This window comes from Mus caroli, unplaced genomic scaffold (assembly GCF_978045245.1).
Source record: "Mus caroli unplaced genomic scaffold, Mus_caroli_1 scaffold_2, whole genome shotgun sequence".
Taxonomy (NCBI): Eukaryota; Metazoa; Chordata; class Mammalia; order Rodentia; family Muridae; genus Mus; species Mus caroli.
The window spans coordinates 92,851,132-92,995,310 of NW_028227257.1; the positions used below are offsets into that span (position 1 = coordinate 92,851,132).

Below are 144,179 nucleotides of genomic sequence, written 5' to 3' on the forward strand. Positions count from 1 at the left end.
CTAAATTAATTCTCAAACTAAGAAAGCCACTAGGATTTTCTAAAATACAGGCATTTACTTGTATTCCAGTATTTTATGCTCATTTATCTGTCATCTCCTTTAAATGAATGTTTGCCTATCCTATACTCTTATTTTAAGTAATGCATTTAATATTGAAATGTACATAGGGCTTATACTGTTTGATTAAATTTATAAAATGAGGAGACATAGGCTGAAAGTCTTGTATGATTACATGAATTCAGAAAAGATTTTATTTGGGCAAAAATAACTAAAGCACATATAAATATGCTAATAATTGTATAATATTTTCATAATAACTTACCAGATTTAATTCTTAACCAATAGTTATACCTTTGACTACAGTAAGTTCCAGATATGTTTTAATGATGCTCATTCTTGACGATATTGAAATGGATATTTTAATGATTCTGACCTCCAACTTATTTTATAAAATATCTGAGATAAAGACTTGCTAAAAGAAAAATAAAACATTTAAATGAGTAAAATATCTAAATATGTGACAATGAAAAAAATAAAACAATATTTGAAAGGTACACCATTACATACAAGATTCTTTTCAATTGTTCAATTCCCTTTCAATGGATATTTAAAAAGAAAAGACAAGTTCTAGATATATATGATATAAGGCAAATTTAGTTTGAGAATATGTTAAGGTAAATCTAGGGCTTACCTGTATTAATTTATAAAAGACAGTGTTAAGTAAGTTTGGGTTTTAAGGCTTAAATAATTCTTTTATCTGTAACAGGAAAACACTTTCAAACATTTAATGTCCTGTCAAACAGAGGTGCTGCTTAAGTAGGAAATTATCTTTACCCTGGGGACACATCCCTTCCCCATGCTACATGCTAATTCAAGAAATTTGTTGTTCTTCCACTCAAGAAGTTAAGAAAAGGAATATATAAAATAAATGAGAAAAATAAAATGAAACTGAAGGAAACTACTCCTTTAGCACATGCTGATTTTTATTTTTATTTTGTTATTATTAATAAAAATGTACATTGAAAGAAGCATCGGAAAATTCAAAACAATATGTCTGTGTGTGTGTGTTTGTGTGTGGGGGGCGTGATGTATGTTTATGTGTGGTTATGTTGTTTAGGTGAATATCTGGACCACTCTAGCAGTAAAATGAACCGAGATTAAGAAGATAATCCTAACACAGATACAATACATATTGATGATCTTACCCTCTTTCATACTTCCATTCTCAATGCATTTAAATGCACTTGTGATATTGGTTGCTTTTATTAAAAATCACATGGTTTTATTTAAAATTCTGTGTCATCTAATAATTTAAATTATTTTATATCTAAACAGGAAAGTTGTCAATTGGCTGTAAAACTACTTGCCAATTTTCTTAGTATTAATTTTCTTAGTTTTTTGCACGTACATATCTTTTTAAATTTTTGTTAATCAATCAATCAATTAATTAATTTACATCCTCCTCAAAGTTTCCACCTCTTTCTTTTCTCCTAGTCTTTTTCCCTCATCATTCTCATCTACTCCTCTTCCCTTTCTCTTCAGAAAAGAGGAGACATTCCATGTATATCATCCAGCCTTGGCATACTGTAATAGCTATTCCTGGTTGTCGACTTGACTAAAACTGTAATGAACTACAGTCCAGAATTATAATTCACCTGTGATCCAGATCTTGAGGCTGGGAGACACAAGTTTCTGACCTGCATCTTGGCATTGAGATCTTGAGGCATGATTTTTTTTTTTCTCCTTCCATCCACTTGCCTGGATTTTTCATGACATCATTTATTTTTATAGCTGAGTAACACTCCACTGTGTAAAAGTAGCACATTTTTTTACCCATTTTTTTGGTGGAGGAACATTTAGGTTGCTTCCACTTTCTGGCTATTACAAATAAAGCTGTTGTGAGCATAGATAAGCAAGTGACTTGTATGTGTGAACATCTTTGGGTATATGCTTCAAAGTATAGCTAAGTCATGAGGTGGGTCTATTCCTAATTTATTTAAGAAACCACTAAATAGAATTACAAAATGGTTATATGAGTTTGCCCTGCTATCATCAATGGAGGAACATTTACTTTGTTACACATTCTCACCAGCATTAACTCTTCTTTAAGTTTTTGATCTTAGCCATTGTGACAGTATGTTTCTGGGAGTAGCTGGATAATAGATAGGGGTTGGGGTTCTCCTGGGAGCCTGTGGAGAGTACCATAACCGAGTCTTACTGGCTGGGAATATGGAGAATGAAATGGCCCCTTCTGTAACCAGGTAGGACTTCCAGTGGAGGGAGGGTGAAATCAACCTTCCCATAAACCTTTGATACAAAATTTGTCCAGCCTACAAGATGCAGGGATAAAGGAGCAGGGAGTGAGGAAATGGACAACCAATGACTGACTCTAGCTGAGAGCCATCCTATGGTGTTGGGGCCCATTTTTACCCTGTTTTGGGCCTTGAGGACAAACCCAAGTCTGGCTTGAGTTTTCAGACCTGTCTCAGTCACTTCCCTATTGGGGTGATTCAGCAAGACCTGTTTGGCCCGGCTTCTAACCCTCCTTTGCTGAGTAAGAACTTTGTCCCTGACCTTGTCAGTCAGTTGTCAGCCCTCTGTGACCTTTTCCCTCTCCTATGTCATCTTATCCCACCAAAAATCCCCCTCCCTATGTTCGAAAATTATATAGGCAAGAGGCTGATAACCATAACGTTGAGCTCCTGCTTGGACAAAACTCTTGGCTCGATGTGTTTCTTTTGGGTCATCAAGACTCTCTATCCAGTCAGGCCTGGAGAGACACCCTGCATTCAGTACCTTTCTCCTCTTGCCTGGACTTGAAGGCCAGGAGCTGGGACTATCAGAATGAGCCAACCCCTTTTATTATTAGTGATACTCTGCTATGCTTACAGAAAGGAACCTAATAAAACTGTCTCTAAAGAGTCTTTATCCAGCAACAACGGGAACAGACACAGAGACCTACAGGGGGATCTTGTTGGTCTTGAGGAAGGGTAAGGAAGGATTGAGCAAGCCAGAGACAGCAACCCAGAGTCAGAAGTCAAGGACACCACAAGAAGACCTACAGAGTCAACAAACTTGGGCCCATGCAGGCCCACAGTGACTGAAAAAGACCATGTATTGGCTGTATCTAGGCCTCTTAAATATTTGTCACAGATGTGCAGCTTGGTTCCCCTATAAATTTCCTATCAATTATTGTGAAGCCTGTATTTGTCTCTTTTGTCTGGCATTGGATGCCACTCCCTACCTGGACTGACCAGCTAGGTCTCAGAAAGAGAGGATGCACTTAGTCCTGCTGCAACTTGATGTCCCAGGGCAGGCTGGTACCCAAAGGGTGTTCCCATTATCTGTGGAGAATAGGTGGGTAACTGGGGGAGGTACTTGCAAGAATATGAATGGGATGAGGGGGTAAAGAGACCAGAATGTAAAATACACAGTGCATAAAGAAATTAATTAATGAAGAAAAGAAAGATGGAATCTCAGAGTCATTTTGATTTGCATTTCTCTGATTACTAAGAATGTTGAACATTTCTTGAAGATATTCTCAGACATTTGATATAGCTTTGTTAAAAATTCTCAGTTTAGATCTTCACCACATTTATGCATTGGGTTATTTGGAGTTTTAAGATATCTAGTTTTTTGCAATCTTTATATATTTTAGATAACAGTCTGTCAATGACAAGTATATTAATGGGGTCCTAAAAGAGCCTTAAACTAACCAGGACATGGTGTACACAGCCAATTCAGCCAATGCACATCTTACTCAAAGTTTCCAGCTTCTTTTTTGTTTGTTTGGTTGGTTTTTTGTTTTGTTTTGTTTTGTTTTGTTTGGGTTTTTTTGTTTGTTTGGTTTTTGTTTGTTTTTCAAGACAGGGTTTCGCTGTAAAGCCCTGGCTGTCCTAGAACTCACTTTGTAGACCAGGCTGGCCTCAAACTCAGAAATCTGCCTGCCTCTGCCTCTGCCTCCCAAGTGCTGGGATTAAAGGCGTGTGCCACCACTGCCCAGCTCCAGCTTCTTTTTAAGGCAAAGCAGAATAAAGATTTCCCATAGTTTCCAGTTTATTCCAAGTGTTGTTTCCCTAGCAATAGCTTATCTTGTTTCAAAGTGACACTAACCTCCTTGTACACTGAGAAATATGTCTGCAGTCCAACTAATGGATGTGTTGCTTAATTATACTATAAACAAAGTAACTTTCTCATGAGAAAATTATCAGGAAGGCCACTTCCTCAGGTTTGCAGCTTGTTTGGCAGTATACCAAGATTCTCTGTTTAAGGAAAGATGCCTCCTCTTCATCTAGTATCATAAGATTAATAGAAATCCTTCCTTGCCTAGCAGCTAACAAGCAGCAAGCAGTGTCCTCCAGCCATTTTTTCTACATCCAGCCCTCTATCAGATATGGGGTTTTTGAAGTTTTTTTTTTTCCCATTTAGAATGCTGCTGCACCAATATCTCCAAGAATTTTATTATGAAGTGGTAGTGAATTTTGCCAAAGGGTTTTTCAGCATTTAATGACATGTTTGTGTGATTTATTTTTCTCCCATTTTTTTTTTATATTTTAAATTATATTGATAGATTTTTGTATTTTCAGTCATCACTGCATCACACAGATGAAGCCTCTTTGATCTTAGTCATCTGCGTTTTGGGGTCATCTGAGTTTTGGGGTTAATGTATATTTCAGTTTTTATTGCTATGTTTAACTTAATTTTAAAAACTTTTGAATGGTCTTTCCCTGATTTTGTATTTCCTCTCCTGACTTCTGGACTGAGTTGCCTCTGTTTCAAATAATCATCAAGCCTTTGGGTCCAGTAGGGTGTCTCCCCTATGGTTTTTTGTGGATTGTATAACACATCAGATTGTTTTGTGGCAACATTGCCTCTGAGGTTCCTAGAACTGGGACAGCCTGGGATACCTAGTGGCATCATGGACTTCAGGAAAACAAGACAAGATGAGGGCTAGAATATTGAGCCTGAATGTGGTATGGTTTACACTTATTGGATTTGCTTTATAGGGAGCAGATAGGCATAGACCAATGTCTTCTTTTTAAAAAGATTTATTTATTATTATATGTAAGTGCACTGTAGCTGTCCTCAGGCATACCAAAAGAGGGTATCAGATTTAATTACAGATTGTTGTGGGCCATCATGTGGTTGCTTGGATTTGAACTCAAGACCTCCAGAAGAGCAGTCAGTGCTCTGATCTGTTGAGCCATCTCTCCAGCCTGACCAATGTCTTTCTGGCATCTGGTAATTCAGCCAGGGTAATGAGCCAGAATATGGAGCTCAAGGAATGGGGTCCAGTTGAAAGACACTGAATGTGCTTTAAGGGAATTTAAGAGGCATAGGGCATTCTTGGGTATCTTACATGTGGTTTCTGATGCTGGTATGGTCTACAGAAGATCAGACAGAGTTGGGTGTTGGACTTTGAACTCCAGGAGATGGGGTTCTATACTTACATTTTAACAACATTTATTTTCTTTAATATTATCATGTATCATACAAAAAACTTCACCTATAAACAAACATGCACTACATTAAATACAACCATAACTAAAGAAAATATAAACATCCAAATGAGATTTTTAAGTCCTTATGCATGTAGCAAAGAAACATTATTTTTTAACATGATTTTTTTGTCGTATTTTCAATATTACTTAACAATATTGACAACACTACATGAAACAAACAACAAACCTGGAAAAAAATAAACCTGCCTCAGCCTCAGAACTTGCTGGGAGCATGCTACAGTGTTGCCAAATTGTCAGTTTTCTTTTAATCCTTGATCCTGCCCTGGAGAAACTGTTGACTAACTGAGCTGTCTTAGTCACTGTTAACATGATAAGAACCATGATTCAAACAATCTTGTGAGTTTAAATGTTTTATTTCTCTGGCATTTCTTCTAACTGTCCATATGAGATGAAAGTTAAGGTGGCGATTTAAGCAGGAACCCAGAAACAGGAAATATTGCTAACGGATTTACTTTCTCTCTCTTTTTTCCCTTTTTTTTTATTAGATATTTTCTTTATTTTCATTTCAAATGCTATCCCAAAAGTTCCCTATACCCTCCCCCCACCTTGCTCCCCTATCCTCTCACTCCTGCTTCTTGGCCCTGGAATTCCCCTGTACTGGGGCATATAAAGTTTGCAAGACCAAGGGCCTCTCTTCCCAATGATGGCCTACTAGGCCATTCTCTGCTACCTATGCAGCTAGAGACACAAGCTCTGAGAGTACTGGTTAGTTCATATTGTTGTTCCACCTGTAGGGTTGCAGATCCCTTCAGCTCCTTGGGTACTTTCTCTAGCTTCTCCATTGGAGGCCCTGTGTTCCATCTTATAGATGACTGTGAGCATCCATTTCTGTATTTGCCAGGCACTGGTATAGCCTCACAGAGACAGCTATTCTAGTTTCTTTATGGAAGCAGTCAGAACTATGTGTTTTCCTCTTAGCAATGCTTTTATTGTGTCCCATACGTTTGAGTATTCTGGGCCTTCATTTTCTTCAAAGTCTAAAAAGTCTTTACTTTCTCTCTTTATTTCTTCCCTGTCTAAGTTATCAATGAGTAGAGAGTTGTTCAGATTCCCTGTGTATGTTTTCTTGTTGTTGTTTTCTGGTGATTAGAAACCAGCCTTAGTCCATGGGGATCCAATAAGATACATGGAATTATTTCAATTTTCTTATATCAGTTGAGGCTTGTTGTATGCCCAGTAAGATGGTCAATTTTGGAGAAAGTAGCATTAGGTGCTGAGAAGAAGGTATATTCTTTTGTTTTAGGGTGAAATTTTCTACGGATATCTGTTAGATCTATTTGGTTCATAACTTATGCTAATTTCACTGTGTTTCTGTTTAGTTTCTGTTTCCATGATCTGTCCATTGGTGAGACTGGGGCCTTGAAATCTTCCACCATTATTGTGTGAGGTTCAGTGTGTGCTTTAAGTTTTACCATCATTTCTTTGCAATTGTGTGTGCCCTTGCAATAGGGACGTACATATTCTGAATTGAGAGTTCATCTTAGTCAATTTTTTTTCTTTGATGAGCATGAAATAAATGTCCTTCCTCTTTTTTTTTTTTTTTTGATAACTTTTGCTTGAAAGCCAATTTTGTTGGATATTAGAAAGGCTACTCCAGTTTGTTTCTAGGGACCATTTGCTTGGAAAAAACAATTCTTGCCTTTCACTCTGAGGCAGTATCTGTCCTTGTCACTGAGGTTGTTTGCTGAATGTAGCAAAATGCTTGGCCCTGTTTACGCATACAGTCTTTTGGTCTATGTCTTTTTTTAGGCAATGGAGTCCATTGATGTTAAGAGGTATCAGTGATTGTTGCTTCCTGTTATTTTTGTTGTTAGAGGTGGAATTATGTTTGTGTGGCTCTCTTCTTTTGGATTTCTTGTAAGAATGTAAATTCTTGCTATTTCTTATGAGTAGTTTCTTTCATTGTGTTATAATTCTCCATCTATTATCCTTTGTAGGTGTTGATTTGTGGAAAGATATTGATTAAATTTTGTTTTGTCATGAAATATCTTTGTTTATCCATGCATTTTAATTGAGAGTTTTGTTGGGTATAGTATCCTGAGATGGCATTTTGTTCTCTCAGGGTCTTTATGACATCTTCCCAAGATCATCTGGCTTTTAGAGTCTCTGCTGAGAAGTCTGGTGAAATTCTGATAGGTCTCCTTTTAAATGTCTCTTGACTATCTTGTCGTGCTGTTTTTAATATTTTTTCTTTTTTCTGTGCATTTATTATTTTGGTTATTATGTAACAGGAGGAATTTCTTTTTGCTCCAATCTGTTAGAAATTCTGTGGGCTTCTTCTATATTTATGGACATCACTTTATTTAGGTTCGGGAAGTTTTCTTCTATAATTTCTTTGAAGATGTTTCCTGGCCCTTTGAGTTGGGATCTTAGCTGTCTTCCATACTTATTATTCTTAGATTTGGTCTTTTCATTGTGTCCTGGATTTCTTGGATATTTTGTGGTTAGGAGGTTTTTGAATTTAGCATTCTCTTTGACTGTTGTTTCAATGTTTTCTATGGGATCTTCTGTACCTGAGATTCTCTGTCAGGTGGTGTTTGCATCTAAGGCTCCTGATCTCTTTTCTAGGTGTTCTATCACCAGGCTTTTCTCCCTTTGCGATTTCTTCATTGTTTCTATTTCCATTGTTGGATCCTGGATAGTTTTGTTCAATTCCTTCACCTGTTTGGTGGTATTTTCCTTATTTCTTTAAGAAAATTTTTGTTTCATTTTTAAGGGCTTCCACTGGTTTACCTGTATTCCTCCTGTATTTCTTTCAGGGAATTATTTATGTACATTTCTAATATTTTTTGAAGATTTATTTTATTTATGTGAGTATGAAAGAACCTAGTGGGGAAACCCCCACTCAATTTCCGTTTGGCAAGCACCCAAGAATCACAAACAGATGACCATCTTGATGTAAAAGCATGAGGTAGTTTTATGACGGAGCTCCAGCCCGACACATATCTCCCACAGGAGACAGAGGTGTTGACCACGTGGTGGAGCCATAATGGCAGAGCTCCGGTTCGAAACATATCTCACACAGGAGACAGTGGTTTCAACCCCAAGGCTTGGAAGCTAGGGACTTTTATAGAAAAGGGGTGGGGCTGGGGGAGGAATTGGGGCGGTTTCACATGATTGGTCCATTTAAACATCAACTGACTGTCAGAAGGGCTGGAGATAGGTAGGCACCAGGCCAGTCAGGACATGTAATGACGGGCCTGCCCAGTCATGTCCTGGCCTGTTCTGCTATGTTCTCAGCCCCAGGTTTTAAAGCTCACAAACAACTCTTTGGGCTATTTGACATACATTACATGCATCACAGGTCTCAAGTTTTATTTCCTTTCAAGTACACTGTAGTTGTTTCCAGACAAACAAGAAGAGAGAAAATAATCAAACTCAGAGCTGAAATCAACCAAATATAAAGAAAAAGAACTGGGCAAATAATCACCCAAACCAAGAGCTGGTTCTTTGAGAAAATCAACAAGATAGATAAACCCTTAGCCATAGTAATTAAAGAGTACAGGGGCAGTATCCTAATTAACAAAATCAGAAATGAAAATGGAGACATAACAACAGAATCTGGAGAAATCCCCAAAATCACCAGATCATACTAAAAAGACTACACTCAACACAACTGAAAAACCTGAATGAAATGGACAATTTTCCAGCCAGATACCAGTTACCAAAGTTAAATCAGGATTAGATTAGTAATCTAAACAGTTTGGTATTCCCTAAAGAAATAGAAACACTCATTCACAGTCTCCCACCCAAATAAAGGTCAGGAGCTGATGGGTTTAATTCAGAGTTCTATCAGACCTTCAAAAGGGACATAATTCCAATTCTCCTCAAACTATTCCACAAAATACAAAAAGAAGGTACTCTACCCAATTAGTTCTATGAAGCAACAATTATTTTGACACCTAAACCACAGAAAGACAAACAAAGAAAGAGAATTTCAGACCAATTTCCCTTATGAATATTGGTGTAAAATCACGCAATAAAATTCTTGAAAACTGAATCCAAGAATACATCAACATGATCATCCAGGGCTCCACCTGCTCTTCCGAAGGTACTGAGTTCAAATCCCAGTAACAACTTGGTGGCTCACAACCATCCATAAAGGGATCTGGCACCCTCTTCTGTCTGAAGACAGCTACATTGTACTTACAGATAATAAATAAATTTTAAAAAGATAATCATCCAACATGATCATATTGACTTTATCCCAGGTATGCAGGGATGGTTCAATATACAGAAATCCATCAACATAATCCACTATATAAACAATCTCAAAGAGAAAAAACACATGGTCATCTCATTAGATGCTGAGAAAGCATTCAACATAATCCAACACCCCTTCATGAAAAAAAAAAGTCTTGGAAAGATCAGTAATTCAAGGTCAATACCTAAACATAATGATAGCAAAATACTGCAAACCTATAGCCAACATCAAACAAAATAGAGAGAAACTTGAAGCAATCCCATTAATGTCAGGAGCTACATAAGGCTGCCCACTCTCTCCCTACCTATTCAATATACTGCTTAAAGTCCTACCCAGAATAATTACACAACAAAATGAGATCAAAGAAATGGAAATTGGAAAGGAAGAAGTTAAAATATCACAATTCACAGATGATATGATAGAACACATAAGTGACCCCAAAATTCCACCAGAGAACCCCAAAGCCTTATAAACTTTGTACAAAGTTCAAGTCCAAGTGGATCAAGAAACTCCCCATAAAATCAGATACACTGAAACTTATAGAGGAAAAGGTGGGGAAAAGCTACAAAGATATGGTCACAGGGAAAAATTCATGAACAGAAAACCAATGACTTGTGCTGGAAGATCAAGAATCAACAAATGGGACCTCATAAAATTGTAAAGCATCTGTAAAGAAAAGGACACTGTCAATAAGACAAAAAAGCAATCAACAGATTGGAAAAAGATCTTTACCAATCCTAAATCTGACAGGGGGCTAATATCATATATATATGAAATCAAGAAATTGGACTTCAGATAGACAAATAACCCTATTAAAACTTGGGTACAGAGCTAACCAAAGAATTGTCAACTGAGGAATACTGAATGCCTGAGAAGCACCTAAAAGATGTTGAATATCCTTAGTCATTGGGTAAATGCAAATCAAAACAACCATGAGATTCTACCTCATACATGTCAGAATGGCTAAAATAAAAAACTCAGGTGACAGAAGATGCTGGCAAGGATGTGGAGAAAGAGGAACACTCCTCCACTGCTGGTGGGATTGCAAGCTGGCACAACCACTCTGGAAATAAGTTTGACCATTCCTCAGAAAATTGAACACAATTCTACTGGAAGATCTACCAATACCACTTCTGGGTATATACCCAGAAGATGCTCCAACTTATAATAAGGACACATGCTCCAATATGTTCATAGCAGACTTATTTATAATAGCAAGAAGCTGGAAAGAACCCAGATGTCCCTCAACAAAGGAATCAATGCAGAAAATGTGGTACATTTTCATAATGGAGTACTACTCAGCTGTTAAACCAAATGAATTAATGAAATTCTTAGACACATTTGTGGATCTGGAGGATAGCATCCTAAGTGAGGTAACCCAATCACAAAAGAACACACATGCTATGCACTCACTGATAAGTGAATATTAGCCCAGAAGCTCAGAATACCCAACATACAATTTGCAAAACACATGAAACTCAAGAAGAAGGAAGACCAAAGTGGATACTTCAATCCGTCTTACAAGGGGGAACAAAATACCCAGGGAAGGAGTTACAGATACAAAGTTCAGAGCAGAGACTAAAGGAATGACCATACAGAAACTGCCCCACCTAGGGATCCATACTGTAAACAACCACAAAATCAGACATTATTGCAGATGCCAACAAGTACATGCTGACAGGAGCCTGATACAGTTGTTTCCTGATAGGCTTTGCCAGTGCCTGACGAATACAGAAGTGGATGCCCACAGTCCTCCATTAGACAGAGGACAGGGTCTTCAGTTAAAGAGCTAAAGAAAGTATCCAAGGAGCTGAAGGGGTTTGCAGCCCCCTAGGAGGAACAACAGTATGAACTAACCAGTAACCTCAGAGCTCCCTGGGACTAGGGAATAAACTGTCAATCAAAGAAAACGCTTCAAATGCCATGCTGGGTATGTGCACACTTATAAGTGGATATTAGTCAAAACATACTGGATACCCTGGTACACTCCACAGACCCAAAGAGGTTAACTGAAAAGGAATACCCAAGGTAAGATGCTTGAATCTCACTGGAAAGAGGTAATTAAAACAGTCATAAGGGGCAGATGGAGTGAGGGTACTGTGTGGGAGAGGGATATGAATGGGAATATAGAGGGGGGCGTTCAGAATCAGGTGTGAGGAAAGACGGAAGAGACAGCCAGATGGCAAGGAGACTGAACAGGAATAGACTCTTCCTGGGGGTGGAGGGGTTTAGGATGCATCTCTAGAATGTGGTAGAAACCTGGCATAGACCTCCTACATATCTATGAGGGTGATTCTGAGATGCTGAGCAGTGAGGATATAGAACCTGAAGTGGCCAACTCCTGTGACTATGCAGTTCCCCCAGTGGAGAGATAAGAACACTAACCCACCCATAAATTTTCAATGCAAAATTTATCCTGTTTATAAGAAATGCAGTTACAAAAATGGATCATTGTCTGAGGGAATGGCCATCCAGTTATTGCCTAAACTTGAGACTCTTTCCAAGGGCAAGCCACAATCCCTGACACTTGCTAACCAGAGCATAGCATTACTGTCCTTTGAGAGGTTCAACCCAGTAGCTGAATGAAACACATGCAGAGGCTCACAGCTAAAAATTGGACAGATGTCAGGGAGATCAGGATGATTTGAGAGAAGGATTGAGGTCCCTGGAAGGTATAAGAACTCTAAAGGAAGACCAACAGAGTCAACTAACCTGGATCATTAGAGGCTCTCAGAGACTCAACCAACAAGCAAAGTGCATAAACAATCTGCACCTACTATCACACAAATATGTAGAAGATGTGCAGTGGTACCTTCCTATGGGTCCCCTAACAATTGGAGCAGGGGTTTTCCCTAAAGCTGCTCCTTTCAATGGATCCCAGTTCCCTACTGGGCTCTCTTGTCTGGCTTCAGGAGGAGAGTATGTGCCTAGCCCAGCAGAAGGTTTTATATGCCAGGGTTATATGATACATAGGGTATGCCTACACACTCTCAGATGAGAAGGCAAATGGTAGGAAGGAGGAACAATGTGAGGGGCAGACCAAGAGGCAGGGGCCATGATTGGAATATAAGTGCATCACTAACTATATATGTATATGTACATATATATACATATACATACATACATATATACATACACCCACACATATATATGTGTGTGTATATATATATATATATTCAAAAAAGAATCTTAGGGGGGGACTGTGCTAAGGCTCTCAGATAGAACCCTTGCCTACTATGTGCAAACCATGAATTCAACTCCCAGCACTGAAAAAAAAATAGTAATTTGGAAATGTAAAATTTATTCATTCATTTCAGGCTAACAGTGTAAGAAACCACTTTGACACTAATAGTTTTATATCCCCAGTACTTGGGAGGCAGAGGCAAGTGTATTTCTGAGTTCGAGGCTGGTCTGGTCTAGAAAGTGAGTTCCCCCTGTCACGAAAAACCTATATATATATATATATACATATATATACAAAGAAATATATATATATATACATATATATATATATATATATATATATGCAAAGAAACAAACAAACAAAAAATAAATAGTTTTACATCATCTGGTATACAAGACACTTATCATTTTGTCATGCAGTCAAAAGTATCTTATTAAAATAAAGGAATTTTGTTCACAAAAATATTCAGTTGGTAAAAGAAACCAATTCCAGTAAGAAATCTCAAAGATAGAACGTGGAGTGCATGACCAGAATATAAGTGAGAAAAGAAAATTATTTATAAACATCTAAAATTCATACAGAATTTGGGTTGAGAGATAGCTCAGTATTTTAAGGGTTTGGTGCACAAGCATAAATATATCATATATATGGATAAAATTCAAGTAAGAAAGCCAGGGGCCATGACACACAGCTATAAAGCCAATAGTTAGGGAGACAGAGACAGGTAGTTATATCGATTTGTGTAATCTGTCATATGAAAGCATTTGATGAGTTCCAGGCCAGTAAGATGTCTCATCTTGAAAACAAGGTGGAGGGCCTCAAGTGTCCACTGAGAAGCACTATCCAAGCAAGGCACATACCCAAACATGTACACATGCACATCATACAAAAATCATCTAATCTACAAACTGATGATGGATACAGAACACAGAAGCAGAACAGTCAGCTATGGGAAAGTGATAAGTTTGATATGGAAGACATTTTCAAGTGCTGCTTCTTTCCAGTCAGTGTCAGGGGTGCTTTCCTTTTTGATCATTTTAGGAAACTATAACTTCTACTGTTCAGATGGTATCTGAAAAACAAAAGAACTGTTCATGTTTGCTTCACTGACATTTGTCAAAGGTTATATATTAGTCATTGCATGTTGCAAAGATGTTTTATTTTTATTTTTGTAGAACATTCTTATGATGAGAAGTAAATATACTTCATTTTGAAATGGCTTATATACTATGATATATGCTGATTGCACTATAAAATTGTTTAACATCAAGCTAATTTAGTGTCTGAAGTTTAATTTTATATACAATGCTTAATTAATAAAACAGAAAGCAGCCTGAAATACTAAAAGCATGAAGGCAATATTGATAAGCAGCAAAAGTCAAAGACTCACATATACTGTTTTGATTGGTGTCTACTGTGAGTCCTCTCATTTGAGGTTGTGAGATTGTGTACTGTCCTTATGTGGGCTTATGGTTTATAAGCTTGGCATGACATTAATGTTACTCTTTACATCAAAAGAAAAAAATCATTCTAAATACATGTGAGTTTTTTTATTTATATGAAAATATCAACTTGAACTCTAACACTTGAGAAAATCTATATCATATTTAATTTCTGTAGTTTGCCCTGAGGGGATCTAAAGGCCTCTGCTTCAGTGTTTGTTGCCAGGCTTGTAACTGCATTGCCCCTCCCAGCCCCTGTACCCATCATTCCACTATCAGTTTCTGATTTGTGGATCATGCTATTCAGTGTAATCATGCTGCTTTCATAATCTGTAACTAGATTGTATCTCCTAATTCAATGTCCCTCACATTTCCCACTTCGCCACTTATGACAAGACTTTTTATTTATTTTTTTAACTACACCTGAACTAATCTTTTCTCTATCGACTTAGTTGCTAAAGGACACTTAGATTCATGAAATATTCCTTCTGTTATGAATTATACCAACATGACCACCACTGTTTGAGTATCTCACACGAATACTGGTTTGATACTTACATAATTAATGGTACAATTGATAAAATATTATATTCTTATTTTCAGAATTTGAGGAAATTACACATTTTATATAATAGCTACTCTAATTTACATTTCACAAAGTCGCAAAATTCATTTATCCCCTAATCCTATCCATTACCTTTCATCTTCACTCATTTTTAAATTTACATCTTAAGAATGTTTGAATGATATTGTATCATTCCTATGACAGTCAGAGAAAAATTTTATGGACTTGAATCCCTACTTCTACATTTCTATGTGTTCTAAGAACTCAGGTCACAAAGATTGCACAACAAAAGTGTTTATCTGCTGGGTGTTCTTGCCAAAACTCTGGTTCTTTCTTAAATTATTATATATTAATGTCTGTATGTTTGTGTGCATTTATGTACACTTGACTGTTACTACAAAAAGAGGCCAGAAGAAGCAAGATTGTATGCAGCTAATTATAGGCAATGATGAGCAACAATGCATAGGTGGTGGGACTTGAACTAGGGTATCTAGAGTAGCAGTATATGTTTCTGATAGACTCTCTTTCCACAACAAAACCCTCCTTTTTCTGTCTTTCAGCTTTTTGATGGTAGTCATTAAAAGAGGAAAGAAATTAACACCACAATGTACTGTAAAGTGTTTTTCTTTAATGACTAAATGGAAGTGTATACCTGTGCTCTAACAGAAACAAAAGGAGCATATCAGTTTTCCTTCTGTAGACATCCTCTCTCTCTCTCTCTCTCTCTCTCTCTCTCTCTCTCTCTCTCTCTCTCTCTCTCTCTCTGATAATATTATTCAATTATCTGAAACTAAACTGGCCACAGAGAATGTCCATTTTATATTGATTCTCAAAATACTAGAGTTGTAGTAACTTATATTATCTTGTCAATATTTTAACATAGTTGATAGGTTTTAAAACCGAGGTTATATGATTGAATCAAAAGCTTTCATACCCACTGAACCATCTTATCATCTGCCCATTACAACTTTGTTTTATTATTTTATATACTTGTTTTTAATATTCTGTAGTGTGAAAAACTTTGTTGAAAAACATGTCTTTTGAAATGTCAGAATGTTGGGTGCAACTGATAGAAGTTAAATGCAATAACTGAATGATCAGAAATCTTGTGCTCTGAAAAAAAGTAGTTGGGAATACCAGAGCAGATTTATCATAGCTAATGTTATGGCTAAATGACATACAGATTAATAATAGGTAGAAATATTTCTTTCTTATTTATGTTGTGACATATACAGGAGTTGCCACACATAACTTGGAGACATAGCATATTAACATTAACTATCCCATTAACTCATTCAGCAACTCACTCAACATCCATTGATAATAAAGTACTACTGTTAAATGTGAATAATGCTGAATAAAAATAACAAAAAAATATTGAGATTTTTTTGTTTAAATTGTTATCTATCTGTGTTTTTATGTCACAAGTTTCAAATGTTAGGAATATTTTTCTATAAAAACTGTGATCAAATTGTATTTTATTCATATCAATATACACTGTGCTTTCATTATATTTTATTGAATTGAGACATATTTGTATGTATAGATAGTGTCAAGAGAGAATATATTTCAGGCTATTATTCAAAGCAGCAGAGGCATTATAGAAGCATAAACTGATTATACTCCCATGAGTAGAACAAAAGCAGATGCTTTTCTTCAGGAATTGTGTTAAGAATCAATTCATCATTTATTCCAGAGCTCCAAGCACTACTTGATACGTAACAGTTTTCTCAGTGCAGCAATCACCTCCTTGTTTCTAAGACTGTATATCAGAGGATTTAACATGGGAGTCACAATGGTGTAAAATAGAGAGAATAGTTTGTCAGTTCCTGGAGAATGGGTGGACTTTGGCCTCAAGTAGGTAATAGTAGCTGATCCAAAAAACAAAAACACCACAAGCAAGTGGGAAGAACATGTTGAAAAGGCTTTTGATCGTCCTGTGGCTGTTGGCAACTTCAGAATGGTTTCAATGATTTTGCCATAAGATGCAAGAATCAACATAAAAGGGACTGCAGCAAATAATATAGCCACTAAATAGGCAAATAGCTCATTCATTGACGTGTCTCCGCAGGCAAGCTTGAGAATGGGTGGTATGTCACAGAAGAAGTGGTCGATTTGGTTAGAATTGCAAAAATGTAGAGAAAATATCTGACAGGTTTGTCCTATCTGGACTGGGATGCCTCCAAGCCAGGAGGCTGCTGCCAGCTGAGTGCACTTTGTTGGGTTCATGACCACAGGATAGTGCAGAGGGTTACATATGGCCACATAGCGGTCATAAGACATCACAGTCAGCAGGAAACACTCAGTGGCTGCCAGCATAAGGAAGAAACACAGCTGGGTAGCACAGCTGAGGACAGAAATGTTTCTTTCTTGAGCAGCAATGCTAAACAGAATCCTAGGGAGAGTGACTGATACATAACAGATTTCCAGAGAAGAAAAATTTGCCAGGAAAAAATACATGGGCTTCTGTAGTGTAGGATCAATTCTAGTTATCACAATTATGAAACTATTTCCAACCAATATGATCAAGTAAATTATGGAGAACATTCCAAACAGAATCCCTTGTAAGTTAGGAAGATCTGAAAATCCCAGGAGGAGAAACTCTGTCACAGTGGAAACATTATCCTCTGCCCTGATTTCTGTGAATTTCATCTGTTGGATGATTCATAGAAAAATGACAAGAATTTTCTTGTCCTTGGATTCCTTTCATCGTGTATAAAGCAATGTTAATACCCTTTCGACATTTCCATTGCCCTTGAGGAAAAATTATATGCCATATATATATTTAAATATTCCTAATTTTTTTAAAGATTTGTTCTGAGAAAGCATAAAAAATCATCCTATATTGTGTATTTTGTGGAGTTTGATTGTAGGCCCTGTTAAATTAATTTTATTCTTTTAAGTCACATAGGCATTCTCTGCTTATCAATATTTTAATCATTAATCTGTTTATCAGATTTCACATTTCTACTTATGTGTACCTAAAATGTTTGCCTTTATTGCTATTGTTTCTGACTGTTGAAAATCTTTAGAAAGCAAAATTAATTCTCAAACTAAGAAAGCCACTAGGATTTTCTAAAATACAGGCATTTATTTGTGTTCTAGTACTTTATACTCATTTATCTGTCATCTTCTTTAAATGAATGTTTGCCTTTCCTATACTCTTAAGTAATGCATTTAACTTGTAAATGTACACAGGGCTTATACTGTTTGATTAAATTTATAAAATGAGGAGACAAAGGCTGAAAGTCTTGTATGATTACATGAATTCAGAAAAGATTTTATTTGGGCAAAAATAACTAAAGCACATATAAATATGCTAATAATTGTATAATATTTTCATAATAACTTACCAGATTTTATTCTTAACCAATAGTTATACCTTTGACTACAGTAAGTTCCAGATATGTTTTAATGATGCTCATTCTTGACGATATTGAAATGTATATTTTAATGACTCTGACCTCCAATTTATTCTTATAAAACAGATAAATATGTGAATATCTGAAATAAAGGCTTGCTAAAAGAAAAATAATAGCTTTAAATGAGTAAAATATCTAAACATGTGACAATGAAAAAATAAAACAATATTTTAAAGGTGCACCATTACATACAAGATTCTTTTCAATTGTTCAATTCCCTTTTGATGTATATTTAAAAATGAAAGACAATTTCTAGATATATATGGTATAAGACAAATTTCATTTGAGCTTATGTTAAGGTAAATCTTATTCTTACCTGTATTAATTTATAAAAGACTGTGTTAAGTAAGTTTGGGTTTTAAGGCTTAAATAATTCTTTTATCTGTAACAGGAAAACACTTTCAAGCATTTAATGTCCTGTCAAACAGAGGTGCTGCTTAAGTAGGAAATTATCTTTACCCTGGGGACACATTCCTTCCCCATGCTACATTCTAATTCAAGAAATTTGTTGTTCTTCCACACAAGAAGTTAAGCAAAAGAATATATAAATTAAATGAGAGAAATAAAATGAAACTGAAGGAAACTACTCCTTTAGCACATTCTGATTTTTATTTTCAGTTTGTTATTATTAATAAAAATGTACATTGAAAGAAGCATTGGAAAATTCAAAACAATATGTCTGTGTGTGTGTGTTTGTGTGTGTCGGGGGGGTGATGTATGTTTGTGTGTGGTTATGTTGTTTAGGTGAATATCTGGACCACTCTAGCAGTAAAATAACCGAGATTAAGAAGATAATCCTAACACAGATACAATACATATTGATGATCTTACCCTCTTTCATACTTCCATTCTCAATGCATGTAAATGCACTTGTGATATTGGTTGCTTTTATTAAAAATCACATGGTTTTATTTAAAATTCTGTGTCAACTAGTAATTTAAATTATTTAAATCTAAACAGAAAAGTTGTCAATTGGCTGCAAAACTATTTGCCAATTTTCTTAGTATTAATTTTCTTAGTTTTTGTACATACATATCTTTTTAAAATTTTGATTATTCAATCAATCAATTAATTAATTTACATCCTCCTCCCAGTTTCCTCCTCTTTCTTTTCTCCTAGTCTTTTTCCCTTATCATTCTCATCTACTCCTCTTTCCTTTCTGTTCAGAAAAGAGGAGATATTCCATGGATATCACCCAGCCTTGGCATACTGTAATAGCTATTCCTGATTGTCGACGTGACTATAACTGGAATGAACTACAATCCCGAATTATAATTCATCTGTGATCCAGATTTTGAGGCTGGGAGACACAAGTTTCTGACCTGGATCTTGACATTGAGATCTTGAGGCATGAATTTTTTTCCTTCCATCCACTTGCCTGGATTTTTCATTACATCATTTATTTTAATAGCTGAGTAACCCTACACTGTGTAAAAGTAGCACATGTTTTTATCCATATTTTTGGTGGAGGAACATTTAGGTTGCTTCCACTTTCTGGCTATTACAAATAAAGCTGCTGTGAGCATAGATAAGCAAGTGACTTGTATGTGTGAACATCTTTGTGTGTATGCCTCAAAGTATAGCTAAGTCATGAGGTGGGTCTATTCCTAATTTTTTAAGAAACCACTAAATAGAATTACAAAACGGTAGCTGCATATGTATCAAAAGATGGCCTAGTTGGCCATCACTGGAAAGAGAGACCCATTGGACTTGCAAACTTTATATGCCCCATTACAGAGGAAAGCCATGGCCAAAAAGTGGGAGTGGGTGGGTAGGGGAGTGGGGGAGTAGGGTATGGGGTACTTTTGAGATAACATTGGAAATATAAATGAGTAAAATACCTAACAAGAATATTTAAAAAAATGACAAAACAGTTATACAAGTTTGCCCTGCCATCAGCAATGGAGAAACATTCCACTTTGCTACAAATTCTCACCAGCATTAACTGTTCTTTAAGTCTTTGATCTTAGCCATTGTGACAGTATGTTTCTGGGACTAGCTGGATAATAGATGGGGGTTAGGGTTCTCCTGGGAGACTGTGGAGAGTGCCATAACCGAGAGTCCTAGCGGTTGGGAAGATGGAGAATGAAATGGCCCCTTCTGTAACCAGGTAGGACTTCCAGTGGAGGGAGGGGGAAATCAACCTTCCCATAAACTTTTGATACAAAATTTGTCCAGCCTACAAGATGCAGGGATAAAGAGCAAGGACTGAGGAAACAGACAATCAATGACTTGCTCTAGCTGAGAGCCATCCTATGGTGTTGGGCCCCATGTTGGCCCTTTTTTGGGCCTTGAGGACAAACCCAAGCCTGGCTTGAGTTTTGAGACCTGTCTCAGTCACTTCCTTATTGGGGTGACTCAGCAAGACCTGTTTGGCCCTGCTTCTAACCTGTTGCTGAGTAAGAACGTTGTCCCTGGCCTTGTCAGTCACTCCATACCCTCTGTGACCTTTCCCCTCTCCTATATTATCTTATCCCACCAAAAATTCCCCTCCCTATGTTCGAAAATTATATAGGCAAGAGGCTGATACCATCTGCTGCTTGAACAAAACTCCCGGCTCGATGTGTTTCTTTTGGGTCATCAAGACTTGCTATCCTACTCAGGCCTGGAGAGACACCTTGCGTTAGGTACCTTTCTCCTCTTGCCTGGACTTGCAGGCCAGGAGCTGGCACTATGGGAATGAGCCAACCCCTGATATTATTAGTGATACTCTGCTATGCTTGCATTAAGGAACCTAACAAAACTGTCTCTGAAGAGTCTTTATCCAGCAACAATGGGAACAGACACACGGACCTACAGGGGGATCTTGTAGGTCTTGAGGAAGGGTAAGGAAGGATTGAGCAGGCCAGAGACAGCAATCCAGAGTCATAAGTCAAGGACACCACAAGAAGACCTACAAAGTCAACAAACTTGGTCCCATGCAGGCCCACAGAGACAGATAAAGACCATGTATTGGCTGTATCTAGGCCTCTTAAATATTTGTCACAGATGTGCAGTTTGGTTCCCCTATAAATTTCCTAACAATTATTGTGAAGGCTGTCTTTGTCACTTTTGTCTGGCATTGGATCCCACTCCCTACCTGAACTGACCAGCTAGGTCTCAGAAAGAGAGGATGCACTTAGTCCTGCTGCAACTTGATGTCCCAGGGCAGGCTGGTACCCAAAGGGTGTTCCCATTATCTGAGGAGAAGGAGGTGGGTAACTGTGGGAGGGATTTCAAGGGTAGGGATGGGAGGAGGGGTAAAGAGACCAGAATGTAAAATACACAGTGCATAAAGAAATTAATGAAGAAAAGAAAGATGGAATCTCAGTGTCATTTCGATTTGCATTTCTATGATTACTAAGGATGTTGAACTTTTCTTGAAGTTATTCTCAGCCATTAGATATCGCTTTGTTAAAAATTCTTGTTTAGATCTTCACCACATTTATAAATTTGGAGGGTTATTTGGAGTTTTATGATATCTAGTTTTTTGCAATCTTTATATATTTTAGATATCAGCCTGTCAATGACTAGTATATTAATGGGGTCTCAAATGAGGGTTACACTAACCAGGACATGGGTTACACAGCCAATTCAGGCATTGCACAGCTTACTCAAAGTTTCCAGCTTTTTGTTTGTTTGTTTGTTTTTGTTTTGTTTGTTTGGGATTTTTGGTTTCATTTTTGTTTGTTTTTCAAGACAGGGTTTCTCTGTATAGCCCTGGCTGTCCTGGAACTCACTCTGTAGATCAGGCTGGCCTCGAACTCAGAAATTCACCTGCCTCTGCCTCCCAAGTGCTGGGATTAAAGGCATACACCACCTTGCCCAGAGCTACTGGGAATTTAACTTGGGACCTTTGGAAGAACAGTCAGTTTCATCTGAGCCATCTCTCCAGCCCTATTTATATCCTTCTTAAAGTCCTCTACCTACTTCTGAAATGTGATTTTCAAACTGAATCTTGCTTTTCAGGTGTGGTAGGCTATCCAGGGTTTGTTGTGTTGAGAGAACTAGGTTTTAATGATGCCATATAGCATTGTTTTCTGTTGCTTATATTCTTGGGCTTGCCTTTCACCATCTGGTTATCACTGGTGTTAGCTGGCCTTGCAGTTTCTGACTGGAGTTGGTCCCTCCTGTGAACTTTTGAGCCTGGGAGTGTCAACAGTCCTCGGGGTCAAGCTTTCTCTTGGTGGGATTGCGGTGCAGAAGGCTATAACGCAGGGTCAGCTCCTGGACATAGATCAAACGGGAAGGATCAGGTCCCTGGCTACATTATGGTTCCTGAGTCCACTGGACTCTGGGTGTATCCCTCTTGGGCCTGGTGATGGGGTGGTAGTGGTGCTCTCACCTGTGAGCTTGGGTGTGCCAACACTTCTAGGTGACAATCTTTCGCTGAGCAGGATTCAGCCATGGAGGGCTGTAGCACAAGGTCAGTTCCCAGGTGTAGATGGAAACCAGAAGAGATAACCATATTCTTAAAAGAATAAAAATCCCAAACTAACTTAACATTGATTTGTATAAGAAAATTGTGTGATTTGTGGTAATATAATAGCATCTCTGCTACATGACTCAAGCTATTCCCAGTATGCGTTCAACTGCATATGGTTTGGGGTTACAACTCTCAAGTCTTCCAGGATACATTGCTTTGCCATCATGTACTCTATCCCACTGGACAAGTAAGCCTAACTAAATGCTTTCTTTCCAAAATACTGTACTTTTAGAACTGAATATAATCCAAACTTCTATATATAAAAATGGAATGGCTGCTTATTTGTTAGGACAGACAGAACTACCTTTCAACATTTAAGTCCCAGACACCAAGGAAGCAAGAGGTTCTCAGTACTCAACGGGGATGACTTTAACCAAAATACCCAACAAAGGAGTAATAGAAACTGTAGAGACCACCTCCAGTAGATAGGCACAGCCTCCAGTTAAGGGATGGGGCCACCCTTCCATCTCAAAATATTTATCCCACAATTGTTCCTGTCCAAAGGAAAGACAAGGACAAAAAAATGAAGCTGAGATTTAAGGAAAGGCCATCCCGAGACAGACCCAAGAAGAGATCCATCCCATCTGCAGTCACCAAACCCCCACACTATTGCTGATGTCAAGAAGAGCTTGTTGTCAGGAGCCTGGGACAGCTGTCCCCTGAGAGGTTCTGCCAGAACCTGACTGATGCAGATGCAGATACTTGCTGCCAACAATAGGACTGAGCCTGGGAACCCCAGTGGAAGAGCTAAGGGGAGGACTGAAGGAACTGAAGGGGATTCCAACCCCATAGGAAGAACAATATCAACTAACCAGACCACCCAGAGCTCCCAGGGACTAATCCACCAACCAAAGAGTACAGATGGGGGGGCCATGGCTCCAGCTACATATGTAGCAGAGGGTGGCCTTAGCTGGCATTGATTTAAGGGGAGGCTTTTGGTCCTGAGGAGTCTTAATGTCCCAACATAGTGGTATGGTAGAATGCTGAAGTGGAAATGGGTGAGTGGGTGGAATAGCACCTTCATAGAGGCAAAGGTAGGCTGAGATGAAATGGGTTGAGGGTGTGTGGAGTAGCAATCTGGAAGGAGGATATCATTTGAAATGTAATTGAATAAAATGATTTATAAAAAGCAGGAGAAATATAAAATATAATTTTATTTGGAAATATTCACCAGTTTAAACAAAACAAATATTACATGTTTAAACAATAACCATTCTAGAATTAATATTATAAATAAATATAAACTCCCTTCTGCCAATTTACTGCTAAATTCCAGGTAATTCTTTACATTATGACTTCCTCTGTGTTGTTTTGATAGTATTCTTACTTGAGAGCAAATATAATAGTCACAATGATTACACTATACCAAATTACATGTAACACAGCATTAAACCCTTAGGGGAAGGGGCTACAGGGATCTAAGTCCCAAGTGGTACATGATATAATAAATTATTCTCTTACATTTTCTGCTATCAAAAATAAACTTACCTCAGATAAACTCATGAGATTAAAATAAGATTAAAAATTAACTTTTAAGAAAAGGCTTAAATATTGCTTCTCTCCATATATATATATATATATATATATATATATATATATATATTCCTTTTATTGGACATTTTCTTTATTTACATTTCAAATGTTATTCCATTTCCAACTCGCCCTTCAAGAAACCCCCCTATTACATCCCCAAACTCCTGCCTCTATAAGGCTGCTCCTACACCCATCCACCAACTCCTCCCTCCCTTTCTTGACATTCCCCTACACTGGGGCATCAAACCCCCTCAGGGCCAAGGGCCAATCCTCCTACTGATGTCCAACAAGGCCATACTCTGCCATACATGGGACTAGAGCCATTGGTCCCTCCATGTGTACTATTTGGTTGGTGTTCCAGAACCAGGAGCTCTGGGAGTCTGGCCAGTTGACACTATTGCTCCCTCCATTGGACTGCAAAACACCTCAGCTCCTTCACTTCCTTCCCCAATTCCTCCATCAGAGACCACATACTCAGTCCAATGATTGGCTGAGAGCATCCACCTCTGTATTTCTCAGGATCTGGCAGGGCCTTTCAGGAGATAGTCATATCAGGTTCCTGTCAGCAAGCACTTCCCTGCATCTGCAACGACATTTGGGTTTGGCGATTGTGTATGGGATGGAACTACAGGTAAGGCAGTCTCTGGATGGCCTTTCCTTCAGTCTCTGTGCCACACTATGTCTCCATATTTCCTCCTGTGAGTATTTTGTGCCCCCTTCTAAGAAGAAATAAGATTTAAAAAAGATTAAAAATTTATTTAAGACACTTTGGTCTTCCTTCTTCTTGAGTTTCATGTGGTCTGTGAATTGTATCTTAGGTATTCCGAACTTTTGGATTTATATCCACTTATCAGTGAGTGTATACAGTATGTGTTTTTTGTGACTGGGTTACCTCACTCAGGATGATATTTTCTAGTTCCATCCATTTGCCTGTGAATTTCATGAAGTCATTGTCTTTAATAGCTATTTAGTATTCCATTCTGTAAATGTACCACATTTTCTGTATCCATTCCTCTGTTGAGGTACATCTGGGTTCTTTCTAGCTTCTGGCTATTATAAATAAGGCTGCTATGAACATAGTGCTGCATGTGTCCTTATTACATGTTGGAGCATCTACTGGGTGTTTTGGTACCGTAAGGGGTTTTCCAGTCCCATACCTGCATTACAACTTCCCCCTCCTGCCTGGGGTCAAGGCTAGGTCAAGTTCCATTCTCCATCTACGGGAACTTTTTTGAGTAAAAAATTCTCAGAATGACTGATAGTATCCTTACTGTCTGGGAAGTTCCAGGTAGAGTTCAAATGTGTGTCATGCTTGCCAGCTAATAGATTTAAAGGTAACTATGCTTAGCCAATAAGTTTGAAATGTAATATTGTGGGTGTAACCTCTGGCCATAGAAAGTGTAAACACTGCTTGTAATAGCCATTCCTGGTTGCCTTCTTAGTAAATTACCTTGATGGATTAATTGAACTTTAACCCCAAAGTGCCAGGAAAATAAACCTCTTGATTTTCCATTTATCTGAGTTTTGGTGTCTTACTCAAGGGAATCTCAAAGTAAGTACCACTGACCAAGTGTCAGAGTCTTATGGTATATGCCCAGGAGTGGTATCTCTGGGTCCTCAGGTAGTACTATGTCAAAGATTGATTTCCAGAGTGGTTGTACAAGTTTACAATCCAATCAGCAATGGAGGAGTGTTCCTCTTTCTCCATATCCTAGCCAGCATCTGAGGTCACCTGAGTTTCTTATCTTAGCCATTATGACTGGTGTGAGGTGGAATCTCAGGGTTGTTTTGATTTTCATTTCCCTCATGACCAAAGATGTTGAATATTTCTCTTTTTTTCTATTAATTATTTTTAATTAATTAATTTGTTTTTTAAACTCTATATTTTATCACCCCCACCATCCACCCTCGACTGTTCCACATCCTGCACCTCCTCCCCAATCTCCTTTCTCCACGTGGATGTTCCCACTGCCCACCCCACCTGACCTCTAAATTCCCTGGTGCCTCCAGCCTCTTGAGGGTTAGATGCATCATCTCTGAATGAATACAGTCCTGGCTGTTCTCTGCTATAGGTGTGTTAGGGGCCTCATATCAGCTGGTGCATGCTACATATTTGGTGGTCCAGTGTTTGAGAGATCTCCAGGGACCAGATTATTTGAGACTACTGGTCCTCATACAGGATCACCCCACTCCTCTGCTTCTTTCACCTTTCCTAATTCAACAATAGGGGTCAGCAGCTTCTGCCCATTGGTTAGGTGAAAAATATCTGCATCTGATTCTTTCAGATGCTTGTTGGGTCTTCTGGAGTGCAGTCATGATTGGTCCCTTTCTTTGAGCACTCCATAAATTTAGTAATAGTGTCAGGTCTTGAGACCTCTTCTTGTACTGGATCCCACTTTGGGCCTCTGTCCGAACCTTCTTTTCCTCAGGCTCCTCTCCATTTCCATTGATCACAAATAGTAGAATGTAGTAATAGTTATTTTGAATATAAATATGGCTATCATTCTTAAATTCACATTCTTCATGGAGCCTTGCTGTTTTGAAAATAAGTTATGTATAATTGAGTATTAAGTACAATGAATTTAAAACTTCAATGCCTTGCCCCTTAATCAATTTATATTATTTTATAAGTCTATCACATGATAATAAAATAAGTATATATTTCCTTTTAAGGAAGTCTAATTCAAGGCTGTGTGTGGGGTACATGTTTTTAATCTCAGCACTCAGGAGTCAGAAGCAGGCAGATTTCTGAGTTCGAGGCCAGCCTGGTCTACAGAGTAAGTTACAGTACAGCCATGGCTACACAGAGAAACCATGTCTCGAAAAAACAAAAAACAAACAAACAAAAAACAAAAGAAAAAAACAAAAAAAAAACCCAAAAATCAAAAAAACAAAAAAAAAAACAAAACAAAAAAAGGAAGGCTAATTCAGGGAAATGTCCAGGGTGGAAATTATCAAGAATACATTCATTCCAGAGTGTATCAATTACTATTTCAGATACATTACTAAAATTAATTAATATGGAATACCATACTACATGCATTATGTCTTCAATTATTTTATATTCTAATAAATACTATTATTTGCATTATTTCCATTTAAATATTACTAAAATTAAGTAACACATATTATTAAAATATATAAAAATGCAAAATACTTTACAAAATAGTTATTTGATGATTAAAATATAATGTGTATTTTTAAGGATGAAAGTAAACCAAGGGATTAAATAATGTTCTGCATAATGAAAGTATTATGAACATGTACCTTTTCATTTTTTTCCCTTAGGTATCTTCTTTTTTTAATTAATTATTTTATTTATTTACATTCCAGGCATTGCCCCCTCCTCCTGGCACACACACACACACACACACACACACACACACAGAGTTCCTTACCCCATTCCCTTTCCTACTTGCCTCCCCTCCCCCATATCCTCCTTACCTGGTACCTTAAGTCTGCTGAGGATTAGATGCATTTCTTTTTCCACTGAGGCCAGACCCGGCAGTCCTATTCTTTATTTGTTCCTGGCCATCATAATGCTGCCTGGTTGATGACTCATTCTCTGGGACCTCCAAGGGGTCCAGATTAGTTGACACAGCTGGTCTTCCTATGTGCTTGCCTTCTGCTTCAGCTCTTTCAGTCCTTCTCCTAATTCCTCGAAGGGGTTCCCAGTTTCAGTCCGGTGGGTGGGTGTAATTGCAACTATCTCAGTCAGGTGCTGGTAGGGCCTCAGAGGACAGCCATGCAAGCCTCCTATCTGAAAACACACAAAGCATCAGTAATAGTGTCAGGCAGGTCTTGGTGCCCCCTTTTGAGATGTATCACAAACTGGACCACTCACTGGACAGCCTTTCCTTCAGTCTCTTCTCCTGTTTTGTCCTTCAGTTCGTTTACACAGGAAGAGAAGGTCACTGGTTCAGAAATTTTGCCTGTGGGTTGGTAAACTGTCCCTCCACTTGGGGCCCTGTCTATCTACTGGAGATGGACTCTTCGAGTTCCCTCTCCCCACTGTTAGGAATTTTGGCTAAGGTCACCCCTATTGTGTCCAGAAAAATCTCTAACCTCCTAGGTTTCGTGGACATTCAAGAGGGTCCCTCCACCTCTCACCCCGAGGCTGTATATTTCCATTCATTCTCCTAGCCCTCTGGGCTTCTCTTCTGTACCCTCTAGCCTGATCCTGCTCCCCTTTTCCCTTCCCCCTTCTTTTTCCCTCCCAGGTTCCTTCCTTCCTCTGCCTCCCTTGATTATTTTGTTTCCTCTTCTAAGTAGAATTGAATCATTCTCACTTGGATTTGCCTGCTTGTTAAACTTCTTATGGACTGTGAGTTGTATCATGGGCATTCCGTACTTTTTGGCTAATATCCACTTACCAATAAATACATGCCATGCATATACTTTTGGGACTGGATTACCTCACTCAGGATGATATTTTCTAGTTTCATCTATTCGCCTGCAATTTTTTTTTTTTTTTTTTTTTTTTTTTTTTTTTTTTTTTTTTTTTTTTTGGTTTTTCACGACAGGGTTTCTCTGTGTAGCCTGGCTGTCCTGGAACTCACTTTGTAGAACAGGCTGACCTCCATCTCAGAAATCCGCCTGCCTCTGCCTCCCGAGTGTTGGGATTAAAGGCATGAACTACCATGCCGAGCTACATTATTCTTATAGTATTACATTATGTATAGGAACTGCATTTTCTGTATCCATTCTTCAGTGGAGGTACATCTAGGCTGTTTCCCACTTCTGCATATTCCAAATAAGACTGCAAAAATCATAGTAGAGGACTTGTTCTTGTTGTATGGTTGAGAACCGTTTGGGTATATTCCCAAGAGTGGTTTTACTGAGTCTTCAGGAAGATCTATTTTCAATTTTCTGAGGAAACTCCAGATTGATTTCTACAGTGGTTGTACCAGTTTGCAATCCCACCAGTCATACTTGAAGCAATCCAGCTAAAATCAGGGATAAGACAAGTTTGCTTGCTCTCCCCATATCTATTCAATATATTCAATGTAGTACTCGAAGTGCTAACTACAGCAATTAGACAACAAAAAGAGATCAAGGGGATACAAATTGGCAAAGAAGAAATAAAGGTATCATCACTATTTGCAGAAGATATATTAGTATACATAAGTGACCCCAAAAATTCTACAGAGAATTTCTCCAGCTGATAAACAGCTTCAGCAAAGTGCCTGGATATAAAATTAACTCAAATAAATAAATCAGTAGCCTTCCTTTATACAAGTGATAAACAGACTGAAAAAGAAATTCGGGAAACAACTTCCATCACAATAGCCACAAATAATATAAAATATCTTGGAGTAACTCTAACCTAACAAGTGAAAGACCTGTATGACAATAACTTCAAGTCTCCCGAGAAAGAAATCAAAAAAGATCTCAGAAAATGGAGAGATCTCCCATGCTCATAGATTGGCAGAATTAATATAGTAAAAATGGCCATTCTACCAAAGGCAATCTGCAGATTCAATGCAATCACCACCAAAATCCCAACAGAATTCTTCAATGACATGGAAAGAACAGTTCTCACATTCATCTGGAAAGGCAAAAAACCCAGAATAGCAAAAACAATTCTTTTTTTTTTTTTAATTTATTTTAAACTTAAGATTTTATTTCCCTTCTGGTCCACCCTCTGACTATTCCACATCCCAGAGCTCCTCTCCACCTCTGTCTCCACAAGGATGTATCCATTCCCCACCCCTATCCCCCAACCCCTACCCCCCCCCCCTCCACCAGATCTCTAAATTCCCTGGGATCTTCAGTCTCTTGAAGGTTAGGTGCATCTTCTCTGACTAAATCCAGACCCGACAGTCCTCTGCTGTATATATGTTGGAGGCGTCATATCAGCTGGTGTATGCTGCCTGGTTGGTGGTACAGTGTCTGAGAGATATCAAGGGTCTAGGTTAATGGAGACTGCTGGGCCTTCTACAGGGTTTCCCTCCTTCTCAACTTCTTCCAGCTTTCCCCTAATTCAACCACAGGGGTCAGAAGCCTCTGTTCATTGGTTGGGTACAAATATTTGCATCTGACTCTTTCAGCTGCTTGTTGGGTCTTTAAGAGAACAATTATAATAGGTCCCTTTTTGTGAGTGCTCCATGGACTCAGTAATAGTGTCAGGGTTTGCGACCTCACCTTGAGCTGGATCCCACTTTGGGCCTGTTTGCAGTTCTTCAGACACGAATAATTACAGGCCAGAGTTGTGAATGTGGGATGGCAATCCCATCCCTCACTTGATGCCCCGTTTTTCTGCTAGAGGTAGGCTCTTCAAGGTCTCTCTCCCCAATGTAGGGCATTTCATCTAAGGTCCCTCCCTTTAATCCCTGAGGATCTCTTACCTCCCAGGTCTCTGGTACACTCTGGAGGGTTCCCCCAACGTCCTTCATGCTGAGGTTGCCTGTTTCCACTCTTTCTGCTGACCCTCAGGGCTTCAGTCCTTTTCCCCCCACCCAGTACCAAATCATGTTCCTCTCCCCCCCCCCACATCTCCTTCCCCTCCCAATAGATGGAGCTAGTCTAACTAGCTGTCTATATGTAGAAAAATGAAAATAGACCCATATTTGTCACCTTGCACAAAGCTCAAGTCCAAGGATCAAGTACCATAACAAACCAGATACACTCAATCTAATAGAAGAGAAATTGGGAAAGAGCCTTGAACTCATTGGTACAGGGGGAAATTTCCTAAACAGAACTCCAGTGGCTCACTCTCTAAGATCAAGAAATTGATACATGGGACGTCAAAAAACTGGAAAGCAAAGGACATATTCAATAAGACAAGTCAGCAACCTACAGATTGGGGAAAAATCTTCACTAACCCCACATGTGAGGGCTAATATCCAAAATATATAAAGAACTGAAGAAACTAACCATCAAAAATCCAAACAACCCAATCAAAAAAATGGGCTATAGACCTAAACCTAGAATTCACAAGAGAGGAATCTATGTCATGATTTTTACAATCAGAGGTCTCAATACAGTGACACATTTAGATGATGAACCATGTTGGTTAACACAAGTTGAATATTTTGTCATTGTTTAACTCTGTGCTAGAACTGTCAATTCTTCTGTAATTTCCCCTGTTTCCTTCTAATTATTTTGTTTTCCACATTCAGCCCTAGTAAATAATTCTCTTCAATTATTTCTTTAAATATTAGTTAATTTGCATCTATTACTAAAGTTGCTACATTCAGTGAGATAATATAGATGATAGATTGATAGATTAATAGATAGATAGGTAGATAGATGATAGATAGATAGATAGATAGATAGATAGATAGATAGATTCAATTACTGAATCATCCTAATAATGAAAACTTCAGAGTCATATGTGGAAAACAGCATGACACACCAAAAGAATAACAAAAAAAATTATTTAAACATGAAATGTAGGAATGCCATTAATCACTGTTAAGATAATTCTACTTGATGGGCAGTGGTAGCACCTTTAATCCCAGCACTTGGGAGGCAGAGGCAGGCTGATTTCTGAGTTTGAGGCCAGCCTGATCTGCAGAGTGCGATACAGGACAGCCAGGGCTACACAGAGAAACCCTGTCTCAAAAATCAAAAAGAAAAAAGGTAATCCTACTTGCATATGGCATATTCTATGTACACAATTAAATACTTTAGCCTTTGAAAAAAAAGTACAAAATATGGTTGTGGATACAAATATAAAATATCCTAAGTAATTAAGTTCCTGAGAGATAAGCATCTTGCCTATCAGTATGCCTTATGTTTAGCTTTTTCCTATATTATTCATCCATATTTCTCATGGGTGAACATTGAAAAACCTTGACATATTAGGATATGGACCTGAGTTTGAAAGCCAAGTAAAGACTCTTGTCATTGTTAATCACAATCTCAGGAACTGACTTTTCCTGGGCACTTTCACATTTACTGTTCCAGTGTCAAATGATCCTGCATGATTTTTTTCAGAATTCAAAACCTGCTTTATTTTTCCATGTTGTAGGCTATGAAATATCAGAAATTACTTAAAAGGCTTTTGTCATTTAGATAAAATAAGATTGGTGAAATAAATTCTTAGTCAAATCCTTTATCTTTATCTTTTTCTTTTCTTTTCTCTTCTTTTCTTTCTGAATTGTGAACTACAGTCAGAGCTGTCATGGTTTTGCTCAAATGTTAAATACTAATTGTTTACTTTCGGAATTTTATTTGTTTGATCACTTTATGTTTGCTTCCTTATTTTATAAGGAAAGAGAAAGGCCATGAAGTTGGCTGGATGGGGATGTGGGAGGGCTTTGTAAGAAATGGGAGAAGAAAAAAATGTGACTTGAATATGTATGAAATATTTTTTCAATAACTGGTGATGATAAAACTATTGTTAGTATAATGCATAGTCTTTGGGAAATGATAAATACATAAGGACAGAGCCCTTAGAGATTGGATTACAGACCTTGCTGTACAGGACCTAAGAACTCCCTCTCTTCTTCTGCCACTAAAGTGAAGTAAAGGTCCAGAATATCTATAATAAAGAAGGAGTGCTGTGGGGCTGGAGAGATGGCTCAGTAGTTAAGAGCACTGACTGCTCTTCCAGAGATCCTGTGTTCAATTCCCAGCACCCACATGATGGCTCATAACCATCTGTAATGGGATCTGATGCACTCATTTGGTGTTTCTGAAGACAGCTATACTGTAGTCATATACATTAAATAAATAAATAAATTCTTTAAAAAATTAAAGAATGCTATAAGCATTTACCATATTTAACTTCAATTAGTGGCTGCTTTAGCTTAGACTTGTGAGATTTACCAGTATGTGACAACTCAAAACCAACATGACTATAAATTGTTTCAGTTATGTCAAAGATTATACAGAATATAGTGAAATTTAGTTGATAATAAATTAAAATGGGAAAGTAAATCACACTGATTAGTTTTTATCCTTCTTAAAGGACATTTGAATTTCATTACATTTAAACAGTGATTTAAGCTACATCATCCTATCTTGTTACATACAAAATGTGATCAAAAGAAAAGGAAAATTAAAAGCCATCAATGTTTTAAAATACATTTGAGCTGATTCACTACTTTTTAAGATGAGTGACCAAATGATGATGAAAATTTGTTCCTTGGATGTATTTAAAGGACTCTGTGACTCAAAATGAAGCTTGAAGAGATTTCTCTTCAGTCTGATGATTGCACAATACTGTAGACCACAACTTCAGAGGCTTTGTTGTAGTGAGTAAAACATCTAGTTAAATATTCATCGCTCCTATCCATTCTCAGCTTTTCTGAATCACACCCTTCTTTTTTTAAATGTCATTTGATGATTGTAGGTAAATACTATTGAGTTAGACTTATTAATATAAACAGTCTACATATTTGACATGATACATGATTCATTTAGATCAGACACTAAAGAAAGTGCAGATAATATTAAGAGAAAGTAAAAAGCCATCCAGAAAATAAGTTGGTGTGAAACATTTTTGGTGATCTGCCATAGTCATATTCACTGGACATGGGGAAAGTCATGAAGCCAGCAAAGGTCAAACAAAACTGTGCCGATCCCTCCAACTGCTGTCCCCCTTCTATCACTAACTTGGAATTAGTCTCCGAGTGTTGCATTCTTGGTGACTTTCTGAATTATGATTCATTTTGTGTCTTTCCCAGAGAAAAACTGCATCTTGAAATTTTTAGGAAAATCTTAAAATTACCTTTGTCTGGTCACTATTCAGATGTCTTCTGTAAATCCTGAAGATCATTAAGCACAGATAATCACACAGCTAGATGAGGCCATTACACCAAGGCCCCGTTATTCTAGTGAATCTTCTTGAGGTATCTACCCCTGAGCAAATTCAAACAGTACTAGTACATGGTAAACAGTGACAATTGACAAACTCTGACTGGCCAGGAGAATATGATACGTATTCAACACATCTTTTTTATTATAGGCTAGAGCTCTGTGAAAATGTAGTTTAAAGATAGGATGGTCATACAAGGTACACACTGGAAGAATAGAACTTAGTAAATAGATTGACTAAAATAAACCTTTCCTACTTTAAAGCATAGATTAAAAAACACCTAGTAAAAAAATCTTAGGTATTAGTATTTATTAATTATAAAAAAAGATAAGATATTTTTTGTTAATGTGGAGTACTTTCAAACAGCAAACACTGCCAGTCTAAAAGCACTTCATATAATAAATGTATTTGTTTTGGATAAGACATTATAGATTCTTTAAATTAGAGTTATTAGGTTAATAATAAGAATAAAATCTATTGTTTGTATTTTCTAATTGTAACTGAACTTGTAACACTGGACATGTAATGAAAACCAAACATGTATTTTGTACAACCTGGATAATCAGTCTGTTTTTGTTTTATGAAACTTGTATAAATAAACACCTGGTTGCTAGTCATTCAGAGCAGCAGAAATGGCCTGATTGCTAGTCAGGGCCACAGAAGCAGCCTGATTGCTAGTTAGTCAGAGCTGCTAATTTCTCCTGACTGTCACATGACTCTCATCCTCCCCTTGATTACTCCTTACCTCCTCTGAGGGCTGCCCTATCAACAAGGACCTTAAGATTCTTAGCCTGGGAAGGCCTGAAGGACAAGCCCCAGCATTGGGTCTTTCTGACATGTACTAGACAAGATGATCTTGCTAATAAAACCCTTGTTCAAGACTGTAACCTCCCCCAGCTTGAAACAGGGTAGTTCAGACTTCGATGCCACTGAGAATTAGACCATCTGGGGTGGAGCCTTCCTGCCTAGATGGCTCTATTGTTCAGTCACTGACACTGCTCTCCTTCAAGATGTTGCTAGCTCCTGAGAGGCCCCTGAGATATTCCGGAGACTAGACCCTATCCTGCATGTCACCTGCAGCTAGTTCCAGGCACCAAGAATGGATTGACGGGAATGGGCCTACAACCCTTTATAACCACAAATTGCTATTAAACATTTCAGCCTTGATCAGGAAACTTGACTTGGCCTCCATTATTTCTCTCAACCGACTAGTTTCTGTCTTTCAGCCCCCACCTGCCACCCAGGTGTACCAGGTCCATGTGAGCCGTGGGCCGGCTTGCAACACAAGACAAATACACAGACATTTTCAATCTTTCACTTTGCTTTATTATAATTGCTAAGTAGGTAGCACCTTAGCAATGATTCCATTCAACTCAGCATATTTATGTCTTCATTGCCACGCAAATAACATCAATAATATATATATATATATATATATATATATATATATATAGAGAGAGAGAGAGAGAGAGAGAGAGAGAGAGCTGTTGAAGAACATCACTAAAGTAATAATTCATTAATCATTATTAATTTCTTATTTTAGTCTCACATAGTTGGATTTAAGCAGTTCAGGTGTTATAAATAAATAAGCACTTGCAATTTTACTGCTGCAGGGATTACAAGTGTGAATCATTTATTTGTTTATATATTTAAATGGGTATAAGCATTACTTTAGCATATAATTGATATTTCCACATTTCATGTAAAATATTCAGTGAAACTGTTTAAAATATAAATTGCACAATTGATCCTTAAGCAAAGAATTTCTACATAATCATGTTGAAAAAATATCTGGCCGGGCGGTGGTGATGCACACCTTTAGTCCCAGCACTAGGGAGGCAGAGGCAGGTGAATCTCTGAGTTGGAGGCCAACCTGGTCTATAGAGTGAGTTCTAGGATAGCCAGAGCTATACAGAGAAACATTGTCTCGAAAAAAAATCAAAAAAAAAAAAAAGAAAGGTAAAAGATCTGCCACAAATTTTGTTACAGTTAACAAAGCATTTACAAGATTATGACTTAACAAATAGATCTTTTAACTCAGACAAAGAAGTATGCAGGAAAGGGAAGAGAAACTTGACATTTATTACAATCCGTGTAACCATGCCCATTCATTATAAGGGCTCTTTTCTTGGATCTTAAGCTACTTTGAACATTTGCAAATCCAAAAATGAAATATATAAATAGCCCATAATACTTTTGGAATTTCCAGATATTCTGACAAAAAATTGTTCCTTTCTTCTAATGTTGGTGTCTGCCCTTACTTGCCTGGTCAAGTCATCTGATCTGAGGTACAGGAATGAAAACAGGACAGTTGGAGGTTCAATAGCAAAATATAAGCTGTGGCAATCTTATTGAGAGCAATCAGACATTTTTTTATAACTTTATCAGAAACAATATAATGAAAATTGACAGGAACAATACAGTTGTAATTGCCAGGATACAGTGATATTTGCAAGCTCTACACAGTACTCAAGATTCATATTTAAAACCTATTTCCCTGTCCAACTTCTATACTTCTTTGACTCCAGTGTAACATACAGAGAAACATAAAGCACCTGGAATGTTTCCCTGCCTGAGGGAGTATGTCAATCTCTCAGGAAGTGGAAGGCTCATTGTTCCTTAGAAATCATGGGCTCTAACTTGAAAAGTCAATTCCTCCCAAGGTGGCTAAGCCAAACCAGCTCCATGGTTCCCTACAGGTGAGAATATCTTTAGATGTGTGACAGGGTATCTTTGTCAACATTGCTGATTCTTTGAAAACCAGACTTATATATTATCTCAAGAAATATTTCCACACAGATTTTATTCTATGACAGTTTTGAAGCTGATTAGGAGCTATTAGTTTGCTCATGTAGTTTTTATTCATGACTTACGTTAGATGTTTGCCCTTATGATGATAGATGAAAGATGGTTCACTACAAAAGAAAAAGACAAAATACAGTAAAGTACCTATATAATATAATATAATATTCATAATTCTATCCAGAACCTAATTTGGTAGCATACTTTCACTTTGATAGACTACGCCTTGCTCTGTTATGCAATGCTTACTAGTATGGGTCCATTAGTTTGGATGATGAAAATAATGTTTCAATGAGACACTTGAAAAAGCTGTCCAAATGAGAAGAATAAACAAATAAGTACCTGTATAAGTCTATTACATTTAATTTAATCAATTAAAGATAAACAAATGCAGTAGACTAAGGCAAGAATTCACAATTTCAAAGCCAGCCTGGAAAACATAGTGAATAGCTAAAACTTTTATGTGAATAAAGAAATGTGGTATGCATTCTGAATAAATATTTAAATCTATCTTTTCCTTTTCCTTTTCCCCAAAGCCTTTTTCACATCCTTGTTCCTTAAGCTGTAAATAAGTGGGTTCAGCATAGGAATCACAAGGGTATAGAATAGAGATGTCATTTTGTCTTAATCAAGAGAATAAGAAGAACTTGGTCGAAAATATGTGAAGAGTAGAGTTCCTTGAAAAATAGCAACTGCAGTCAAGTGAGAGGTGCAGGTGGAGAAAGCTTTGAACCTCCCTTCATTTATCTTTTCCTTTTAATTTTCCCCAAAGCCTCTTTCACATCCTTGTTCCTTAAGCTGTAAATAAGTGGGTTCAGCATAGGAATCACAAGGGTATAGAATAGAGATGTCATTTTGTCTTGATCAAGGGAATAAGAAGAACTTGGTCGAAAATATGTGAAGAGTAGAGTTCCTTGAAAAATAGCAACTGCAGTCAAGTGAGAGGTGCAGGTGGAGAAAGCTTTGAACCTCCCTTCAGCTGAACGGATTTTTAAGACTGAGGAGATGATGTAACAGTAAGAAACAAGGACTCCTGAGATGGTGCTCAGTTCAAGGAAGCCATAAATAGTAAATAGTGCTAACTCGTTTACTTGAGTATCTGAGCAGGAGAGAAGGTAAAGTGGAGGTAGATCACAGAAGAAATGGTTGATCTCATTAGACCCGCAGAAACACAAGCGGAATGCCAAAGTTGTATGTATCAAAGCATCTGATGTTCCCACCAGGTAAACTCCAGCCATGAACATGAAACACTTCCTGCTGGACATGTTTGCTGTGTAGAGCAAGGGGTTGCTAATGGCCTGGTATCTATCAAAGGCCATGACTGCCAGCAGCACACACTCGGAATCTGCAAAGGTACAGGAAATGAAGAACTGCAGAGCACAGCCCCAGAAGGGAATTGACTTGTTCTTGCCAAACATATCTACCAGCATCTTGGGACCAATTGCTGTGGAATAGCAAAGATCACAGAAAGACAGGTGGCTCAGGAAAAAGTACATGGGTGTGTGGAGCTGGGGATCCATTCTGATCAAAATGATCATTCCAATATTTCCCAGAAGATTGATGAGATAGATGAGGAGAAAAATGGTAAACAGCGTCCCTTTCATCTCTGGGTTATTGGTAACTCCCACAAAAATGAATTCATTCAAGGAACAGTTTCCTATATCCATTCTTTCTTCCAGTCTATAAGTAAAAATATTAAAGATTTATTTTTATTGCTGGATATCAACAGTGTATTTGTGAGGTAGATTATAATTAACTCATTTCTCATCTAATGTATACTATAAAAATTTCTGGATCCTGTTTCTTTCCTGCAACACTTTCTTAACCTTTTTTTCAGTAACAAAATGACCAATATCTGGGATGGACAGTCAAGAAACTGAAAGTATCCACCATTAGAGGTCCAGGACTTTATACATATTCTCTAATATACAAAAGGTTTAAATTAACTATTACATTAGATAGATTTAGATATACTCATACTCACTTGATCTTTGTACAATATGAAATAAAAACAAATGTTAGACTCAAGTTATAGTTTTAGATAATATTATTTTTATTCTTTAAGATATTAATTATTCAAATCAGTTTAGATATTTTATTCTTGATTGTTTTAGTATTGGTTTAGAGATAGTCAGTGATTGATAACTATGGTAACTAAACTTGTTTGATTATAAAAATGTAGAACACAAACATTTATTACTAACAAATAAGATGTTTAGTCATTTTCATTTTGTCTTGTTATATTTTAAAATGTCTTTAATTTAAATAAACTTATACCACTTCTCCCTCCCTTTCCTTAATCCAGCTAGACCTGCTTCCTTACATCAAACCACTTTCATGCCCTCACTCATAAATTGACAGCAAGAGTCTATTATGTAGTATATATATATATATATATATATATATATATATATAAATAATTTATAATACATATTTTTAAATAAACATAAATATAGAATCTTTTAACTTTTTTTGTTTGTTTGTATCTATATAGTTTCAAAACTTGCAAATTTTCTTGGTCTACATTTCTTGACTCTACCATTTGCTGAAACATAAGATCAAACTTATTTGATCTTTGATTCTAGAATCTATTATGTTTTACAGTAGTTCTCCTTACCCAACAGTAGCAGTGTTCTGGTACCAATGGATAATGAAATTAATGAGTTAGATTTCTAAAGACAAGCAGTATCCAAAGAATTTACCACATACAGTTGAATTTCAGTACTCAAGTTTTCATCACAATGAAAACCAGCAATTTCAATTAAGTATAATAAATGTTCTAAAATCCACCTGCTTTGTACTTGCAAATATGTTTATTTTTATGCACATGTGAAACATATGCACATATGTATACATGTCTACATGTGTTTAGATGGACAGTAGAAAAGAAATGATTGCCTTTTTAGATTATGTAAATAATATGAAATTTATTTCATAATTCACTGACATGGCATGCATTATTTGTGACATATTAAGCCAACCATGTATATTTTATATTAAATCACTTAAATATATATATTGGTATAAACTAAGAGGAAATAGGGATTTCCTATCTAAGAAGACTAGATTAAAATGGTCCAAATGCTATGTTGCTGATATTATGAAGATATTTGAGACTCATGAATCTGTTTAAAAATTATTTTCATTCAGTACACCTAGTAAATTTTTCAAGTTGAGCAGACAGAAGGATAATCATGGAAACATCTTTTTATAAAGAAATAAATTGAAATTGTTTTGCTTTACCCTGGTTCTAAAGATACAGACATATAGGAACTCACCTTACAAGAGTAGCTCTTAGGTGCCTGAACACTGTGATGGTGATGTTTTATTGTTCCAATTGTCATTTGGGACTGAAGGTTGTGAAATCATTTCCCCCAGGATTTGTCATGAGTGGTTAGTTTCTTCTATATTTTTCTCTATAAGCCCATCATTATTTTTAGCAAAGATGTAGCATGTAGTGTTTATTATTTTCATTAATTACTCAATTTCAATATGGATACTACAACATAGCACACACATACACACACTCATATTATGGTATAAGATATTAGATGACTAAACTTTTCTCTCCAAAGTCAAAATCTAGTAACTCAAAATTTAACCAGCCACACTTAATCAATCCCAACTCTCTTTTCTTGTACATTTCTTCCTCAGCATTAAATTATTTGCTCTATTATCTCACTTTGAAGAAACACTGTACTTTTTTTTTTTAATTCTTTGTTTCATTTTCTGTGTCTGACTGTTTTTTCCCTGAGTTTATGTGTCCTACATGTTTAATGCCAACAGAGGGCAGAAAAGAGCATTGGATCTCTTATATCCAAAGTTACAAGAGATTGTCAGCTGTCATGTGAGTGGTAGGGCCCAAAGCTAGGTAGTTATCTTTTACACTAGCAAGATATACAAACAACAGCTATCCAGCCTTATAATATCTACCCTTTAAAAATGACATTTTAAACTTCACATGTCTTTTCAGAATGTCCATAATCTCACCCATAGCTCCTTCCACTAACTCCAGCATATTTTTCATCACATTTTTATTAATCAGACATACTTTCACTTCATCATTTATAATTAATGCATTGACTGAATTTTCAGAGGTTTGTTTTGAAATAAAATGTCAAGGTGAGAGATCATTGCTGTGCTCACCCTGATCTGTCATGGAAACCACACAGCTTTTTGCTAGATTCTGATTATAATTAGTGTTTCCAATGAATGTATGATCTTTGTTGTGTTGATGATCATTCCTTCAATAACTATTCTTTCAAAAAATGTTCCTCTAAATGACCATAGAATTTTATTAGTTTTATTTGCATCTACTAAGATGATATTCATTTAACCCTATATGCTGGTAATGGGTTAGGTGGCATTTGTGGTACTAAACCTACCAATTGAGAGTAAAGAACAGTGATGCAAATTTTGATCAAATTAATCAAAATTTAATTCTGGGCACAGCAAAGACATTCCAAGAACTGTTTCCCCCTAAACCTAGGTTCAATAGATATGCAGCTAGTTAACTTTCTAGGCTTTTATTTTATTGGACAAACACATAAACTGGGTGTTTAAAGAATAAATTTGATGACATAGACACTTGGCAAGTGAAATTCAGAAGCAGATAGAAGTTTAAGATTACTTGGCAGAATGTTTTGTGCTATTTTGTAGAGTGAAGGTCAGTATGTGGCACAAGTTAAGTATCAGAAAATATACATTTTGTTTCACAGTAAACTGAAACTTATTTTGAAGTAACAAAATGGCTTTTAATCCTTAGATGGAGTCAGTCTGGTCCATCAGTAGATTTCCTTCTTTGTATTTATTGAGATAATCTTTATGTTGAAAGCCTGCTTCTCTGACCTGCTTCCCTGGCATTACTTAAGTGGCATAAAATTACCCATTTTGCTTTAGGCCTGCCATCTATCCCATATTGCTAGCATAAACGGCAGCCTGACTATAGAAACAGAAAACTAGTTTGGCTCAGAGCGAGATCAGCCTGCTCATACATCCTGTTATGTTCTGAGACTATATTATTATTATTGTTTTTGTTGTTGTTGTTGTAATTCATCCAACTGTGGCTTTCACTCAGAGCTAGGGTAGATAAAGGTTAATTTGAACTGTTATGTCTAAACTACTAAAGAAACTTGGTAAAAGACCAACCACCCTCTCAGCCCAAGCAGTATCTACTTAGGCAGTCCACTCTGTATCTATTTATGAGCTCATTATATTATTTTCCCCTATATAAACTTGCCCTGTACACTGTACAGGGTCAAAGTTTTCAACTTCACAATCTGTGAGCTGTATTCCTGATCGATCAGTCTTGAGGTATGCCTTCAATAAACTATCAAGGTCTAACTGAGGTCGGTGTTTGTATGGTTTTTAGAGCAACTCCTGAACACAAATACTTTATTTCCAACTTCTGTAATTGTTAATGTAACTCATTTTTTGGCATTCATTTCTTTAACTACTTTTGCCTAGATCAAGATGAAGATAGCTTTAATGAACAATTTAATAAAATTTGCTAGTATTTAATTAGAAATGTTTTGAATATATATTACTGGGAAACAGTAATCTATGATTTTATTTTTGTTTAACTGTTTCTCATGGCATATTATGTCCAAGGGGTTATATCCTAAGAGGTTGTAGTTCCTTTCAAGTTATCAACAATAACCATTGTATCCCTATACCTTGTCAACCTATTAATATTAAGATAGCTTTACATCACTTATTTCTATAGTCTTGTAACAATATCACAATGTAAAATGCATTCACACAAACATCAAAAAGCTCAATATTTACTAAGTTTTCATCGCTTTATGGGTTTAAAATTCTTAATTGTGAATTCCTATGTAGGAAATAATCATCAACAGCAAAATCAAGTTACATATTTTCAACACATTGCCAAAGATTAAATATTTCTAATCCAAAATAGAACAATTGGAGCCACATCAAAGAATGATTCAAAAGAAAGACAGAGATGGAGATGGAGAACGAGACAGACACAGAGAGAGAGAGAGAGGGAAGAAGAAGAGAGAGAGAGAGAGAAGAAAGAAAAGAAAAGAAAAGAAAAGAAAAGAAAAGAAAAGAAAAGAAAAGAAAAGAAATATTAGTTGTTCTTTTAGTTAGGAATAGGGGTCTCACTTTTAAAACTCAGAGTTTTTCATAGAATCTTGGTGTTTGGGGAATAATTTTATACATATCAGAATATTAAGTAGAGTGAATTTGAAATTTCAGTATATTACCACTTATTCTCACTAACTTAGGAGGTGAATATATATTATTTTTAAGATTATAAGATAATATAATATGAATATATTATCCCTGTTAAGGAAATCAAGAGTTCAGGAAAACTAATGTGTAGGTGATATTTGGAAAGAATAGTTTCTAGAGTCCAGAGCTTATTAATTGTTATATGAGAGAGATTATTAAAATTAAATGATTTAGTCTTATTTGAAGATTGAAATATAATTATATGTGTATTTGAGGATAAAATAAATTATAAATAAAATAAATTTCTGCACAATAAATGTATTTTAAATATCTGCTTTTTAATTTTTAAAGTTTATCCAAGAAACATGGGTAAGAGAAATTGCTCCTCTCTGGATGAATTCATTTTCTTGGGAATTACCAATAACCCTGAAATGAAAGTGGCCCTTTTTACAACATTCATACTTGTTTATCTCATTAATCTTCTGGTCAATCTTGGGATGATCATCTTAATTAGAGTGGACACTCAGCAGCACACACCCATGTACTTTCTCCTCAGCCACCTCTCTTTCTGTGACCTCTGCTATTCCACAGCAATTGGACCCAAGATGCTGGTGAGTCTTTTAGCTGAAGAGAAATTAATTTCCACAGGTAGCTGTGCACTGCAGTTCTTCACCCTCTGTGCCTTTATAGATTCTGAGTGTCTACTGCTGGCAGTGATGGCCTATGACAGATACCAGGCCATCAGTAACCCCTTGCTCTACACAGTGAACATGTCCAGCCGGCTGTGCTCCCTCCTGATGGCTGGGGTTTACCTGGTGGGAACAGCAGATGCTTTGATACATACAACCGTGGCCTTCAGTTTGTGTTTCTGTGACATCAATCAATTTTTTTGTGCTGTTCCTCCTCTGGTACTAATATCTTGCTCAGAAACAGAGGTGAATGAGTGAGCTATTTCCACAATTTTGGAGTTTATTGAACTAAATATAGTTTCTGGACTTCTTGTCTCTTACTGTTATATCATCTCATCAGTCTTCAAGATCTCCTCTGCTGATGGAAGGTTCAAAGCTTTCTCTACCTATGCCCCCCACCTGATTGTTGTAATTTTTCTGGGAACTCTGCTCTTTATGTATTTCCATCTAAATTCTTCCTACTTTCTAGATCAAGACAAAATAACATCATTGTTCTACACCCTGGTAATTCTAATGTTGAACCCTCTGATTTAAAGCCTGAGGAACAAGGACATGAAAGAGGCTCTTGAAAAGTAGAAGATTGAAGACTTTATATCAATTTCAGATATAACTGTACATGTTTGCTTTTAATTCACTCTCCATCACACAACATTGCATCATATACTAATTAATAACAATATATCAACAAGCCCATCATCCAATTTTAGTAAAAACACTGCTTCTCAGAGACTGAAGGAATGACCATCCAGAGACTGCCCCATTTGGGGATCCATCCCATAAACAACCACCAAATTCAGACACTATGGCAGTTGCCAATAAGAGCCTGATGACAGGAGCCTGATATAGCTGTCTCCTGAGGGCCTTTGCAGTGCCTGGCAAATACAGAAGTGGATGCTCACAATCATCCATAGGACAGAGCACAAGATCCCCAATGAAGGAGCTAGAGAAAGTACTGAAGAAGCTGAAGGGGTCTGAAGCCCCATAGGAGGAACATCAATATGAACCAACCAGTACCCCCAAAGCTCCTTAGAACTAAACCACCAATCAAAGAAAACACTTGTTGGGACATGTGGCTGTAGCTGTATATGTAGATGAGGATGGCCTAGTTGGTCTTCAATGGGAGGAGAGGCCCTAGGTCTGTGAAGGTTCTATGCCCCAGTAGAGGGGGATGCCAGGACTGGAAATGGGAGTTAGTAGGTCTGGAAGCAGGGGGAGCAGGCAGGGGATAGGGGATTCTCGGAAGGGGAAACCAAAAAAGGAGATAACATTTGAAATGTAAATAAAGAAAATATCTAATAAAAAATAAAAGAAAAAACTGCCTCTGTCTATACTTAGCTTTTAACAAACATCGTAGTATATTCTCTTTATTGAAATTTAACAAATAATTTCCATTATGCCTAAATCGTATATATCCATCCTTTTATTTAGTGTCAGATTTAATATGATTTGGTGTATTATTCATTGATTTTTTTGAGATTTAGATTTTTAAAAGTCAGCCGGGCGTGGTGGCGCACGCCTTTAATCCCAGCACTCGGGAGGCAGAGGCAGGTGGATTTCTGAGTTCGAGACCAGCCTGGTCTACAAAGTGAGTTCCAGGACAGCCAGGGCTACACAGAGAAACCCTGTCTCAAAAAACCAAAAAAAAAAAAAAAAAAAAGTCATCTAGCTTAATTGGCATTGATTTTTGTGTGTGTGTGTATGTATACAATTAATATATACTCTCATAACTTACATAGATTTCAGAGAAGTCTATGTGCATAAATATATTGACTCAGCACTAAAGCCCTACTCTCTATCCACTTTTAGGATACTATCTTTTTAAGAGCTAAATACTGTCTCTACAGGGTAAAAAAAAGATGCTTGCAGGGTAGGGGAAATAGTTTGTGTCATGACTCAGACAACTAGCTGTCTGCTGTGGGTACACATCTGTTTGTAAAATCCATTATGTTTGATTAACACAAGTATCAAGCACTAGTCCTGCCAATGAATAAATAGGTGCTAGAAGTATCTTCTATCATGTCCTCTATTGGCTTCCTAGTTATTCCTTTTTCCCCCTCAGTCCTAAACATTTTCTAATTTGCAACCATTTGTTAAATTGCTACATGAAATTTGAAGTGAAGGCTTGATGTCCCAGTGTAGGGGAATGCTAGGGCAGTGAGGCAGGAGTTGATTGATGAGTAGCACCCTCAAAGAAGTAGGGTGGAGGGGGGCTAGAATAGGGGGTTTCAGAGTGGAAAACGGAGAGGGATAACATTTGAAACGTAAATAAATAAAATAAGGGCTGGAGAGATGGCTCAGTGTGTAAGAGCTCTTCCCAAGGTCCTAAGTTCAAATTCCAGCAATCACATGATGGCTCACACCCATCTGTAATGAGATCTGATGCTACTTTGACTTTGACGGGCTATGTCTACTACATTCCACAGGTTCCCTTCACCAAAGAAGAGGCCAGAAAACTGGTCCCTGGCCCCACAGGGGAGCCCACCAGTAGATAAAGTCTCTATCAGTTCATAAATGACTTCCTGGTGACAACAAAAATAAGGGAAAAACCCAGGATCTCTTAGAGCTTCCACGAAGAAGTCCTTACTCTGCCAACTACGGGGGACCTCTCTAGAACCCAGGGATCCATACTCAGACTCTGAGCCCTAGCATTGGCCCATTGCCCATCTGTCACCAATTGCCAGAAGCTGCCCTATGCCCTGTTTACACATCAATGAAGAAAGGACCTCCTGGTTAAAGATGATGCCAGGATGACTCATTACCAGCCCAGGATAACTTTTCAGCTGCCCTGCTACCTGACCTGACCTTGACTGATGGGCCTCTGTGTGACTGCCAGGACATTTTGGCCCACATCCATGCGACCAAATTAACCCCTTCATGGATGCCAAGGTAATGTGGTTCAATGGCAACAGCCTCATTCAGGATAGACAAAGGTATGCTGGGGAAGTGGTGGTCTCAAACACCAAGATCATATCGTTTGAGCCATTCCTGACAAGAATGTGTGCCCAGAAAGCTAAACTGACAGTTCTCACCAAGGAGTTAGAGCTGAGAAAAAGACAAGAGACACAGACAGCAGATATTCCTTTGTTACTGAGCATATCCGTGGGGCTATTTATAGGGGGAGGGGGAGAAGTCTTCTGAAGACAGAAGGAAGGACTAAACATCATCCCAGAGGGTAAAAAGACACCCCAGTAGGTGGCCTGGGAAATTGGATCCCTAATGTTTCTTCTTCTTTTTTTATTGTTGTTTGTTTTTTTGTTTTGTTTTGTTTTTTGTTCTTTGTTGTTTGTTTTTGTTTTGTTGTTTTGTTTTGTTTTGTTTTGTTTTGTTTTTTGAGACAGTGTTTCTCTGTATAGCCCTGGCTGTCCTAGAACTTACTTTGTGGACCAGGCTGGCCTAGAACTCAGAAATTCACCTGCTTCTACCTCCCAAATGCTGGGATTAAAGGCCTGTGCCACCACCGCCTGGCTAATGTTCTTGGTTGTCCTAGACCCAGGAAATCCCACACTCTCTGACAAGACAGAAGAAGTGATCTGGTCCAAAAACCTGTCCATGTCTCCTTGTCTTAAGATCTGGGTGGTGATGGCACACACCTTTAATCCCAGCACTTGGGAGGTAGAGGAAGGCGTATTTCTGAGTTGGAGGCCAGCCTGGTCTACAAAGTGAGTTCCGGGACAGCCAGGGCTATACAGAGAAACCCTGTCTCAATAAACAAAACAAAACAAAATAAAAGATGATGGAGGATGTGCTGACTATAAACTAATTGTACCAGAGAATCTATACATACTAAAAATGATCCATTGTTTTCCACACAACAGAAGTCCAGAGAATGCAGGACTTACCCCACCAGTCCCACATCAGAATTAGAGATGCCAAGGGCTGGCAAGATGGCTCAGTGGGTAAGAGCACTGACTGCTCTTCCGAAGATCCTGTGTTCAAATCCCAGCAACCACATGGTGGCTCACATGAGATCTGAAGCCGTCTTCTGGTGCAACTGAAGTCAGCTACAGTGTACTTATGTACAATAATAAATAAATCTTTGGGCAGGGGTAAGCAGGGAATAAGAGAGCATGAACAAACAGAGGTACCTAAGAAATTAGATTCACAAAAACCACATGAAGGCTCACAAACATCTGTACAAACTACAGTGTACTTAGATAAATAAATAAATAAATAAATAAATAAATAAATAAATAAATCTTTTAAGAAAGAAAAAAGCAAACTGCTAAAATAGTTAAAAACTGTAAGGCCTGTCAAATTACTAATGTGGATGCCAATGAAAAGAACCCTGGTACTCAATACTGGAGCAACAAGCCAGAAATCTATCAGGAAATGGACTTCATGGAGGTCAAACCAAAGAAATATCTAATATTTATATAGATACCTTTTTAGGATGGACTGAGACTTTCCCAACTAAGCATGAGACTGTGCATATGACAACAAAGAAATTACTAAAAGAAATTCTTCCAAGGCATGCTTTTTCTAAGTTTATAGGGTCTGACATTTGTGTCCCAGGTAAGTAAATTAGAGATTAGCTAATATTCAGGGGATTGATTGGAGACTTCATTGTGCTTATAGACCCCAGAGTTCAGGACAGGTAAAAAGATAAATAGACCTTAGAGACCGAGAGTGACTAGATGACTCTTCTCCCCTTCATCCTTTATAGAGTACAGAATTCCCATACCAGATGGGACTCAGCCCTTTTAAAGTTATGTTTGGTTCACCTACTGACAGAAGTTATTGCACAATCTTGAGCGAGTCCAGGGGTACACGAACAAGTTTGTCTTTTTTGTTGTTGTTGTTTGGTTTTTTTTTCTTTTTGATTTTTTCGAGACAGGGTTTCTCTGTATAGCTCTGGCTGTCCTGGAACTCACTTTGTAGACCAGGCTGGCCTCGAACTCAGAAAGCCGCCTGTCTCTGCCTCTGCCTCCCAAGTGCTGGGATTAAAGGTGTGTGCTACCACCGCCCAGCAACAAGTTTGTTTTAAATTTTGTGCTTTCCATAAAATAGATCCACCTCCGGAGCTTCAATTTTAACATGGAAATTGGGTCCTAGTCAAGAGACACTGTCAGGGATCACTAGAGCTTTGCTAAAAGGGTCCCTGGGCTACAGAGTTACAACATGGATCCACCACACATCTGTTTGCAGTTGAAGAAGACCCTCACGAGCTGGAGGAGAATTCAGCCTTAAGGCTCCCTCTGCTGGGCTTGGTGGCACACGCCTTTAATCCCAGCACTCCGGAGGCAGAGGCAGGCAGATTTCTGAGTTCGAGGCCAGCCTGGTCTACAAAGTGAGTTCCAGGACAGCCAGGGCTATACAGAGAAACCCTGTCTCGAAAAAACCAAAAACTAGAAACCAGAAACCAGAAACCAAAAACCAAACCCCCCCCCCCAAAAAAAAAAAAAATCTATTGCCAAGAAGGTTCGACCTTGGAAATGGACGCTTTTTACCAACCTAGCTCAAAAGGATGGTGCTATATTTTTCTATTGGGGACGAGCAGCGGAGGAAGGCAAGGACTACCCTTTTGCCAGGTTCAATAAGATAGTGAAGGCGCCCTTGTACTCAGAGCAGGACTACCAACTCTACCTTCATGATGATGCATGAACTAAGGCAGAGACTGTCTACCTCTTTGACATCAGCAGCCGATTTGATCTGAGCTTCATAGTTATTCAGGATCGGTATGACCACCAGCAGTTCAAGAAGCGTTCTGTGGAGGACCTGAAAGAGAGGTACTGCCACATTTGTGCCAAGCTTGATCTGGCTGTGCCAGGCACAGATCTCAAAATACCAGGGCTTGATGCTGGGCATGAGAGACAGCGGAAGGAACAGCTGGAGCGGCTTTACAACCGAACCCCAGAGCAGGTGACAGAGGAGGAGTATCTTCTACAGTAGCTGCATAAGATTCTCCCGGAAAAAAGAGCGGGAGAAGCGCAGCCAAGACCTGCAGAAGCTGATTACAGCAGCAGACACCACTGCAGAGCAGCGGAGCACGGAACGCAAGGTTCCCAAGAAGAAGCCACCCCAAAAGAAGGAGGCTAAGAAGCCGTTCCTGAGACTGCAGGCATCAAGTTTCCAGATTTTAAGGCAGCAGGTGTCACACCATGGAGGCAGCGGATGAAGCTGCCCAGATCTGTGGGTCAGAAGATCAAGGAGCTGGAACAGATGCTTCTGGAACTTGGTGTGGAGCTGAGCCCTACCCCCACAGAGGAGCTGGTGCATATGTTCAATGAGTTGCGTAGCGACCTGGTGTTTCTCTACAAGCTCAAGCAGGCCTGTGCCAACTGTGAAATATGAGCTACAGATGCTGTGGCACTGGCACAAGGCCCTGGCTCGGGCAGGAGTGCTGGGGACCCCTGCCACAGCAGCAGTGGGACCAACCCCGGCTTCTGCTGAGCCAACAGTGTCTGAATCTGGACTTGGTCTGGACCCTACCTAGGACACCATCATTGATGTCGTGGGTGCACCCGTCACACCCAATTCGAGGGAACGACTGGAATCAGCCTCCTCCGGCTCATCTACTGTGAAGAAAGCCAAGAAACCATAGGGGCCATCAGAGTTGGTGGTATGGTGTAAATAGAGCTGTTAAATTGGGGGAAAAACAATAACAACAACAAAAAACCCTCCCTCTGGTCTTCCACTGATGGGGCCCTACCCATGCCCCAAGGATACCACAAAGACAAAAAACAAAAAACAAAAACAAAAAACAAACAAAAAAACCCTGTTACTATTTTCAAGAAGCTTCAGCAAGCCCCTTGATTGGGCCTTCTAGTCACAAGAGGAAGGGAGAGATAAGAGGTCAAAACTTTTAAATTCAGATTCCACTTTAGAGAACTTGACCTAAGTTTGAACTCAGGTAAACAGGCTGGTACCTAGTATTAGTTTCCAAGTTGCCACCAACAAAACCTGAGCCTAGCTCCAGTTTCTAGGCTAATCCCTAACAAGATCGGTGTCTCTAGTTTAAACCCTCAACAAGACCAATATCTTCAGGTTATTCCCTCATCAAACTTGCACACCAGATTACAAGCCTACCACACTGCCTAACTAGAGCAGAAATTAAGTTTATGATATGACTCCCAGCACCAGCCAATTATGTTAAAGTCCACAGTAGCTTTCCAATCAGATGATTGCACCACCTAACCCCACCATGCATGCTGCTTACTTGCCTTGCCCTATAAATATCTGGGGCTCCACCAAGTGTCCTGCTTGAAGGCAGTCGGGCAGTGCACTGAGGGGTCCCAAGATAGTTCAAGTAAAGACACTGCTGTGAATTGCATTAGATCAGCTCTTGTGGGTGAATCACTAACATCTCTCTGGCACTACAATTCCACCCACATAGAGCTGGGTGGATCACTATTTATTGGGTTTGCTTATGGAGAATGCTGCTCCCCATTCCATCACTGAATTTGGAAATTACTCACTTGATAAAGTCCACAGCTAATGCTCAAGGCAATACAGTGAGACTTGGTTGGTCACAAAAAAGATAACTAAAAAACAATAGGATGGGATCCCCACATAAAAAGGCCAACTAGCACAACCTTGGTTCTGCAGCTCCAGCCAACCACAAGATGGTCCATTCTCATGCACATTTTTTGGGTTTGGGTGATAAATATGAGAAAGATAATTTAAAGGGGTGTTGGCTGCTAGCTGGAATATGAATAGATAAACTGGTGCTTCTCTGAGAGAAGAGAATTTAAAAGTAGAAGTACACTAAAAACATTGTGTCCAGAGGATTGGAATGAAAGCCATTTAAAACTTACATTAAAATCCTCTCCCCATTTCCCCTCTACACTCCCGAGACCTCAGGGTGGAGGTCACAAAGATCTGCCGGCTAATGCCTCCCAAATTCCAGGAATAAAGACAAGAAGTGCCATACCCTGTGAGAATCACTTCTTCTTTTTTTTTTTTTTATTTTGTATTTTTTGTTTGTTTGTTTTTCGAGACAGGGTTTCTCTGTATAGCCCTAGCTGTCCTGGGACTCACTTTGTAGACCAGGCTGGCCTTGAACTCAGAAATCTGCCTGCCTCTGCCTCCCAAGTGCTGGGATTAAAGACATGAGCCACCATACCCAGGGAGAATCACTTCTTATCTGACAAAGTTTTCATCACAAAAAGTTAGACTTTTTTTCTACTTTTATCATTCTCTTGAGACTTCCAGGGGCCTTCAAGGTCACAAAGGACTTAATGTAGAATTTGATCTTGGAAAAGTTTCTAGAAAGGGCAGGCATGGGGGTTGAAAGGGCACATACTGCTCTTTCACAGGACCTGTGTTCCGTACTCAAAAGCCACAAGGCAGCTCACAAATGTCCATAATGACAGGTCTGGTATCTTCTACCACCTCAGATACCAGGCATATATGTGGTGCATACGTGCAAGCAAAACTCATGTTTTGATCCTTTAATCCCAGCACTCTGGAGGCAGATGGAGGAAGGTCTTTGTGAGACCAGCCTGGTCTACAGCTATAGAGTTCCAAGCCAGACATGACTACAGTCAGTAAAACTGTCTTGCAAAACCTAGATAGATAGATACATAGGTAGATAGATAGATAGATAGATAGATAGATAGATACATACATACATACATACATACATACATACATACATACACAGACAATGGATTCATATCATGGTGAAATAAAAACCTTCATTTACCAGAGGGATAATTACTCTGGACAGTGGTAACACACAATGCCTGTACTTAGGCAAGCAGATCTCTGAAGGGAGCCAGGACTACAGAGTGAGTTTCATGACAGCCAAGACTATACCATGTAACCTTGTTTGAAAAAAAAAACAGAAAGAAGCTGGGCGTGGTGGCGCATGCCTTTAATCCCAGCACTTGGGAGGCAGAGGCAGGAAGATTTCTGAGTTCCAGGCCAGCCTGGTCTACAAAGTGAGTTCCAGGACAGCCAGGGCTATACAGAGAAACCCTGTCTTGAAAAGAAAGAAAGAAAGAAAGAAAGGAAGAAAGAAAGAAAGAAAGAAAGAAAGAAAGAAAGAAAGAAAGAAAGAAAGAAAGAAAGAAAGAAAGAAAGAAGGAAGAAAACATACAATTATGTTTGCATTTTTAGCCATATTATCCAGAAATATCAAGTAAGAAATTTTCAATTTATTCCCATTTTTCTTCGTAACTCCACCTTAAACCAGTTTAAGTTATTTTTAGAGTTTTTCATATGCTGTACAGAAATATAAAAAATGTTTAAAACAAATGGAGTTCTAGTAATAAAATACATGATAAAATTCTGATTTTGCTAATGCCATTGTCCAACTGATTAAGTTACAGTAAAATTGGGGCAGGGAACATAATCCAAGCAGCATAAGAAACCTTTAAACATTTTTTTTTTAATTTTTTTTCTTATTTATTTATTTATTTATTTATTTATTATATGTAAGTACACTGTAGCTGTCTTCAGACACTCCAGAAGAGGGCGCCAGATCTCGTTACGGATGGTTGTGAGCCACCATGTGGTTGCTGGGACTTGAACTCTGGACCTTCTGAAGAGCAGTCGGGTGCTCTTACCCACTGAGCCATCTCACCAGCCCGCCTTTATTTTTATTTTTTATTTATTTATTTATTTATTTATTTATTTATTTATTTATTTATTTATTGTGGTTTTTTTGAGACAGGGTTTCTCTGTATAGCTCTGGCTGTCCTGAAACTCACTTTGTAGACCAGGCTGGCCTCGAACTCAGAAATCCACCTGCCTCTGCCTCCCAAGTGCTGGGATTAAAGGCGTGCGCCACCACCGTCCGGCTACCAGCCTGCCTTTAAACATTTTAAATGCCATATTTAGCAGATCTCATGCCTGTTTTTTTTTTTTTTTTTTTTTTTGGACAAGGTTTCTCTGTGTAGCCCTGGTTGTCCTGGAACTCACTTTATAGACCAGACTGGTCTCGAACTCAGAAACCCGCCTGCCTCTGCCTCCCAAATGCTGGGATTAAAGGTGTGTGTCACCACTCTCATCTCTCATATCTGATTTTTTTTTTTTTTTTTTTTTTTTTTGGTTTTTCAAGACAGGGTTTCTCTGTATAGCCCTGGCTGTCCTGGAACTCACTTTGTAGACAAGGCTGGCCTCCAACTCAGAAATCCACCTGCTTCTACCTCCTAAGTGCTGGGATTAAAGGAGTGTGCCACCACGCTCAGCTCATACCTGATTTTTAACAAACTTGGTTTTAGTTACTTGTTTTAGAGTTAACCTTGAGCATACATAAAGTAAAAAATTGGCCTTGTAAATGAATTAAATTTGAGCTTAGCACAGAGAAAGAATGATTATTTATAAGATGACTGAACATCAACTTTCATGTCTTAATTATTCTTGAACAGTTTCTAACAAGTATCTTTTTTAAGATTGGTATTTTGTAGTTTTAGACACACGTCAATCACTAAGTTAATTTTTGTTAAGGTAAGTATACCTTTATAACCTTAGAAGCATATCATACACAAACCCACCCCAATTCAAAATATCTTGGAGATTTGCTGTAGACTCCTTAGTCTCAAAAGAAAATATAATAAACAGAAAGTTCACTGAGTCTAAGAAGTTTTATAGGTGCTGCCTTTTAGCAGTAACAGCCTCTGCCTCCTGAGGACTGTGGATTAAAGGCATGTACTATGCCACCACTTCCTGGATTGTACTTTAGACTTTAACACATATTTTACTAATTACACAAAATGCTGGGTCTCAGAGGACTGAGAAAAGCCCATATTTAGTTCTACTCTCTCACTTTAATTTCGTGAACGCTTTTCCGTGAAAGAACCCCCTAAACCCCTAATTTCTATTAAAAGATAACTTTTTTTTAACCTTCTCCTAGGTTCATGCCCCCCACATTTATTTGCCTGCTGGGAGAGAGGAGTCCCTGAGTAGATAATAATAAAAAATGCTGCACAGATTGACTTCAGCCTGGGTCAGCCATCAGGAAGACTAATGCCAGAGAGTTCCTTGTCAGCATAGTTAAAATGCAGGACAACTTGGGAAAATGTTTCCAGGCAACAGTCAGTCCACTTCCAGGAGTATAATAAAGCTTAAGATGTGACTATATAGAAACTATTTTACAAAGTATCTGTGACCATGAAGGTGGCTTCTTTAGCTAAATGGGATAGTCTCTGACTGAAAGCAAAAAAGTCAGCAGGCCATAAAGTACATGTGACACCTCCTTTAAGGATAGGTAAGGGTCAAGGGAGGGAAGAGTCTGGAATAACCATTCTCGGGAATTTGGGTGAGGTCTGCCTGGATTGCAAAAGGTAGGTGAGATCTGTCTCCACAGATAACAAGGTGGGTGAGATTTGTCTCCATAGATAGCAAAAAAGGTCATCAGGTTCTTTAAAAAAGAAAATAAGGGGCTGGTGAGATGGCTCAGTGGGTAAGAGCACCCGACTGCTCTTCCGAAGGTCCAGAGTTCAAATCCCAGCAACCACATGGTGGTTCACAACCATCTGTAACAAGATCTGACTCTCTCTTCTGGAGTGTCTGAAGACAGCTACAGTGTACTTACATATAATAAATAAATCTTTAAAAAAAAAGGAAAAAGAAAGAAAACAGTGAGTGCATAAGAAGGAAGACCGAGCCAGGTAGGGTGGCACACACCTTTAATCCCTTTAATCCCAGCACTGGGTGGGGGGGGGGGCATAGTGAGTTCCAGGACAGGCAGGGCTATACAGAGAAACCCTGTCTTGAACAAAAACAAAAACAAAAAAACAACGAAGAAGAAGGAGAAGGAGAAGAAGAAGAAACACCAAAGTGTGGATACTTTGATCCTTCTTAGAATGGGGAACAAAATACCCACTGAAGGAGTTACACGGTACTGAGACAGAAGGAAGGACCATCCGGAGACTGCCCCAACTGGGGATCCATCCCATATAGAACCACCGAACCCAGACACTTTTCATATGCCAGCAAGATTTTGCTGACAGGACCCTCTCTCTTGTGAGGCTATGCCAGTGCCTGGCAAATACGGAAGTGGATGCTCACAGCCATCTATTGGATGGAACACAGGCCCCTAATGAAGGAGCTAGAGAAAGTACCCAAGGAGGTAAAGGGGTCTGCAACCCTATAGGAGGAACAACAATATGAACTAACCAGTACCCCCAGAGCTCATATCTCTAGCTGCATATGTAGCAGAGGATGGCCTAGTCGGCCATCAATGGGAGGAGAGGCCCTTGGTATTATGAAGATCATATGCCCCAGTACAGGGAAACAGGAGTGGGTTGGTTGGGGAGCAGGGCCGGGGGAGGGTATAGGGGGCTTTGGGGATAGCATTTGAAATGTAAATGAAGAAAATATCTAATAAAAAAATTCCTTAGAACAACCCACTCAGCTTTCTGGATAAGTCTCCTTCATTGAAGAAACACCCATGCACAATTAACTCTCCTGATTCTCTTAGTGCTTCTCTGAGAACAATGACCTCTGTGCCTCTGTGCCCTCCTTCAGGTTTCCAGGGTCCAACTGTCACTTTACAGCTATCATTCTAGGAAAACCCTAACTGGAACTTCAGGAAACAATAATTACAAGCATACAATAATTGCATCTTTGGTATTGAAAGACTCTAAGACTCCCAAAGGGAGACACTCACTCAAGCCTCGGGGCAGCCGTGCACCCAAGAAGACACTGAGACCGAACTTAAGATGTATAGAGAGTAAGATTTAATACAGCAACGACAAGAAAGCACATAAAAAGCACATATACCAGATATCTGGGGTCGAAACTCATGCAGCCAGCAAGGTGCAGAGGAGATTCGGCACCCAGCCCAAATTTTCACAGGCTTTTATAAGAAAAGGGCAAGGGGGGAACAGGGTGGAGAAAGTACAAATTTACGTCACTAAGGGGTTCTGCCAAGGGGCTTTCCAAAGGGGCTTTACGTAACCAAGGGGTCGTGTCCTATATTTTGGCAATGTACTCGATCTATTGGAACATTCTGGGGTAGTACCAGGAGGCCCCTATCTCAAAAATGTTCTTGGAACAGTCTTCAGTTAGGAGGGGTAGGACTAGGTTTTTTTCCAGGAGACCCTTATCTAAAAAATGTTCCTGAAGCAGTTTCCAATTGGGAGGGGGTACCTTGGGTTAAAAAGTTCAGGAGTGCTCCGGGAACAGTCTCTGGATGGGAGGGGTAAGAGAGTTCAGGAAAAGTTCAGCTTTTCTTCTTTCAGTATGAAATAATCATTTAAAAATGTACCCCCGGAACTCGTGTCTCAAGCTGCATATGTATCAGAAGATGGCCTAGTCGGTCATCATTGGGAAGAGAGGCCCCTTGGTCTTGCAAACTTTATATGCCTCAGTACACTCAGTACAGGGGAATGCCAGTGCCAAGAAGTGGGAGTGGTTGGGTAGGAGTGTGTGTGGGAGGGGTATGGGGGACGTTTGGGATAGCATTTGAAATGTAAATGAAGAAAATATCTAATTAAAAAAACAAAAACAAAACAACAACAATAAAAAACAAAAACAAACAACCAAAAAATGCATAATTGTCTTTCTGACTCTCCCTGGGCCTTCATTCCATTAATTTCCTTTTCAATCTCAGTCCAGGGATCTGAACCCACTCACATCAAGTTCTTTCATATATATATGTGTGTGTGTGTGTGTGTGTGTGTGTATATATATATATGTGTGTGTATATATATATACATATATATATATATACATACATTGGTTTTTCAATACAGAGTTTCTCTGTAACCCTGGCTGTCCTGGAACTCACTTTGTAGACAAGGCTGGCCTCGAATTCAGAAATCCCCCTGCCTCTGCCTCCCAAATGCTGGGATTAAAAGCATGTGCCACCATATCTGACTCTTTCCAATTTAAAGCCAAGAGATGGCTGTGATCATCCACTCCTGTATTTGCCAGGCACTGGCATAGCCTCACAAGAGAAAGCTATGTCAGAGTCCTGTCAGCAAAATCTTGCTGGCATATGAAAAGTGTCTGAGTTTGGTGGTTGTATATGGGATGGATCCCCAGTTGGGGCAGTCCTCTGGGTCTCCTTGAGGATGCCACAACCTGCACAACTTTAACACTAACCTGATTAGGACAGTAGAGAAAGAAACAGGTATTGAAACATTGGGAACAAGTGGGATGTGTGGTCTGATGGAGATGCACTGGTATCCCCAAAGCTCAGAATATTTATTATATGCAAATAAGGACATCCACATACATAGTGCTCAATTCTTGGTACCAGAAGCAACCTTATTCTACTTACTGACAAATGCACTGACAAAGGCAATCTGTAGCCTACAGGTTATAATAATAATGACAGGAATGTAAACACTTCAAGCAGGTATGTGTAGTAAAGGAGACTTTCTTGGGCTGCCTTTTGACCTTAAGTATCTTCAGCAGTTCTGGACAGAGTTTCTTAAATCTGTCTTTATGTATCTTGTAATCCTCATAGCATTCCTGAGGGGCAGGGTACAGCTGCTGCGTCAGCTGGCTCAGTTTGGCTGTGTGACAAAGAAGGGTCTTCAGGACAAGTAGGGAGATATCATTATGATAGAAGGTGACTTTAAGGAGCTGGGAGCATTTGCTCAGGGCAGGCATGAGGGCTTTGAAACGAGGGTCCGTCATTCCACACCGCTCCAGTTCCAGAATTTGCAGGGTACTTGTGACTTTCTCAAGGATGAGCCCTGGAAGCTCATAGCCTACATCAGGTAGAAAGAGAGCATTCAGGTTCAGATGCTTGAGCTTACAAATATTCGGACAATGGGGCAGGCACTCGAAGTCTGACTGTAAGAGCCTAGGGCAGTCCGTAATTGACAAGGTCTTCAAAGAGGTCTTCAGGCAGCTAGGGAGAGAGCAAGAAGATAATTTTTGCAAAATGGTATTGAAATCACGGCAGGTAACACTTGCCTAAATTTAGTCTGTCCATATGATGGGTTCAACTTTATCCTAGGGGTGTCCCTAAGAAGCCCTTGATCATTCCCTACCACAACTTTGTCCACTTCCCCATCTTCAAACCCAGTGTCATACACATTTCCCATCATCTATATTCAATCCCTTTCTGGACTCAAACTAACCTTTCACACATGAGCAATTAGAAGCATGCTGGTACATGGTCATTTATATCTGAGCACAGAACTCATATGTTCAGATATGCTATGTTTGTCTCTAACACCTCTAGGTTTACAGTGGTCAGACCATCAAGGTCTTACTAACAACTTCTAAGGAAAAGAGATATGTTTTCTATAGTCTGGAGAATGTTCTTCATCTCCCCTTACCCAAGCCACTTGTCAAGGGAGTCTTCTAGACAGTAGATATCATTCAAATAGAGATTCTGGAGACAGCCAAAGTTGGAGAGCAGAGAAGGCAACGTGCTTTGCCACTCGTCTTCCTGGTCTTCTTCACAAGCAGTAAAACTGATGGGCTTCAATCCCTCTAACATGAGCGTGTGAAGATTATTCATTCCCTCCAGGTAAGGATCAAGTTCTTCCAGGAATTCAGGCCACCCCTGACTCAGCTGTAGCTCCAGGATACAGTTTAAATCCACCAATTTAAAGATCTCTATGACATTAGAGACTGGTGAGGCACAACTCTTCAGCTTCCTACAGCATAGAAGATTTTCTCTCCTGTTTCCACTGCATCAAGTATATGGTCCATTCATCGAAACTCTCCTGCATGAGTTCAAAGTCGGTTACCACCATAAAATGTATCTCCCTTCTAGGGTTAGGGCAGGTCTCCACTGGCTGCTTCTGTGCCACAATCTGTGCTGGGCAGTTATCTTCATGGGATCTAGTCTGTATGCTCCAGAAGTCATGGTGCACATTCCTCCTCAAATCAAGGACTCTGAGTTTGCACGTACTGTAGATGAAAAGGGTAGAATTCTCAGACGATAAGACATATCACCTTATAGTCCATTTCTCGTCCACATCTCATATTTCAATTATCCCTTCCAATGTCTTTTACCCTATGTCTAGTATTAAGCCTTGGGTCTCATGTTCAGTTTAAAAGGAATAAGCTGCAATGCTGTATCTGTCTTTCCCTTCATTCAATTCCATTTAATCCCACCCTCGTTCCACTTATGCCTGTGTGAGAAACAGGGACAGATTTATTCCTCAGTAGCTTTGTCCTCCACATTTCGCATCATTTTCCTCAATGGGATTCTACAACCCTTTAGAGGCTGATGTGCTCAGAAGCCTCTGATCCTCCTTTGGACAAATACTCTGTCCCCAGATCCTTCTCTGCACACACAGAGCCTTCCTCCACCCTAGCTGGTCTTGCTTACCCGGAATGAACTTTCATTGTTACCAGGACATTCAACCCATCAAGCACTGCTTTCAAAGTCTCCAGATGAGGGTTCTCTATTAGGGTTCCTACAGGAAGGCATGGGAAGGACCAGGCAGACACCATTGTAATCAGGACCTTTGTATGCCTATCAGTGAAGGCCACCTTGAACATCTCTGGGAATAGATGACTGGGCAGTTCCTCCAGAGCAGAAATGGCTAAAGCTTCCTTCTTCAGTAGAGTGTCTCTTGCCCACTGAAAGAGGGTGGGTAGGGAGTCAACTCTCATTGTGACTGATTTTCAGGAAAAATGATCCTGGGAAGCATAAAAGCAAAGACACCATTCAGAAAACACAAAGACTTCTCTGGGCAATAAATATCACTGCTGTGATAGTAGAGGTTATGCATTTTGATCACTGGATGTTAGTTTTCAAGCCATACTTCTCTCTGCTGTGTGAAGCCTCTCCAAAGTGTGCTCTTTCCCAAATACACACATCCAATTCCTACCATAGCTCAGATGAATGTACCCGACTGAGAAGGGGTCATCAAAGAAGCCCACACCTTGATGATAAATGGAGTGTTCAACACCCCAGGCCCTGGAGAGACTAATGGAGATGCAAATACTCAGTTCCCAACCTTCCCACAGTCTGCATCCTCTCAGCTGACCCTGCCTGGAACATAGGTAATCTGTGAAATAGGCATGAATAGTTATTAACTTCAATTGTTGTTTATCACATGTACTGGCATTTCAATCTCAATCAAGAAGGTAAGTGGGCTGCAAGCTTGTCCTCTTCAAGCTACAGGGCAGACAGGATGGTAAGGAATCACTAAACAAAGTCTGCAAACCTTCATTAGCCATTGCCAAAGTCTGTAACTGTATATAAAGGGTCCTCAAAGACAGGACTATGAGATGGAGTTGATAATTTACATGTTAAAGTAGGGAAACTTATAAGCTCAAATGTCATGATAGGTTACTTCTAGAGCTCTAGAACACCCTACCTGAGCTCTCTGAAAACTAATGGAAGACCAGAAAAGAAAGAAATTTGAAATTAAGTATAAAATGATGGTTCACACTTTTAATTTGAACACTAACACAAGGGAAGCCGACTGCATCATGCATGTTTGAGGATATCCTGATCACCACAAAGAGACTATGCATCCATCAGCAGATATAGTGTCTGAGACCTTGCCATCCTGAATCTTGCTCTGTAGATCACTCTGCCTCTTGACCATCCATACCAGGCTTAAATTGGTCTAAATATCAGCACAAGTTGGGTACTGTGTGGCACAAGCCATTATTTCTTTTGATCCCACACTCAAACCAGAATGCCTATGAGTTTGTCTTAGTCAGGGTTTCTATTCCTGGAAAAAAATAAAAAAATTAAAGCTGGGCATGGTGGCACACACCTTTAATCCCAGCACTTGGGAGGCAGAGACTCTGATTTCTGAGTTTGAGGCCAACTTGGTTTACAGAGTGAGTTCCAAGACAACCAGGGCTACACAGAGAAACCCTGTCTCAAACCCTTCACCTAGTAACCCCAGAAAAGATCAGCAGTCAAGACTTTTGAATACTCACATCTGAAACTCTCCTTAGAATTCCTTCCTGGAGTTCAATGTCACCTTGATATACAGAGTGGGACTATCACAAAAATAAACACAAACTACAGAATCAAAAATTGACTTGTAAAGCCGGGCGTGGTGGCGCACGCCTGTAATCCCAGCACGCGGGAGGCAGAGGCAGGCGGATTTCTGAGTTCGAGGCCAGCCTGGTCTACAAAGTGAGTTCCAGGACAGCCAGGGCTATACAGAGAAACCCTGTCTCGAAAAAAAAAATTGACTTGTGTGCTGGAGAGATGACTTAAGAACACTGGCTGGTTTTCCAGAGGTCCTGAGTTCAATTCCTAGCAACCACTTGGTGACTCACAACCATCTGTAATAGGATCCGATGCCCTCCTCTGGTGTGTCTGAGGAGAACAACAGTGTACTCACATATACAAAATAAATAAAACCTTTTTAAAAAATGACCTGCTGCTATAAACAATACACACTGGTCTGATGGTTAGCTTGCCCAAGGGTTGCTGAGGCAGCAGAGGCTCTGTGAATTATGTCCTTATCTTCAAAAAAGTAATCAGTTAACTAAAAATATATACAAATGACACACTGAGATGAACTTAAAGCTAGATTCTGCTCAGTGAAATTAGATCGAGTGCCCCCAATGAAGCTAAAGAACTTTTACCTGATTTGAACACAGTAAAAAAACCTCTAGATCCCAGCATCGATAAGCAGTGACTCCAAGTGGCTTTAGGCTCCAAAAGCCTGAGGCTCTGGCTATTCGAAGCTTTCCTCTGAAACACCCCCTTTGTAGCTACACCCTCTCAACCAAAATCTGCAGTCTGATTTAAAAGTTGAATCACAACACACTTTCCCATTTGGTGTCAGGGTGGATTGGATAAGATCTCAACCCAGGAAAAGAACAAATAGCTATGAACTCCATTCATTGACACAACGGGTAAACGCTGACTTGTTAGTTAAGGATTTATGGGCTTGATTTTATTTTGTTTTTTAATGTTTTGAAGTGGGGTTTCACGGTGTACCTAAGGTTAGCTTGAATTCAGTATGTTGCCCATACTAGGCGCCAACTCCCAAAAACCCTCCTGCCTCAGCCTTCCCTATGATATGGTATGAGCTGCCACATCTGAGTGAGTTTTACTATTATGTAAACAGCATAGTTCTGAGAGTGAGTCAGCTTAGGGTTTACAGGCCTATTCCTCATGATTGACCTGAAATATAGAGCAGAGCATGTCAGGGTTAGAGGACCTTTGGCATGATCTCCATTATCAGTCTCTTCTGGAGGTTTAGAACTGTGCTGGATGCTATGGCATGCAAAGGATGAGGATGTTAAGGGCATTCATCTTGTGACATTGATGCTGAGGATACATCTCAATTGTTATGGTACCTCTAGCATGCACACACACATTGTTACAGGAGGCAGGAAGATAATCAGAAGTTTGAGTCTAGCCTGTGCTACACAGCTTGGTTGGGAATCAGGTCCCAATCAACAATACTGAGACCTGTGGTCCAGTGTCAGAGGACAGCTTAGCAGTGAGACTTGAAGGATCAGGCAGTTTACACCATGATTCTTCATCTTCTGTTCTCAAAGCTTCCGTCCCACTAACTGCAGCAAGAAGAGCCCTTGCAATCATCCACCTGGTTAGGTATACCATGTCCCACCCAATTCCAACCATTGCTCCAAAACAAATGTTAAATTTTTTAAATAGGGCTGGAGAGATGGCTCAGTGGTTAAGAGTACAGACTGCTTTTCTGACCTGAGATTAAATCCCAGCAACCACATAGTGGTTCACAACCATCTGTAATGAGATCTGACACCCTCTTCTAGAGTTTCTGAAGGCAGCTACAATGAACTAATATATAATAAATAAATACACCTTACATTTTTTTAAATAAAAATTGAAAACAGACACTGGGGTGATGGCACCATGGATAATAGAAGAGGACCACAGACCTTAATAGAGCCCAGACCTTAGCACAACTGACTCCATGGTGGATGTACCATTCATGCCGTAAAACTTAGCAGGTAGAAAATACCACAAGCCGACACCAAAACAAAATTTAGTTCATTATAGCCATACATCTAGGAAAGTCACTAAATGTACTAACCTTGCTTTTGACTTCTGTTATTCAGCTTCTGGCTAACTGTTTTTGTTAACGCAAGGAAGTATGTCAGTTTAGAATGGGGTCTTTGTTCTTAAAATACCTTGAACACCAAGTATAGTGTATTAAGCTGGGTAATAAAGACCTATCTTAAGTTTGGCTTAAACCCATGTCTGGATAGTTTTCTCTGGAGAATATACAGTAACAGAGAACTCTCTGTGCCCTGTTGTACCCTTCAGATGTCTCAAATACAAACCACTATCAGGCTCAGCCTTTAGAGTCTGTCACAAGAACCAACACAGACACAATTTACCTTTGTCCCACCAGGTACTAAATCCTGCTCCTTTCACTCCCCTTTGGAAAGGTTATCTAGGAGAAGGCATGATGGAGCAAGGCGATCACTCCTTCATTGCTGGTGGGAGTATAAACTAATACAACTGCTTTGGAAATCAATTTAGCTCCCAGCACACTTGGGAGGCAGAGGCAGGTGGATTTCTGATTCAAGGTCAGCCTCCTCTACAGAGTGATTTCCAGGACAGCCAGGCTATACAGAGAAACCCTGTTTTGAAAACAAAACAAACCAAACAACCCCCCAAACAAAAACAAACACAAAACAGAGAGAGAGAGAGAGAGAGAGAGAGAGAGAGAGATCAATTTGGTAGTTTCTCAAGAACTGGGAAGAAGTTCTACCTGAAGATCCCGCTATACTACTGCTGGGCACATACCCAGAACATGCTCCAACATCCCACAAAGACACTTGCTCAACTATGTTCACAGCAGCTTTATTCATAATAGGCAGAAACTGGAAACAACCTAGATGTTCCTCAATTGAAGAATAGGTAAAGAAAATTTGGTACATCTATACAATGCAATACTATTCAGCTATTAAAAACAAAGACATTGCCGGATGTGGTGGTGCATGCCTTTAATCCCAGCACTCAGGAGGCAGAGGCAGGCAGATTTCTGAGTTCGAGGCCAGCCTGGTCTACATAGTGAGTTCCAGGACAGCCAGGGCTATACAGAGAAACCCTCTCGAAAAACAAACAAACAAACAAACAAACAAACAAATAAATAAAAATTAAAAAAAACAAAGACATCATGAATTTTTCAGGCAAATGGATGGAACTTGAGACCATCATCCCAAGTGACATTTTAATCCAGTCCCAAAAGGACACATATGGCATGTACTCATTTATAAGTGGATATTAGCCATAAAATACAGGTACCATATTAAACACCACAAACTCAAAGAAGCTAAACAAGAAGGAAAGTCCAAGCTAGAAAGCTTAAATCTCACTATGAAGGGGAAATAAAATAGTCATAAGAGACAGACGGAGGGAGAGGCAAGAGGAATGTGGGTTTGGGATCAGGTGTGGGCAAGGACAGGAAAGATGGCTAGATGGCCATGATAATGCATGCAAATGTGCAACTGACTGAGGTGAGTTGGTGGGAGCTTCTCTGATGACACAGAGTCCCGTAATAAAGAAGTTGCACAATAATCAATGAGGGTGACCTTAGCTCTGACTCACTTATATTGGGGATATGGAACCAGAAAAGGCCACCTGCTGTAGCCGGGCAAGAACCCCAGTGGAGCAATAGAGACACCATCCCACTCACAAAATTTATCCCTGTCTACAAGAAATGCAGGGATGGGGGGATAGAGCAAAGACTGAGCCAATAAACTGGTCCAACTTGAGACCCATCTCAAGGGCAAGCACCAGTCTCTAACACTATTAACACTCTGTTATGTTTGCAGATGGGAGCAAGTTGTCCTCTGAGAGGTTCCACCCAGCAACTGACTGACAGAGATACAGACACCCACGCCAAACTGTGGATAGAGCTTGGGGGACTCTTATGGAAGAATAGGAGGATAGGAACTCTATAGGAAGACCAACAGAGAAAACGTACTTAGGCCACAGGGGCTCTCAGATTCTGAACTACCAACCAAAGAACATACACATGCTGAACCTAGGACTCCTGCACATATGTAGCAGATATGCAGTTTGGTCTTCATATGAGTCCCAAACACCTATAGCAGGGGCTATTCCAAAAGCTATTGCCTGCATGTGGGATATGTTCCTCTAGAAGGTTGGCCTTGTCTGCCTTCAATGAGAAAGGAAGTGCCTACCCTTGCAGAGGCTTGAAATGCCAGGGTGGGGGAAATACCTAGGGAGGTCCACACACTCAGAGAAGAAGGAGAGAGTGGGGAAAAATTGTGGGAGTGGGTGAATGGAAGGGCGATAATGAACAGTGAAAAATTTTAAAAATAAATTTTAATTTTAAAAACAATGTGGAAAAAAAAGAGCAAATGAATGTGTAATGACTATTACTGGTTGTCAAATTGACAATATCTGGAATGAAGTACAATCTAGAACTGGAAGGCTCACTTGCTATCCTGATCTTGAGGCTGGGAAATACAAGTTTCTGACCTGGATCTTGGCATGGAGATTATAAGGCATAGTGGCAGTGAAACCCAGGAGACTAGGGCAAGGAGATCTCTGAGTTCAAGATCATCTGTGACAAAGCAAGTTCCAAACCAAAGGTGGTGGTACACACCTTTAATCAGGGCCATATCTTCTAACAGTGCCACTCCCTGGGCTGAGCATAAACAAACCATCACATTCCAATCCCTGATCCCCATAGGCTAGATAGAACATCTAAGTCTATGTGGGCCATACCTAAACATAGCATAATGCAAAATACAATTAGTCCAACTTCTAAAGTTCCCATAGTCTATAGCAGTCTCATTGGTAAAAATTCAAATTTCAAAGTCACTTTTTCTTCTTCTTCTTCTTTTTTTTTTTTTAGATATTTTCTTTATTTACATTTCAAATGTTAGCAAAGTCACTTCTAAGATTCATCTAGTTAACAGTATCCCCAAAACAAGACAAGAAACCAGGTGGGCAAACGCCAAACTCTGCAATTCCAGGTCTGACATGAAAGCAGTCATTAGATTTCCAACTCCTTTTTCATCTTTGTTGACTGGAACAAACTTCTTTCTTCTGGCTGGGTCCACTCCCCGTAAGCAGTTTTCCTCAGCAGATATCCCATGGCTTTAGCATCTTGAACATCTTGGGGTCTTCAAGGCAACTTCAATGTTACAGCTTCTTGTTTCAATGTCTGGTACCAGGGACTGGGGTATTGTTGTGATAGGCCTGACCTTGTATTTGTTTGGAAGAATGTAGATTTTTGGGACGTTGGATTTAGAAAGCAGTGAAATGCTTTAAATGGGGTTTAAAGGGCGATCCTAGAACCTGTGACTTAAATGGTTTTTAAGAGACTTAAGAATCTCAGCCTAGTGCTCTTCTACAAATCCTAAATTCAATTCCCAGCAACCACATGGTGGCTCATGACCATCTGTAATGGCATCTGATACCATAAATAAATAAATAAATAAATAAATCTTTTTTTTAAGTGATTTTTTTTAACAACAGGTTAGGATAGCCTAAAGAATTTAGATTCCATTTGATCATCAACAAGGCACAAAAATTATAATTACTTCCCTCTTCCTCGATAAGAATAAAATAAATAAGATAAAATAAGAATACCTGAAAAAAAAAAAAAGAATCTCAGCCTAGGTGTTACAGCCATCAGCCATCTGTGGTGATGGAGACTGCAGTCATTTGCTGGTTGGAATGTCCTGACATCTGGTCCAAATGTAGTAATTTATGAATCCCCAAAGGAATGCAAGCCATCTTCAGTCAATATACAGGGGTGACCGTAGCCCAAGGTGGCCCACAGAACATTCCTTTTGTCTCTCCAGGTGAGAACATTTGACAATTTGAGTGGGGTACAGAAACAAAAATACAAACAAATGTTGACATTTAGAGGTGAGATGAGCATGGTTGTTTAGGCTTATAAGGTGAAGACAATGGGACCTGGTGTTCACTGTCAGCTGGAGTAGAATAAGGAGGTTCAGTCAAGTGTGAATCACACCAAATCTGGTCTTGATGAGAATGGAGTCAAAGAGCAGGAGTGCAGCTTCTAGAGGAAGACTACCAGAGAATCTTAGTCTTTAAGAGCCCATCTGAGAGAGGGCTTCTAGGTGTGTGAGACTGCTTGGGAAGCATGCAGCAGTGACTAGAGGAGTCCCTGCTGCTTCCCACAGGCATGGAAAGAAGGTCCTAAATGTGTTATAGAATAAAGAATGCTGAGTAGTTAAAGACAACCCTGTGGATAACTCACTGCGGAAGTACCCATTCGGTTTTTTGTTTGTTTGTTTGTTTGTTTTGTTTTGTTTTGTTTTTTCCTTCGAGACAGGGTTTCTCTGTGTAGCCCTGGCTGTCCTGGAACTCACTCTGTAGACCAGGCTGGCCTCAAACTCAGAAATCCACCTGCCTCTGCCTCCCGCGTGCTGGGATTAAAGGCGTGCGCCACCACGCCCGGTTTCCATTTGTATTTTTTTTTTTAAGGTTTATTTATTTATTATATGTAAGTACACCGTATCTGTCTTCAGATACTCCAGAAGAGGGCGCCAGATCTCATTACAGATGGTTGTGAGCCACCATGTGGTTGCTGGGATTTGAACTCTGGACCTTCGGAAGAGCAGTCGGGTGCTCTTACCCACTGAGCCATCTCACCAGCCCTCCATTTGTATTTTTGTTTGCTTGTTTTTGTTCATTTGTTTGTTTGTGTGGTGCCTATAGCCCCCCTACCCCCACCCCCACACCCCCGCTATGCTAGAATTCCTTATCTAGTCAAGGACAGCCTAGAATACCTAGAGATCTATCTACCTGCAGTACCTGCTACAAGTTGAGATTAAAGTGGTGTACTGCTGCACCTGGATGAGAAGTTATGCTTAGCAAGCTAGAAGCCCTGGATAATGTCCTCAGCACTGTAAAACAGTGATCTAAAGAAAGGACGGAAAGATCCCATGGAGGAAGTGAAGCTGGTATCACTTGGGAGGCAGAGGCAGGCTGATTTCTAAGTTCAAGACCAGCCTGGTCTACAAGTCTACAAAGTGAGTTCCAGGACAGCCAGGGCTACACAGAGAAACCCTGTCTCAAAAAACCAAAAAAGAAAGAAAGAAAGAGAGAGAGAGAGAGAGAGAGAGAGAGAGAGAGAGAGAGAGAGAGAGGAAGGAAGGAAGGAAGGAAGGAAGGAAGGAAGGAAGGAAGGAAGGAAGGAAGGAAGGAAGGAAGGAAGGGAGGAAGGAAGAGAAGAAAGGAAGAAAGAAAAAGAACTCTCCAGCCCCAGGGTTTTCTTCTTAAAAGTGTGATACCATCAAAAGAAAGCGCTTGGATGGTGTGGTAATAGCATGTTCATCTGGTTTTTCCAGGTAATAAAAATTAGGGCTGAGTGTGATAGCTCACACCTGTAATACCAGTATTTTGGAAGCTAAAGGCAGGATAATCACGAGTCCCAGGCCAATTTCAGCTGCATAGAGATTCTGAAGATAGCTTGAATATGCAAGATCTTATCACATAAAACAAATAAAACAAAAATTTATGACTGTTTGTAGCTCCCTTTTTAGACTTCTTTGCTAGCGTTCGGGAAGCCCTGGGTCTGAATTACTGCAAGAAGAGATATCTGCACTGGGTGCTGGGTGCATTGGGCCCCAGCTGAAATCCCAGGATTCAGGACCCTAAGGCATGCACATCAGAAGTTCAAGATCCTCCTTGGCAGCACAGTGAGTTTGAGATCAGTCTAGGAACCACCAGACAGAGGCTCTCAAATTTTGAGGCAGTGTATCATTGTGATGTCTTGACTGAGCTAGAATTCCCTATGTAGATTCAGAGAATTGTTTTTTCCTGCCTCCTGACTGCTGGGTTTCAAGTTGTAGGCCACTACACCCTGCTCACCACCCAATTACAATTTCATATATATATATATATATATATATATTTTTTTTTTTTTCAGAATGCTGGCTGATTCTTTCTCCATACCCTCTAGGGCACCAAGGACAGCTTCTCCCTCAAAGCCCACTTTTTTTGTTTTGGTTTGGATTTACATGAGATTAGAAGAAATGAAGTCCATGAATTCTGGCTGTGCTCAGCCTTGCTGGGTAGCTGAAGCTCTTTTTTTTTTTTTTTTTTTTTTTTTTTCTGAAACAGGGTTTCTCTGTGTAGCCCTGGCTGTCCTGGAACTCACTCTGTAGACTAAGCTGGCCTTGAACTCAGAAATCTGCCTGCCTCTGCCTCCCAAGTGCTGGGATTAAAGGTGAGATCCACCACTGCTCACCTTGAAACTGATTTTTAATGGACCCTCCTACCTTAGCCATCTAAAGCTGCCACAGTTGATGACTGACAGAGCACCAGACTTAGCCTTGAACTCCAGAACACATTCCTAGTTGTGCAAATAATAACTTTAAGTTTTTTTTTTTTCTAAGCATTTCTCTAATATCAGGCACAAGTTACACCCTGGACTGATTCATATTTAGAACAATGTTGTTCACATATAATTCAGCCAGCTGTGCTGGTTTAAAACAGTAAATCTCTCAGAAGGGAAGATGAAGCCAAAGAATTGCTGAGAGTCCAAATCAGGACTAGCTACAGAGTAAGACACTGTCACAGAAGTAAATTACAAGCCAAATATATAAATAAGCCATAATTGAATGAATTTAAAAAAATTAAATGAGCTCAGTATTGTGACATGAATTCTAACATGGACTCTTGATATTTATCCCAGAGTTAGGATTCTGTTTCTTTCTCATTTCTTCCAGGGAGCTTTGGTTTAGTGATTATTGACAAAGAAATTCCATATAAGGTTAGATGTGTGAGGCAAAACCATCCAATCAGATGGCAGCATTTATCAGTGGTGGTGCTGATAAGGGACAAGAAGAAAAAGATCTGTAAAGGTGTCATTGGAGCCAGAGAAGACACTCAGATCCCAGCACTCTGTCACCTGTGTCCTAATCAGGTAAGTCCTTTGCCTAGGCCTGGACACCCTAATGGGTTCCAAGACGTTTTAGGTATAAGTCTGTATCGGGCACCCTGGAATCTATCTCTTTTTTTTTTTTAATTTATTTTTTTATTAGGTATTTTCCTCGTTTACATTTTCAATGCTATCCCAAAAGTCCCCCATACCCACCCCCCCAATCCCCTACCCACCCACTCCCCCTTTTTGGCCCTGGGGTTCCCCTGTACTGGGGCATATAAAGTTTGCAAGTCCAATGGGCCTCTCTTTGCAGTGATGGCCGACTAGGCCATCTTTTGATACATATTGCAGCTAGAGATAAGAGCTCCGGGGTACTGGTTAGTTCATATTGTTGTTCCACCTATAGGGTTGCAGTTCCCTTTAGCTCCTTGGGTAATTTCTCTAGCTCCTCCATTGGGGGCCATGTCTCTTTACATAGACATTGGGATCCATTCAAAATTCAGGTCTGCTTTCACCTCCAGTGGCCTCGGTGCTTCTCTGGTTGAATTTCAAGTGTCGAGACAGTCTCAAAGTGCTTTACAGGTTTACCTTAGACCTGACCAGGTAGCAAGCTTCACTGGGTTGGGAATCAAGGTCCTCTTGTCTGAGCCCCATAAGTGCTGGGATGACCTGCATGTACCCCCCCCAAAGGTTTATTTGTTTATTTTATGTATGTGAGTACACTGTAGCTGTACAGATGGTTTCGAGCCTTTATGTGGTTTCTGGGAATTGAATTTCTAGGACCTCTGCTCACTCTGTTCAGCCCACTTGCTCTGGTTCAAAGATTTTATTGGTTTTTTGAGACAGGGTTTCTCTGTATAGCCCTAGCTGTCCTGAAACTAACTCTGTAGATCAGGCTGACCTTTAACTCAGAAATTTGCCTGCCTCTGCCTCCCCAGTGCTGGGATTAAAGGTGTGTGCCACCACTGCCTGGCTTTTATTGTACTTAAAGATTTATTTTATGTATATGAGTACACTGTAGCTGTACAGATGGTTACAAGACTTCATGTGGTTGCTGGGCATTGAATTTATGGGACCTCTGCTCACTCTGGCCCCAAGATTTATTATTACATGTAAGTACAATGTAGCTGTCATCAGACACACCAGAAGGGGGCATTAGATCTTGTTATGGATGGTTGTGAGCCACTATGTGGTTGTTGGGATTTGAACTCAGGATCTTTGGAAAAGCAGTCAGTGTTCTTAACTGTTGAGTTAGTCCCTGCATGTTCTTCCATGTTGTGATTCATAGCAAATGGTGGCCTTGTTTTTTGTTGGTTTTTGAGGTATAGCCTCACTCTGTAGATCATGAAACTTTGAACTTTGAATCTTCTGCTTCAGCCTCCCAACCCCTGGAATTCCTGCTGAGATAGTCAATTGTCTTGAACTACAATTTCCTTGGTGCGCATTAAAATCTTGTTTTTTGCTGTTTAAAATATGGTCTGGTTCTACAGTACACATTAGCCTCAAGTGTATAGGAATCTACTGCCTTCATGTTCATGAATGTAAAAGTTATAAGTGTATTTTATAACTCCTTGGAGGCAGGGTAACAATATAGAATGCAGTGTCTAGAAAGCATATGTGACACAGGATGTCTTTTCTCCCTACTTCCTCTTACGATTATTATGATCATGGAGTAAAATGTGTTCATTTTTAAATTTTCAGAATTTTTATTTGGGATGGAATATCATTTGATCAAACTCTCTATCATAGGCTGACTTTGACTGTTAATCTTCCTCTTTATACCTCAGAAGTAATGGATTGTAGGACATGGGCCTGTTTTATTTTATAGCCCGTGCTGGCCTTCAAGTCAAAATGTGACCCACGTTTACATGAATATATGATATTCTCAATTACAACTCCTCAGTGTTGGATTCTAGGTATTTTCCAGATTAATAAAGCAATGGAGATGAAGGCCTGAGGCTCTTACATTCAAGGCAAGTACTCTAAGTAACTCAGTTATATTAAGACCCAGGCTTTAGCCGGGCGTGGTGGCACACGCCTTTAATCCCAGCACTTGGGAGGCAGAGGCAGGCGGATTTCTGAGTTCGAGGCCAGCCTGGTCTACAGAGTGAGTTCTGGGACAGCCAGGGCTACACAGAGAAACCCTGACTCGAAAAAAGCAAAAGAAACAAAAGAAAACAAACAAACAAACAAAAAAAATACCCAGGCTTTAATACTCTGTCCAAGGATTGGAGAGATGGCCCAGCAGATAAAACACCACACTGACTGCTCTCCCAGGTGACCTGGTTTCCTTTGCAAGTAAGTACCCATGTCAGAGATCACAAACATCTATAATGCATCTATAATCTAACACCCTTTGCTGACCTCCTGGACACTGCATGCAAATAGTGTTCATATATACATGTAATACTGATACCCATATGCACATAAATTTTCTTCAAAGCTCAAGTTGGAATGTTTTTGTTGGTTTTTGTTTAGTTAGATTTTAAGGAGAAATTACTGGTAGTCTAAGTTTTAGTTTGTTCAGTAGTTTGAGGGGTTTTTGACACTGGATTTCATAGAACCCAGGCTGGTCTTACAGTTCTGGCCTTCTAGCTTTGTCCCCACTTCTTTGCTATGTTGGGATTTCAGTTATGGCCTCATTATAATATAGATTGTTGGTAATCTCACAAATTATACTTAATGGGTTGAAGTTTTATGGTTTAATTAAAATTATTTTGTTCTTTGAGATAGTTTTTCTGCAGCTCTGTTTGTCCTGGAACTCACTCTGTATAGTGAGCTGGCTTCAAACTCATCCTACCCCTCCTTGCCAGAGGCTGGGATTAAAGGTGTGTGCCACCTCTACCCAGCTACTTGAAATTATTTTTAACGGTATCTTTTTTTTTTTTTTTTTCCTGAGACAGGGTGTCTTAGTCAGGGTTTCTATTCCTGCACAAATACAAACATCATGACCAAGAAGCAAGTTGTGGAGGAAAGGGTTTATTCAGCTTATACTTCCACATTGCTGTTCATCACCAAGGAAGTCAGGACTGAAAATCAAGCAGGTCAGAAATCAGGAGCTAATACAGAGGCCATGGAGGGATGTTCTTTACTGGCTTGCTTTCCCTGGCTTGCTCAGCCTGCTTTTTTTTTTTTTTTTTTTTTCCTGAGACAGGGTTTCTCTGTATAGCTCTGCTATCCTGGAACTCACTTTGTAGACATGCATGAGCCAGGATCAAAACCCAGCATCAGTGAAAAAACAAAGGGGCTGCTCATCAATCTATATTATTGCTTGTTCTCCCCGCCCCCCATTTGGGTTTTTTGAGACAGAGTTTCTCTGTATAGCCCTGGCTGTCCTGGAACTCACTTTGTAGACCAGGGTGGCCTCGAACTCAGACATCTGCCTGCCTCTGCCTCCCAAGTACTGGGATTAAAGGCGTGTGCCACCACTGCCAGCCTTATTCTTGTTTATTTTTGTTTTCAAAAGCTCTTAAACTCAACCTGGAACTCAAAACAAGATAGACTGCATGGAATGCTGCATCTGGATGTAACATGTTGAAACGGTAGGCTCTTGCTTACAAGCTCAACATCCATTCAATAATTGAAAGGCAAATGTTTGAATAAATACAACAGGCTGAGCAATAAGGTGGCATATTGACTAGTGTTCAATTATAGGATCTTAGAGTTTCTCCAGCCTGGACTACATAGCCAGCTTTGGGCTATATAGTGAACCCCTATCTCAATAGAAACAAATAACCTGCAAAAAGAAAACATCCAGTATGTTTTGTGCTCCAAAGTAGTATGACATAGGTAGGATCCCCATACCTGGCTCTAAAACTTTGAAAATAAGAACTAAGCTGGATGTGGTAGTTCCAGCACAAAAGGAGGCTGAGCCAGTTAGGTCTCTTGAGTTCAAGGGCAGCCTGGTCTACAAAGTGCATTCCAGGACAGCACTGGCTGTTACCCAGAGACAGTCTTGACAAATGAAGCAAAGGAGAGAGAGAGAGAGAGAGAGAGAGAGAGAGAGAGAGAGAGAGAGAGAGAGAGAGAGAGAGAGAGAGAGAGACAGAGAGAGAGAGAGAGAGAGAGAGAGAGAGAGAGAGAGAGAGAGAGAGAGAGAGAGAGAGAAGGAAAATAAGTAAATAAAAATTAATGCCCCATTTCATAGATTCTCTGTCTTTGCCAGGCAGGATCATTTTGTTGAAAGCAGAAAAGCAGAATATGCATTAACTTGGTATATAGCTTTTTCATTGTCTCTGAAATGTGGATAATACTGTTTTTGCTATAAGGAATGGGCTCTGATTACTTCCTCCTGGATTCTCCCTTCCAACAGAATATGGGATTCAGAATAGCATAGGTTGGAACTGGATGGGACAATGGTAAACATGAATGATTGAGAGAGGCTACACATGCTGAATGTATGGGGAGTTTGATTTTGAGACGAGCAAATAGTGAGTGAAATAGGGAACAATTCAAGTCTCCAACATGGCTACCATGGTGACAGATGCTTACTATGAGGGGTTAATAGCCTCATAAGAGAAGCCGGGCGTGGTGGCACACGCCTGTAATCCGAGCACTCGGGAGGCAGAGGCAGGCGGATTTCTGAGTTTGAGGCCAGCCTGGTCTGCAAAGTGAGTTCCAGGACAGCCAGGGCTACACAGAGAAACACTGTCTCGAAAAAAAAAAAAAAAAAAAAACAAAGAAAAACAAAACAAAACAAAATAGCCTCATAAGAGAGACCCTGAAAATACATTGTCTCTTAATTTTTTCCCCAGGATCATCTCCCTAAAGATCAGTCAGAATGATCCGTGCCCCACCCACACTCCAGGATCAGGCTTTCAGGAGCCTGGTGAGGAATGAAGTATTGACCATCTCTAATGCAGAGTGCCTAATAAGGGAATTCTTCCCACCTCTGTTCAAGGAGGCCAGCACTCAAAAAAATGCAAAGACAATTAAGATCCTGGTGGAGTACTGGCCATACCCTTGCCTTCATGTTGGGTTTTTGATTGATAAACCCAACTTTCAGATCTTTCAGGCTATACTGGATGGAGTAGACACATGGCTGAAACGGAAGTATCGCCCCAGGTAAGCTGAATACCAGGTAAATGGCTGGTGGTGGCACACGCCTTTAGTTCCAGCACTTGAGAGGCTGAGGCAGGTGGATTTCTGAGTTTGAGGCTAGCCTGGTCTACAGAGTGAGTTCTAGGACTGCCAGGGCTATACAGAGAAACTCTGACTCAAAAAAACAAATAAACAAACAAACAAACAAAAAAACCTGTGATAAGAATATGGTAAAAGATGGATCAGAGGCTTTGGCTGGTGTCTTAGAGAGCTATAGGTACCTGGAAAGCTTGTGAGTCTTTGTATAGTAAATTATGAGATATAGGTTGGTACAGCTTTAGCCACAGAAGAATGACCCTGTCCCTGCGTCTCCACCAGTTAACAGAAATAGGATCTGATATGCAGATCAGTCACCCTTAATTCCAGCACTTGGGAGGCAGAGGCAGGTGAATCTCTGAATTTGAAGCCAGCTACAGAGCCAGGGATACACAGAAATGATCTGAAAAAATACAAACAAAAAGAAATAGGAACTGACATTACTCCCAAGACAACTGAATGGAGGGAAATAGGACAGGTCTTCAGATGCAGCTCAGGCAAAGTGCCCTTGCTTGACAACTAGAGGCTGTATTGGAGACCTAGTACTGGAAACCATGAGTATACAGAAGACAGCAGAACAAGGAACAAATAACACCAGAGATGATGAAAAAAAGTGTTGGGTCTCAATTTTCCTTCTAACACATCTCTTGTTTTATCCACAGGATGTGCAGGCTTAAAAAGGTTGACTTCAGGGATGCACAACATCATGCTTCCTTAGATATACAGGATGGGAGAGAGGGCAGAGACTACTTAGTAGGAACTATGCCTAAGAAGCAAATAGTGGAGGCCCACTCAAGAACAAGGAAAGAGCGTTTGAAGCTGTTCCATGACCTTTCCTTTATGTCTTCTCTGCATGAAGATAAACACCAAACACTGTTATTGGATTGGGCAAAGGAAAGGATGAGTTTCCTGCATCTGTGCTGTGAGAAGTTAGAGATAGGAGCAGTAGAAGTGTCCAAGGTCAGTAATGTGTTAAAATTTCTACAGCCAGAGTTCATCAAGGAGTTGGAACTGAATACAGTGGGGAATCTGTCCAAACTGGCAAAATTTGTACCTTTCATTAGAAAGATGAGAAACCTTCGGAAACTCATGCTAGTACGCACCTTTGGAACAAGGACTTTCACTCAAGAGGAGAAGCAGAACATCAGCAAGATCATTTCTCTGTTCTGCAAACTCAGCTGTCTCCAGCAACTCACTATTGATGATGTCTATTTTCTCACAGACCAGATGAAAGAGCTGCTCAGGTAAGAAAGGATGAAGAACCGTCACTGTTACCAGAGTAAACCTCTCACATTAGAGAGCAGTGGGCACTACTACTCTCTGCGGGCCAATGTGCATTTAACAGTGAACATGGAAACATGATCTTGTTTCATCTTAAATGATCACTCAGAAAGCTGAGCAATGAAGTGAAGTAGATTATATGGAGAGAGCTGCTGTGGCAGAAGTCCAGTATCCAGTAAGGTTTCCTGCATAGCAATTCTATCTGATCTAATGTGAAGGAATGGGAAAGAGAAGAGGCCACTCTCTACATAGGGAGGGCTCAGATCTGTAGTTTCCCAGGTGAGCTCTGTGATTCAATTAGATGGAAGATTAGATTGGGAGAACAGACCCTCCCCTTCCCCTAATTCCTAAATTGTATAAGGCTCTTTGGAGACCAGGACTGGGCTAAGTGGGTCAGGGAATGCAAGGGCTGGGGTTGAGTGAGGGTCAAGTTAAGACTGAGGATGTAAAGATTTATTTCAGGGAGTCAATGATTTTTCAGAAGCCATCTTGATACACTGTCATGGATTCCAACTTTCCTCTTCCTGTGGTCCCTATTAACCTAAAGACTAAATCTTGGTCCTTGTTTTCAGAGAAGACTAGGAGAGTTAGCTGTAGAATTAGCCAGACCCACCACGACGGTGATATCCTCATGTCAAAATGGTGTAACTTCAGTAAACCAACAGGCCAAACAGCATACCATCCCATGGTCACTCTGACCCCAACCATGTGATCTCTCCCTAGGTGTCTGGAGGCCCCATTGGTGTCCCTCAAGATCACCCTGTGCCAGCTCTCTCAGTCAGACTTGAAGTCATTTGCCCAGCGTTGGAACTACAGTCAGCTTAGACATCTATGCTTGAGAGGTGTCACTTTAACTAACCTAGATGTCAAGCCTCTAAGAGATTTCTTAAAGCATGTTGCAGCTAACCTGCAGACTCTGGACTTAGAAGACTGTAGGATGGATAATTCTCACTTCAGGACCCTTCTGCCTGCCCTGATCAAATGCACCCAACTTACTAGCATCAATTTGTATGACAATGACATTTCTGAGAATGTCCTGGAGAACTTTTTGCACCGTACTACCAATCTGAGCCAGCTCACCACAGAAATGTATCCTGCTCCATCAGAGGTCTATAATGAGTCGAAATATGTTATAGTAGAGATATTTATTCAGCTTTGTGCTGAACTCATGAACAAACTCATGGAAGTAAGGCAGGCCAATTCAGTGTGCTTTGGTTCCTATTCCTGTTATGAATGTGATGATCGTTATTTATATGAAGATGATGGGGATGTCACACTTTGTTTGTGCCAAGAGTAACATGAGGAATATTCCTTTGGGGTACTAAGAAATTCCTAGGGACTGGTCTCTCATCCAGAGAACCCAAACCACATGGCTTTGGACATTTTTCAATGTGATGAAACAATGATCCAAACTCCAGTCAGGATTGACTCTTCACTGGCTTTCTCCTATCTATGAAATTATGGTCAGATCCTGAAAACGTGCTATTCTCTCTGTGCTTCCAGTCATTAGTTGGTCCTCAAGATTGTAGTCAGAACAGTTCTTTGTACACAGTAATGGAGGGATAGGATGTCTAACCTTGTTTCACATGACCTCTCAATGTGCAATGGGGATATTCTGATATTCCCCCTTCTGCATCTGCCTGGTGGGTGGGTCATGTGTAAAAGTCTTCAAAGTAGCAATGTATGTCAAGTCAAATCTTTTTTTTTATTAAAAAATTATTTATTTATTTATTTATGTATTTATTTATTTATTTATTTATTTATTTATTTAATGTAAGTACACTGTAGCTGTATTCAGACACACCAGAAGAGGGCATCAGATCTCATTAGGGGTGGTTGTGAGTCACCCAGTGGTTGCTGGGATTTGAAATTCGGACCTTCGGAAGAGCCGTCATCTCACTAGCCTGCCAAGCCAAATCTTGAGGAAGGTAGTTTTGATGAATAAGTATCAGATTGCAATCCAGAGTAGTCAGTCTAGTAGGAGTTGTCTGGGTATCAAAGATAGCTGAAACAGAAGAAAACAATGAAGAAAGAACAAAGGAGTGGGGCCTCAGCCACCTTTTTAAATCCTTTTTCTTTCTAATGATTCATTGTAGTTTAGACTGGCCTTGAATGCCTCATCCTCTTTCTCCCACTTACAAATTAATGAGGTTGCTGAAAGATAACCTCCAAGGCCAGCTTATAGACCACCTGGCTATGAGGCCCTATTTGTTCTTCAGGACTCTCAACCTCTGATTGGCCTCTTGCACATTAAGTACTCCAGTAGTCTCTGTCCTTTAAAAGAATTGCCAGTCCCTAGGAACTATATAACAGATGTGCTGGAGTCTACCCATATGTTCCCTTGCATCTATATAATCAGGTGTCAATAAAGAATGTACCGAACCTTTTGGACTTTTTTTTCTTTGTTAGGTTGTTATGGTTAGTTAATAAGTAAATCTTTTTATTTTTATTTTTTTAAAGGGCTGGCGAGATGGCTCAATGGGTAAGAGCAATGACTGCTCTCTTGAAGGTCCTGAGTTCAAAACTCAGCAACCACAAGATAGCTCACAACCACCCAGAATGAGATCTGATGCCCTCTTCCAGTGAATCTGAAGTCAGCTACAGTGTACTTACATGTAGTAAAATATATGGTTAGCCAGGATTGCTCAATGGGCAAAGGATACAATAATGGCAATATTGGGATAAATGGAAGGGGAAGGGCTAACGCTCAGTGTTGACCTCTGACTTCCACAAGCATATAATAGCAAGAATGACGTGCTGTGTGTGCAGACACAAAATAAACATAGTGTTACATTCCATTAAATATTATGAATGGATTCTGATTATAAAACATATATGAAAAAAAGCAAGTTTACTATTTTAGATTATAATTATACATTTCTCCCATTTCTTAAAAACTCCATATGCCACTCATTGTTCCTGTTCAAAACTGGCCTTCTTAAAAAGTGCATATATTTATTTATTTATTTTATTTATTTTTTGTTTTGTTTTGTTTTGTTTTGTTTTTGAGACAAGGTTTCCCTGTATAGTCCTGGCTGTCCTGGAACTCACTCTGTAGACCAGGCTGGCCTCGAACTCAGAAATCTGCCTGCCTCTGCCTCCCAAGTGCTGGGATTAAAGGCGTGCGCCACCACCACCCGGCACATATATTTATTTATACATAGATAATATATTATATCCCAATTGTATAGTATCAATTACATATATGTTTTCAGAGCCACCTATTACATTCTGGACAAACATTAAAGTCTGACCAGAGAAAGGGTGGAGGGACACCTGTTAAGTTCAAGAGTACTTGTTCTTGCAGGAGACCAGTACCCTTGCATTGGCTTGCAACCCTCTAACTCCAGTTCCAAGGAACCAGACACCTCTTGTGACCTCCACAATCACTGCATGTACTTGTTACACACACAAAATAAATACTCAAACTATGGAGACAAAATTAAGCTTAGGGAATTTGGACCTGGGTTTAGTCTCCAGAACCCAGGTCAGGTACTTAAGAAATAGTTGTATCTCCAGTTCTAGCTTATCTGAAGCTCCTGACCTCCTTATGCACCTGTACTTAGGTATTTTACCTACCCAACCTGGAGACCCATACCTGTATTTGAAAAGGCTAGCTTGACTCCATGACAGGTTTCAGATTGGCAGTCTAGGAGACTAGGTCAAAGAACTGAGCAAGTTTAGGCAAGCTGAGGCAAGTCAGTTACTAGAAAAAAAACCCAGGCTTCAGCTCCCACACTCCCAATAATGGTTCTGGAGTGAATGGCGAGAGATAGAGTAAGATAAAGCTCATGTCCCCCAAGATTCCTCAGCAACAGTTTCTAGCCCCCAGCTCCAGTAACAGTTCTCGAATGTCAGAATTCTCCTAATGTGCTTTAAATTGGGCTTGCAAGCTTACTTAGTTGTCTATATTGGCAATGGGAGACCCCAGCATGCTATACTTCTGCAGAATAAAACACTGCATTTATATACTATTTGAGTCCTGGGGTAGCATTCTTTGATAAATTATGGACCCTTACAATTGGGGTCTTGTCCTGTGATTTCCTGGAGACCTTCTGATCCAAATGGTGGAGTGTTTTTCCCATTAGTAAGGCCAGGTATCTGGTTGTCTTTTGTCTTGTCCATGTCTATGTTTCTGCTTGTGGTTTAATTCTGTTTCAGGCTTAATCTGGAGGTCAAGAGGGGCAAAGCAGTCTCATATTTTGATCACCAGACCAGGGACAATGGAGTACACACCCAATCCCCTACCAGAAGCAGGAGAATTTGCTAGTTCTCATCTGGATACTGAACTGGCTGTGGGTCCATGGGACTCCCATGATCAGGGAGGAAGACCAGCCTTTTGATTTTGGTTTCCCAGGAATGTTTGTTTGTGAATATTCTGTCTGTGTTTCTGGTCTTTGAGTACAAAATTTTCTTTGATTCCTATGATGAGACAGGCACAAAGCACCCTACTGGGCCTGGGTCTGTACCATTTTAAGGACTTTTCCCGGAGTCACAGAAGACTTGAGTTTTGTTGTTCATCCCAGCAAACTAACCATCTTTCTCAGAAATGAATGGCCCACTTATGGTCTGGGGTGGGTGTGGGTGTGGGGCTGTCTGTTTACTTTATGAGGCTTGGAGTCACCAAGACTAAGTGCTATATATCAACACGTGACAATACCTGGTTGAGAAGCCACTAGTTAGGATAAGACTTTTTTTGTTGGTCTCACTGCTCCCCATCCTTCTTCCTTTAAAGGAAGGTAAACCTCTGCCCCTGTCTTGATCCCCCTTTCTACTTCTAAGGAGGATCTCTGACCCCGTTCTTATTCTCCTGCTCCTGCGGCCACTGCCCCTGAATGGACAGCACAGGCAAACGGAGGAGGAGCCCCTGACTTCCCTGATTCTCCTGACTCCACTTGGAGTACACCTCACACTCAGACCCTTATTGGACCATCAGCTCTCACAGGTCTTCTGGATTCAACCATGCTGACTAACCTGCCCACCTGGGATGACTATCGGCAACTGCTCCATGTGGTGTTCATGGTAGAGGAGAGAGCGAGAGGATCTGAAGAGCTGGCCAAAAAATCAGTTCCAGAAGCAAACGGGCTCCCCACTCAAGTTCATGCTGATATCAATGCAGTCTTTCCTTTGATTTGACCCAACTGGGATTTTAACACTACTGAAGAGAGACTCAGGATCTACTCCCAGATTCTCATGGGGGACCTTAAAGAGGCCACCAGCCCACAAATTTATCGAAGGTGATCCAGATTATTCAGGGAAAGAATGAGAACACCAGGGAATAACTAAAAAGATATTTTGAGTCCTATAAAACCTATCCTGCTTTTGACATAGAAGCCAGAGAGTACCAGAGATCTGCAAACATGGCTTTTGTTAACAAACTGCCCCCACCCTTCCAACATCCCTTAGAACCTTCAGCTCCAGAATGACTTTCTGGCCTGCCTCTGGCACCAAAAAGACAGCCTCTATTTGCCTTTGAATGACAACTGAATTGGACATGTCTGCCTCAAGGATTTAAGAGCTCACCTTTGAGGAGGCACTAAATAACGACTTGGGGTGAGTACCAGCAGGCACACCAAGAAATAACTGTGCTCCAGTATGTATGGTGGGCCCCCAACATGGAGGAATGTCAGGAAGCCACACTAGAGCTATAGGAGCTGAGCCAACTTGGCTACAGAGTGTCTGCTAAAAAGGCCCAGCTTTGTCAACTTGAGGATACCTATCTGGGTTACTTATTCAAGGAGTGTGTTGGGGGGAAGGAGGTGTGGCAGCCAACAAATACTGTTGGACACCCAGGAAGCAAACTATTCTTAGCATCCCAGTCCCATGAACCTGAAGGCAAGCACAGGAATTTCTGAGATCTGCCAGGGTTTGTAGACTTCAGGTGCCAGGGTTCACTGAGATAGCCAAACCATTTTATGAGGCCACCTGGGGCCAAGAAGACAAAATAGAATGAAACTCTAAGATGGACATGGCTTTTAAGACTCTTACAAGGACTTCCAGGTTGGATGAAGGAAGAGAAGAAGGAGGAGAGAGTTAGGGGCTTTTGGAACAGGGATAGCATAAGGACAAGATGCAGCTGCTAGAGTTTCCTGGTATCATGGTAGATCTGCCAGGATTAGCCACTGAAGGAATCAGTTTAATAAGGCTTATTAGATTAGGTTTTAATTGTTCTGGTTGTGCCCCGAGATTGAGTTACTATTGTTTCTGAGCTATAAAACAAACAAAACAAGAAACAAAAAAAACAAAACCAACCAACCAATCAACCAAATAAAAGTCTAAGAAAAGCCTTACTGGAGGCACTGGCCTTGGCCCTCCTGGATATTCACAAACCTTTCCACCTCTACATGGATCTGAGAAAGAAGATAGGAAAGGGCCTGCTCACCCAAACTTTGAGACCATAGAAAAGACCTGTGGCTTAGTAATCTAAGAAGTTGTACTTAGTGGCCCAAGGATGGCCTGCATGCCTCTGGATTATAGGTGCCATGACCCTGCTAGTCAAAGATACTGACAAAATAATCATGGGACATAAATTTGTTACCACAACCCCCTATGCTATTGGGGAGAATCTCAAGAATACACCCAGCCAGAGGATGTCCAATGCCAGACTGGTTGGTGCAATTTCAGGCTCTACTTTTAAATCCCCCTCACATAATATATGCTCCATCATCTGCCCTAATCTCAGTCATCCCGCTTCCTGACCTATCCTCAGATGTGCAGCATGATAGCTCTATCGTTCTGTTGGACTTGACTTTCATACCATGGCCACATACTGACTAGATCTACTTCACGGATACAAGCAGCTTCATCCAGAATGGAATCATGTGCCAGGCGTGGTGGTGCACGCCTTTAATCCCAGCACTCTGGAGGCAGACAGGCAGATTTCTGAGTTTGAGGCCAGCCTGGTCTCCAACCACCTTTGAGGAGGTACTAAATAAGGACTTGGGTGAGTACTAGCAGGCACACCAACAAATAACTGTGCCAGGCTTTAAAACTGACAAAAGGAGCCATTGCTAACATTTACAGAGACAACAGATGGGATTATTGATGACTGAAGGAAAAAGCATCAAAATAAGAAATAAATACTTGCCGGGCGTGGTGGCACACGCCTTTAATCCCAGCACTGGGGAGGCAGAGGCAGGCAGATTTCTGAGTTCGAGGCCAGCCTGGTCTACAAAGTGAGTTCCAGGACAGCCAGGGCTATACAGAGAAACCCTGTCTCGAAAAACCAAAATAAATAAATAAATAAATAAATAAATAAATAAATAAATAAATAAATACTTGCTTTATTAGAGACATTATGGATTCCTCTCAAAGTGGCCATAATTCATTGCCCTGGGCATAAGAAAGGGACATCAGAAATAGCCTGAGGGAACAGGATAACTGTTAAAGCTGAACCTACAACACCCCTTCTCCTCCCATCCCCCACCTCCTCACCTCTCAGCCTCCTACTCCCCACCGGCTCTTCCAGCCACTATGAATATAAAGGTGAAGACAAATGACATCAGGTGAAATGCCAAGAAGTTTACAGAAGAGACATATGGTTGCTGACCTCTAAAGGCTGCACCATCCTACCTAAGGAGTTTGCTAAGCAACTCATCCATCCAATTCATCAAGCTTTGCATCTGGTCATCAAAAATGGAAGAAATTGCTGTGAGGGGCAAGATACATAATATTTGATTTAGGACACTTGGATGATCAAGTAATCGCAGACTTTGCCACCTGCCTTGCTGTGAATTCCTCAGGCCCCAATAAAGGGGCCATGCTAGGAACCAGCATCAGGGGTCAATGGCCAGGGGCTAATTGAGAAATAGATTATACAGAAATAAAACCAGGAACTAATAGATATAATTGTTTGCTAGTTTTCATAGATACCTTTTCAGGATGGATAGAAGCCTAAATACCCTACAAAGAAAGAGATAAGTGTTTGCTAGTTTTCATAGATACCTTTTCAGGATGGATAGAAGCCTAAAAACCCTACAAAGAAAGAACTGCCAAAGTAGTAAGAAAGATTCTTCTGGAAGACATCACACCCAGGTACAGTTTGCCTACCCTGCTTGAGTATGACAATGGACCAGCACTCATCTCTCACGCAATTCAATCTCTAACACAGGTTCTGGGGACCACTTGGAAATTACATTGTACATATAGACACCAGAGTTCAGAATTCAGAATCAGACCTTGAAGGAGGCCTTGAACAAATTAACTCCTGAAACTGGCTATGTGTGACTGGATATCTCTCCTTCCTTTATGCCTTATATAGGGCTAGGAACACCCCTTATATTTGAAATCCCCTATGACCCCCATACTTTGGAGATCCTCTATGGAGGCCACATCCCTTGCTGCCTGTCCTCCAGTGTGATATATTAGCTAAATATAATCACCACCAGGTTTATGAGTCTGTTCCTCCCTCTAATCCCCATTGCTTTAAACCAAGTGGTCAAAATCTAGATTAAGAGACATAACCACAAGACTCTAGAACCTTGCTGGAAAGGACCTCATACTGTGATTCTGACCATACCTATGGCTGTTAAGGTGGTTCAGATTTGGGTAGATCACCCCCACATTAAAGTCAACCAAGTGAGCTTGTAGGCCTGACTTAAAGTACCTTAGGGGAATTCCGGCATTCCAGAACCATTCCAGGAGAAAGATGATACAAAAGTTGAGTTCTCAGTGGAGGAGACTTCCAGATGAACCACTACAAGAATAATCGAATGTCACCCCACACTCTGTCCACCCACTGAAACAAGGATTCCAGTGTTCCTGAACCTACTTGGTTGCTTCTTATGCTTTGATGTATAAGCTACTAGCTCCCTTACTAACTGGGTAGCCATAGGGGGCGATGTAACAAACTTGTCATCAAGTTCACAGTGGCTGGCATAAAAGGACTGCCAGTTCTTAACTACTCTCTTCCTGGACTTAACATAGAACTGTTGGTTACTGGTCAGGGGCTCTACATTGAAAATAAGGTACCCATAAACTATTCCCACCTCTACAACTGCACTGTAAGTCCTACTGTTACAGGATACATGCTGTCCCCAGAGACTACTTGGTGGCTAACTCCATATATTTTTGAAAGTAGGACTGAGGATTTTTATGTTCTAGTACAGCTCGTACCTAGAGTGACATATTACTCTGGGGAGAATGTCTTCAATAAGCTAACACCTTCAAACAATCAGGTTAAAATAGTGGCCATTTCCACTTTGTTACTAGGTTCTCTCCTTGGCTAGGACTGCTAGTGTAGGGGACTAAGCCCTATAATGCCATACAGATAGTGATAGAAGCAGATACCTATAAAGTTCAGTTACTACAGTATATTATCAGGAAGCCTAGTGTGTGTCATGCAATCAGATATGGTCTTAAGTCTTTCTTGTATAGTTCATATGGGAGAGAGACAATGACATCCTAACCTGTTCTTCTTGGCAAGCTCTCACTTCCAAGCTCAACTTCTTGTGATGCTGAGGTTCTAAAGGATAATTGAGTGAACAAGTAGAACTTGGTCATGAGGACATCCCCACCAGAGGAGATCTTGTCCTCCTCCACATCGGTTTCATCTGCCAGATCCCATTCTGTTTTTGAAGCAGGGTCTTAACATAGAGTTTTGGGTGTCCTGAAACTTGTTTTCTTTCTTTTTTTTTTTTTTTTTTTTCGAGACAGGGTTTCTCTGTATAGCCCTGGCTGTCCTGGAACTCACTTTGTAGACCAGGCTGGCCTCAAACTCAGAAATCTGCCTTCCTCTGCCTCCCAAGTGCTGGGATTAAAGGTGTGCATCACCATGCTTGCTATCCTGAAACTTTTCATGTAGGCTTTGCTTCAAACTCATGAAAAAGAGCCGCCCTCTGCCTCCCAGATGCGGGCCTTAAAGGTGTCTGGTACCATGCCTGGACCAGCTATCATTCTTTATCTCCTTTTCTCTACTCAGTGTGCTGGGTTGGTCTTTTTTTAGAATACCTTCTGACAGAGAACTAAGAGCCCTGCCTTGCTTTATTACACAGCTTTTTGTACAAACATGCTAGATATCCAAAGATGATCTTGGACTTCTGATCCTCATGATTCAAACTCTTTTTTTTTAAGTTATCATTTTAATTTATTTACGTCATAAATTTGGCCCTGCCTCAGTTCTCCCCTCCCTGAGTTCTTCAGCTCATTTCCTTTCCCCTTTGCCTCTGAAAGGATGCTGCTCTCTGGGCATCCACTTCCTTGAAGAATCAAGTCTTTACAGGATTAGGCTCATCCTCTCCCATTGAGGCCAGATAAGGCAGTTCTCTGCTACATATGTGCAGGGGGTCACAAACCCTTCCATGTATGGACAAATTGGTAACATACAGAATGGGGGAAAAATGTCACTAACCCCACATCCCATACAGAGCTAATATCCAAAATATATAAAGAACACAAGAAGCTAACCTCCAAAAAACCAAGTAACCCAATTAAAAAAAAAATGGGATACAGAGATAAACAGAGAAATCTCAACAGAGGAATCTCAAATGGCTGAGAAGCACTTAAAGAAATGTTCAAAATCCTTAGTCATTAGGGAAATGCAAATCAAAATGACTCTGAGATTCTACCTTACACCAGTCAGAATGGCTAAGATCATAAACTCAGGTGACAACACATGCTGATGAGGATGTGAAGAAAAAAGAACACTCTATTGCCGGTGGGTTTGCAGTCTTGTACAACCACTCTGAAAATCCATCTGGCATATCCTCAGAATATTGGAAATGGCTCTATCTGAAGATCCAGCTATACCAAAAGATGCCCTACCATTCCAGAGGGAACTATGCTCCACAATGTTCACAGTGGCCTTATTTGTAAAAGCCAGAAGCTGGAAATAGCCTAGATGTCCCATAAAGGAATAATGGATACAGAAAATAAGGTACATTTACAAAATATAGTACTATTTGGCTATTAAAATGAGGACACCATTTATTTTGCAGGCAAATGGATGGAACTAGAAAATATCATCCTAATTGAAGTAACCCAGATGCAAAAGGATATGCATGGTATGCACTCACTAATAGGTGGATATTAGTAAAAAAGTATAGAATACCTAGAATACAACCCACAGAATTTAAGACCTTTAACAAGCAGAAAGGCCAAGTGAGGATGCTTCATTCCTACTTAGCAGGGGGGAAGAAAATAATCATAGGAGTCAGAGGAGGGAGGGATTTGTGTGAGAGATGAGGTATCAGGGAGAGGAAAAAATAGGATCAGGTATGGGGTGGGAGGCCAGGAAAGAAGCCCAGAGGGCCACCAGAATCAATGGAAGTATGCAGCCTCAGAAGGTAGGAGGTGGGGAGACCTTCTAGAAAGTACCAGAGACCTTTGAGATGAAAAACTCTCAGGACTCAATGGAAGTGGCCTTAGATGAAGTGCCCAACAGTGGGGAAAGGAATCTGGAAGAGTCTACCTCCAGTAGATAGATGTGGCCTTACGTGGAGGAATGGTGTTACCAACCCATAGTCAAAATTTCTGGTCCAGAAGTCTTCCTGCCTATAAGAAATGCTGGGACAAAAATGGAGAATAGACTGAGGAAAAGGCAGTCCAGTGACTGGCCCAACTGGGTATCCACCTCGTGGGAGTAAACAAAGACCCGACTCTAATACTGATGCTATGATGTGCTTACAGACCGGAGCCTACCATTTCTGTTCTCTGAGAGAACCAATGAGAAACTGACTGGGAAAGAGCAGATACTTACACCCAACCATGAATTGAAGTCAGAGACCCTGTGGTCGAATTAGGAGTAGGATAGAAGAAGCAGAAAAAGAGGGCAACCCCATAGGAAGACCAGCAGTTTCATCTTACCCAGACCCCTGGGAGCTCCCAGATATTGAGCCATCAACCACACAGCACAAAGTAGCTGGTCCGAGGTACCAGACACATATATAGCAAAGACTGCCTGGTCTGGCTTCAGTGGGAGAAGATGAGCCGAATCCTTGAGAGAACCAAGGCCACAGGGAAGGGGAGACCTGGTGGTGGAGCAGGGGGGATGAGGAATGGAATGACCTGTGGGAGGAAGTACTGGGAGAAGGGGCAATGCCTGGAATATAAATAAGAAAGAAAGAAAGAAAGAAAGAAAGAAAGAAAGAAAGAAAGAAAGAAAGAAAGAAAGAAAGAAAGAAAGAAAGGTAGCTTCTAAAAAGAAAAAGAAATTAAAGATTTTCTAGAATTTAATAAAAATAAATACATAGCATACCTACACATGTGTAACACAATAGGGACCATTCTAAGTAAGTACATAGCACTGAGTGCCTACATAAAAAAAAGCTGGTGACATCTGATACTAGCAACTTAATATATCACCTAAAACCCTTATTACAAAAAGAATATATCACACCCAAAAGGAGTAGATGGCAAGAAACAATCAAACTCAGGGAAGAAAAAAATAGACACAAAAAATAAAATAACAGTACCACAAAAAAAAAACCCTCAATAAAACAGGAGTTAGTTTTTTCAGAAATTAGATTGATAAAAGGTATTCAAATTAACGAACACTGAGAGAAAATACCCAAATTAATAGCATTAAAATGAGCGTGTGCAGCACACATTCAACAAACATGAAAAAATCCAGAGAATCATAAGGGCATAATTTTGAAACCTGTTTTCCTCTAAGTTGTTAAATGTCAAGGTAATCCCTAATTATCTTAGTACATACTACTCAGAAAAGTTAAATCTAGATCAGATAAGCCATCAGTCATGCAGTTTATACAGATCTATAACCCCAAGTGAAATGCAACTGGTAAGCAATATCTTACAACAACAACAACTACAGAAAACAAAACAAAATAGAACAGGGGAGGATGATTTTAGTGGATAGTCCACCAAGCTTTCAAAGAAAAATTAGTGCAAACATTCAGGACATTGTTTCAAAAAATAATTTCAAAAAACAAAAATTGCATTTCCATATTTATTTATTTATATTATGTATATGAGCACAGTGTAGCTAGACAGATGGCTGTGAACCAACATGTTGTTGAGAATTGAACTAAGGACCTCTGCTCCTTCTGGCCCTTGGGTATCTTGGGTATTCTAAGTTTCTGGGCTAATATCCACTTATCAGAGAGTGCATATCATGTGAGTTCTTTTGTGATTGGGTTACCTCACTCAGGATAATATCTTCCAGATCCATCCATTTACCTAAGCATTTCATAAATTCATTGTTTTTAATAGCTGAGTAGTATTCCATTGTATAAATATACCACATTTTCTGTATCCATTCCTCTGTTGAAGGACATCTGGGTTCTTTCCAGCTTCTGGCTATTACAAATAAGGCTGCTATGAACATAGTGAAGCATGTGTCCTTATTACATGTTGGAGCATATTCTGGGTATATGCCCAGGAGTGGTATAGCTGGGTCCTCAGGTAGTAGTATGTACAATTTTCTGATGAACCACCAGAATGATTTCCAGAGTGGTTGTACTAGCTTGCAATCTCACCAGCAATGGAGAAGTGTTCCTAGAGGTGTATGCTCATAGCCAGCCATAGGTCTGATCTGGGATCTCGATGAAGGAGTTAGAGAAGGGACTGAAGGAGCTGAGAGTGTTTGCAGCCCCTTGGTGGGAACAACAGTGTTAATTGGCCAGACCCTCTGGAACTCCTAGGGACTGGACTGCCAACCAAAGAGTACACATAGAGGGACCCATGGCTCTGGCCACATATGTGCCAGAGGATGGCTTTGTTGGGCATCAGTGGGAGGAGCAACCTTTGGTCCTGTGGGGGTTTGATGCCCCAGAATAGGGGAATGTCAGGGCAGAAAGGCAGGAGTGGGTGAGTTAGGGAGCACACTCATAGAGGCAGTGGCATGGAATAGGGGGGTTTCCAGAGAGGAGACCTGGAAAGGGGATACATTTGAAATGTAAATAAAGAAAACATTCAATAAAAAGAAAAAAAACCACATAATCTTAATAAACTTCTTTTTTGGTTTGTTTTTTGGTTTTTTGTTTTTGTTTTTGTTTTTTTCCAGACATGTTTTTCTATGTAGCCCTGGCTGTCCTGAAAGTTACTCTGTAGACCAGACTGGCCTCAAACTCATAAATCTGCCTGCCTCTGCCTCCCAAGTGTTGGGATTAAAGGCGGCATGTGCCACAACTGCCCGGCCTTTTTAATGGCAATAAACTTTAAAGAAGTCTTAAAAAAAAAAAAAAGGAAATGACAATTTCTCAACTTCATATGAAAAACAAACCAAAACATATAAACATACAAAAAGCACAGTATAGCTGAAATAGTTCTGGACAATAAAAGAACTGCTAGATGTCCCACCATTTCTGATTTCAATTCTATTACAGAACTATCATAATAAAAACCACAGAGAATTGGCATGAAAACAGACAAATTAATTAATAAAATCAATAGAAGACTAAGATATATATCTACACACATATGAACACCTGATTTATGATAAAGAACCCAGACATACACACTGGAAAAAAAGAAAGAAGGCATTTGAACAAATGGTACTAATCTAACTGGCTATTTGCATGAAGAAGAATGCATATTTATTACATTGTACAAAACTCAACTCCAACTGGAACAAAGACTTCAACATAAGTCAATATACACAAAAACAGAAAGAAGAAAAAGTGGGTCAAAAGTTTGAATACAGCAACAAAGGAGATGACATTTTTAAGATGTATTTATTTATTTATTTATTTATTTATTTATTTATTTATTTATTTGCTTGCTTACTTACTTACTATTTTTGGTTTCTTTTTTTTAATTTTTAATATTTTTTATTACATATTTTCCTCAATTACATTTCCAATGCTATCCCAAAATTCCCCCATAGCGCCCCCCACTTCCCTACCCACCCATTCCCATTCTTTTGGCCCTGGCATTCCCCTATATTGGGGCATATAAAGTTTGCAAGTCCAATGGGCCTCTCTTTCCAGTGATGGCCGACTAGGCCATCTTTCGATACATCTAGAGACAAGAGCTCCGGGGTACTGGTTAGTTCATCATGTTGTTCCAACTATAGGGTTGCAGATCCCTTTAGCTCCTTGGGTACTTTCTCTAGCTTCTCCATTGGGAGCCCTGTGATACATCCAATAGCTGACTGTGAGCATCCACTCCTGTGTTTGCTAGGCCCCTGCATAGTCTCACAAGAGACAGCTATATTTGGGTCCTTTCAGCAAAATCTTGCTAGTGTATGCAATGGTGTCCGCGTTTAGAAGCCGATTATGGGATGGATCCCTGGATACTGCAGTCTCTAGATGGTCCATCCTTTCATCACAGCTCCAAACTTTGTCTCTGTAACTCCTTCCATGGGTGTTTTGTTCCCAATTCTAAGAAGGGGCACAGTGTCCACATTTTGGTCTTCATTCTTCTTGAGTTTCATGCGTTTAGCAAACTGTATCTTATATCTTGGGTATCCTAAGTTTTGGGCTAATATCCACTTATCAGTGAATACATATTGTGTGAGTTCCTTTGTGATTGTGTTACCTCACTCAAGATGATGCCCTCCAGGTCCATCCATTTGGCTAGGAATTTCATAAATTCATTCTTTTTAATAGCTGAGTAGTACTCCATTGTGTAAATGTACCATAATTTCTGTATCCATTCCTCTGTTGAGGGACATCTGGGTTCTTTCCAGCTTTTGGCTATTATAAATAGGGCTGCTATGAACATAGTGGAGCATGTGTCCTTCTTACCGGTTGGGACATCTTCTGGATATATGCCCAGAAGAGGTATTGCTGGATCCTCCAGTAGTACTATGTCCAATTTTCTGAGGAACCGCCAGACTGATTTCCAGAGTGGTTGTACAAGCTTGCAATCCCACCAACAATGGAGGAGTGTTGCTCTTTCTCCACATCCTCGCCAGCATCTGCTGTCACCTGAATTTTTGATCTTAGCCATTCTGACTGGTGTGAGGTGGAATCTCAGGGTTGTTTTGATTTGCATTTCCCTGATGATTAAGGATGTTGAACATTTTTTCAGGTGCTTCTCTGCCATTCGGTATTCTTCAGGTGAGAATTCTTTGTTCAGTTCTGAGCCCCATTTTTTAATGGGGTTATTTGACTTTCTGGAGTCCACCTTCTTGAGTTCCTTATATATATTGGATATTAGACCCTTATCTGATTTAGGATAGGTAAAGATCCTTTCCCAATCTGTTGGTGTTTTTTTTTTTTTTTTTTTTTGTCTTATTGATGGTGTCTTTTGCCTTGCAGAAGCTTTGCAGTTTCATGAGGTCCCACTTGTCAATTCTCGATCTTAAGGCACCAGCCATTGCTGTTCTATTCAAGAATTTTTCCCCTGTGCCCATATCTTCAAGGCTTTTTCCCACTTTCTCCTCTATAAGTTTCAGTGTCTCTGGTTTTATGTGAAGTTCCTTGATCCACTTAGACTTGACCTTAGTACAAGGAGATAGGAATGGATCGATTCGCATTCTTCTACATGATAACAACCAGTTGTGCCAGCACCATTTGTTCAAAATGCTGTCTTTCTTCCACTGGATGGTTTTAGCTCCCTTGTCAAAGATCAAGTGACCATAGGTGTGTGGGTTCATTTCTGGGTCTTCAACTCTATTCCATTGGTCTACTTGTCTGTCGATATACCAGTACCATGCAGTTTTTATCATAAATGGTGCTGACTCAAGTGGTGGTCACCATGTAGAAAAATGCAAGTTGATCAATGCTTATCTCCTTGTACAAAGCTCAAGTCCAAGTGGGTCAAGGACCTCCACATAAAACCAGATACAGCTATTAAAAACAATGAATTTATGAAATTTGCCGACAAATGAAGGGAAATAGAAAATATCATCCTGGAAGACATTTTCAAGTGCTGTTTCTTTCCAGCCACAGGGAGGTGCTTTCCTGTTTATCAATTTTAGGAAACCCCAGCCCTACTCTTCAGATGTTATCTGAAAATAAAAGAAATATTTACATTTGTTTCACTGACATCTGTTAAAGGTGATGAACTAGTCACTGTACCTTGCAAAGATGCTTTGTATTTTTGCAGAACATACTTCATTTTTAAATGGCTTATTTGCTGATTGCATTATAAAATTGTGTAACTTCAACCACATTATATTTCTGAAGTTATATTTTTATATAGAATGCCTACTTAATGAACCAGAAAGTACCCTGAAATATTACAGGTCTAAAAATCTCTAGATAGCAAAGCAGGAAGTCAATATTTATGGGCAGTAAAAGGTAGAGACACACAGATATAGTCTTTATTGGCTTCTTTGTGTGTCCTCACATTTGAGTTTGTGTGATTATGTATGTTTTTTTTCTCTGGGCTTATGGTTTGCAAGCCCAGCTTGACTTAAATGTAACTAAGTATTACATTGAAAAAAAAAAAAAACTTAAAACATTTACAAATTTTTCTATTTATATAGAAATATCTAACTTGGATTTGAACACTTAAAGAAAAAGTTTTAGGGGCTGGAGAGATGGCTCAGTGGTTAAGAGCACTGACTGCTCTTCCAGAGGTCCTGAGTTCAATGCCCAGGAACCACAAGTTGGCTCACAGCCATCTTCAATAGGATATGATGCCCTTTTCTGGTGTATCTGAAGACAGCAACAGTGTACTCATATAAATAAGATAAATAAATCTTAAAAAAAATAGTTTTAGGAGAAACATGTATTTCATTTCGAATAAATTATACACTTTTATGACACCTTTTAGGAAAAAGAGAACATTTGTATATATAATCCCAAATAATCCCAAATTGCTCTATAGGTATGGAGATAGAAAATCTGTTTTCTTTTTTCTTTCTTCCTTTTTTTTTTTTTTTGTTTTTTTGAGACAGGGTTTCTCTGTGTAGCCCTGGCTGTCCTGGAACTCACTTTGTAGACCAGGCTGGCCTTGAACTCAGAAATCCACCTGCCTCTGCCTTCCGAGTGCTGGGATTAAAGGTGTGAGCCACCATGCCCGGCTGTCCTGAAACCGGAAAGAGAGATAACATTTGAAATGTAAATAAATAAAATAACCAAACATACACACACACACACACACACACACATATATATATGAATGTATATATACATTCATATATATATTTATATGTGTGCATATATATGGGAAAAAGAAGAAAAAAGAAAAAAAGGATAAAAAGTAATTTCTTGTCTTTGGAATATTTTTATCAAGTACAAAGTAATGGTAACACATTTTCAAGATTTCCAGTGCCCTTGTCGAAAAATTACATGCCTTATATGTTTTTTCAATTTTTTTAAACAATTAAGAATGTTCTAGGGCTGGAGAATTGGCTCAGCGGTCAAGAGCACTGACTGCTCTTCCAGAGGCCCTGAGTTCAATTCCCAGCAACCACCTGATGGTCCACAACCATCTGTAATGGGATCTGATGCCTTCTTCTGATGTGTCTAAAGAAAGGTACAGTGTACTTACATGCATAAAATAAATCTTTAAAAACTGCTTTTTTTTAAAGCTTAAAAATTGCCCTCTATATTTTCTAATACAGTAAATATTTTATATTTTGTGGATTTTGAAGGTAAGCCCTGCTAAATTAATTTTCCTTTCTTAAATCCTAGAGGCGATCTCTGTTTATAATTAATTTAATAATTAATCTGTTTTTCAGTTTGCATGTTTTTACTGAAGTTGTTCTATTTCCATTTTTAAGATGAATTTTAATACATGATTAAATGTCCTTAAAATATTAATTTTAGGTAGATGATTTTAACATGTAGAGGTGATTTCTCAATTTTATTGAATGCTCTAAGATGTCTGCTTTTATTAGTATTTTTTCTGTCTGTTGAAAATCTTTAGAAATCATAATTAATACTCAAGCAAAGAAAGCTGGTAGTACATATAGAAATATAGGCATTCTTTTTCTTTTTCTTTTCCTTTTCTTTTCTTTTCTTTTCTTTTCTTTTCTTTTCTTTTCTTTTCTTTTCTTTTCTTTTCTTTTCTTTTGGTTTTGGTTTTTCAAGAGAGAGTTTCTCTGTGTAGTCCTAGATGTCCTGGAAATAACTGTAGGCCTCGAACTCAGAAATCCACCTGCCTCTGCCTCCCAAGTGCTGGGATTAAAGGCATGTGCCACCACTGCTTGGTGGCATTTTTTTCTTTTATTCAAGTACTTTATGCTTATTTATCTGTCCTCTTCTCTGAAAGAATGATTTCCTTTCCTATTAGTTACTCTCATCTTAACTAATCCATTTATTGTGGAAGGGCACACAGGACTTATCATTCTCTGATCCAATCTATTTGATATTACTTAAGCTTCTTGTACATTGATAAATATTTTCTTCTTATGATTAGGAACATTTTCTTCTATGCTGTTGTTAAACATATTTTCTTGAGTTTTGAGCTTGGAATCTTCTATTCCTATTAATTTTTGGTTTGGTCTCTTCATAATGTGTCAGATTTCATGGATGGTTTCAGTTAGTAATTAGTTTTAGATTTAACATTTTTGACAGATATATTAATTTCTTCTGTAACTAGAAGAAATATAATTATATAGTAATTTCAATCCTTCAGACTTTTTCTCCTGTCTTCTGTATACTGTTAGTGATGTTTGTAGCTATAGTTTCTGTTCTGTACCTAGATTTCACAATTTCAGAATTCCATCAGTTTGTGTTTCCTTTATTTCTTCTATTTTCATTTTCAGGTCTTGAACAGTTTCCTAAATGTGACAGAGTCTTTGTTTTTTTTTTTGTTTGTTTGTTTGTTTGTTTGTTTTGTTTTGTTTATTTGTCTTTTGTTGTTCTTGGTAATCTTTAAGGGACTCACTTATTTATTTCCAATTTTTGGGTAGATTTCTTTAAGGCAATTTTGAATTTCTTCTTTAAGGATGTCTATTGTGGGGCAGTGGTGGCGCACGTCTTTAATCCCAGAACTTGGAAGGCAGAGGCATGCAGATTTCTGAGTTCAAGTTCAGCTTGGTCTACAGAGTGAGTTCCAGGACAGGACAGCCAAGGAAACCCTGTCTCGAAAAACCAAAATGTCTATCACTTTTATAAAGTTGATTATTACTATCATTTTCTTATGGTTCAGGTGCATTGAAATATTCAGGTCTTGCTGTAGTAGGATAGTTGGGCACTGGTGTTGCTGTGTTGACATGGCTGTCTTGATTATGTTCTTACACTGGCAGTTAGGAATCTAGGTTTGTAACAGTTATAGGTCTAGGTGCAGCCTTCTGAGTTTGTATTTGTTGGATGTGTGTTTTGGTCATTGGTTTCTGTTTACTCTTTGGTCTTCTGGCCTTTATGTCCTTGATCTAGTAGGGAGTTCCAGAGCAAGTTGGGAATTGAACTTCTTTTTCTTGTTGTTGTTGTTGTTGTTTTGGTTTTGGTTTTTCGAGACAGGGTTTTTCTGTGTAGCCCTGGCTGTTCTGCAACTCACTTTGTAGACCAGGCTAGCTTCGAACTCAGAAATCTGCCTGCCTCTGCCTCCCAAGTGCTGGGATTAAAGGCGTGGGCCACCACCGCCCAGCAGAACTGAACTTCTGACAATTATATTTCACATTGGTTCAGCACGGTGAACCAAAAGTCTATGATCCTCTGACTGCTGTGGCCTACACCAGTGTCCTGACCTGTGATACAGTCGACAGGGACAGAAAACTCACCTGAGGAGAGAATGGGGGAAAAGAGACAGAGAAGAATGGATAGCTAGTCAGAAGGTCTGATCAAGCTGACAAATTTTATTTTTCCCACACAGGTTATATACTGGTAGAAGCAGGATGTGGGCTGAGGGGTTATGGAGGGTCACTTTATATCTGGGGAAAGCACCTGTTCTCAAGAACAGGATGTTGGCTGGGTAAAAAAACTCAGCAGGAAGAACAGACCAGAATGGGTTATTAGGCACCTGTCCACAAGATTTATAGCTATTTGTTCTCAGCTGACTTCAAGAGCTATATCTATTTGTACTGGGCTAGTACTTTTCCACAGTGGCCAAGACTTTGTGCCAGTAAGCACGTATGTTTGACAAGAAAGTTATTATTCAAGCAAGGTTGCTCCCAACACATCAGTTTTTTTGACTGCCATTCCCTGTATACAATTAGCAGGAGTCTGCCAGAATTGGAGGAAGAGATCTGGCTAAGGAGTGGGTCTTAAGGTGGAACAGATCAGCCTTAGAATGTGTCTAGGGAGTGGGGTGACACAGCTGTCAGATAGGTCACTCACTTGTTCTTCTAACTAATGGAACTGAAACTTGAACAGCAGGAATCCCCTAGAATTGAAGATCAAGCCTAGTCACAGTGCTGGTGGGAAGATGGAAGGGGTGGTGGTAAAATGTGTCTTGGAGTTCAAATCTAGGGAGTAGGACCTTTTGGCTAGCAGATATATCACTCACTTGTTCTTTAGACCGAGGTGGCCTGACTTTACACACTTTAAAATTTTTAAAGTATTATTAATATTTGTATATCTCTGAAATGCATGGGTCATTGACAACTTTATTGAGTTGATTCTCTCCTTGTATATTTATCTGGGTTCTAGGAACTCAGGTCACAAAGCTTGCACACTAAGTATCTTTATCTGCTAAGTCACCTTGCTAACACCTCTGGATACTTTTAAAGTAAATTATATGTGTATACATGTATGTTTGTGTATGGTTATGTGTACTTGATTATTATTGCAAGCAGCACAACTTTACATAGACCTGACAGAATTTCAGGTCTCTAGAAGGCCAGTCTATCTTCTTAGCTGGTAGACACTTATCTCACCACCACTCTGCCATGATTGCCTTTCATAGTTTAGATGGTTGTCGTTTTTTAAATGTTTATTTATTTGTTCATTTGTTTTATGTGAGGACACTGTTGCTATCTTCAGACTGACCAGAAGAGGGCAGAAGATCTCACTACAGATCCCATTATAGATGGTTGTGAGCCACCATGTGGTTGCTGGGAATTGAACTCAGGACCTCTGGAAGAGCAGTAAGTGCTCTAAACCACCAAGCCATCTCTCCAGCCATCTTGTAATAAGCTTTTTATTTAATGCATCTATCAAACTTCACATAATTTTATATGGTTATATATTTTCTTAATATTGAGTTTTTGAGCTCTACCAATCTTTACAATGGACTTTGGCAGTTCCATAGTTTTAGAGTCGATGCCATTGGACAACATTGTGCATTGTTATTTTCAGTTTCAGTGAGAATCATGTTGAAAGTACAGTTGTCCTTGAGTAAAAATATAGAAGTGAGCAGAGCAGCACTGCCTCCTGGAAGTTATCATGCATGATCAATTTATATCTTCAGTGATGTTATAAAAATTCTGGTCCTTTCAGAGGAAGGAGTGTCTTCAACTGTTTTCTAAAAAAAAAAAAAATGTCAGTCCAGTATCATTACCATTCACCCTCTTAGCTCACTGCTTACTCAGTGTGTCAAACCAAAAACTGTAACTTAAATCCCAACGCCTCAGTTTCCTTCCCTACTTGTAGTCACCTGTTGTTAATGGCATCCATACTATTCCCAGTTTAAGTGTTAAGATAATGATGATGGTTGGACTATCATTTATACACAAGTGAAACTATCCCATTTAACAAGTAACTGTTTTACTCACATATTCCATAAAAAGGACTTGATGACTTTTAAGGAACTTGAAAATCTTTATAAAATGTTCTGGAGAGGCAGACTGAACAAAATTTAACATGCTTCATTTGTTTTGTTTCAAGCTGTCATAAATTGTTCACCAGTGCTCCACAAGGCAATATATCTCAGATAAAAATTAGAATTTAACATTTACATTCTATTGTATTTATATTAATATGTGGGTTCAAGAAGTTCCAGTCAGTGATCCAAGAGTCAAAGTTTCCTCAGAGTACATAGACATGTTATCTGGTAGATAATCATAACCAAAAAGATTATTATTTTGTTGTGTTGGTGTGTGTATGTGTATACATATTCTTATGTGTGTGTATATACATGTGAGATGTACAATGTGTGCATGTGGAAGTGAGTGTCTGTACTCTCACAGAGGCCAGAAAAGCATATCAGTTTTCCTCCTATATAGATCTCCATACTTTTTTTTTTTTTTTTTTTTAATGAAAGGATTCCTCATTTAATTGAAACTATACTGGCCACAAACATGGCTATACAATGATCCTATAGCTCTTTGCCACAGGACTGAGGCAAAAGTCAAATGCTCATACTTTAATATAGGTGATACTATCTTGCCCAGTGAAACATGAACGTATATGTGTGTGTGTGTGTATATATATATATATATATATATATATATATATATATATATAATCATATATATATATATGATTATATATATATAGTACCAAATTGGAAGATTGTGCAGTGAAAGATTCATTGAAAGATATGTTTACTGAAATGACAGAAAGGTGGACACAATTGATAGAAGTTAAATGTAATAAATTTATTATCAAGACCCTTGTGCAGGTAGAATAAAAAGCAGATTTTATCATAGTGTTATGGTTGAACACTATACTGATTAATAGTGGGTTGAATATTTGTTGATATTTATTTGTTTTGACAACTACAGAAGTTTCCAGAACTCTGAAAAAAGTATATTAATATTAAAAATTTTATTAACTCTGTAAATAATCAGAAATTAATTCAGTAAAGCATATTGATATTAAAGTACTATTATTAATTTTATATAATGCTGAATGAGAAAATCCCAGCATATATTGAGATAATTATTGATTAAAATTTTAAGATAAATATCTATTTGTGCATTTAAAACACAAATTTCAACAAATAGAAATCTCCTCAAAGTTTTCATACAAAAACTGTGGTTCACACTGTTCTTACTTATACTAAAATATCCTCTTTTAATTATATTTTATGGAATACAGGGAGCTTAATATCCATTTATTATTTCATAGCAGAATATATCTCAGGCTATCATTCAAAATGGCACAGAAATTTTAGAAACATAAATTGATTATATTTTAATGAAATGAATAAAGCTAACCTATTTGTTCAGTAACTGAGTAAGAAGCATTCAGTCTTTTGTTCCAGAGCTCCAAAGACTACTTGATACGTAACAGTTTTCTCAGTGCAGCAATCACCTCCTTGTTTCTAAGGCTGTATATCAAAGGATTAAACATGGGGGTCACAATGGTGTAAAACAAAGAAAGTAGTTTATCAGTTCCTGGAGAATGAGTAGACTTTGGTCTCAAGTAGGTAATAGTAGCTGAACCAAAAAACAAAAACACCACAAGCAAATGGGACGAACATGTTGAGAAGGCTTTTGCCCGTCCTGTGGCTGTTGGCAACTTCAGAATGGTGGCAATGATTCTGGTATAAGAGGCAAGTATCAACAAGAAAGGGAATGCAACAAACAGCATAGCTACTAAGTAGACAGACAACTCATGTATTGAAGTATCCCCACAGGCCAGCTTGAGAATGGGAGGTAAGTCACAAAAGAAGTGGTCTATTTGGTTAGAATTGCAAAAATGTAGAGAAAATATCTGACAGGTTTGTCCTATCTGGACTGGGATGCCTCCAATCCAGGAGGCTGCTGCCAGCTGAGTGCACTTTGTTGGGTTCATGACCAGAGGATAGTGCAGAGGGTTGCAGATGGCCACATAGCGGTCATAGGACATCACAGCCAGCAGGAAACACTCAGTAGCTCCCAGCATAAGGAAGAAACACATTTGTGTGGCACAGCTCAGCACAGATATGCTTCTGTCTTGAGTAGCAATGTTAAACAGAATCCTAGGAAGAGTGACTGATACATAACAGATTTCCAGAGAAGAAAAATTTGCCAGGAAAAAATACATGGGCTTCTGTAATGCCGGATCAATTCTAGTTATCACAATTATGAAACTATTTCCAATCAAGATGATTAAGTAAATTATGGAGAACATCCCAAACAGAATCCCTTGTAAGTTGGGAAGGTCAGAAAATCCCAGGAGGAGAAACTCTGTCACAGTGGAAGCATTGTCCTCTGCCCTGATTTCTGTGAATTTCATCTGTAGGGATGATCAAAGGAAAATGGTATTTTCTGGTCCTTGAATTCTTTTTATTATATATGAAGTAATAGTAACACTTGCAAATTTTTCAGTGCCCATGACCAAAAATTATATGCCCATGTAGAGGTTTTTAAATAGTTAAGTTTTTTTAAAACAGCATACAATATAGTCCTATATATTTTCTAATATAGTAAATGTTATGGATTTTAGGGGTTTTGGTGATAAGCCATGCCATATTTATTTTCTTCTCATAAGAAAAATAGGCTATTTCTGTTTTTATTTTTTAATAATTAATTTGTTCCTCAGATTGAGGACTTCCAGTTTTATTTTGTTCTATTGTCATTAATTTAAGATTGATTTTAATACATGGGTAAATATTCCTAAACATAGTTAAAATAATTTCGTGTTGTTTATTTTAATATACAAATCTAATTTCTCATTTTTATTGGGCTTATGTGTTCATTTTCTATGAAATTATTGAATAGCAGGCTGCCACATTACATTGGGTGCTACTCATTATCCTGAATGTTTAGTTTAGTGTAACGTTTTGTGAAGATGGAAACCAATACTTTTATTTACATTTCCTGTTCATATGACATTTAGATAAAAACTCATCCTTTTTTATGGAGGGAAGATCGTGTGCGTGTCTACTACGGGAAAGCAGACTTACCACATCTCATCCTGAACATCTGTTAATATTTCCGTCAGCCCAGTCAACATTTTGCATGCATTGCTGTGGGAATTATCACAACTACTTTGTTGTCTTTCTTTTCATTGCTTTGTATTTACTTCTGGACATAACTATTACATTTTATTGAGTTTTTCCAGATTTTTACAATTAATTATTTGAAAATGGATTGAAAGGATTTTCCTAAAAGGCTATGAATATACTCATCTTTTTTCTTGAGACCTAACATTCCACTATGCATACATTTTACTTACATACCCATTTCCTTATATTTATACTCTCTACTCTCACAAATGTATTTAACTTCATTTGATAGCAGCTTTAACTTTCTACATAATGTGTGTGGCTTGTAGTCAGTACTGGGAGTGTAAGAATTATAAGTTTTTTTTTAAGCTTATAATTTAAGAATTATAAGCTTTTACAGAATTTTTTCACTATGGCATTATTTTCAATATATAAATATTGTCCAATTGTCACATTGTTATTTACCTAAATTCAAAGAGACAAAGTAGCATCATTAGAGGGCTCTGATGTTTAAATATGATGTTAATACTGTGCATGGTTTGTGTTCAAGAGTTTACATTCAAAACACTGCTGTGAAATAGAAATCAAATTTTATATTAATCAAATATTAACAAGTGTTCATTTTCTATTTTCAGGTTTTCATATTAAATATTAAAATAATAGATGAATGAGTACTAGTTGTAAAATATAAAATACTTTCAGTAAAAATATGGATACTTCAATATATGTGTGTGTGTGTGTGTGTGTGTGTGTGTGTGTGTATGCAGAATAGAAAATTCCAAATGAATCCTGGCATTGATAAGCTATGGTTCCCAGGGGGGAAAAGCTGCACTACAAGTTTTTTTTTTTTTTCTTAAAAATAAGTAACTAAGTAACTAAATAATTAAGTTTATTTTCATCTACTTAATTAAATCTAGAACTTGTTATAAAGACATTGACTGAAATAGAAGAGAAAATCATTTGTTTAAATTATTTCATGGCATATTCATAAGTGTTATATATGTTGATTTTTCATGGATAATTATTGCCTTCAAAATTATCATCCCGGAAGTTTGAAAAGTACCCATATAAAAGTGATGGTGTAGCAGATTTCTAAATCAAGGTCTAATCATACTTCCAAACTACTAAGTGGAAAGCAGCATTAGCCTGAATTTTATTTCTCTAATTGTACAAAGTCTGCTCTTTCCATTTTTTGTTTGTTTGTTTGTTTTCTAGGTTGGGGAGGTATATATCATTTTTTCATTTGTAAAACTATCCTCAGTTTTATTCACATTCTGGGACTTGAGCATTTATTGTTACATAGTAACACGATATTGGAACTATACTGATATATTCAAATGGGACTTATCTAGTTTTTCTTTGACATGGCAATTCCAGCCCAGGACTGATACAAACTAGGCAAGCAAGCTGAGAGAAAACTATACCTTGAGCTTTTCTGCCTATGAAACTTGGTGTCTCTAAGATGTTTACCCTGATTGCTACAGTTTCTGACTATGGAAAACGTTTAGAAAACACAATTAATACTATAACACAATTAATACTATAACAAATTAATACTATAACAAATTGATACTATAACAAAGAAACAAAGAAAGCCACTAGCATTTTTTTGAAATACAGGCACTTTTGTTTTATTCAAGTACTTTATTTGTCATCTTCTTTGAGTGAATGATTGGCCTTCCTCCAGTTACTCTGATCTTGACTGATGCATGTAACATGGAGGGTACACAAGGCTTGTATTTCTCTGACTAAATTCATAAAAAGAGGAGATAAATGTTTAAAGTTTTGTATGGTTACATGAATTCAAAAAGGTTTTTCTCTTTGCAAAAATCACAGAATACAAACACATGCACGCATACACATGCACACATGTGCTCATAGTTTTGTAATATTTTTACAATCACTTCCAGGATTTATTCCTTAATTGTTAGGAACACACCTTTGACTATAGTAGGAGACAGACATGTTTAATGACATTCATATTTTCTCATCTTAAATGGTAGAAATTTTAATAGCTATTATCTAAAACGTATTCCTATAAAGCAGATAAATATGTGAATAGCTGAAATTACAGCTTAATAAAAGATAAATAATGCCTATAATTGAATAAATTATATTAACAAGTTGATACAAGTTATGGATAAGATGGTGTCCATATTATTATTTTTCTTTAATATATTGGCCTTTTATACAAAACCATATTCTTCATCTTGTTCTTCTTTGATCTATATCATAAGTGTTAGAAGAGTAAAAAATAAATAATATTTAAGATAAAATATTAGACAACAAGATTTGTTCTACTTTTCTTTTTCAATTGCATCCCATATTGGTATTTAAAAGGAGAGACAAGTTCAATATAGATTTAGCATAAGTCAAATGTTGCTTGAGCTCATACTAAGTTAAGTATACATCTTACCTTTATTGATTTTGGAAAGAAAATAGTAAGTAACTGAGTTTTAAGGCTTAAGTAATTTTTTAATCTGTTCAGGCAAAATACTTTCAAGCATATAATGTACTGTCAAACACAAGTGCTGTTTAAGTAGGTAATGATATCCACTCTGGGGATATGGTCATTCCCCATGCTATAGTCTGACTCAAGAAAATTCTTTCTCCTTCCACTCAAGAAGTTAAGCCATAGGATATATACATTAAGTGAGAAAAATAAAATGAAACTGAAGTAAACTACTCCTTTTGTACATTTTTATTTTATTTTGTTTTGTGATTATTAAGAAAAATGAACATTGAAAGGAGTATCAGAAATTGGCAACAGTGAGTGTGTCCAGAAGTGCTTGTTTTTGACACTTGCCCCTGTCTAGCCCCATAAATAAACCTCTCTGTTGGGGAGATAAGAAAGAGTAAGAAGATAGTTGATGCTGACATAGATACAATGCACATTGATTATTATATCCTCATTGATATTTCCACTGTTATAAATGCATGCTTTTATTTAATGTTCAGTCTTAACCACTGATTTAATATATTTATATCTCCACAAGATTTTTTTTGTTTTTTTGTTTTTGTTTTTCAGAGACAGGGTTTCTCTGTGTAGCTCTGGCTGTCCTGGAACTCACTTTGTAGACCAGACTGGCCTCGAACTCAGAAATCCACCTGCCTCTGCCTCCCGAGTGCTGGGATTAAAGGCATGCGTCACCACCGCCTGGCTAAGAAAAATATTTTTAAGAAATTAACTGGTCAGGATTCTTTGTAAAATGACTTGCCAATATTCCAATATTCATTTTCTTAGTTCTAATGTCATACTTACCTTTCACATTTTAATTATTAATGAATAATTAAATAATTTACTTTAATCCTATCTCCACAATCCTTTTCTCCAGCCTCTTCTCCACACTTTCCCTTCAGAAAAGTGGGTGGGTGTTGGGACAGGAGTGGAGGTGCCAACCCTACCCCCGGCATATCAAGTTGCATTAAGACTAGCCAATCTTTTCCTAATGGGGCTAGATGAGGGAGTCCAGTAGGGGTAGTACAGTCAGTCAACAGAGTCAGAGACAGCCCTTGCTGTTAGGAATTCCACATGAAGACCAAACAATAAAACTGTTACATATATGCAGATACCCTGGGTCAGTACCGTGCATACTCTCTGTTTGGCAGTTCAGTCTCTGTGAGTCCCTATGGGCTCAGGTTACTTGATCTAGTACATCTTCTTTTGGAGTTTTTGACCCCTTTGACTTGTATGATCTTTTCTTTCCCCCTTCTTCTGGGTTATCCAAGATGTGAATAATGTTTTGCTGTAAGTCTATGCATCTGTTTCAATCAGTTGCACGTTAGCTGCTTCTGATGACAATATGCTAGGCTCCTGTTTGCAAATATAACAGAGTATCATTAATTGTGTCAGGGGTAGGATCTTTATAATGTCATGGGTTTCAAACTGGGCCAGTCTTTGGTTGACCATTCCTTCAGTTTCTTCTGTACACCTGTGCACATCTTAAAAGTGGGGCAAATTGTAGGCCAGAGGTTTTCTAGCTGGATTTGTTTCTTACTAGTTACAGGGGATGGCTAGTTCAGATGCCATGTCCCCCATTCCTAAGCATCTTAGCTAAAGTCACCCTCATAGGTTCCTGGGAATTTCTATTCTAGGCTTCTAGGTTTTCCCAGTGATACTCTGCTACCTCATTCCAGTTGTCTCTCCCAGTGCTCTCTCCCTCTACCATACCCCATACTTGATCACTCATGTTCCCATCCAGCCTTCCATACACATAGAGTTTATAGAGGAATTTAAATCTATTAACATAGCTGCTCTGGCAAATGATCACTTTCAAAGATATGATCTGGATGGAATGCAGACAGTCATACACTATTAATACCTTTAGCTGGAGTACACATTTTATATTCTGCTGGATAGAATTCAGACATAACACTAGCACACACCTTTGAACCTTCTGGATGGAATAAACAGAACCCTTTAATCCAAAACAATGGAATCTAATTGAGGGGAAGAAAAATGGTGAACTGAAAAAGTTCAGAGAGGAGAGGAGAGGAGAGGAGAGGAGAGGAGAGGAGAGGAGAGGAGAGGAGAGGAGAGGAGAGGAGAGGAGAGGAGAGGAGAGGAGTTAGTTGGGAGCAGTTTAGCTCATGGATTTCAGAGGCAGTTTTTCCAAGCAAAGCAATTCACTCAGAAGCTGAAAGAAGCCAGTATGGATCAATAAGCTTGGAGACGAGTTCCATCCAGAACAGCTTAATTAAACCAGCCAGCCAGACTTCAAATAAAGCTAGGAAGAATGAGTTTAATCTGCAGTAATTTTCAGAGGATGAAACATTCTAGGCCCAGGCTAGCTGACAAAGGCTGGAAGCTGAAGCCATCAAGGCCCAGGCTTGCTGAGGATTAGATTGTATGGAGTCTATAAGCTTCCACACCTAGGCTCAGGGATACATAGAACATAGAAGAAACTACTTAGGGCTCAGGCAAGCCATATAGGTTAAAGCTTGAGTTTGGCTTTTATCTCAGCACTTAATCTGAGGACATAAAAGTGACATTTACATTTCTACCTGTCTCCATGTATGTGCTTAGTGTTGCACATTTTGTCTTTTTTCTATCCCTTTCTCAGTGAGACTCATACATGGCCTTTGCGTAGCTTCTTTGGGTTTGTGGACTGTAGCATGGTTATTTACTTTGTGGCTAATATCCACTTGTAACTTAATACATATCATGTTTGTCTTTCTGGGTCTGGGTTACCATACTCAGAATGTTTTTTGTTTGTTTGTTTGTTCATTTCTAGCTCTATCAATTTTCCTGTAAATTTCATAATGACATTGGTTTTAATAGCTGAGTATACTCCATTGTGTAAAAGTACTACAATTTATTTTCCATCCTTTTGTGGAGGCACATCTAGTTTATTTTCAGTTTCTGTCTACTATGAATTAAGCTTCTATGAACATTGATGAACAAGTGTTCTTGTGGCATGGTTGAGCAACTTTTGGGTATAACCCCAGGAGTGGTACAGCTGGGTCTTGAGGTAGAGCTATTTAGAATTTTCTGAGAAAACACCAAATTGATTTCTAAAGTGATTGTACAAGTTTGTACACCTATCAGCAAGGGAGCAGTGTTCCCCTTGCTCAACATCTTTACCAGCATGAGCTGTCCCTTGAGATTTGGAACTAAGCCATTCTTATCAGTGTAAGATAGACTCTCAGAGTCATTTGCATTTGCATTTGCATTTCCATGATGAATAAAGACGTTGAACATTTATTTAAGTGATTCTCAGGCATTCAAGATTCCTCTGTTGAGAATCTCTTATAACATCTGTACCCCATTTTAAAATTGTGTTATTTGGATTTTTTTTTTTTTTTTGCTGCCCAGTTTCTTTCACTTTTTATATATTTTGTATACATGCCCTCTGTCAGATGTGGGATTGGTGAGTATTTTTCCATTTCTGTATGCTGCTGTTTTGCCCCTTTGATTACAGAGGCTTTCCATTTCCACAAGGCTCTATTTATTTATTGATCTTACTGCTTGTGCTATTGGTGTTTTATTCAGGAAGTTTTCTCCTGTGCCAATGTGTTCAAGACTATTCCACAGTTTCTCTTCTCTCAGGATTAATGTGTCTGGAATTATGTTGAGGTCTTGGAGCACTTGGACATGAGTTTCATTCAGGGTGATAGAATGGGTCTATTCGCAGGGGTATGCCCAGCTCCCCTGAGCCATCTGTAACCTCTCTTCTGAACTCCATTGTCTAGCCACTGCTCTGCTGGCCTCTTTAAATCTCATAGAACAAGGAGATCTAGGTTCATCTACACTAAGTACCTTTAGTCCAAAGCTGCCACAGGAGTCATGCTTAAGAGAGACAGGGGAACATCAGGTTAGGCCTTCCTTCTGGATACCTGCTACACCATGACTGAGATTCTTTTTTCCATCACTAGTCTGTTAGTGATGCTTGTAATTGTAGTTACTGTTGATTTACTGACTCCAGGATTTCCATAATTCCTGTCCAAGTGTGTGTGTATTGCTGCTTCTTTTTTCATTTTCAGTACTTGAACAGATTTATTTATTTCCTTCACCTATTTGACAGCATTTTCTGGTTTTATTTATTTATGGGATTTATTAATTTCCTCTTTTTTTGTTTTTTTTTTTTGTTTGTTTGTTTGTTTGCTTTGGTTTTTTGGGTTTTTTTTGTTTTTTGTTTTTTGAGACAGGGTTTCTCTGTATAGCCCCGGCTGTCCTGGAACTCACTAGATTAGGCTGGCTTCGAACTCAGAAATCTGCCTGCCTCTGCCTCCTGAGTGCTGGAATTAAAGGCGTGTGCCACCATGCTCGGCTTAAATTTCCTCTTTAAAGGTCTCTATCATCTTCATAAGATTGAATTTAAATCATTTTCTTGTGCTTCATCTATGTTAGAATATCCAGGGCTTGCTGCAGCAGGGTAGCAGGGCACTGGTACTGTTATATATATGTATATATATTTATGCTGGCCTGTAGCTATTTGTATTTTTGGATTATTATATATTTTAGGCTCTGATTTTGTTAAATGGATATTTTTGCATGTTTTTTCCCTTTGTTTTTGATTCCTCTCTGTTCTTCTAGCCTTGATCTTCTAGCCTTGAGTGGCCTTGATCTCTTGTGAATACCAAGTCTTCAGATCCAGTATGGTGTCTCCCCTTTGCTGTTTTGTTACATATAGGATCAGTGGAGTTTTTGGTGCTAAGTGTTACCTTTGCATTCTCTAGATGTTGGTCTATGGTCCCTGATGCCAGCATGGCCAGCCTCCAGAATAGCAGGAAGGTGTGGGCTGAAAAATAAGCCCATGGGACGGGATATAGTTTATAGCTCCTGGATGTGCTTTAAGGGAAGTTTGTAGTATATGGGACAGGGCATAGTGCAGGGTCTTTCATGTAGTCTCTGTTACTTGTGTGACTTAGGGGAAGGCAGGAAAGAGTTATAAAGTAGAACATGGATCCCAGAAGATGGTATCTCATATTATCATCTTAATAACATTTATTTTATTTAATAGTAACACTTATCACACATAAAACTTCATTTATAATCAAACATGTATTGTTCTTAATAGATAGAGCCATGAGTAATAGAACTACATACATCAGAGCTGGAGAGATGACTCGGTAGTTAAGAGCACTGTCTGCTCTTTCAGAAGTCCTGAGTTCGATTCCCAGAAACTACATAGTGGCACACAACCCTCTGTAATGCAATCTTCTGGCATACCGTCATATATACAGATAGAACACTTGTGTATAAAATAAAAAATAAATAAAATCTTTAGTAAAAAAGAATGTTACTTTTCTACCCAGAGTCAAAATCATAAACCATTCCTCAAAAAAAGAACTACATACATTTAAATATATTTTCTCTTTGCCCAATAATTTAATTTTATAATTACCTCCTTGATATTATTTTCATAAATTAGTAAACAATATATGAGCAAATGTTCAAAAAGACTTTAAAAGTAAGAATATATACTTAAACCTTCTTTCTCTTTCAGATCTAAAAATTTTATACACATTATATTTTAGTACAATCATTTATTAACTGTCCACAAAATATTATATGGAATTTATATCAGTGTTTTCTTCTTTCCAGAATATAGACTATGAAAATCCAATACATAATTTTATACAAATATTAATATATAATTAATTAAATTATCTGTCCTCAAAATAGGAACTTAGGATAAAATAAAGGACATTAGGGTCTTTCTATCTCAGTATGTTCAAGGTTCATAAGCTGAACCCCATTTCTCATCTGTACACATGGTCAAGGAAGTATACCTAAGGGTTCTATCTCTCTATTCTGAAGATGCATCTATTCTGGCAAAATCTGGTTCATCAGAGCTCTCTTCACATTCCTCTAAGCTCTCCATTCATCCTTATTCTGCTTACTCACCTACTTCACTTGTTCCATTCTTCATTGTGTAAATTTTGGTGGGTTTTATGATGGATAGGAATATAGATGTGTCAGGTTTCAGAATTGTTCTAATTTTCTTGTTTTTGCCTCTCAAACCTTGAGATATGTGTCAAGCCCCAATATATCTCACTGTACCCACATTTTGTATAGTATATTAAGGAATACAAACAAAATTCCAGATTTATACTAGTCTCCTAGATAAGAGTAAATGCAGAATAGATTTGTGTGTCATTGGACAAGAATGAAATAATTAATATATGTTCCCATTTCTAAATCCTCATTCATCACATTCACCTTATTATTCCAAAAGCTCTAGGAGGAAGAGAAAGGAAAGGCTCACCTTTCTTTCTTTTGTGGGAAAACTGGGGACATTATGCAGAATTCCCAGGAATAAGCATTCATCTAAAATGTAGATGCATAATGTCAGCAGTAGACATTTGAATAGAAACTGTCATTTCTACATTGACTACAGATAGACAACTAAACCTTCTAATTTATTAATCAGCAATTGTACTTATCCTTCCCAACCCAGTATTCTACTTAATTCCAACTTTTGTTTTTTCCTCAAGGGCCTCTTAAGATATATCATAAAATAATATAACTGATTTCTGTAGACTCACAAATTCTCCCATTCAAATACATGTTTATGTGTCAAAATATAGTAGAGAAGAACACTAGAACAGTACACAAAAATCTATAATGTTAATGCAGATGGAAGTTTTTAGAAAAGAGAAATGCATTATGTACTTTAGATACATGAGCCATCATGTTGCTCATCATCATATTCAATAACTCTAATATTTTTACTTTAGTGTATTCATTAATATTTTATATGATACTAAATAATTTGTATTTGTAGAGGAATTTTAAATCAGCACAATGGAGCTGCAGTGGCAAGGGACCACACATGTTTAATCCCTCTGGCTAGAATACAGCCATGCCCATAGAGAACCATTAAATTAAGGTTAGTTATTAGAAGGAAGCAGTCATGTTCCAAAGTGGTGTTTAATTGAAGAACAGACAAAGTGATGAATCAGAGAAATATTTGACAGAATGTGTCAGAGATATAATATGCCCCAATCTCCTGAGACCAGCCTATGAAAGAACAGCTATTAAAGAGCAATGAAGGCAGAGAGAGTCAGTTGAGTTCTCTGTAATTGAATTTCAGTCAGTTTGGTAGTCAGTGAAGTACTGCAGTGCAGTGGAGTTCAATGTGTTCATGTGTTCATGTAGTTCAGTGCAATTCAGCAGAAGCAGTTGAAGCCAGAGAATAAGGAGCCAGAAAATTAGAACCAATTACCAGAGTTGGTTTGAGGCCAAGCGGAGCAATTCCATAAGAAACTGAAAGAAATCAGATGGAACCAGTCAGCTTGGCTAGGAGTATGAACCAGAGCTGTTGAGTTGAACTTACTAGTCAGGGTCCATAAAGAACTAGAAAGTGTGAACATTTTTAGCATTAAGCCTCTGAGAAGACAGTTACAACAGATTAATAAAAGTTACATTTACAATTATTATAGTTTATATTCAAACCATTATATAATGTTAATAAACATCTTCATCTCTTAGAAAAAGGTTTATTTATGTGTATAGGTATGCATGCATGTGGTGCAATAGAGGCCAGAAGAGAACATGTGAGGTTCTGGAGTTGGACATATAGGTGGTTCTGAGAAACCTCATGCGAGTTAGTGAAATAAACACCCGTAATCTTGAAGCGCAACAAGAACTGTTAGCTGCTAATGCAGCTCTCCAAATTCTGACAAACTTCCCCAAATTAATAATAATAGTTATCAATAATATTATAAGGGTAATAATAAAACTAGAAGGAAAAATGTAAAAGGAGTCATTGAACTTCAAGCTTCCCAAAATTGTTTAAATGGATAAAACACATAAAGCAACCTAGAAAATCTTTAAGACAATTGAGCTAGCCTACATAAAACATTAGGGATTTAATGGTTATGAGTTATATGGAGTAGATAAGCTAGAGTTTCATATGACAGAAAGTTCATTGAAATGTTTAAAGTATATTTAGGACACTGATATGGCAAAGAAGAAACAAATCAAAACTAGTAAATGTTAGATACTTATAGCATTTACTTATAGTAGACTATATAGATAGTATAATATTTATTAGACTACTATATTATGCATCATTGGATACTTTCTCTAGCTCCTTCATTGGGGACCTTGTGCTCTGTCAAATGGATGATGGTGAGCATCCACTCCTGTACTTGCCAGGCACTGGTAGAGCCACTCAGGAGACAGTTGTATCAGGTTCCTGTCAGCAGGCTCTTGTTGGGATCTGCCATAGTGTCTGGGTTTGGTGGTTGTTTACGGGATGGATCCCCAAATAAGGGAGTCTCTGGATGGTCATTTCTTCAGTCTCTCCTCTGAAATTTGTCTCTGTAACTCCTTCAATGGGTATTTTGTTCCCCTTTCTAAGAAGGATTCAGAGCTTCTGGGCTAATATCAATTTGTCAGTGAGTACATATCTGTATGCTCTTTTGTGATTGGGTTATCTCAAAATGATATCCTCCAGATCCATCCATTAGTCGAAGAATTTCATGAATTCATTGTTTTTAATAGCTAAGTAGTACTCCATTGTGTAAATGTACCACATTTTCTGTATCCATTCCTCTGTTGAGGGACATCTGGGTTCTTTCAAGCTTCTAGCTATTAGAAATAAGGCTGCAATTAACATAGTGGAGCATGTATCCTTATTATATGTTGGAGCATCTTCTAAGTATATTCCCAGGAGTGGTATTGATAGATTTTCCAGTAGAACTATATCCAATTTTCTGAGGAAACACCAAACTTGTTTTCAGAGTGATTGTACCAGTTTGCAGTCCCACTAGCAATGGAAAGGTGTTCCTCTTTCTCCACATCCTCGCCAGCACCTGTTGTCAACTGAGTTTTTGATCTTAGCTATTCTGACTGGTGTGAGGTGGAATCTCAAGGTTGTTTTGATTTGCATTTCCCTGATGATTAAGGATGAGCATTTTTTTAGGTTCTTCTCAGCCATTTGGTATTCCTCAGTTGAGAATTCTTTGTTTAGCTCTGTACCCCATTTTTTAATAGGGTTGTTTGGTTGTCTGGAGTCCAACTTTTTGTGTTCTTTATAGATATTAGATAATAGCCCCCTATCAGATTTAGGATGGGTAAAGATCTTTTCCCAATCTGTTGGTTGTGTTTTGGTCTTATTGACAGTGTCCTTTGTCTTATAGAAGTTTTGCTATTTTATGAGGTCCAATTTGACAATTCTTGATCTTACTGGACAAGCCATTGGTGTTCTTTTCAGGAATCTTTCCCCTGTGCCATACTTTCGAGGCTCTTCCCCACTTTCTCCTCTATAAGTTTCAGTGTCTCTGGTTCTTTGTGGAGTTCTTTGATCCTCTTAGACCTGAGATTTGTAAAGATTTGTAAAAGGAGATAAGAATGGATCAATTCAGCTGGGCTTGGTGGTGCACGTCTTTAATCCCAGCACTCAGGAGGCAGAAGCAGGCAGATTTCTGAGTTCGAAGCCAGCCTGGTGAGTTCCAAGACAGCCAGAGATATACAGAGAAACCCTGTCTCAAAAAACAACAACAACAACAAACAAACAAACAAAAAACCAAAACAACAACAACAAAAAAGAATGGATCAATTCACATTCTTTTACATGCTAACTGCCAGTTGAGCCAGCACCAGCTGTTGAAGATGCTGTCTTCATTCCACTGGATAGTTTTAGCTCCTTTGTCAAAGATCAAGTGACCATAGGTGTATGGGTTCATTTCTGGGTCTTCATTTGTGTTTCTCAGATCTATCTGTTTGACATTGTACCAGTACCATGCAGTTTGTTTTTTTGTTTTTGTTTTTGTTTTTTTTTTTTTTTATCACAATTGCTCTGTAGTACAACTTGAGTTCAGGATAGTGATTCTACTAGAGGTTCTTTCATTGTTGAGAATAGTTTTTGCTATCCTAGGATTTTTGTTATTCCTGATAAAATTGGAAATTTCCCTTTCTAACTCAGTGAAGAATTGAGTTAAAATTTTGGGGATTGTACTGAGTCTATAGATTGCTTTCAGTAAGATAGCCATTTTTTACTATATTAATCCTGCCAATCCATGAGCATGAGAGATCTCTACATTTTTTGATATCTTCTTAGATTTCTTTCTTCAGAGATTTGAAGCTCTTATCATACAGATCTTTCACTTCCTTACTTTGAGTCACACCAAGGTATGTCATATTATTTGTGACAATTTTGAAGGGTGTTGTTTCTCTTATTTCTTTCTCAGCCTGTTTATCCTTTGTGTAGAGAAAGGCCACTGATTTGTATGAGTTAATTTTATATCCATCTACTTTACTGAAGTTGTTTATCAGGTTTAGGAGTTCTCTGATGGAATTTTTGGGGTAATTTATATATACTATCATATCATCTGCAAATAGTGATATTTTGACTTCTTCCTTTCCAATTTGTATTCATTGATATCCTTTTGTTGTCTAATTGCTCTGCCTAGGACTTCAAGTACTATATTTAATATGTACAGAGAGCATGGACAACTTGTCTATCCCTGATTTTAGTGGAATTGCTTCCAGTTTTTTACCATTTAATTTGATGTTGACTTTTTTTTTCTGTATATTTCCTTTATCATGTTTAGGTATGGGCCTTGAATTCATGATCTTTCCGAGACTTTTATCATGAAGGGGTGTTGGACTTTGTCGAATACTTTCTCAGCATCTAATGAGATGATCATGTGGTTTTTGTCTTTGAGTTTGTTTATATAGTAGATTATGTTGATGGATTTCTGTATATTGAACCATAGTTGCATCCCTTGGATGATGCCTTCTTGATCAGGATGGATGATCATTTTGGTGTGTTCTTGAATTCGGTTTGGAAGAATGTTATTTAGTATTTTTGCATCGATATTCATAAGGGAAATTGTTATGAAGTACTCTTTCTTTATTGCGTCATTCTGTGGTTTAGGTATCACAGTAATAGTGGGTTCATAGAACGAATTGGCTAGAGTACCCTTTGTTTCTATTTTGTGGAATAGTTTGAGGAGTATTGGAATTAGGTCTTCTTTGAAGTTCTGATAGAACTCTGACTAAACACATCAGGTCCTGGCCCTTTTGGTTAGGAGACTATTAATGACTATTTCCATTCCTTTAGAGGCTATGGGGCTGTTTAGATCATTAATCTGATCCTAATTGAACTTTGGTACCTGGTATCTGTCTGGAAAATTTCCCATTTCATCCAGATTTTCCAGTTTTGTTAAATATAGGCTTTTGTAGTAGGATCTGATGATTTTTTGGATTTTCTCAGATTCTGTTGTTATATCTCCCTTTTCATTTCTGATTTTGTTAATTAGGATACTGTCCCTGTGCCCTCCAGTTAGTCTGGCTACAAGGTTATCTATTTTGTTGATTTTCTCAAAGAACCAACTCCTGGTTTGGTTGATTCTTTTAATAGTTCTTTTTGTTTCTACTTGGTTGATTTCAGCCCTGAGTTTGATTATTTCCTGCTGTCTACTCCTCTTGGGTGAATTTGATTCCTTTTGTTTTAGTGCTTTTAGGTATGCTGTCAAGCTGCTAGTGTATGCTTGCTCCAGCTTCCTTTTGGAGGCAATCAGAGCTATGAGTTTTCCTCTTAAGACTGCTTTCATTGTGTCCCATATTTTTGGGTATGTTGTGGCTGGCTTCATTTTCATTAAACTCTAAAAAGTATTTAATTTCTTTTTTAAATTTTTTCCTTGACTGAGTTATCTTTGAGTAGAGTGTTGTTCAGCTTCCAAGTGTTTGTGGGTTTTCTATTATTTATGTTGTTATTGAAGATCAGCCTTAGTCCATGGTAATCTGATAGAGTTCATGGCATTATTTCAATATTTTTGTATTTGCTGAGGCCTGTTTTTGACTGATTATATTGTCAGTTTTGGAGACGGTAATATGAGGTGCTGAGAAGAATGTATATCCTTTTGTTTTTGGATGAAATGCTCTATAGATACCTGTTAAATCCATTTGTTTCAAAACTTCTGTTAGTTTCACTGTGTCCCTGTTTAGTTTCTGTTTCCAGGATCTGTCCATTGATGAGAGTGGGTTCGTGAAGTCTCCCACTATTATTGTGTGAGGTTTAGTGTATGCTTTGAGTTTTAGCAAAGTTTCTTTAATGAATATGGATGCCCTTGCATTTATAACATAGCTGTTCAAAATTGAGAGATCATCTTGGAAAATTTTACCTTTATTGAATAAGAAATGTCCCACTGTACTGACTAGTTTTATGTCAACTTGACACACCTGGAGTTATCACAGAGAAAGGAGCTTCAGTTGAGGAAATGCCTCCATGAGATACAACTGTAAAGCATTTTTTCAATTAGTAATCAAGGGGGAAAGGCCCCTTGTGGGTGGAACCATCTCTGGGCTGATAGTCTTAGGTTCTCTAAGAGAGCAGGCTGAGCAAGTCAGGAGAAGCAAGCCAGTAAAGAACATCCCTCCATGGCCTCTACATCGGCTCCTGCTTCCTGACCTGCTTGAGTTCCAGTCTTGACTTCCTTGATGATATTTAGGAGTATGGAATTATAAGCTGAATAAAACCTTTCCTCCCCAACTTGTTTCTTGGTCATGATGTTTGTGCAGGAATAGAAACCCTGACTAAGACACCCACCTTATCTTTTTTGATAACTTTAGGTTGAAAGTTGATTTTATTCGATATTAGAATGGCTACTCCAGCTTGTTTCTTGAGACCATTTGCTTGGAAAATTGTTCTCTAGCCTTTTATTCTAAGGTAGTGTCTGTCTTTGTTCCTAAGATGGGTTTCCTGTATGTAGCAAAAAGTTGGGTCCTGTTTATGTTATCAGTCTGTTAGTCTACTTTTTATTTTGTGGAATTGAGTGCATTGATATTAAGAGATATTAAGGAAAAGTCATTTTTATTTCTTTTTATTTTTGTTGTTAGAGTTGGAATTCTGTTGATGTGGGTATCTTCTTTCATTTTCTTGAAAGATTACTTTCTTGCTTTTTTTTTTTTTTAGCTTAATTTCCCTCTTTGTGGTAAGTTTTCCCTTTATTAACCTTTGAAGGGCTACATTTGTGGAAAGATATTGTGTAAATTTGGTTTTGTCTTGGAATACCTTGGTTTTCCAATCTATGGTAATTGAGAGTTTTACTGGATATAGTAGCCTGGGCTGGCATTTGTGTTCTCTTACGGTCTGTATGACATCTGCCCACTATCTTATGGCTTTCATAGTCTCTGGGATGAAGTCAGTTGTAATTCTGATACGTCTGTCTTTTTATGTTACTTGAATTTTTTCCCCTACTGCTTTTAATATTCTTTCTTTGTTTAGGGCATTTGGTGTCTTGATTATTATATGATTGAAGGAATTTCTTCTCTGGTCGAGTATATTTGGAGTTCTGTAGGATTCTGGTATGTTCTCTTTATGTTGGGGCAGTGTTCTATAATTTTGTTGAAGATATTTACTGGCCCTTTAAGTTGGGTATCTTCACTTTTCTATACCTACTATCCCTAGATTTGGTCTTATTGTGTCCTGGATTTCCTGAATGTTTTGGGGTAGGAGGTTTTTGCATTTTGCATTTTCTTTGATTGTTGTGAGATTTTTTTTTTTTCCTTTCTGGTATCTTCTGCACCTGAGATTGTCTCTTCTATCTCTTGTATTCTGTTGGTGATGCTTGCATCTATGGCTCCTGACTTCTTTCATAGGTTTTCTATCTCCAAAGTTGTCTCTGTTTGTGATTTGCTTATTTTTTCAACTTCCATTTTTAGATCCTGGATAGTTTTGTTTAATTCTTTCACCTGTTTGTATGTGTTTTCCTGTAATTCTTTAAGGAATTTTTGTGTTTTGTCTTTAGGACTTCTACTTGTTTACCTGTGTTTTCCTGTATTTCTTTAAGGGAGTTATTTATGTTCTTCTTATTGCCCTCCATTATCATCATGAGAAGTGACTTTAGATGCCTATCGTGCTTTTCTGGTATGATGGTGTATCCAGAACTTGCTATGGTGGGAGAGTTGGGTTCTGATGATACCAAGTAACATTGGTTTCTGCTGTTTCTGTTTTTTTTTTTTTTTTTTTTTTTTTTTTTTTTTGGTTTTTCGAGACAGGGTTTCTCTGTGTAGTCGTGGCTGTCCTGGAACTCACTCTGTAGCCCAGGCTGGCCTCGAACTCAGAATCCGTCTGCCTCTGCCTCTGCCTCCCGAGTGCTGGGATTAAAGGCATTCACCACCATGCCCTGCTTGTTTCTGTTCTTAATCTTGCCTCCTGCCATCTGATTATCTCAACTGCTCCCTGCCCTCAAAATTTCTGATTAGAGCCTGTCCTTCCTGTAATCCCAGTTTAGTCAGAACTCCTCAAAGTCCAGCTTTCTTTGTGATGCTGTGATTCCAGGATCCTGTGATCCTGAGATTCTGGGTATATCAGAGTTCTTGGCAATCAAGCTTCCCCTGAGGCCCTGAGATACTTGTGTGATCAAGCTTCTGGGATCCTAGGAACCTGGGATCCTAAGTTCCTTGGCGTGATAGGGTACCTGGTGGGTGGAGAGTTCTCTGGGGAACTTGGGGCTATCCACCCAGTTCAAGCCCAAGGTAGACCAGCCCTGACTGAAAGGAACCTGAACAACTGGTCAGGCAGATTTCCTGTGTCCCTGTTCCTGCTGGTGCCAGGTACTCCAGTTTTTTTGGAACAGATGTTGTGTTCCACTCACCAGTGATCCTAAAATCCTGGGCATGCTAGGGCACCTGACTGATATAGAGTACTCTGGGGACTGTGGGAATGTTCACCAAGTTTGAGCCCAAGATGGCCTGACACTCACTGGTGCTGACCAGAAGGAACCCAGATATTTTCTTTTTTTCATTTCAAATGTTATCACAATTCTGGTTTACACTTTGAAAAACACCCTTCCTCTATCCCCTCCCACCTCTCCTTGCTCACCAACACAGGCACTCCCCAGTCTTGGCCTTGGCATTCTCCTCACTGGGGTATAGAATCTTCACAGAACCAAGTACCTCTCCTCCCATTGATATCTGACTAAGCCATACTCTGCTACATGTGCAGCTGGAGCTATGAATTGCACCATGTGTACTCTTTGCTTGGTAGTTTAGTTCCTGGGAGCTTTGGGGGTACTGGTTACTTCATATTTGTGTTCCTTCTATGCGGCTACAACCTCCTTCCACTCCTTAGGTCCTTTCTCTAGCTGCTTCATCGGGGGATCCTATGTTCAGTCCAATGGATGGCTGTGAGCATCTACTTCTGTATTTGTGATTCACTGGCAGAGCCTCTCAGGAGAGAGCTATATCAGGCTCTTGTCGTCAAGCATTTGTTGGCATCCAAAACAGGCTCTGGGCTTGGTGATTTTTATATAGGATGGGTCCCCAGGTGGGTCTGTCTCTACTCCACACTTTGTCTCTGTATCTCCTCCCATGGGTTTTTTGTTCCTCCTCCTAAGAAGGATCGAAGTATCCACACTTTAGTCTTCCTTATTCTTGAGGTTAATGTGTTTTACAAATTTATCTTGGATATTTCAAGCTTCTGGGCTAATGTCCATTAATCAATGAATGCATATCATGTGTGTTCTTTTGTGATTAGGTTACCTCACTCAGGATGATATCCTATGGATCCATCCATTTCCCTAAGAATTTCATGAATTCATTGTTTTTAATAGCTGAGTAGTACTCCATTGTGTAAGTGTACCACAATTTCTGAATCCACTCCTCTGTTGAGGGACATCTGGGTTCTTTCCAGGTTCTGGCTATTATAAATAAGGTACTATGAACATAATGGAGTATGGGCCCTTATTACATGTTAGAGCATCTTCTGGGTATATGCCCAGGAGAGGTATTGCTGGGTCTTCCAGTAGTACTATGTCTAATTTTCTGAGGAATTGCCAAACTGATTTCGAGTGTGGTTGTACAAGCTTGCAATCCCAACAATGGAGGAATGTTCCTCTTTCTCCACATCCTTGCCAGCATCTGCTGTCACCTGAATTTTTTATCTTAGCCATTCTGACTGGTGTGAGGTAGAATCTCAGGGTTGTTTGGATTTGCATTTCCCTGATGATGAAGGATGTTGAACACTTTTTCAGGTGCTTCTCAGCCATTCAGTATTCCTCAGTTGAGAATTCTTTGTTTAGCTCTGTACCCCATTTTTAATAGGGTAATTTGTTTCTCTGAAGTCTAATTTCTTTTTTTTTTCTTTTAAAGAAGCTTTTATTTTTTTTAGTATATGCATTACAGGAAACAAAACACAAGAAAGCAAGAACAAAGTCACCCAGTCACAAGCAGCTCAGCGTGATGTGTATTTCTAGATCCTGCAAGCGTACACACACTTGGGTAATTTAGATTATACAGTATGTACCATGATTTCCCCACATTGTGAATATTCACCAATTAAAAAACCCACACTACACAAGGATTTTGATAACCAAGAATACACCATGCCATCTCAATCTGTCAGACAAAATTGTAATCCTGTCTTCCTTGGCAACAGAAATTTCATAGAAGACAAAAATGGCAGCAGGCCTCTAGATAGATGTACTGGCAAAGTTACAATTAAATTCTGCATTCGCTCAGTCTCAGCTTACAAGGAAACACAAAGCAACAGACCACACTAAGTATAGCATTCCTAAGCTTATCACCAGACCGATATACTAGCATATGTAGAAGGGATCTTCCCACTCAACAAATGTATTCCACACCGAGCAGCTGGGAGACACACCTATGGCAGGGGCTCTCAGGATGTCAGTCTCAACACACCTGCAGACCTTGCCCTGTGAACCTGTGTCCCTCCAGTCAGCCTAGCAACATGAATTTCCCCACACTGTACAGACATGGCTTAGCAGTTCCATGTTCAAGAGGAACCCTTTTGTCAATTCCACCATAGCCACTAGCTGTACTCTTAACCATGTGTTCTCCTTTAGGATGTAACATTCAGATGACAACTATGCATAATGAACACAAGATTTTACCAAGATGCACATAGGGCCCCTGGGTACGGCTGTCCTCTGGACAGAGGCACTAGCAGCCTTTCCCTCAGCCATCCTCTTCCCTGCACAACTCCTAAGTGAAGATGAAGCTAGTGAGAGGATTAACTAAGGCCACACCCAGAAGACAGCCCTCCCCAAAGATTAGCCTGGCCTTTAGTGACTCTTGCTACTTCTAACATCCTTTAGGCACTGGGACTTACCTCTACTACCTGGCAACATTAACTGAAATGCACACCCAACCAATGGCTAGACAACTTGAACCAACTAACAGCTACAGTGCCTTTTTCTGAGCACTAATCTTTGCCCTAGCCAACCTCCATCACCTAGTAACAGCAACTGCTCAAAGGCCAAGCTTAACCTCCATTTCCCCAGTGTGACCATTCCTATAACAAAATAATCCTTAACAAAGTGGGGTCAGCCCTCTATTTTACATGTATGCAATACTGTATGCATGTGCACATGTGCCACTGCACTTGTGTGGAGGCTAAAGACAAGCTGTGAATCACTTTTATCAAGTGGATCCTGGAAATCAAACTCAGGTCACCAGCTTAGTGGCAAGCACCTTTACATGCTGAGCCACCCTACCAATCTGTTATGCACACTTTTTCACTGTTTTGAAATAAAGTCTATAGCCCTGGCTGACCCAGAACAGAGATCCACTTGCCTTAGCCTAGAATTAAAGGCATGCATTACCACATCAGGTCTATCATGCACCTGGAGACCAGATGTTCCCAGTAAGCACTTCGGTTTCCCCAGCATGTGTACCCCACAGTGAATACACTGCACACCTAACAAAGGCTGTGGTCAGAAACTGCCTTCTAAACAGCAAGGTTCTGGTCGAGCCCCTCTTCCAGTTCTCTCCCACCAGGGGCCATGTCATGGTTTTGCGGAATATTAACAATTTCACTTCCTAAGTGGTTTTAAGGTTTTTTTTCCTACAAATTTAACATAATTCATAAATATGTCTTTTCACTAACTCTACTTTGTCACACACTGGCACCTTTACAGTCTAGGAAGACTGGGTGCTGCAAATTTGGATCTATGTTTCCTATACATTGCAAAGTAAGATGCACAGATATAAGCAACAATGGATAGCTTTGCATTACCAAACTTGCATTAGCATTAGGCTCTTAACTCATTTTCTTTCTTCCTCCCTCCCTGCACAAGCAAGGCTGCATTGCTCAGAAGCGGTTTCTCTTTCTAGTTCCAAAAGACAGCACTTCACCATGAGTTTAAACAGAATCTACAACACGTATTATTTACTATGTCTACTTTTAACATACTTTGTGCACTTCTAAACACCTAGAAGGACTAGATGTTTCAGATGAGGACATGAATTTGTTCCCTATATACATAGTAGTGCTGAAACCACACACATGTAACTAGTTAGATCTCAATGTGTCTTCTGGTGAGGTCTTTCTGGTCTCCGACCTTTTTTCCCCTTCAGCCCAACTTGTGTCCCGTGACACAGGCACCCTTCACTTGGATGATACACTTTCACAACTCTTCAGAAGAGAACCTTGCTATGAACTAACAGAGTATACAGAATGTGTGAGTTTACTAACTACTTTTGTCATACATTGGCAACCTCTTTAATACCTAGAGACTAGATATCATAGGACTCGTTTGTTCACTATGTACAATATATACAGCATAGCAAAGTTACATGAGATGCGCACAACACACAGGGGGATGGGTAAGCTAGAAATGTCTAGCACACAAATGGAATCTTTTTGCAGTTCCTTCCCTCCCACCTCCTCGATCCACTGACAAGCACAGCTGGTAGGCTGTTCTCAGAGGCGGGCTAACAATTCTACTTCTACACACAGCATTTCTCCAGTTTAAAAAACTATATACACAAAATATTATTGTACTACCTTTACATTTAAATGTATCAAGCACTTTCAGATATCTAAAAGACTAGATGTTTCATGTAAGAACTTATCTGCTATTGACATGGCACTGGTAAATAAAACTGTATGCAAAGCAATGGTTATTATCTGAGGTATCTTCTAAATATAACCATTTGGGCTTCGACCCACTTTCTTGTCCCTTCAAACCAATAGACAAATATAGGTATGTGTAATGCTTAGATACAGCTGAGCAAATCCTATCCCCAAGCCATTTACAGAACAAAATTCTCTATGAATTTTAACAGTGTACACTATGTGCTAAATTTACTACATTGTCATACATTGGCAACCTCTTTAACATCTAGAGTCTAGATGTAGAAAATTTAGACATATTTGTCCACTATATACAGTATACACACAGCAAAACAAAATGCAAGAATATAAAAATGGCATCTGAAAAGGTCCCATATACACACACACTACATGGCCGTTGTCACTGCCTCCCAGCACCTCCTCCAAACCCCGGAGCAAGTAAAGACAGCACTGCTCAGAGGGGCTCATCACCCCACTCCCCAAAGACAACGACTCATGAGTGTTTGCATAAAGATATTTACAAAGTGATATTTCACTACCTCTACATTTAACATATGTTGGGCACTTCTAAACATCTAGATAGACCAGATGTTTCAAGTAAGGACTGTTGTCCACTATGTACACAGCAGTCAGTAAACGGGCACACGTGACGAGAGTAATTAAAACTTTAACACAAAATGTAAAAAAAAAAAAAAAAAAAAAGTATTGTTCTACTAACTCTACTTTGTCATACACTGGCAACCTCTTTAACATCTAGAGTGACTAGATGTTGTAAATTAGGACCCCTTTGTCCTTTACTACACTATGTACACAGAAAAGCCAAACAAAATGGGATAGTGGGGATAGTGGTTCCTTTCCACCCACGGACCACAGTAGCTTAGAGCTCTGGATTTCCTCCTGGGAACCAGGGCACAAACACAATGCGGTCAACTTAGGAGAAGTTTGGCTTTTCTTCTCCAAACAATAATTCAAATGAATCCTAACAAAAAGGTATTTACAGCATGTTTTACTACTTATAAAATATGGCAGGCACTTCAGAGCAGCTAGAAAGACATTTCCCCCAAAACCTGGTATTTCCAAACACACTCAAATACACACACACACAGGCACACACGCAAACATGGTGTGTGTGTGTGGGGGGGGGGGTAAGAAATGAGGACTAAATTGCGCACACAATACAATAGGATAAAAAAGAGAGACACGTCTTCTTCACAGGACCAATCTGGCTCCGGGCCTCTTCCTCCTCCTGCTGGATCCTCTAAGGTACTGAACAAACAGGGACGAGTGTCGCTCCTGCGTCTTTCTAGAGGCGGCCTAAACAATTCCACTTCAAAGTCACTTGCAGAAGACGTGTCCATGATCTTCTTTTTATGGCGACTGGGTATCCACGTCATCTCCTACCTCTCCTTTACCCTACGTCGGCAATCTCTACAGTTAGACGTCCAGATTTAGCCAGAAGTCTAAAAAGGGTCGGGGGAAAGGTTGAGAGCAGCTTTTTCATATTATATACACAGGCCTTCTACGGCGACAGCGTTTCCGATTGGCCGCTTGCGGTTGTCGCGTCTCTTTGGCTTCTCTCTGGTGGAGGGAAGACCCGCGGCCCAAGGATCGATCGTTCCTCTCGCCGTGATTCGGGGCCCGCTCACCTTCGTCCAGGTCCACCCAGGCCTCGGTTCATCCAGGTCTGCGTGCTCGGCCACGGGCGGGCCTCCCGTCCTGTGCTGGCGATGGCAGAGTGTTCTTGCTCAGACCCGCCGCCTCAGGCCGCAGAAGCCCCGAAGGCCCAGCCTTGGCCTTCAGGTGGCCGGCATTCTTCCCACCACACCACGCTCGCCGCCACTTTCGAGGCGTCCTCGAAGGCCTGGCTGGGGCTCCTCGTGGGCCCGGCCCTGGAGAGCAGGGCGCCAGTGGAGTCGGGGAGGCCGCCGCCATGCAGGCGCATCGTTGACAGGGCAAGAGTCGCTGCGGAATGGCCATGTGGCTTGGCCGGTGGCTGCCTCTAGGGCGAGGGCTCCTGGCGTCCGCAGGGTAGGGACCGAGGCTGCTCCCGGGCCCCTCGGGCTCACCCGGCGCAGGCCGAGGCCATGAGGGGCCCGGGGCGAAGAAGGCTGCACTCCCGAGCTCGCTGTGCTCTCTGCCGGAACTCTGAAGTCTAATTTCTTGAGTTCTTTGTATATATTGGATATTAGCCCTCTACCAGATGTGTGATTGGCAAAGATCTTTTCCCAATCTGTTGGTGGGCTTTTTGCCTTCCCAACATTGTCCTTTGCCTTACAAAGCTTGCAATTTTATGAGGTCCCATTTGTTGATTATTTTTTTTTTTTTTACTAAAGATGTATTTATTATTATTATGTGTAAGTACACTGTAGCTTTCTTCAGACACACCAGAAGAGGGCATCACATCTCATTATGGATGGTTTCGAGCCACCATGTGATTGCTGGGATTTGAACTCAGGACCTTCAGAAGAGCAGTCAGTGCTCTCAACAGCTGAGACATCTCTCCAGCCTCCATTTGTTGATTATTGATCTTACAGCACAAGCAATTGTGTTCTGTTCAGGAATTTTTCCTCTCTGACCATATTTGAAGCTTTCCTCCTCTGTAAGTTTCAGTGTATCTGCTTTTATGTAGCTGTCATGATCCACTTGGACTTGAGCTTTGTACAAGGAGATGAGAATCCAACGATTTTCATTCTTCTACATGATAACCGCCACTTGAGCCAGTATCAGTTGTTGAAAACACTTTTTTCACTCAGTGGTTTTAGCACCTTTGTCAAAGATCAAGTGACCATAAGTGTGTGGCTTTATTTCTGTGCCTTCAATTCTATTCCATTAATTTTCCTGCTTGTCACTGTACCAATGCCATGCATTTTTTTTTTTTTTAATCACATTTGCACTGTAGTAAGCTTGAGGTCAGGAATGGTGATTCAAACAGAAGTTCTTTTTTTGTTGTTGAGAAAAGTTTTTGCTATGTTGGGTTTTCTGTTATTACAGATGAATTTGGAAATGACTCTTTCTAAATCTATGAAGAATTGAGTTGAAATTTTGATGGGGATTGCATAGAATCTGTAGATCGCTTTCCAAAAGATGACCATTTTTACTATAATAATCTTGCCAATCCATGAGTATGGGAGATCTTTCCATCTTCTTAGATCTTCTTTGATTTCTTTCTTCAGAGACATGAAGTTCTTATCATAAAGATGTTTCACTTGCTTAGTTTGAGTCACATCAAGGTATTTTATATTATTTGTGACTATTGTGAAGGGTTTTGTTTCCCTAATTTCTTTCTCAGCCTGTTTATCATTTGTGTAAAGGAAGTGAAAGACCCCCGGAGGGCAGACCCTCACTCAAGCCTCGGGACAGCCGCGTACCCAAGAAGACACTGAGACCGAACTTAAGATGTAGAGAGTAAGATTTAATAAAGCAACAACAAGAAAGCACATAAAAAGCACATAAACCAGAGCTCTGGGGTCGAAACTCATACACCAGGCATGGTGTAGAGGAGAATCGGCGACAACCCAAATTTTTTACAGGCTTATATAAGAAAAAGCCAAGGGGAGGAGTGGGGCAGGGAAAAGTACAAGTTTACGTCACCAAGGGGTTTTCCATAACCAAGGATGGGTGTCAGGGCTATATTTTGGCAATGTACCCGATCTATTGGAACTATATTTTGGCAATGTACCCGATCTATTGGAACATTCTGAGGTAGTACCAGGATGCCCTTATCTCAAAAATGTTCTTGGAACAGTCCTCAGTTAGGAGGGGTAGGACTAGGTTTGTTCCAGGAGACCCTTATCTAAAAAATGTTCTTGGAACAGTTTTCAATTGGGAGGGGGTCGGACTCTGGGGTGAAGAGTTCAGGAATGTACTCTGGGGTGAAGAGTTCAGGTGTCCAGTAATTTTCCTCTTTCAGAAGACCACTTATTTGTTTGAGTTAATTTTATATCCAGCTACTTTGCTGAAATTGTTTTTCAGGTTTAGAAGTTCTCTGGTTGAAATTTGTTATTACTTAATTATACTATCAAATAAGCTACAAATAGTGATATTTTGACTTCATCTTTTCCAATTTGCATCCCTCCCACCTCCTTTTGTTCTCTAATTGCTATATTTAACAGGTAAGGAGAGAGTGGACAGCCTTGCCTAGTCCCTGATTTTAGCTCTACCACCTTCAAATCACAGGACCCTTCTCTCCCCTGCTGCCTAGGTGAGGAGCCAGAAATCTGTGCTGCCTCTGGCAGCCTGTAAGAGGCAAAGTTATCTCTCCCACGTCCATAAGCAGGGATGGGTGTCAGGGCTAGCTTATCTCAGCCAGTTGACATCGACATGGACCCAGGTTGCAGCCCAAACCATAGATGTCCACATGTTCTTTGATGGTAACATGGGCCATGGAAAATGCCATAGCCCCCTGCTATAGCAGGGTTAAGGAGCCATGTGGCCTTTCGCAGCAACATGGGAGTATATCAGTATGGCCTCAAATGGTAGCGCATGCTCCTCACAACCTCTCTTCATGATGCAGAAACCATTTCTCTCACCTTTCTCTCCCATCTCTCCACCACACTCCTACTCATCTTAGCCTTCCTTTCCTGTGCAAGCTGGAGCTAGAAGGTCTCTGGATATCTTCAGACTGAGTTTTTTTTCTAGTTTTATTTGCTTCATGCTGTTAACCATTGTACTACGTTTTGGTAGTACCAGGTACTGCTCTGTCTGAAATTATTGGTGCTTTATTCATTTTTCACTTTGATGTCACCCAGGGTAGGCTTTGCAATATTTGTTATTTGAGAAACTCACCCATATTTCTGCTGTCTTTATTCAGAAAAGCAGTAACACATTGTGTTCTCTAGTCTAACTTAGGAATCTACGAATAAATATGTTTCGAACTGGCTGATTTCCTGGACTGACAAAACCTTTTCAAAGCACATACAAGTTTCACAATATGTCAGATACATAAATCTCATTGATAGGTCACCATGTGTCTGAATTTACTTCATCACAATGCAAAGTATATCGTAGGTAAAAACAAAATACTAAAAATTCAGGTTTAACTGTATAAATAAGAAGATGGAAATATCATTAAAATATCCCCTATAAATCAGAAATATTACACCCACAGAGTTTAAGAAAAATGACAGGGTAAACAAAGACATGCAAATAGACAAGGTAACATATAAGGGGACAACCTCATGGAGCTTTATGCTTAGACAAAGAGGAAACTAAAGCATGCTAAAAGCATGAGAAGCAGTCTCCTCAGATGAATGGTAATCACATTTTTGTACAATACATGGACAGTCCCATAATTGTACAAGTAAGTTTATATGAACTGAACAATTTGCACATATGTATACATATATGATATACATGTATATGTTATGAGTGTATGTGATGATAAAATAAATAGAAGTTATGAATTAGAATAACAGGCATATATAGGAATGGTTGGAGGGAGGAAAGGAGTGAGGACATAGGGGGGAACATGATGTAAAATGTAGTCTAATTTCAAATAAAAATACTTAAAATGATTGTTAATGATGATATCTTCATTTACAACAAATGAAGATTTACTAATTGTTTTTATTTAAACCATATGTAACAATGGACACAAGAAACAAACTCATGTAATCATTTTAATATCTGACAAATAGACTTCAAACCAAAATTAATCGGGAATTATACACTATATAACATATGTTAAACAAAGCAAAATCCACAAAAAATATATTCCATCTCTGTCTTAGTCAGGGTTTCTATTCCTGCACAAACATCATGACCAAGAAGCAAGTTGAGGAGGAAAGGGTTTATTCGGCTTACACTTCCATGCTGCTGTTCATCACCAAAGGAAGTCAGGACTGGAACTCAGACAGGTCAGAAAGCAGGAGCTGATGCAGAGGCCATGGAGAGATGTTCTTTACTGGCTTGCCTCCCCTGGCTTGCTCAGCCTACTCTCTTATAGAACTCAAGACTACCAGCCCAGGGATGGTCCCACCCACAAGGGGCCTCTCCCCCTTGATCACTAATTGAGAAAATGCCTTACAGTTGGATCTCATGGAGGCATTTTCTCAACTGAAGCTCCTTTCTCTGTGATAACTCCAGCTGTGTCAAGTTGACACAAAAATAGCCAGTACAATTGACCACTTGTCAACTTGACACACAAACACATCACTAGTAAGCCTCAACCTTTACATTCGTATTCATCCCCAAGATCTAAATAACTTTAAAAGTCCCACAGTCTTTACATGTTCTTAAATTTTCAATCTCTTTAAAATATCCATCTCTTTTAAAATCCAAAGTCTTTTTACAATTAAAAGTCTCTTAACTGTGGGCTCCACTAAAACAGTTTCTTCAAGAGGGAAAATATCAGGGCACAGTCACAATCAAAGCAAAAATCAATCTCCAACCGTCCAACGTCTGGGATCCAACTCACAATCTTCTGGGCTCCTCCAAGGGCTTGGGTCACTTCTCCAGCCATGCCCTTTGTAGCACACACATCGTCCTCTAGGCTCCAGATGCCTGTACTCCACTGCTGCTGCTGCTCTTGGTGGTCATCTCATGGTACTGGCATCTCCAAAACACTGCATGACCCCTTCAGTCCTGGGCCGTCAATTGCAGCTGAGGCTGCACCTTCACCAATGGCCTTCCATGGCCTCTCACAGTGCCGAGCCTCAGCTGCTCTGTGTGACCCCTTCATGCCTTCAAAACCAGTACCACCTGGGTGACCCTTACACATTACCAAGTCCCACTGCAGAAGGAGTACAACCTTGCCTATCTCTGGAACACAGCCTCCTTTTGCTTTCAGAAAACACTTCCCAGAAGATGTCACCTCAATGATGCTGGTCTCTTCTTAATCACCGCTAATTTCTTAGCTCCAGCTAACCAGCATCAATAGTCCCAGTAATGCAAAGTTTTTGCTTTAGTAGTTCTGGTATCTTGTTAATCACAGCTGATTCTTCAGCCCCAGCTAACCAGAACTACAAAATCTTCACAATCAAAACAGCAATGGCCCTGAAAAGAGTCTTTAATTTTCCCTCTGAAATTTCACAAATCAGACCTCCATCTTCTGCACTGTTCTCAACATTATCTTCCAAGCTCCTACACAACATCTGACAGAGCTCTTAACAACGAATGGATCTTCAAGCCCAAAGTTCCAAAGTCCTTCCACAGTCCTCCCCAAAACATGGTCAGGTTGTCACAGGAATACCCCACTCCCAGTACCAATTTGTCTTAGTCAGGGTTTCTATTCCTGCACAAACATCATGACCAAGAAGCAAGTTGAGGAGGAAAGGGTTTATTTGGCTTACACTTCCATGCTGCTGTTCATCACCAAAGGAAGTCAGGACTGGAACTCAGACAGGTCAGAAAGCAGGAGCTGATGCAGAGGCCATGGAGGGATGTTCTTTACTGGCTTGCCTCCCCTGGCTTGCTCAGCCTACTCTCTTATAGAACTCAAGACTACCAGCCCAGGGATGGTCCCACCCACAAGGGGCCTTTCCCCCTTGATCACTAATTGAGAAAATGCCTTACAGTTGGAGCTCATGGAGGCATTTTCTCAACTGAAGCTCCTTTCTCTGTGATAACTCCAGCTGTGTCAAGTTGACACAAAAATAGCCAGTACAATCTCTAACCATGTATGCAAGAAAAACAGGTCACTGAGATTCACTTCTACAGCTATAATCACATAATGACCTTATAACAGTGAGAGCAATGATCTCAATACTCCTTACTTTGCAAGATGCAGATCATCCAGACAAAACTTAAATAGGGAAATGCTGGAACCAAATGACATTATGAACCAAGTATACTTAAATCATAATTACAGAACATTTTACCAAAACACCAAAAAACAAACAAACAAACAAAACTTCCTCACAGCACCTCATGGAACTTTTTCTGAAACACTGTGTATATGTGTGTTTGTATCCCCTGCCTCTGTGTGTGTGTGTGTTTGTGTGTGTATGGGTGCATTTGTGAGAACATGCTCTAGCACTTGTCTGAAGATCAGAGGACTACTTGAAGGGATAGGTTCTCTTCTGTCATAATATTGGTTCTGGGGATAAGATACAAGTTATAATATTTGACAGCAAGGGCCTTTATACACTAAATAACCTTAGAGACACAAGAGATCCAATTGAAACCAATTTTACTATGTAATAAAATCATTCTAACTGAATGTGGAAATGAATTATATATAATTTTGAGTAGTTAGTATTTAAGAATATGTATTAAAATAAAGTCAACTGTATCATATATTTGGTTTTGAGAATGATGTTTCACAATAAATATATATGTAAAAATGAAGTATTTTTAACATGGTAATATATATTACTTAACATAATTAAGATATATATGTCCCTCAATATCACAAATAAATTTTATTTTCTTGTAATCACATATAGAAACAGGTAAGATACATAATTGAAGATAGATATTTCTGAAAATTTAGACACATACAAAGGTATACCTCTAATATAATTAATATTATATTTTCACAAATTGTTTGCATAAGAATTTTCTTAGTGCTATTGTGACATCCTTGTTTCTTAGACTGTATACCATGGGATTAAACATAGGCGTCACAACGGTATAGAAAAGAGAAAGAACTTTATCTGTCTCACCTGAATGACTACTATTGGATCTAAAATATGTAATCATACCTGATCCAAAAAATAATATCACAACTGCAAGATGAGAAGAACAAGTAGAGAAGGCTTTGGCTCGACTTTTGGTTGATGATAGCTTTAAGACTTTAAAAATGATTTTACTATAGGAAAATACTATTAACAGGAATGGAAACAAGACAAATAAGAAAGCACCTAGGAAAACCATCGTCTCATTGATAAAGATGTCCCCACATGCCAGGTGAAGTATTGGGGGAATGTCACAAAAGAAGTGATTGATCTGGTTGGAACCACAAAATGACAGAGAAAAGATATGTGATGTCTGCCCTATCTGAATTGGGATTCCACTTATCCACGAGCCAATCACCAGTTGGGAACACACCTTTTGGTTCATAACTAGAGGATAATGCAGGGGGTTACAGATAGCAACATAACGGTCATAGGCCATCACAGCCAGCAAGAAGCATTCTGTGGCTCCCAGGATAAGAATGCAGCACATTTGTGTAGCACAGGCAATAAAAGAGATGGTCCTTCTTTGTGTTCCAAGGTTGAAGACCATTCTTGGAGGTGTAATTGATACATAACATATCTCTAAAAAGGAAAAGTTACCAAGAAAAAAGTACATAGGGGTCTGAAGAGCAGAGTCTACTTTTGTGATTAGTACAATGGTGCCATTGCCTAATAGGATGAAACAATACATAGCAATCAATAGTCCAAATAGAACCCACTGGAGATCAGGAACATCTGAAAATCCAAGAAGAACAAATTCCTTCAGATTGGTTAGATTTCCTTCTTGTGGTTTTTGTTGATGGTTCATCTGTGAAGTAGATTCAGTCAGTGTGGGTTTTCACTTTTCCTCTAGTGTGAGAAGCTTTTATTCTAATATACAGTCACCCTGATTAATTTTACCTACTTGATATATTTCATCTACTATAAAAGTACTGCAGATTACAAATTTTACTGTCAGTGATATTAGACCAAACGTATTATTGCTGTATAGGTTTTCTAGAATGCTTCCAAAATTAATGTTAACTTGCCTCAGTCTACAGTTCAGGGTATACTCTAAACTATGTTCCACACAGCAGAGGCCTTGTAACTACTAGAAACCACCTATGGCACACAAACCAACAGATTTATTTATTTTTTTAATTTCTGATCTCATTCATCACATATCCTGACAATCTTTTCATTGGGCTAGAGTTGGCTCAGTAGTTAAAAACACTGGTTGTTCTTACAAATGATGCAGGTTTTATTCCCAGCACCCACATGGCAACTCACAACTGCCTGTAATTCCAATATAGTCTGATCTGGAATTTACATTTGCTTGTCAAACACTTGCACACAGTAAAGAGTATTTAACAAAAGTTTTAAAAATTCCTTTTTACTTAATGTGAATTTTTTTTTATTTTAAAGAGAGAAGTGTAAGTTGGGGTCCTTTTTAAAAAATATTTATTCATTATTTATATGTAAATACACTGTAGCTGTCTTCAGACACACCAATAGAGGGTGTCAGATGTCATTACAGATGGTTGTAAGCCACCATGTGGTTGCTGGGATTTGAACTCAGGACCTTTAAAAGAACACTCAGCCATCTCTCCAGCCCCAGTGTGAATTTTTTAAGGTATCACAAAAACTATATCACTCATATTTTCTAAATATAAATTTTAAACCATTTGCTGGAAATATAAAATAAAACTGTCCTCGCTCTAATCCACAAGTCATTTCCAAATGATAACTATTGGGAAAAAACAAAAAACAACAACAACAAAAAAAACAAGTTTTCATCAACATAGTCTCTCTGGGTATACAAACCACTCTTAAGGGCAGATTCTGTGACCAGGATTAGATGGCTAACAAAAAATCAATGGCATTTTGGAAGGCCCTTTGTCCCATAATATTTTGTCAAGGCATTATTTTTCCACAATACCAGCGTTTCGCATATTCATTACGATTTCTAGTTTTATGATGTGGGGGATTTCAGTTTCTAAGTATATTAACTCTGTTATAGGTGTTTGTGCTTTTCTCTGAATATTTTTTTTTCCCTTTGTTTCTCTGCTTTGTCTTCATCTGGTCTGTTTGCGTAATATTATTATCTTTTAGGTGCTTCTTGTTTTCTAGAGAGAAAGCAAAGTGTATGGATATGTGTGGGAAGATTTCTGTGAGGGGCAACAATAATCAGATTATATAGCATCATCAAAAACTAATTTCAATTAAAAAAGATAAAAGATCGAAAATATAAAATTGTACATATCAAGGCATTAGAATACTGCATTCCAAATATGCATATTTCTATTTATTTCTTCAAAGGTTTTATTATAATTTTATGATTAAAATTTCAGTTGTTCTCTTAGTTTGTTTGAGAACTACAACATATCTTATTTATTTATGACAAGGGTTCCTAGTTTTATGGTTAAATTTTTCAAAGATTTTCTCTTAGCTTATTTGAGAAGTACAACATATTTATTTCAAGGGTTCCTTTTAAAATTTGTAGATATTTCCCTAATTTTTCAGTTCAAAATTACAAGCAATTTAAAAATAATGACAGAAAAAAATGAATAGCATAGTTAAAAGAAATATCTTTCTGAATTATATTAAGTAGAGATTTTAGGACATTTCATTCATTTAAACCAGCTTAGCAATCTATTTCCTATCAGGATATACGTAGAAGTTAATAGAGGAGAAGCAGTGCAAGGGGTAGACTCACTTAAACTCTCAGGACTTTCGAATCATCACAACTTTTACTTAACCAGTGACCAAAAATTCAGTTAAGCATTTTAGCTTCACTTTTTAAAAGAATTATTATGATAGAAAAATTTGAAAATGTAATAATTTCGACTAGAGCTTTATGCTTGTTCCTCATAGTAAATTTTCTTCATTAGCCTAGAGTTTCATTCCAAAGTCTTCATAGATGCAAAGGGGAGAGAGGAAATGGCAGATGTGGGATGGGTGTGTGTGTGGAGGGGTAACCAGGAAGTGTGATATCATTTGAGATGTAAATAAATAAAATGATTAATAAAATAAAATAAAAAAATTTAATCATTTTTGTTTGAGAGCTAAACAAGCAATATTAAAATATTTAGTTACTCAAAGTGATTCTTGTCATGTTTTGCAACTTACCTAAACTTCTAGATATTTTCTACCACTGGGTTATTATTTTCCAGGAATATATCACACTGCTTAGTGAAATCTTATCTAATGGCCTTATTGATTTATTTACTGAAAATAGTTTTTGTTCAAACATTTTGTTTTCTTGCTCAGTACTTTGGTATGTTCAGAGGAAGTGTTTTCATATAAGAGACAAAGAGGTCCTATCGATGGTAAGGAATCAGTTGGTACCTTTTCAGTCCTGAAGAGGATGCTTTGTAAGATATTTCATCTCAGATGATCTCTGACTCTTCATGTGCACCTATTTGCCTTTCATCTCTTCAATGCCATGCTTTGGACCTTGTCCAGAAAAAAAGGGTAGTAACAGAATTAGCAATATAGGACAAAGTCCTGTTAAAATGTTATGTAGCTGAATATGTTTTTAAATTTTCTTCTACTGTGTAACATGTATTCTAATGTAATTTGTTAAGCTATCCAATGACTTAATACTTCTAAAACTACTTAAGATTATTGTGTGACTCACACATCTTAATACAGGCAAACAAAACATGCTTGAGATAGTCATGTTCTTCAAACATTGTCTATATTTGTTTTTAAATATTACCTTTGATTCTTCTACATTTTCACATTGGCTTAGTCCAAATGATTTAAACAAAATTCAGCCCAAAAGACATTTTATGAATCTCTCCCTTTGTTTGACACTTAATTTGAAAATGAGTCTCTTCTCCCTAGAATTATAACATGGTAAAGAAGGTTCTTAAGCCTTTTTGAAGGTGACATACCCAGAAAAATGTTTTTATATTTTTTCTTTCCTTTACCTCTCCTTAATGTGACTCAACTATGAGGACTCCACATGAGAACATTTTGGTGAAATTTTCCTTATAGTTAAGTATGGCCTTTATCACACAACTCTTAAGTGATATGTCAGAACAGGCTATGACTATCTTCCTACTTTAGTCTGATTTTTCTTCAATTAGTGGTTCACTGCATTATCTGTTGCTAATTATTCTGATTTGAAATAATGTGGCCTTGTTTAAAGAAAAAGTTAACTTTCAAGCAGCAGAAGATGATAATTAATATGGAGGGAAAGCAATAAATATTTTTACATCATGCTTTTAAGTCTCAATAGTTAATTTAATATATTCCTATAAATATATCCAGACTCTTAAAACTACAGTTTAAAGTTGTGTAATACAAAATCTATTTACCAAAATGACATTCAGACCACTGATACATCTTCTATTCCAGAAGAGAAGAAGCTACAAACATGATAAAGTATTCAGTGTGCTTTACTCTAATTGGATTCTTATTTGTAGTAAATGTTTAATTTCTAATAGATTTACAACAATAAAAATGAAGCTAAGTTATTTCTATTTTAAGTCTCCTTTTTCTGAATAAATCCAAAGACTTAAAAAGAATTTCTAGCAGTATTCTAAATCATCCAAAGATCAGAAGTTCCACTTTTTAGAGTGTATTTTGAGATACATAAGGACTATAAATGCTTTAATGAATTTAAATTACTACATTGAGCTGAAAATAATTTTCATTATTTTCAAACATCCTTATTTCTATGATCTTTCTTTTAAAATAATCATTCTTTTAATTATTCAGTTTTGTAAAAACTATTCCATTGGTTGTTTACTTCTTAGTTTTCTATTAAATTATGATTAAAATGAACAAGTGAATTTGTCACTTCTTTATAATTAATTAAAATGTGCTACTTTAAAATTTCCTCTAAAACCATGCTTAGCAAAATTATCATAAGTACAGTTTTTTCTATTTTGAAGTATTTCAACAGTTTTGCTTACTATGACAAACACAATATACATTATATTTATGTAGTTAAACATTTGTTAACTTTTAAATTAATTTGTTTCCTACAATAGGTAGAATATTAAATGGAGAATTATAAAGTTTGGAATGACTTGGCATTGATCTACAATGGATAATAGTATAAAATAATTCATATTTACCTTTCTTACACAATTAATTTTGACTTTTGTCACAATAATTTAGACATTTCATTTATTTTAAGTGGAACTACTTGTATCATCAAAAGTTTGTAACCTTCTGTTAAGTAATTTTTATTCTGAATAAAGTAAATGTAGCTCTGTTCCCTACTAACTCTCCACAGATTTCAATTTCTACATTAGGGAATGTCTTTTATATTTACCTGTTTGCCTATTTCATATTTCCTAGATCATATTTATTCCACCTTGATGTGTAAGTTGGTCCCTAGTGGAATTGAAAACACAGTGTGGTTTATTTCCCTGACACTGACAGGTTACAGAGCAACAATAGGAGAGATAGTCCAAAATTGACACCTTGACATTAATTATCTATTTTTACAAATTTACAACTGTGATGTTCTCTATTGTGAAGGCACTAGGTATTGTCTTGGTTCACAGTACACTGTTTCTGTAATCATGTATTTTATTTTTTTCTCCAGTCAGTATACTATAATGGAATCTGTGTCCTGTATTCACAGGAAAGACTGTGCTAAGGTTTTAACAACAAGAACAACAAAAGCAAGCTTTGTTTAGGGGGAAATGAAAGTCTGGAGTAAGTTTAGCTTCAATAATTAAAAAGTCCATGAAGTGGAGTTGGAAAGATGGCTCAGCGGTTAAGAAGAGCATTGACTGCTTTTCCGAAGGTCCTGAGTTCAAATCCCAGCAACCACGTGGTGGCTCACAACCATCTGTAATGAGATCTGATGCCCTTTTCTGAAGACAGATACAGTGTACTTACTGAGAATGACAATCACTTCTATTTTAGGTAGCTTAAGAATCTTCTTCAATGAATAGGGGAAACAATATAATCAAAGTATACTGCAAGAAAAATAAAGAAATATGAATTTGTGAAAGGATCTCACTGGGGGTAAATTATTATGACTCTAATATAACACTGATTAATATTATTCATTAAATAGTGACTTTAACAATTCTGATGATTATTAGAAAATGATTCCTGATAATACCCCTATGTCTTGATACTGAGAGCAAACGATATTTGGTAAAGTTAATTGGAGGGGAGAAGGCATGAAAAGGTGTGAGGAGCAACAATGAGGCCTCCTGTGGGACCAGGGGTGGCATTGCTCAGGATGAAAGTGAGATGCTAAGCAAGAATAAACTCTTTTAGGTATACCTCCAAACCTTAGCTAGGTAAAGGGTGAGATGAAAGCTTAGGTGAGGACATAAGCCCTCAAAAGAATGGACAGAGAGATAGATCTTCTGATGGTAGAAAAGAGAATACCCTGCAAACCACACAAGTATAAATGAAAATTATATGAAACATACTAAGACAAATTCATAACACATGGAAATTTAAAACCAAATAATTGAGAAAGCTGAATAATTTTAATGAAAGAAATTAGATGTTATTAATAATTCAAATTATAGTGACCTTCATCTTAAATTATGTATAGTAGTCTTTAAAATGTAGAATTAAATTATCTAATAATTTTTAAATGTTTTCTAACCTAGCTATACTTAAATTTTTATAAAGCAAAATAAAACTTAAAATAAACTATAATATAAAATAATTCTGCATGTACAAAATAAACAAGTTCCACATTATGCAAAGCACTGTTGATAAATAAGAAAACACTAAAATTCATGTCTCAAATAAAGAGCTACTTCCCCTTAGAAATAGACAGAACTTTACATATAAAAGCAAAGTCCAAAACAAAACTAACATTTTTTATGACAAAAGAGAAGGGGAACAAATCCTTTAAGTATTGGGACAGATACGTAACAGTATTATATAAATCAGAACATTTAAGGTCTTACCAATAACCTAAAACTTCTTATATTACTTGTTTAAATTCTACATGAGGATACAAAGCTAATATCACTGAAACTAACTGATTCAATGATTAACCTGTATGTGAATGAGAGCGTTCTCAGTATCAAGAGAGTTTTTCTCTAATTTTGTACAGTAAACTTGGTGTGAAACATCATAAAGTTGGCTGTCTATGACAGTATTTTAAATATATTTTATCTTGCCTTCTCTTCTAAACCATCGGAGTAGCATACCCTTCTTCAATAGAAAACAATTTTTGAAAATTCTAGTTTATTAGTATCATTATCTTGGAGTCATTTTTATTAAAGTTATTAATTTTTACATCTTTAAAAGTAATTTCCCAACTTATTAGTTTACTTAGCTTCAATGTGTAATAGTAGATGGTAACAAAATAATCAACTGTATATTTTTATATATTAAGAGCAAGGATTTATATTTCTACTATCTATATTATATCTATACATCTATAATTAAACTATGCATCTAGCTGTTTAGACAATCCTAGACATGTGTCTTTTAAACAGTAAATATGTACACAGTAGGATTATAGAGCATCATAACATTTAATTGTACTCTGTTTTTCTACAGAAAGTTTATTCATCTTATACTTTTTATGTTATTTTTAATTTCTACAGTTCAGCCATTGTTCCCCTGCAGGTCTCCCCTCTATCAGTTCCTCATCCCATTCATTGTTCTTCCCTATGTTTCCAAGAGGCTGTTCCCACACCCCCTGCTAGGCTTTCCTACTCCCTGAGGCCTCAAGTCTCTCTCTCTCTTTTTATTGGTTATTTTACTTATTTACATTCCAAATGTTATCCCCCTTCCCAGACTCTCCTCTGCAAACCTCCTATCCCACTCCCCTCCTGCCAGCTTCTATGAGGGAGCTCCCACACCTACCCACCCACTCCTGACTCACTGTCCAAGCATTTATCCTATACTGGGGCATCGAGTATCAACAGGACCAAGGGCCTCCCATGCCACTGATGCCAGATAAGGCCATCCTCTGCTACATATATAGCAGGAGGCATGGGTCCCTCCATGTGTACTCTTTGGTTGGTGGTTTAGTACCTGGAAGATCTTGCGAGTCTGATTGGTTGATATTGTTGTTCTTCCTATGGGGTTGCAAACCCTTTCAGCTCCTTCAGTCCTTGCCTAAACTTCTTCACTGGGGTTCCCATCCTCAGTCAGATGGTTGGCTGCAAGCATCTACATCTGTATTTGTCAGGCTCCAGCAAAGACTCTCAGGAGACAGCTCTATCAGGCTCCTGTCAACAAGCACTTCTTGGCATCTGCAATAGTGTCTGGGTTTGGTATCTGCATATGGGATGGATCCCCAAGTGTGGCCGTCTCAGGAAGGCCTTTCTTTCAGTCTCTGCTCCACTCTTTATCCCTGTATTTCCTCTAGACAGGAGCAATTCTGCTTTAACATTTTTGAGATGGGTAGGTGGCCCCATCCCTCAAACAGGGGCCATGACTAACTTCTGGATATGGTTTATACAGGTTCTCTCTTTCCTTTGTTGGGTATTTCAGCTAATGCCATTACTTTTGGTCTTGGGAGTTTCTTGCTTTCCTTGTACCTGGGATTTTCTGGTGGCTAATCCCAGTTCCCCACCCCTCATTGGTACACATCTCTGTTCAATTTCCTGACCCTAAGTACATCGCTCCTGTCTCTTCCCACACTTGATCCTCCCCCCCTTTCCCCTCCTCCTCCTCCTTTCCTCCCAGTTCCCTCCTACTCTCTATCTCCAGTGATTATTTTGTTCCCCCTTTTCAGTAGGACTGAAACATTTACACTTTGGTCTTCCTTCTTTTTGAGATTCATATGGTCTGTGAGTTTTATTGTGTGTATTCTGACCTTTTTTCCTAATATTCACTTATCAGTGAGTACATAGCATGTGTGTTCTTTTGTGACTGGGTGATCTCATTCAGGATGATATTTTCTAGTTTCATCCATTTGCCTGTGAATTTCATGAAGTCATTGTTTTTAATAGCTGAATAGTATTCCATGTGTACCATATTTTCTGTATCCATTCTACCTTTGTGGGACATCTGGGTTGTTTCTAGCTTTTGGCTATTATAATTAAGGCCTCTGTGCACATAGTGGAGCATGTGTCCCTATGTATGGTGAGGCATCTTTAGGGTATATGCTCAAGAGGGTTATAGTTAAGTCTTCTGGGAGATCATTATTCCAATTTTCTGAGAAAACTTCAGATTGATTTTAAGAGTGGTTGGACCAGATTCATCTTGGATTTTATTTGTTTATTCTTCTGGTAATCTAGTGTTCCATTTGTGGAATTATAATTGCTTTATAAATTCTAAATAAATGCTTTTAATGGTTACTTGAATCATAGTAGGATGAACATTTTACTGTTGATCACTCATAGGAGTATTTTTGTAAATTATTTTGTAATAGCCTAATCCAGCTAGTTAGACACATTAGATGAGGCCAGGCTATTTGTTAAAGTGGTGCCTTATTTCCCATGCTAGCACTGCATAGAAAAATCCAGTGTTTCCCATTTTCTATGGATATACTCTAGTTAGTCTATTAATATTGGTTCATTTAATTTAAATGTTTTCAGAAAACATATTTTGATTTTATTTTTTTCTCTCCTAAGCCCTCTCCTCTTTGCCTCCCCATTACCTAACTTTCTGTTCTCTCTCCATCTCCCTGTCCTTGTCTTTTTTTCCTCTATATCACAAAAAACAAACAAATGAAAGTCAAAATAAACTAATAAAAGAATAATAGCCCCCCAAAAAAACTGACCATTGGGGAAAAAGATAAATCTATATTCTACTGGCGAACTACTTCTGGGCACCAGACCTTCGCTGGAGTATGACACTCCATTGGAGAAAACTGATAGTACCTTTTCTAACACACATGAATTGCAAAAGCTCTCAAGACATAAAAGTTTAATTTGACCAAAACAAAAGAAAACAGTCACTAAAGAAAACCAAAGCTAATATAAAATTAGAAATGAAAAACTTAGGATGTCAATCAAAACACTCAGACATGATAGATAAGGTAAGGAATACATATAGCCTAAACGACATGGAAGAAAAATTCCATTTTGCAGAGACAAGATCAAAAGTATAAGTAGATCAATCAAAGAAAACATTAAGCCTGTTACTACTTTTGCTTTTGTTCATTCTTCTTGCTCCAAATATGTCTTATTTGGTTTGTTTTCTTTTTTTTTTAATTAGGTAATTTCCTCAATTACTTTTCCAATGCTATCCAAAAAGTCCCCAATACACTACCCCCCCCCAGTCCCCACACACCCACCCCCACCCCTTGGCCCTGGCATTCCCCTGTACTGGGGCATATAAAGTTGGCAAGTCCAATGGGCCTCTCTTTCCAGTGATGGCCTACTAGGCCATCTTTTGATACAAATGCAGCTAGAGACAAGAGCTCTGTGGTACCGGTTAGTTCATAATAATGATCCACCTATGGGGTTGCAGTTCCCTTTAGCTCCTTGGGTACTTTCTCTAGCTCCTCCATTGGGGGCCCTGTGATCCATCCAATAGCTGACTGTGAGCATCCACTTCTGTGTTTGCTAGGCCCCTGCATTGTCTCACAAGAGACAGCTATATCTGGGTCCTTTCAGCAAAATCTTGCTAGTGTATGCAATGGTGTCAGCGTTTGGAAGCTGATTATGGGATGGATCCCTGGATATGGTAGTCTTTATATGGTCCATCCTTTCTTCACAGCTCCAAACTTTATCTCTGTAACTCTTTCCATGAGTGTTTTGTTCCCAATTCCAAGAAGGGGCACAGTGTCCACACTTTGGTCTTAGTTCTTCTTGAGTTTCATGCTTTTAACAAATTGTATCTTATATCTTGGGTATGCTAAGTTTTTGGGCTAATATCCACTTATCAGTGAGTACATATTGTGTGAGTTCCTTTGTGAATATGTTACCTCACTCAGAATGATGCCCTCCAGATCCATCCATTTGCCTAGGAATTTCATAAATTCATTCCTTTTAATAGCTGAGTAGTATTCCATTGTGTAAATGTACCACATTTTCTGTATAAATTCCTCTGTTGAGGGGCATCTGGGTTCTTTCCAGCTTCTGGCTATTATAAATAAGGCTGCTATGAACATAGTGGAGCATGTGTCCTTCTTACCGGTTGGGACATCTTCTGGATATATGCCCAGGAGAGGTATTGCTGGATCCTCTGGTAGTATTATGTCCAATTTTCTGAGGAACCACCAAACTGATTTCCAGAGTGGTTGTACCAGCTTGCAATCCCACCAACAATGAAGGAGTGTTCCTCTTTCTTCACATCCTCGCCAGCATCTGCTATCACCTGAATTTTTTATCTTAGCCATTCTGACTGGTGTGAGGTGGAATCTCAGGGTTGTTTTGATTTGCATTTCCCTGATGATTAAGGATGTTGAACATTTTTTTTCAGGTGCTTCTCTGCCATTCGGTATTCCTCAGGTGAGAAATCTTTGTTCAGTTCTGAGCCCCATTTTTAATGGGGTTATTTGATTTTCTGGTGTCCACCTTCTTGAGTTCCTTATATATATTGGATATTAGTCCCCTATCTGATTTAGGATAGGTAAGATCCTTTCCCAATCTGTTGGTTTTTTTTTTTTTTTTTTTTTTTTGTCTTATTGACGGTGTCTTTTGCCTTGCAGAAGCTTTGCAACTTTATGAGGTCCCATTTATCGATTCTCCATCTTATAGCGCAAGCCTTTGCTGTTCTATTCAGGAATATTTCCCCTGTAACAATATCTTCGAGGCTTTTCCCTACTTTCTCCTCTATAAGTTTCAGTGTCTCTGGTTTTATGTGGAGTTCCTTAATCCACTTAGATTTGACCTTGGTACAAGGAGATAGGAATGGATCAATTCGCATTCTTCTACATGATAACCGCCAGTTGTGCCAGCACCATTTGTTGAAAATGCTGTTCTTTTTCCTTCCACTGGATGGTTTTTGCTCCCTTGTCAAAGAT

The 144,179-nt window shown here is 38.8% G+C and overlaps 6 protein-coding genes and 3 pseudogenes across 8 annotated transcripts in view; 3 read left to right on the plus strand and 6 right to left on the minus strand.

Moving 5' to 3' along the window:
* LOC147005877 (olfactory receptor 10AG1-like) overlaps positions 1-6,539 on the minus strand; it is a 7,879-nt gene extending 1,340 nt beyond the window's left edge. The window contains exon 1 of one of the 2 annotated variants that reach the window (XM_085830102.1): positions 6,515-6,539. The gene's annotated coding sequence lies outside the window, so the exon portion shown is untranslated. Of the gene's footprint in view, positions 1-2,706; positions 2,716-6,514 lie in introns of those variants that run through there. The other variant, XM_085830100.1, reaches the window with a different exon arrangement.
* A 10,085-nt stretch (positions 6,540-16,624) lies between these two features.
* On the minus strand, positions 16,625-19,525 carry LOC110289920 (olfactory receptor 10AG1-like). 2 transcript variants are annotated; one of them, XM_085830106.1, is made up of 2 exons: positions 19,486-19,525; positions 16,625-17,544 (listed from the first exon to the last, which is right to left on the minus strand). In XM_085830106.1, exons 1-2 carry the CDS (start codon positions 19,523-19,525, stop codon positions 16,625-16,627), a joined length of 960 nt encoding a protein of 319 aa, XP_085686232.1. The 2 variants fall into 2 exon arrangements, with proteins under 2 accessions (XP_085686232.1, XP_021011986.2); XM_021156327.2 differs by having other exon boundaries at positions 16,625-17,556.
* Positions 19,526-37,648: 18,123 nt separating this feature from the next.
* On the minus strand, positions 37,649-38,578 carry LOC110289745 (olfactory receptor 5W2-like). Its single transcript, XM_021156110.1, has one exon. It carries the CDS (start codon positions 38,570-38,572, stop codon positions 37,649-37,651), a length of 924 nt encoding a protein of 307 aa, XP_021011769.1. The 5' UTR covers positions 38,573-38,578.
* A 4,890-nt stretch (positions 38,579-43,468) lies between these two features.
* On the plus strand, positions 43,469-44,368 carry LOC110290067 (olfactory receptor 5W2-like; annotated as a pseudogene).
* Positions 44,369-46,666: 2,298 nt separating this feature from the next.
* Positions 46,667-50,333, plus strand: LOC110306495 (DNA methyltransferase 1-associated protein 1 pseudogene; annotated as a pseudogene).
* Positions 50,334-57,961: 7,628 nt separating this feature from the next.
* On the minus strand, positions 57,962-60,268 carry LOC110308843 (oogenesin-3-like; annotated as a pseudogene).
* A 14,979-nt stretch (positions 60,269-75,247) lies between these two features.
* Positions 75,248-78,181, plus strand: LOC110290476 (preferentially expressed antigen in melanoma-like protein 7). Its single transcript, XM_021157027.2, has 3 exons — positions 75,248-75,531; positions 76,266-76,847; positions 77,608-78,181. The coding sequence occupies exons 1-3, from the start codon at positions 75,248-75,250 to the stop codon at positions 78,179-78,181; spliced, it is 1,440 nt and encodes a 479-aa protein (XP_021012686.1).
* Positions 78,182-100,625: 22,444 nt separating this feature from the next.
* LOC110289878 (olfactory receptor 10AG1-like) lies at positions 100,626-101,723 on the minus strand. The gene is made up of 2 exons (XM_021156277.2): positions 100,795-101,723; positions 100,626-100,647 (listed from the first exon to the last, which is right to left on the minus strand). Exons 1-2 carry the CDS (start codon positions 101,721-101,723, stop codon positions 100,626-100,628), a joined length of 951 nt encoding a protein of 316 aa, XP_021011936.2.
* Positions 101,724-132,179: 30,456 nt separating this feature from the next.
* LOC110289859 (olfactory receptor 10AG1-like) lies at positions 132,180-133,400 on the minus strand. Its single transcript, XM_021156262.2, has 2 exons — positions 133,379-133,400; positions 132,180-133,156 (listed from the first exon to the last, which is right to left on the minus strand). Exon 2 carries the CDS (start codon positions 133,134-133,136, stop codon positions 132,180-132,182), a length of 957 nt encoding a protein of 318 aa, XP_021011921.1. The 5' UTR covers positions 133,137-133,156; positions 133,379-133,400.
* Between the last annotated feature and the right edge of the window lie 10,779 nt (positions 133,401-144,179).

Bases quoted from the DNA above. Each gene is read 5' to 3' on its own strand.
- LOC110289878 (XM_021156277.2), bottom strand. From the start codon at position 101,723: ATGAAATTCACAGAAATCAGGGCAGAGGACAATGCTTCCACTGTGACA. The intron at 100,648-100,794 runs GTTACGTATCAA...TTTGAATGATAG, and splicing joins ATTGCTGCACTGAGAAAACT to CCTGAGATATATTCTGCTAT.
- LOC110289859 (XM_021156262.2), bottom strand. From the start codon at position 133,136: ATGAACCATCAACAAAAACCACAAGAAGGAAATCTAACCAATCTGAAG.
- LOC110289920 (XM_021156327.2), bottom strand. From the start codon at position 19,525: ATGGAATATCTCCTCTTTTCTGAACAGAAAGGAAAGAGGA. The intron at 17,557-19,485 runs GTAGATGAGAAT...TGAAATTCACAG, and splicing joins TGAACAGAAAGGAAAGAGGA to AAATCAGGGCAGAGGATAAT.
- LOC110289745 (XM_021156110.1), bottom strand. From the start codon at position 38,572: ATGGATATAGGAAACTGTTCCTTGAATGAATTCATTTTTGTGGGAGTT.
- LOC110290476 (XM_021157027.2), top strand. From the start codon at position 75,248: ATGATCCGTGCCCCACCCACACTCCAGGATCAGGCTTTCAGGAGCCTG. The intron at 75,532-76,265 runs GTAAGCTGAATA...TTTTATCCACAG, and splicing joins AAACGGAAGTATCGCCCCAG to GATGTGCAGGCTTAAAAAGG. The intron at 76,848-77,607 runs GTAAGAAAGGAT...ATCTCTCCCTAG, and splicing joins CAGATGAAAGAGCTGCTCAG to GTGTCTGGAGGCCCCATTGG.